This window comes from Rhinolophus ferrumequinum, chromosome 21 (assembly GCF_004115265.2).
Source record: "Rhinolophus ferrumequinum isolate MPI-CBG mRhiFer1 chromosome 21, mRhiFer1_v1.p, whole genome shotgun sequence".
Taxonomy (NCBI): domain Eukaryota; kingdom Metazoa; phylum Chordata; class Mammalia; order Chiroptera; family Rhinolophidae; genus Rhinolophus; species Rhinolophus ferrumequinum.
In genome coordinates this window covers 15,528,938-15,648,183 of record NC_046304.1, presented here as the reverse complement: position 1 = coordinate 15,648,183, position 119,246 = coordinate 15,528,938, and the positions used below count along the sequence as shown (strand labels likewise).

Sequence of the window (119,246 nt, the reverse complement as noted above, 5' to 3'; positions counted from 1 at the left end):
ATACTGACAGTGGAGGAAAGAGTGGATGGAGATAAATAGTGTTTTGCTGAGAAATGAAAACTGGGGGGGCTGATAGGGAAGAAAACTAAGCATCTTCAGTTACCTTAGGGGACCAGGCTGCAGTGTGCTGTGGATTAGAGCAGAACTAACACATCTGCCTTCATTCTGTAAAAGGATCCAATGATTCTGATAGTCACATAGAAAGACCCCCAAGTCTGTCCCTAAACTGTCATTTCCTTCCCTCCTTTGTGCTCAGTGTTATTCAGTTATGAAAATGGGTTATATAGAAACACTTAAGTATGTTCATGGGGCATTAGAAAAGTCATGGGCTCTGGCTGGGAAAGGTGGGAGCTGACCCCAGGGTCACCAACAGAGATCCGCAACCAAGGTTAGAGATACTGGTGGAAAGCGGAAGAATGATACCAAGTCTTGGAGAATGTGGTGCAACAGGAACTCTGATGGGTGGAACATAAATTGGTCCAACCATTCTGAAAAATTTGACCCAATAATTCCACTCTAGGGTATATACCCCAGAGAAATTGGGCTCCAGGAAACACAGATATCAATAAACAGCAAAAAATTAGACAATCCAAACACCCTTGGACAAAAGAATGGATACATTAATTGTGGTATACGAGTATTCACACAATGAAATAATATACATAGTATAAATGAGTGAACCATACACACATCAGCATGGATGAATTTTAGAAATATAATGAGTTAAAAAAAGTAATTCATACAATGAATACATTCCTGTTAAACTTAAAAATAACCATAACTAACCAATTTATTGATATGTTTGGGGATTTATGTGTGGGAAAATATAAAGAAAAGCAAAAGGTTATGGGACAAGTTCAGAATAGCAGTCACCTCTGGATAAGGCAGGGTATGAGATCTTTGAGCATTGGTGATGTTCTAGTTCTTCAGTGGGGTGATGGGTTCACAGGTGTTTCTTGAATTATTATGCATGTGACTACACATATATAACATATGTCCTTTGGGCTATATCAAATATTTCAAAATTTAAAAAATAGAAAGATGAAATCTCTTAGCCACTACTGTGATCTCTCAAGGTTATTTATCCTCTGAACCCCATCTCTCCTCCAACAGCCATGATGGACCAGAATGTAAGATGTCAGGCCCAAAGAGGCCAATGGGAGTTTGTAAAATTCCAGCCCCTCTGACCAGCCAGAGGTTGGGGCAAACCCCTGTTCTGCCCCTTCCCAGTCTGTTTCTCATAGACTGTACCTGTCACTAAATGATGACCTCTTTGCCCAGCTGAGCTGATGGCGTGTTTAGGAATAAGGCATTTTTCTCTGACAACAACAGTTTGATGCTTGGGACATTGTTTTCTGAACAAGCAAGCCATCCTAATACCTAATTTTTCTTACCCCAATGCATCCCTAGCACCCACTCTTTTCCATTTGTCAGTCTCACATCAGATGGCTGGGCCTCTATACTTCCTTTTGCATCTCTGATGATGAACTTCTTTGGCTTCCTTCCTCACTGCCTGTGAGCTCAGCAGCAGGCCTAGGGCTTTCCTGGGCCATCAGTATTCTCCCTCTGCATGTTTCCTAATTCAGAGACCGCTCAACTTTTAGTTTAGAAGAGGGGCAGAGCCCCTGAGGTGAGGGTTTTGTTTTCGTTTGTTTTTTTTACACTTTATTTATTTAGACATTCAATATTATTTTATATTAATTTCAGTGTACAGCATAGTGGTTAGACATTTACATAATTTAAGTCCACCAGACTAGTCTAGTACCCACCTGGCACTATGCACAGTTATTACCATATAATTGACTATATTTCTATGCTTTATTTTACATCCCCATGACTGTTTTGTAACTACGAATTTGTACTTCTTCACCTTTTTCACTTTGCTTCCCAACCCCCTTCCCATCTATCACCCTGATTAATCTAGTATCCATCTGACAACATGCATAGTTATTACAATATTATTGACTATAGTCTTTATGCTACACCCTACATCCCCATGACTACTACTGTGTTTCCCCGAAAATAAGACCTAGCCTGAAGATCAGCTCTAATGCGTCTTTAGGAGCAAAAATTAATATAAGACCCAGTACTATAAGACCGGGTCTTATCTAACATAACATAAGACCGGGTCTTATATTAATTTTTGCTCCAAAAGATGCGTTCGAGCTGATTGTCTGACTATTTTGGGGGGGAACACGGTATGTAACAACCAATTTGCCCTTTTTTTTTTCCCCCTTCTTGCGCCTCCCCCCGCCACTTCAGTTCAAGCCGTTGTTTCGGCTCATGGCAGTACATGGTAGCCCCCCGCGGCAACTTACGCCAACCTCAGGCTGCTCACCACTGCCCAGCTCCAGGGAGAGCTGTTGTTCACCGTCTTAGCTGTAGAGGGCACAGCTCACTGGCCCATGTGGGACTCGAACCTGCTACCTCGGCATTAGGAGCACGGCACTCCAACCACCTGAGCCACTGGGCTGGCCCCAATTTGCACTTCTTAATCCCTTCCCCTTTTCAGTCACCCCAACCTCCTTCCCATCTGTCAACCATCAAAATGTTCTCTGTATCTATGAGTTTGTTTCTGTTGTGTTTGTTTATTTTGTTCTTTAGATTCCACACATAAGTGAAATCACATTGCATCTGTATTTCTTGGTCTGTCATACTCTGCTCAGCACAATACCTTCCAGGACCATACATGCTGCCGCAGATGGCAAGAACCCATTCGCATATATCTGATTGTATGTATGTACCACTTACTCTTTATCCATTCATCCATAAACGGAAACCCAGGCTGCCTTCACATCTTGGCCATTATAAACAATGCTGCAATGAATATATGGATGCATTCATCTCTTCGAAGTAGGGTTTTGGGTTTCTTTGGATAAATACCCAGAAGTGTAATTAGTGGGCCCTTTGTCTCTTGTAGCCTTTGTTTTAAAGTCTATTTTGTCTGGTATAAGTATTGCTACTTTAGATTTTCTGTTTTGTTTGTTTCCATTTTCATGAAATATCTTTTTCTCATCTCTTTACTTTCAGTCTGTGTGTGTGTCTTTCGATCTGAAGTGAGTCTCTTGAAGGAGCATAAGGGTTTTGTTTGCTTATCCATTTAGACCCCCTGTCTTTTAATTGCAGCATTTAATTCATTTACATTGAAAATAATTGTTGATATATAGGAACTTATTGCCATTTTATACATATTTTTTATCTTTTTTTTTCTTTTCATCTTAAAGAAGTCCCTCTAAGATTCCTTGTAATACTGGTTTGGTGGTGATGATCTCCTGTAGCTTTTTCTTGTCTGGGAAGCCTGTATCTGTCCTTCAATTCTAAATGACAGCTTTGCTGGGTAGAGTAATCTTGGTTGTAGTTCCTTGATTTTCCTCACATTGAATATTTTGTGCCAGTCCCTTCCAGCCTGCAAAGTTTCTGTTGAGAAATCAGTCTTATAGGAGCTCCCTTGTAGGTAACTAAGTGCTTTTCTCTTGCTGCTTTTAAGATTCTCTCTTTGTCGTTAACCTTTGGCATTTCAATTGATGTGTCTTGGTGTGGGCCTGTTTGGGTTCATCTTGTTTGGGACTCTCTGTGCTTTCTGGGCTTGTATTTCTATTTCTTTTGCCAGGTTAAGGAAGTTTTCTGTCATTATTTCTTTAAATATGTTTTCAATTCCTTGCTCTCTCTCTTCTCCTTCTGGTACCCCTTTCATGCAAATGTTGGTATGATTCCCTCTAATGTATTCTTTATTTCCATTATTGTATTCTTTATTTGTGACTGGTTCTTTTTTATGTTTTCTATCTCCATTTTTTGTGTTTTCTGTCTCTTTGTTGAAGTTCTTTCTGGGGCCATAGCATCCTTATAACCAGTACTCAGAACTCTATTTCTGGTAGATTTTTTTTTGTCTCCATTTTGTTTAGTTCTTTTTCTGGACCTTTGTTCTGTTCTTTTATTTGAGACATGTTTCTTTGTCTCCCCATTTTAGCTGCCTCCCTGTGTTTGTTTCTATGTATTAGGTAGAGGTGCTATGTCTCCTGGCCTTGGTAGATTGGCCTTATATAGTAGGTGTCCTGTGGGACCCAGGGGTGTAGTCTTTCTGGTCACCAGACCAATGCTCTAGGTGTGTCCCTTGTGTGGGTTGTGTGTGCCCTCCTATTATAGTTGAGCCTTGTTGCTGTTTGCATATCAGTGGGAGGGATTGACCCTCAGGCTAACTGGTTGTGAGGACTGGCTGTGATTACAATGGAGGAGCTGCGGTGCAAGGGCTGATGCTATATAGCAAGATTCGGTTTCATGGGACTCTGGTGCCTGCCCAGTCTGCCCTTTGGGTATGTTGTCCTTGGAGGCAGCTGGGTGATGCTCCATCTTGATCTGAAGTTGGCCACCAGGCATGCCAGCCGTGGGGCCTCCTGGGAGGGGACCTGCTGCATGCCAAGTTTAGCCTCAGCCTGTGCCCTGCCTGCAGCCACCTGGCCTGAACCACAAAGCAGTCCACAGATGGCTGCTGCCCACACGGGGCTTGGAGTTGCCTCAAGAGGCCAATCTACCAAAGCCTGCTGCCTCTACTGTGGGCTTAGGGATGTTCAGCCAGAGGTATAGGTCATGCCAAAGCCAGATGCTGCTTGTTTGGGTTTTGTGAACATTTGAGAGATTTTAGGAAAGTCCACAGCATGAGTTAAGACAGGTTGTTTATATCGAAAAGCCACTAGAAGTGGCTTGGGTGTGCCCGAAACTTAGGTAGGGCGGGTCTCAGGGAATCACTAGGGCAGGGCAGACGAAAGGTGATAGCCAGTTTGATGGAGACTCAGATACAGCGACTGCCTGTGTCTGCACGCAGGGAATGGAGAGAGCTCAACAAAGAAACAGTGGCTTCCACCAGCTCCTCCTTCCCGGAGAAAGCTGCCCCTCCAGCCCTCACCCTGAAGCTAGACAATTTAGTTCCTCCCGTATGTCTCTGGTAGCTTTCCAGCTGCTGCCCAAGCACTGGAACTCAGAGGGAGTGAATCTGTCAGCGAGTAAGTCCATGGGTGGTCTCTTTAAGAGGAGCATCTAGGATTGCAGCTGCCCTCGTGCTCACTCAGCCACAATCTCTGCTGGTTTTCACAGCCAGAAGTTATGGGGACTTCTCTCCCCAGGACTGGAACCCTGGGCTGGGGAGCCTGGTGTGGGGCTGGGACCCCTCACTTCTCCAGGGGTACCTCTGCAGCTGAGGTATCCCTCTCAATTTTTAATGGTCATACATGGGTGTGGAACCAGCCCATTCTGTGTCTTTGCCCCTTCACCACTTTTGAGGTGGCTGTATTTCTGTAGTTGTAAACATTCAGTTCAGCTAGACTTCAGGCGATTCTCAATGACAGTTGTTCTGTAGTTTAGTTGTAATTGGTGTGGTCCTGAGAGGAGGTGAGTACAGCACTTACCTACAATGCCGTCTTTACTGGAAATCCTGAGGTGAGGTTTAACCTTGACCAATGCAGTTGAATGGATTAAGATTCTAAATAGGTGCATTCTTATCCTCTCTTGATTGTGTGGCTTGGAGCCTATTGTCTTGCCTGTGAGTAGAGATTGTTGTCTTTTGGGATGTTGATAATGTGCAAGGACCATTAAAAGATGGAAAGGATGTTAAAGTTCATCTAGTTTCACCTACTTGTCTTAGAGATGGAAAAACTAAGACTAGAGTACGGAGGAGACTTAAATCAACCAGGCATGCTTTACTGGCAGATATTGGACTAGAACCCAGGTTTCCTGTCTCTCTAACACCTTGCCTCCCTGTTGTTTGCTAAGGCATAGAGGTGAGGGAAGAGGCCCTACAGGCATTAGCTTAGCCCTACCCCAGCTCCATCGAAGGCCAAGAAGATAATGCCTTTGAACTGCTGACACTATCTGGAGGCAGGAAGAGCCTGCCTCACCTGTCAGCTGGTCCATTGCACAATCTGGCAAGCTGAGGCCTGAGACTCTTCTTCCCACACTAGGCCCAGCTGTAGAAAGGATAGGTCAGGGTTCAGGGAATAACAAAAACGTTGGTCACTATCCCTACCTGTCCCTCAGACCCTACCCATCCCGCAGGGTTTGGGGTTCGTTGAGGGTAGGAGAGGCCTGAGGGGAGGAGAAGCAGAAGTGGGTAAGCAAGCTCTCCCTAAGAGTTGAAGGGGAACAAGGCTAGTCTTCCGCCTCACCCCAGAGTGGTCTTTTGTTTTGGGAAGGGAATTTGTGGACAAGGTAGAAAGGAGGAGGAAGAAGCCTTTGGCCTGGTTCTTCTTGCAGCACATGAGTTGAGAGTTTATCTTTGAAACAGGGAAAGGGAAAAAGTGAGACAGAGAGCTGAGTTGGTCCATGAGGCTGTCAGTGTAGACTCTGATGGAGGCAGTGGAGACTGGACTCAGTGCAAAGATGTCTGGGGTCCCAGTTTGGTCCCCTGACCAGTGAGGCAGCAAAAAGACAAGCCAGGACTACATATGGCCTCTCCCAGCTTTGGCACACATGCACGCTGCCATACATCAGCCCCCATCTGAAACACAGCCATTATTCAGAAATTCCATCAAAGGCCCCTGAGTAATCCAATTAAAGGTTTATTTTTGGGGTTTTTTTTTTGTTTTTTAATTATTCAGTTGTCATGTATGAGACCACATGACTATAATACAAAGGGGAGTTCTTTTTTCACTTAACATTACAATATACCTATCAAGTCTATGCTAGATCTTACAATCTGAACACAGGTATTTAATTTCTTCCATGCTGTTTATGTTTATAGTGCACAGAAATCCTGTAATTTCAGCTGTGCCTTTTGGTTACTAGAGGAACCTTTGTAGCTGCCACAAACTTCAGCCCCCAAACTCAGTTGTATGAAAAATAGAACTTAGCTTTTTTTTGGGGGGGTTCTCCCATTCCCATGAGTTTTGCACAGTTTGGGGAGGGCTTTTGTTGTGGGGAGCACCAAGGTCTCAGGCATTAGTCCCCGTAGGACACAGAGGCTCTGACGACTGTTTCCATTCCCAACTCAATGACATGGGATTATGTCCCTAGATGCAGAGGGCAGCCGCACTGTCCCTGAGGGCCCAGGGCTCCTGCTTTCAGTCTCACAGTCTTCTCTGCTCTTTCCTTTGTTTCTTTCCACCAGCTTGGGGGGAAATATTGATGTACAATTATCAAAATATTTTAAAAACAGACTTAAGATATAATAACATATAGATTTTTTTAAATAGAATATCAGAATCTAGTGATGGAGCTAATAGCTTCATACTTTTGAAACGCTGATTAATGTAAACAATATTTCAACGTATTGCAACAACCGTAATAGGATATGAAAATAGCTGATTTCTGCTGGTGACAAAGGCACAGGTACTGTTAATACAACGGTAGTTTATTTCCTATATTTACAGTTGAAGGAAATGCTACATTTCAGATACAGTTTAATGGAAATAAAGATGTAATTTTTTTTCCCCATTCAAGATCAAGGGCCCAGGTCATAAGTAACCCTGGTCAGAGGATATTCATCTCTCCTATCCTCTATTTCTTCAACAGGAGCCACAAATTCTTCCTGAGCAGAAGACCTAGTATCTGCTTGAATAAAACAGGAGAGAGTACATGCATAGCTTAATATATCAATTTAAAGAAATGGGGGGTTTACTCCTAGTTTACACACACAGTATTATTAACACGGCTGATAATCTCTTTCTTAACTCACAGAAAAATAGAAGAAGCACATTAGAAAGAGGGATATGCAGCATCTAAGAAAACACATTTATCATACAGAAGGTGACTGCAAACAGCCTGAAATGTAGGAAGAATATTTTTTTAAAGGCAGACAAGAATTCAAAAATCATAGAAAATTGGAAAGATTTTGTTGGTCTAGGAGCAAATAACTATATGTACTTTAACTTTCCTGATTGCTTATCTGAGATTACAATAACGGATATTCATCACTATGACCCTATATTCTGAAGAAAAAAACTAAACGAATGTATGATTGTTAACTTATACTTAAGAAGAAATACTGGATGTAATATACATATTTAGCATGATTTCCAAGCAAGATGGTGAAAGTAAAGTTTTGATGCTTAAAGGAGTAAATCTGCAAGTTCAGGGTAGTTGAGGTTTTGAAATCAATGTTACACCCATGACCCGATGTACCCTTAATCCTGGGGTTCTTATAGGACACTTTTAAGCTTCCTAAGCTCCCTTGGGAGTAAAGGACAATGTTGGGGATTATGGGACCACGGGAATAGAACCCATCTCAGTTCAGATGGCAACATCCATGGCAAATTATAAAGCATAGAGAACAAGACCAGGTGACTCCCATTCATCCAAAGATAGTCAGTAGGTACTAAACCACAGAAAACCAAGATTCTGAAATCTTTTTCTATCAAAGCCAAAGCTCTTCAGCTTCACAAGGGCCTGCCAGCAGACGTGCCAAAAGAGATAACAGGGGCAGACACAGCTTGGCTGATTCAACACCTGCGTTTTATAGATGAGGAAACTGAGGCCCAAAGATGAAGTTATGAAAAATTAGCATTGTTTCTTTCTTAAATATTTGGGTAGAATTCAGTGACAAAGCCATCTGTCCAGGAATTATTTATAAGAATGTTTTTAAGTATCAATTTAATTTTATTCATAAGTATAGAACCATTCAAATTTTCCATGTCTTCTTGTGTCTATTTGGAAGTTTCGTTTTTCTCATATTTGTCCATTTTCAACAAAAGGTAGAAATGATAAGGTTAAAGTTATTTGTAATATCATTCTATAGCAATATCCCTTTGTTTATTCCTGGTAATGGTTATTTAAACCTTTCCTCTCTTTTTCTCGATCAGTTGTGCCAGAGGTTTAGCATTTAGTCTTTTCAAAATACCAATATTCATCTTTATTAATGATCTCTGTTGCATGTTTGCTTTCTACTTCATTAAGTTCTGCTCTTATTTCTTTTTCTGTTTTCTTTGAATTTAAACTCTCATTTAAAAAAATGTCTTGACTGCTTTGAATATTGGGCTGCTTTGAATATTGATTCTTAGCCTTTCTTCCTGTCTGATATATGCGTTTAAAACTATAAACTTTCCTTTAATACAGTTACATCTGACAAGCTTTGGCATGTCATATTTATATTATCATTTAATTCAAAACGTTTTCTCATTTCCATTGGTAGTTCTCGTGTGACCTATAGTTAATATAGAAATGCATTTTAAAATTTCCAGAGATTTCCTAGTTAATCTTTCTGTTGTTGATCTTGAGTTTAATTCCATCATAGTCAGTGACAAACTCTATATGATTTTAAATACTTTAAAATTTATTTAAAATAATAGTCATTTAAAGTAATATTCGTTTAAAATAAATATTGTCAATTTTGGTAAATGTTTGTTTCATCTGCCTAATATATACTAATGTGTATTCTGCAATTGTTGAGTGTTCTGCATATGATAATTAATCGAGTTTGTTAATTAGTTATTGAAATCTTTTATATCTATACTGCCTTTTCTGTTTGCTTGTTCTTTAGTTGCTAAAAGAGGTGTATTAACACCTCCCACTATGAATGTAGAGTTGTCCAGTTTCACTTTTAGTTGCATTAATTTTTGCTTGCCATATTTGGAGACTATGTTAAGAGCATAGACATTTAGAATTGTTTTATTATCCAGATAGTTGAAAGTTTTATTAATATAAAATGTCCTTATTTATCTTTGGTGTACTTTGTCTGGTATTGAGATAGCTACCCCAAGTTTTTTGTTGTTATTGTTAGCATTTGCAAAATGTATTCCCCGCCCTTTTTTTAAAGATCAGTGCATAACTTCAATTTCTTTTTTAAACATTCAAATTAACCATGTGATCTAATTAGCAAATTAAATGGATAACTAAGGTATTTTTCCATTTTTATTTTCAATGATCTATTTACCACTTTCATTTGATTTAAAAAAATTTTTTTCTTTTTTTTAATGAGTGTCAAGTTTTGTTGTTGTTTTTTTTTTTTCAATTTTATTGGAGAATATTGGGGAACAATGTGTTTCTCCATGGTCCATAAGCTCCAAGTAATTGTCCTTCAATCTAGTTGTGGAGGGCGCAGCTCAGCTCCAAGTCCATTGTCGTTTTCAATCTTTAGTTGCAGGGGGCACAGCCCACCATCCCATGCAGGAATTGAATTGGCAACCTTGTTGAGAGCTCGCACTTTAACCAACTGAGCCATCTGGCCGCCCCTCTATTTTTAATTTTTAATTGTGATAAAATACACGTAACATAAAATTTACCAAATTAATCTTTTTTAAGTGTACAGTTCAGTGGCATTAAATACATTCACAATGTTGTGCAACCAATCTCCAAAACTCTTTTAATCTTGTAATCTCAAATCTGCACTCAGATTCCAAGGATTAAAGTGAAAAGGACAAAAATGTTCCAGAGAAAATGACACTGGTAAAAAACAAACAAACAAAATACCTTCACATTAAAGGAACTCGCAGAGATATTTCATGACATTGAAAGCTCAAAGGATAAAATGTTGGAAGCTGATCCAAACTTAGAAAGCACTACGATAATTCACCAAGCCATAGAAAAGATGTTTACTCTATATAAAAATTATATGATGAGAAGGTAAGCACAGTAGAAAAGTTTTTTACAAAGAAATAAAACATTTTAATTTTCAATGTTTTTAATGTTCTAAATAACAGTGTACTAAATAAATATTAACTTTCCTTTACTTTTTTTAGTTTCCTATGTACTTACCACTGACAGTAGAGGGATTTTAACGTTTTGACCAAAATATTTAAAAGTCACAGAGCACTCATACTTATTCTCAGTGATTTTTTTTCTCATTGATTATTAAGATTGCTTAATAAGTTATTTTTATGATCCTGCCACCATGCAAAGTAAAGACTGCCTGTATGTAGTATTTATTACAGGGATTTGATCTTACATAATTGTGGGAGCTGGTTCAGCAGTTTCTGCAAGGCTATTGTCTTTACATCTGACACTGGAGCTTGAAGTCCACAGAGCAGGCAGTTGTGAATGGAAAATGGGTATAAAGTGGAGGAGAGCAAGAATAAGCCGAAACTCACAGGCATGAGCTGGAGCCCATGAGGACTGCCTGAAGCCCACGTCAGCTCTTGTGGCCTCTAATGTTGATGGTGCGAGTGTGTGGCAGAAACCAGGGCTCTTTGCTCAGAGCTAAGCACCCACACCTGGCCCAGGAGTCAGAGCAGCTGAAGGAAGATTCAGGGGGAGATAAAGCAGTTGCAGGCATGGCTGCGAGCTCACATCAATAAGGAGAGGCAGCAGATAATGAGCAACATGTGTCACTACAAAATAGCTACGGCTTCACTTCCGCCCTCCCGATCTCCCACAAAAAACTCTCATGTGGCACCTGCTAGCCCGAAACATACTGAAAAGGGAATTTGGGAAAATGTAATTTAGTCTAGACAAGCTGATACATTTCAAAGGCATCATACTTGCTCAATAGCTAAATGGTTATGTACGTCTGCCCTAGAGTCAGACTTCCTAGGTTTGAATCGCAGTTCCTTTATTTAAAGCTGTTTGTCCAAGAGTAGGATACTTAGTCTTTCTGTTCTTCAGTTGCCTTGTCTATAAAATGAAGATGTAATAGTGATACTTATCGTATAAGATTTGTGTGAGGTTTAAATGAGATAATATATATTTGCTGTTGATATATTATTATCAATAAGACTTGGCCCATTGGAATAATTCAGTAAACATTAGTTACTATTGTTTGACCTTGGGCAAATCATTAATTTTTCTGATCTTCAATTTGTTTTTTTTTATCTGTAAAGAGGAGATAAATTCCTTGGCCTATTGAAAAGTCTTCTACTAGGGATAAAAAGAAATAACCTGTCTTAAAATCTGATTCAAGTGTGAACAGAGGTGATGGCGAGAAGCACCTCTCAGCTCCTTTCAGCCTCAGAACTGATACCTACCCCAGTGATTAATGTAAAGCCAGCTCTTCAGTGATTATTCGTTAGAAGAGTGATTCTCTAAATGTACCATATTAAAGTAAGATGTGAATAAGAGGGGAACCTGGGTGAGGGGGTGTTATATGGAACTCTGTACTATCTTGCAACTTTTCTGTACATCTAAAACTATTCAAAATAACAAATTTATTTTAGAAAAAACTTTAAAAAACAAAATAAAATTAGAAAGAGAAAATGGTTCTCAAACTTTAGCAGGCATTAGAATCTCCTAGAAGGCTTGTTAGAATATACCATGCTGGGCCACACTCCAAGAGTTGTGATTCAGTAGGTCTGGGGTGGGGCCAGATAAGTTGCATTGCTAATAATAAGCATTGCTGAGACTGCTGATCTGAGAATCACACTTTGAGAACCTCTGACATAGAATTTAAACTACTATATTAGTTTCCCTGTATTTCTCACGAACAGAGGTTCCCATTCATCAGGGCCCATCATTTCTTGGCTCATTCTGTCTATGACATCACCCAACATTTACTTACCAGACAGGAAGAAGGAGACAAAAGATGACCAACTCTGTCAATTCAGCAGAACAGAGTTCAACAGGGCCTGCAAAAATCCTTTTACCGTCCTCCTCCTGTTCTCCAACCTCTTCAAAGCTCTAGGCCACGGATCAAGCCATGCTTAAAACAATACACACACACACACATATTTAAATATATAAATTTCATGATAAAGAAAAATATGCTCATGGAGGAGAATTTCAAAAGGTAGAAAGAAGGAAAAATTACCCACAGCTTTCTCACCCAAAGACAACCACTTAATATTTTTTATATGTTTATTTCTCCAATTTTATTTCAACTGTATTTTAAGGTTTTTCTTTTAAACATTGTTATAGTCAAAAAGGACATACATTTTTATACTCTTCTTTTTCACTTAACATTATACCATAAACATTTTTATATTTGTAAACATTGAATCAGGGGTGTCCAAACTTTTTTTCAACGTTTTTCACCAAGGGCCATATGCGGTAAAATATACAAATAGCCGGGCCACTCACTCGAGGTGAAGTACATATTGCCTCACCTGGTTTATTTAAGTAAACTATATATATTTTTGGAATTTGCTGCGGGCCAATTAACAATGGATTGTGGGCCGCAGTTGGCCCGCGGGCCGCAGTTTGGACACCCCTGCATTAAATGAATGCACAATACTGCAAGTGTTCCCCTCTTGTTGGATGCTCCAGTTTTTCCAATTTTTTCACTGTTGTAAAAGAAGGTTCAAATTTCACAGGTAAATGAATTCAGGTTTGGAAAAATATAACTTCATTTATTTTTCTATAACTGAATTAAATTTCTTTGTTAAGCCCCAGCTTTCTAGAAGCAAAAAACATTATCAAGTCACCTCCAGATAAACTCAATTATAATCAGAATCTTTCTGCTCTTCCCAGCTCTTCACCTCTCTGTTGCTGAGGGAGATTTGCAAATGTCACCGAGGAGTAAATGGAGAGGGGACAACCACTTCTTGGTCTTTCTCTGCTTTATCTCATGGTGGCTTCCTGTTCAAGTATAACAGGTGAGTCATACCTGTCTGGCTCCTAGAAAGGCGGTGGTGTGTGAGTGGGAGTTGGGAAGGGTCCCTTCTCTATGCTGACAGTCGGCTGATGTGTAGCCACATCCTCATCTGCCCATGTGGTATCCTCCTAACTCAGCCAGGAGACACCCCCCACACACCTTTTTCCCACCCCGCCCCCAGAAGCTGGGAGAATCTGTTTCTGATCTCAACCCTAGACATGCCAAGCTGTCATTTCTACCACATAGAATCTACACCATAAGGTGGGAAATTTGCCTATGAGGCTTGCTGCCTGCGTAGGTTTGTCTAGGAATCAAGGTCTTTTCAATCTCCAATTAAAAGGGGTTTATTGAAGTTCAGAAGGGGCCAGGTGCACAGTTCCTGCTGTTTTGCTTCCTCTTTAAAGGTTCCACCTGTCTAATAAGACTTATCTTTTCTAGAGTGGAGGTGGGGAAAATTTTTTTGACTATTGTTTTGACATGTTTTGACATGTCTCTTCTTACATCGTTTAGTCTTACACTTGGATATATAGTTTGTAAGTTTAAAAGCTGGGGGTCTTGTTGACTTTCTTCCCTGGTTCTATACTAGCAATGTCTCTAGGTGCCCTCCAGTCTCACAACCCAAAAGAAGGGATGGTGGTCTTGGATTTAAAGGGATTTTGAGAAGGGGAAAAAACACACTGGTTATCACCTCATTACCCTGCCTTATAACTAATGCTGTAAAAATACCTAGACACATGTCACCAGTGACCTTTGACAGACAGAGTAGGGCTGACAACTATGTATCAGCCGAGGCCTGTTGTCATTAAGGAAGGGAAGGGGAGGTTCTAGAGGCTAAGGGTAGAGAGTGATAAAAGCAAACTGGCATTTTAAGAAAACTGACCTGGTAGCTGGGAGGTCTATGGATAAAAATGGGCTTTCTGTTACTCTCTAGCCCTGACTTCCTGTTAAAACTTTATGGTTCTTATTTCCTGGGGGAGGGATATATAGAGAGAGGTTGTATTGCGAGAGGGATAGAATGTTGCATGTGGGCAGCTGGCTGGAGTGGAGGTGTGCATTCTCACACTGCTGTGGTGGTTTTGCTTTTCCTTTTTCCTCTTTCTGGCAGACTACCTGGAAAATTATTTTGTCTAGTAAACAAGAGATGGTCTTGTTGACCACCATATGTACAACGTACAAACGTTGTATGCAGATGGTCAACTGGATGTACAGCAGTGACACTCTCCAAGGAACTAGGAGTAATTGCCTGCTCCTCCTCCTTCAGTGAACAAAGATGGGGAGAAGGCCCTGACATATTTAAGGGTGCCCTTTCCAAACCACAGGGACAATCTACCTATCTGTTTATCCCCTTCATATATGTAATTTAGGTATTTTCTTTAAACATTTTCTCAGAAGCGGAATTACTGAATCAAAGGATTAAATGTGTATAATTTTGATGTTAACAAAGAGATGTACTGCTATGGTCTTAATACAAAAAATGCTAAAGCTGTTAACTCAAGGGTGATCAAGCATCAGACCCTGGTTCTAGAGAATAAATCGGTACAATCTTTCTGCAGGGAAATTTGTCAGTATGTCAGTATGTATTAATACACTTTGACCTATCACCTCCACTTTTGGGAATTTATCTGAAGGAAATAATTGGATAGATCTGCAAGGATATATATTGCCAAGAGGTTCAAACACACATGATATGTTTAAAAATAGATGTGATTTAAGTATCTAATGATAAAAGATTATTAAATAGGGGCCGGCCCGGTGGCTCACGCGGTTAGAGTTCCTTGCTCCTAACTCTGAAGGCTGCCGGTTCGATTCCCACATGGGCCAGTGGGCTCTCAACCACAAGGTTGCCAGTTCAATTCCTTGAGTCCCGCAAGGGATGGTGGGCAGCGCCCCCTGCAACTAAGATTGAACACGGCACCTTGAGCTGAGCTGACGCTGAGCTCCCGATGGCTCCCTTGGTTGGAGCGTGTCCTCTCAACCACAAGGTTGCTGGTTCTACTCCCGCAGGGATGGTGGGCTGCGCCCCCTGCAACTAGCAATGGCAAATGGACCTGGAGCTGAGCTGCGCCCTCCACAACTAAGACTGAAAGGACAACAACTTGAAGCTGAACGGCACCCTCCACAACTAAGATTGAAAGGACAACAACTTGATTTGGAAAAATGGCCTGGAAGTAAACACTGTTCCCCAATAAAGTCCTGTTAAAAAAAAGAAAAAAAGATTATTAAATTTAAAAAAAACAGTACATTCACATGATGAAATCACACGCAGTCCTTGAAAATGATAAGAATCAATATTGACTGAAAAGAAAAATATGATATAGCACTGAGTGAAAAGAGCAGATTAGAAAAAAAAACACATATGGTATTATCCCTTTAAAAATTATATTGTGTATATATGCATAAAAGACCAGAAGGAAAAATACCAACATATTAGTAGTGGTTATTACTAGGTGGTGGAATTATGGATGCTTTCTCTTTTCTTAGTTATTCTTTTCTATATTTTTTTACTTTATATTACATTACTTTTAAAAAATCAGGGGGAAAAACACTGAAAGGTAGGTAGCATATGTAATTAGGCTACTCGGAATGTTATTTTATACGTTTTAATCTGTAATATTCACATGAAGATCTAGCTGCACTAAAATAGATTTCTTGGATTCCATGTCCCTTTCCAATTCACTCAGCTCAAGCCCTGCTCTTCCTTTGTGGGTGACTGCAGAATTCCCCACTCTCATTCGCCCGCCTCTCATTATCTCGGCTTCCTCCCACAAGCCCCTATTCTATTCCCACTAGGCTTCCTCAGTCCACATTCTTTTCAAAAGTGAGCCTTGCCCCTTGTGACATCTCTCTGAAGTGGCTCAGCCTGGAAAATCTCCAAAGACAGTTGCCCTTTGCTGACTTTCACTGCAGTCAGAGTTGGAGGTCACAAGTCCTCTGCAGCATGGGGCCTGGCATGGATGAAGGTGTCAGCCAAAGTGGCACTTCTGGGGCGCTTACTAGATCAAACAAAGTCCACTGCCAAATAGTCACCTGGGCTGGGTGAGTAATGTACTCCTGATAAGCTGCTGGGAAAGTCTGGTCTTCAACCCTTGGACTCCAGCCATGGAAGGACTCAGCAGAACTCAAGGTCCTGCTCATCTAGCCAGTTTGGGCCTCAGATGTGCCACCTCCTGCCCTTAAACCTGGACATTGGATGTAAGGGGGACACAAAGGGCAGGGAAGACTCCTGGGAATGCAGGAGGTGCCCGAACCTCTCAGGTGCAGCCTTTTCACTCAATGAGGGCATTCACTTTCCCTTCTGATTAACTTCCCCCTGCAAAACAGTGTGGCTTGTGGGCTCATATAGGACCTCAGAGCTGAAAAGGCCATTAGACATCAGCTACTCCAAGCCTCTCCCTTTATAGCACAGAGAAGCCAGGCGACTTGCCCAATGATGCTCAAGTTTATGATGCAGCAAGTACCAGAGCCCAGCTTTCCTGACTCCTGGCTCAGAGCTCTTTAATATAATACTGTTTATCTGTTTCACAAAGGGGGAATTTCTAAAGCAAACTGTCTTATGTCTTATGTCATCTTACCCTCAGCTCAATGCTGACCCAAGGTACGACTGTAAACCATCAAAACTAGAAAATAGATGGGTCCAACCCGCTTATTTTTTTTGCAGTTTAGTCTTTTAATTTTTATTTATTTATTTTTATTTTACAATTACTGTTGACATTTAATATTAGTTTCAGGTGTACAGCATAGTGGTTAGACATTTATATAACTTACGAAGTGATCTCCCCGATAAGTCTAGTACCCTCCTGGCACCATGCATAGTTATTAAAATATTATTGACTATATTCCCTATGCTCTACTTTACATCCCCTTGAGTGTTTCGTAACTACCAATTTGTACTTCTTAATCCCTTCACCTTTTCAACCAGGCCCCCAACATCCATCCTATCTGGCAACCATCAGTTCCCTTTATGAGTTTGTCCAACCCATTTATTTTACAAATGAGAAACTGAGGTCCAGAGAGATTACCCAGTGTCCTTGGCTGTCCAAGTTTGGAGCCAGACCTGTGGTCTCATTCACAGCTGTTTCCATTACAGGTGGCCCAGGACCTCAGCCAAATGGGACTGAACACCATAGAAAGCAGGTTTGTGTCTCTAGGCACAGTCACCAGGAACCTCTTAAGCAGATAACTATTCTCTTCCTCTCTTTTTTCCTTATTTTAGTTCAGCATTCTTGTTTAATTCCTGGAAAGATGAGTGACCCAGCATCTGTGGATGTTGGTTCTGGGGAATAGATCTCTCAACTTAGGAAGAATCGATTAAAAGAAAATGAGAGGTAGAGTTAGAATATGTGTGTGGGGAGGAGTGGAGGAGGGTGGGTAAGGCTGAGTGTGACGGTGTTATGGGGACCATGTTTTCCAAATAAAATATTGAGACTGTGATCTAGTGCTTCATTTAATGAAAGGGAAGAATATTTCAAACTAGGATTGTTTGGGGTTTTTTTATAGATAGTTTAAAATTCTGAAAGATACCTGTGAATGATTTGCTTAGCTGCATCACCCAGACCAGACAATTGCCAAATCTTAAAGCAGAACGTGACAATGAATTTTTCACCCAGCTTCTAGGTTGGTAAATGTTTCAACAGTCCAAGACAAACGGCTGGTGCCCACCCTTCTCTTCCTGATGTCTTCAGAGGGATGATAGCACATCCCATCACATATTCTCATGTGAGGGATGACACACCGAGCAAGAACAGGAGATGGGACGTATAACCCAGGACTGGGACATATAACCTCCCCAGGGACTTGGGGTTTGGGGTCAGCCTCACCCAACCACGTGGATTGCAAGTGGTAAGTGTGGTTCTTCAAAGAAAAATCAGGGGACTATTATTAGAAAAAGGGGACATGGACAGTAGGGAGGGAAAAAATAGCTCTGCCCATAAGAGAGACGATGATTTCCTAGAGGTGACATGCTGGGTGTAGTGCAGGGGATCCTGCGGACTACGCCAAGTGTCGTGCGGGGCGTCCGGTGGGGTCTCTGGTCCCGCTCCCCAAACAAAAACGCAGGACATGGTGAGGCCAAAAAGGAACACCCACGGAGCCATAGGTAGGGGAGTCACACCACTATACTCTCACTGGCGGCTGGGTTGGAAACACAGGAATCAGGAGCAACACAATTCTCAACCCTTACTGTGCTGCTTGCAGACTCAGCCACCATCTTCTTGCTAGCCCCCCTTTTTCTGCTAGCGTAGCCACGGCAGTTATATTCGTGGCTAATGGCTCACTGGTTACAGCTGACGGCCAACTAGCCACAGCTGCTGGCCATTTGATCACAGTCGATGGCCATTTACTACCTGAGCCAGCACCTTTCTATGTGAGGCCGAGAGCCTGGAAATTGCTTTTTGGGGCTCTGTCCCCACACTCCACCCCTACAGGGTCTCGCCTCACAATCTACGCGACAAGCGTCTTCCGCGAGGGGCCCTGTGCGAGGAGCCTGGAGGTGAATGCTATTTCCTGGACACAGCCAAGCTCTCTGGTCACAGCCAGGGTTTCTCAGGGCACCACCAGTACTTCTGGACACAGCCAGACTTCCTGGACTTCTTAGGGTACCACTAGTCTCCCCGGGCACAGCCAGGGTTTCTCAGGGCACCACCAGTACTTCTGGGCACAGCCAGACTTCCTGGACTTCTTAGGGTACCACTAGTCTCCCTGGGCACAGCCAGGGTTTCTCAGGGCACCACCAGTACTCCTGGGCACAGCCAGACTTCCTGGACTTCTTAGGGTACCACTAGTCTACCCGGGCACACGAGGGCCTCTCAGGGCACTGCCACTCTCTCTGGACACAGCCAGACCTCCTGGACTCAGCCAGGGCTCTCAGGGCACTGCCACTCTCTCTGGACACAGCCAGACTTCCTGGACACAGCCAGGGCTCTCAGGGCACTGCCACTCTCTCTGGGCCCAGCCAGACTTCCTGGACACAGCCAGGGCTCTCAGGGCACTGCCACTCTCTCTGGGCACAGCCAGACTTCCTGGACACAGCCAGGGCTCTCAGGGCACTGCCACTCTCTCTGGACACAGCCAGACCTCCTGGACACAGCCAGGGCTCTCAGGGCATTGCCACTCTCTCTGGACACAGCCAGACTTCCTGGACTCAGCCAGGGCTCTCAGGGCACTGCCACTCTCTCTGGGCCTCTCAGGGTACCGTGCTGGAACAATAGCGACTCACAGGCAAGGTGCTTACATATTCTCAATGGTGGCCAGTCAAGACACAATAGCAAACATCTGCCAGTTCCACTACATGGTGGTATGTTCCCAAACAGTCAAGTGGTCCATTAAATTAGGGATGGAAGGCAATTCCCCATAGTCCATAGTCATTCGCCAGGGCTGTCCTGGGGGTGAGGGACGACCTTGACCTCACCCTCAGCTCCCACGGAGGACTCAGCAAGCGTTTACTCCTGGGACTACAAGTCCTGCATCCGGGCTGCCTCAGCAAGCACTTCCCAGCCCACAGGGCCGCAAGGACCTTCGCTTTCTCCAGCCTCTGCTGGTTGGGGAACCGTCCACGTCTTCCCACCCCTCCACGGGGTCCAGCTCTCAGGCAGCTGCTCCTCCTAGTCTTCCTGCAACTGAGTGTTCATAGGCACAAACTGCTCCACCGCCCTTCAGAGGGCTTTGGCCAGTACCGTACCCTGCTCGCTGCGCCATGTGTAGTGCAGGGGATCCTGCAGACTACGCCAAGTGTCGTGCGGGGCGTCCGGCGGGGTCTCTGGTCCCGCTCCCCAAACAAAAACGCAGGACATGGTGAGGCCAAAAAGGAACACCCACGGAGCCATAGGTAGGGGAGTCACACCACTATACTCTCACTGGCGGCTGGGTTGGAAACACAGGAACCAGGAGCAACACAATTCTCAACCCTCACTGTGCTGCTTGCAGACTCAGCCACCATCTTCTTGCTAGCCCCCCTTTTTCTGCTAGCGTAGCCACGGCAGTTATATTCGTGGCTAATGGCTCACTGGTTACAGCTGACGGCCAACTAGCCACAGCTGCTGGCCATTTGATCACAGTCGATGGCCATTTACTACCTGAGCCAGCACCTTTCTATGTGAGGCTGAGAGCCTGGAAATTGCTTTTTGGGGCTCTGTCCCCACACAGGGTCTCTGGGCAGGACCCTCAGCATTGATGCCAGTGGTCTTCCTGTGCGACAGAGGCTGAAAAGATAAAGCTACACTTCCCAGGTTGCATGCAGCTAGGATTCTGAGTGCAAATTAAGTTCTATCCCTTACATGCAGTTCTGCAAGCTTTGAAAAGTGGAAGGGAGGTGGAGATCACGCCATATTCTTGAGATGAGATTGCCAATGTCCGGTCTTCGGGTTCAAGGATGTTGAGAGGAAATTGTGGAGACAGAAGTGGGAGAATTCCACATGTCAGTGTCCAGGTTGGGCTGATGGCAGCAGCCTTCTGGTCCCAGCTTTCTGGTATATGGATTGTGGCTAGAGCAGCATGTCCTGGAACTCCACTTTCTTGAGGGTCCCAAAGGGAATGGCTCCCTGGAAGTGTTCTGGGAATGTTTGAGAAAGCAAGCCTTGAACCTGCTCCTCCCACCCTTCCGGGGGGCTGTCATCGCCTAACCTTTGTGTTGGATCCATTCTATTGTTAAACACTGGAGGTGATTTCATTTCCTCACCTGATTCCTGAGAGTCACTGATGTAAAAGAATGCCAGGGAAAGATGTTGATGATACACGAAGAGGTGAAAGGAAATTACAAAGTTGCAAATATGATTTTCTGCTCCTTCTCCTCAAGGCCTATGAGTCTATAACCAGATGTCCGCCTCGGGAGATTGCCAATATTTCCAGCCTTTGAGAGCCATGCTTTTCTGATTATTCAAACAGGAGGACTCCCACCTCTATTCCACAGACTCTGGAGCCCACTCTCAAATAAGCTCCTAAGGGTTTTCGGGAGGCTTACTGTTCTCCTGGTCACTGCAAAATTCTCAATCTTCACTCTGTTTCCATCACCTTTTTTGTTCCTTGCTGGACCATCTCATTCCTTCATTTCACCAAAAATACGGTATTGCAAACCTCAAATTCAATGTGTAGCAGACTTTACTGACGATTGAAAGAATCAGAACACTCTGCAGTTTGGGTTATAGCTTAAAACTGAACATTAGACATCAGTGCCCTCCATAATGGCCTGCCATTCTCCCTCCTGAAGACACTGCTTGATGTCCCTGTGTTTGCCACCTCCCCCAGCGCTGCCCACTACCCTACACTGTGCCTTTGTGCAAATTAGGAGAAGATGCCTGCCCTGAGTGGGGCTGATGCAACACTCGCCCAAAAAGAACATGTGGGCAACTGGAGAGTTTATGCTCCAGTTTAACTGGGCAGGTGCTACTCTGCTCTGGCCAATTGTCGCTTATCGGGAATGATGTGAGCCGGGGTTGCCAGGTGTTGTAAAAGGGAAAAGGAAAAGCCAAGGGAAAAACAAAAAACAGCCCGAAACCTAGATTTTTATTTTGATCTCAAGTTTTGTTAGTAACTAACAGGCAAATCGAAGAACATATTTAATAAGTACTTACTGTATGTCAGGTACTTTCCTAAGCACTTGATAGGTATTTATTATTTGGTCTCTATAACAACCTGTAAGGTAGGTACTATCATCATGTCCGCTTTACAGATGAAGAAACTGAAGCATGGAGATTTAAGTTGTCCAGAGTCATATGGATAATAAGTGGCAGAGCGGGATTTGAACTTAGACATCTGGCTCTAGAGACTACCCTAGTAATCCTCTTGCTTTACTGCTATGAAGTAGATATAGCCCATGCACAGCAAGTTTTTGTTCTTTGTTCAAGACCAGTGCAGTCCAGTATAGCGCTCTGCGATAAGGGGATGTTCTATTTTTCGCTGTCCAATAGGGTAGCTGTTAGCCCCAAGTGTCTGTTGAATACTTGGAATGTGGCTAGTGCATCTTAGAAACTGAATTTTTAATTTTATTAAATCTAAATAGCCTCATGTAGCTAGCTCTAGTGTCTACCACATTGGACCGACCATGTGACTCTAGACCCTTCTTCTCTCTCTGTCAGTTTTTTCACTGCCTTAATTTTTTAAATTTCATTTTTAATGCCTTAGTTCCTACCCCTTCCAACTGGCAGAGTGTTTTATTGCTTTTTGTTTTTCAAAAACATTTTCTGTCTTTGTCTCTTTAAAACTACAGTTCTGGTGTGGAGGAGGCGGGCAGGCTTTTGATATTCGTTGACTCATGGGGCCCAAGGAGCTATTTTCCCCACCGAAGAATTATCGCTGAGATAGGAATCATGCTATTCTCCCAGGGGCAGAAATACAGTAGTCATGGGTTTTGTTTTCCAGATAGCATTTTCTTCTCTTTGATGTATATTTATATGTATAAAAAAAGATTGGAAAGATACATACCAAAATGTTAATGGTTGTGTTTGGGTAGAATAATAGATCACTTTTATTTTCTTTCTTGTACCTTTAAACTTTTTTTACAGTGAACAAGTAGAAATCACAGGAAATTTTGAAACCATATGAAAATAGTTATAAAACAATTTTCTTTGGAATTCCCAGGAGTCAGCAAAGGAACACCTCAGGAACAAGCCTTGCAGAGACCCAGAGAGCAACCTGGGCAGGTGGGGGAAGGGGCTGTAAGATGCACAAGGGAAAAATGGAATTGTGGGATTATCTGACAAGTTTCACTGCGGAAAATTGGCTTGAGGGGGTTTACAGAGTCCTGGGAGAGTGCGGGAAGACTCAGAGTTTCAATAAAGCTGAGCATATGAAAAAAAGAGGAAATTAACTCAGGGAAAACAGAAGGGAAATGTACTTGAGTCTGTCGTCATTGATATTTACTATTTACCTAGTCATTATAAGAAAGGCATGAAATATGGCTTTAAACCAAACTTGTGTTAAAAAACATTGAGAGGGATGGGGAAAGGTGAAGTAAGACTTAAATCCTCCATGTTCATAATAGGAAGCCCGTGTATAATATCTGCAAATGTCAATTTGGGAAACAACAGGATACGCTAGTTATTAGACATAGGGGGTAAATACAGAGAAGAAACAGCTGAAAAGGAATGAAAGTGTTGGATCTGAGGAACTGGACTTGGGTTGGGAGTGAGGGGACAGAGAGTTGCTATTTTTCCTTGAAACCTTTTTCTTTTTGACTTCCTAGCTTTTAAGAAACTCTGTACCTATATTATTTTATTAAAGATAAACAGGTGTGGCATTACCTTGGCTTTCTCTTCTCCTGGTGATGTCAAATGGATCCCTGCTTTCTGGTCTAGTCCTCGTTGGGTCACATTTTTGTCAGGAATGGTGACTAGGATGGGATACCTCGGATACCTCGTCCGCACAGGCTGAATGACTAAGAGGTCAGGAAAGGATTCCCCCACACACCCCTTTGGCTTTGATGGGTAGTCTCAGCTTTCTCGGGCAGCCACATCGCAGGGGGCTCTTCCACAAGAAAATCGCATTGCTGAGGCTGATGAGCAGCGTGACAGCTCCCTGCAGGAGCAACTCTAAGGACACAGGATCGCGCTGGGAGTGCAGATGAGGGAAAGAGACTGGGGTGTGGTTCTGTCCATTAATTATCCTGGCCCTGCTCATCCCACGGAGCCCAGCAGTGTGCCATCCACAGCTGGAGGTGGGAGAGGTACAGGAGACAGTCAGGACCTGGGGTTCCCACAGCTTCTCTGCTAAAGAATCCAGGGACCAGGACAAATTCAGTGTCCATCCCAGATGATACCCGCCCTTCTCCCCACCCAACCCCATGGAGGCAGACTGTCTAAGGAAGACGGAAGGGATGCCTGGGATACCCTCTTCCTGCTTCTCCGCTTTCTTGCCTGCTAGAAGCCCAGCCCAGAAATCTCACTGGGAAACACTGGGTGTGTGTGTGTGTATGTAAATATATATAACATAAAATTTACTATTTTAACCATTTTTAAGTGGACAGTTCAATGACATTAAGGACATTCTCATTGTTGTGTAATAATCACCACCATCCATCTCCAGAACTTCTTCATCTTCCCAAACTGAACTCTCTCCCCATTAAACAGTACTCTCCCAGCCCCTGACAACCGTCATTCTACTTTGTGTCTCTACGAACTTGACTACTCTGGGTGCCCCATATAAGTGGAATCATATAGTATTTATCCTTTTGTGTCTGGCTTATTTTACTTAGCATAATGTTTTCAAGGTTCATTCATGCTGTAGCATGTGTCAGAATTTCTTTTTGAGACCAAATAATATCACTTTGTACATATACACCACATTTCATTTATCCATTAATATTTTGATAGACACTTGGATTATTTCTACATTTTGGGTATTGTGAGTAATGCTGCTATAAACATGGGTGTATGAATATCTGTTCCAGTCCTGCTTTCACATCTTTTGAGTATTTAACCAGAAGTGGAATTGCTGATAATTCTATGTTTAATTTTTTGAGGAATTGCCATATTGTTTTCTACAGTGGGTGCATCATTCTACATCCCTACCAGCAATGCATGAGGGTCCCAGTTTCTCCACACCCATGTCAACACTTTTTCTTTTCCTTTTTTAAATAATAGCCATCCTAATGGGTGTGAGCACAGATTTTTTTTTTTTTTTTACTTCTCTCCTAGCCTTTCTCCTTCTCCTAGGCAGTCATTTAGTTACATTGAAAGGCTATAGGTTGAATTAGGCTGAACTTGTCTGAGGTGCCAAGGCTTTATTGGGGGATGCTGAGCTAGCCTGGGACTAATAGGTAGGACTAGAGAAGATGGAATTTACCATCTTGCAGCCTAGTCCTGAATCAGCCTTGAGTGATGGTTGTTGTCACTGACTTCAGAGCCAGAGCCTGGTTCAGTCCCTCTCCCTGCCTCTGCCTCTGCCTCTTCCTCACTCTGCTTTGCAGTGTGACCCAGAGCAAGGCATTGGTCTCTCTAAACCACAGCTTCACCCTCTAAACAAATGGGATAATAATGAAATCTCCTTTCTAGGCTGTTCTGAGGATTAAAGGACAATGCCCAGAATGTAGTAGGCACTCAATACATGTTATCTATTTTTATTAACTCTTTCCAGGAAATGCTATAATAGCTTTTAGGTCCGGCCAAATGGCACCAAGGCCCCTGCTATAGTCTAAATGTTTGTGTCCCCCCCCCAAATTCATATGTTGTGTCCTAACCCCCAAGGTGATGGTATTAGGACATAGGTCTTTAGGAAGTGAATAGGTCATGAGGGTGGAGCCCTCATGGATAAGATTAGTGCCCTCAGAAGAAGAGATTCCATCATGTGAGGACACAGTGAGAAGATGGCATTCTAGGAACCAAGAAGCGGGCTCTTACCACACCCTAATCGACTGGCACATTGATATTGAATTTTCCAGCCTCCATTATTGTGAGAAATAAATTTCTGTGGTTTATAGGCCGCCCAGACTATTTTTTTTATAGCAACCCAAGCTGATTAAGACAGCCTCCTTTCCGCATTTGATCCACAAATCTTTATGGAATGCCCATTGTGCACCAAGCACTATGCTAGGCACATGGGATCCAATGATAAACAAAAGTAGACAAGGTCCAGCCCTCATGGAGCTTATAATCTAGTGAGGGAGAAAGACTTCAATTGAATAATCACCTTAACTGAATGTATGATTACAAAATAAGATAAATGCTATTGTTGCAGATACTCTAGTAGTCCCTCAGTGTCCATTCTCCTCTTCTTTATGAGTAATATAAGTAAATGTCCACTTCCAGGTATACATATGGTTACCTAGAATAACGATTACATTCACCAGCCTTCTTGTAACTAGATGTGGTCAGGTGGCTAAACCCTGGCCAATGGTCTGTAAGCAGAAATATTATGTACAACTTCCAGGAAATGTCTTTAAAGGGAGGAGTCTCACCCTTTTCTCCTCTTTCTTCTTCTTGCTTGTGGCAATGTGGACATAATGGCTGGAGCTCCAGCTGCTGTCTTGGATCATGAGGTGACTTTGGGAATGAAAGCCATGTGTAGCAGAACAACAAGATAGAAGACACCTGGGTTCCAGGTACCATGGATGTGAAATGTGAAAGAGAAATGAGCTTTAGTTTTTTGTAAGCCACTGTTCTTTGGAGTTTTTCGGTGATTTTCAGTTACAACAGGAAGATACGTGGTTTGATCAGAATATATAACATAGAACCTGATCCACACTGGGGGGCTTCTTCAAGGAAGTGATGCCTGAATTGAGTGAGCCAAGAACAGAGTGGGATGTAAAAGGTTTTCCGTCAAAGGGAAACTTCTGTGCAAAGGCGCTGGAGTGGAAAGGAGCTTGGCATGTTGAAAGGAAGAGGAGAAAGGTCAGTATGTCTGGAACAGGAAAAGCAAGGAAGGAAGTGGCAGAAACTGAGATCAGAAAGATGACCACATAGGGTCCGAAAAGCCTGTTAAGGATGTTGGTCTTTATCCCAGGAGTAACGGGGATCCATTGAAGGGGTTTCAGTGACGGGTTACAGGCTTAGATGTGCTCTCCGTTTTGGCTAGTAGTTCCGTCTATCTGAAGCACATTTGCCATCTCTCAACCCCAGAATATTCATGAGGCCCAGACCAAGTATTGTTTATCTATGAATAAATTCGTTTTAGGATTTTTTTTTTTTTTTACTATTTTATTGCTGTGGTAAAATATGTAACATAAAATTTGCCATTTAAATTAAGTGCCATTCAATGGCTTTAATTACATTCACAATGTTGTGCAACCATTACCACTATCTATAACATTTCCAATGTTTTCTTTCTTTTTTTGTGTGTGTGTGTGTATGAACTTTTGCACTTAATAATCACTTAACAGCTGTGTGTTGGATTGAGCTGTGTCATCACAGCAGCCATTGTGTATGAATTCCTAGAAAGTGGGTCGTGGGCTGTGAGGAACAGGTGACCAAGTCAGAGACACAGCTGGGGTCAGCCTGAGGAATGTCATACCCTGCCAGCAGGTCCACCCGTCTGTCAGCTGTCACCACACAGGTCATTTGGTGTGCTTTACTTAAGGGACAAATTACCCCCTAAACTGGAACAGGAGTAGAGACCAGAGTTAACTGATGTTTGATCTCTTCCAGGATCTTAGGAAAACATTTTGACCTAGTTGATCTACCAGAGAATGCCAGGAGCAACAGAGAACGGATTTTCTGTGTTTCTCAACCTGGGGCAATACACAGTGGTGTGTCCCGGACACATGGGACCTCTTCCTGGAGCATGCGTTTGACTTGATGGAAATATCCTGCATGCTTTTCCTTTTAAACAAATGTACATGTATTATGAGACAGAAAGTAATGCATATTGAAGTCTAAGGGTAAGATAGGAGCTTTAAAGCAATCATACTTGTTGCTTTGGACCTTACTCTCAGATTTCCAGGAATATTTGTCCCTTTCCCCAGTAGTATTTTGGTATAATATAGTAATTATAAATAAGACTCTCAAGCCACATGACCCAGAGTCAAACTCTCGCTCTGACGTTTCTTAGCTGTGTCACCTTGGGCAAATTATGCAACTTAGCAGAGTCTCAGTTTCCTGATCTGTAAAACAAGAAAAATGATTGTGTCTAACTCACAGAGTTAGTTGTATGTCAAATACCTATAAAATGCTTGGCGCATGCCAAGTATGCACTAAGAGTTTTTATTATTGGTAGTAGTAGTAGTAGTAGTATCAGATGGAAATGTTTCAGCCCTTTGGCTCTTTTTTCAGCCTTTAAACTTCAATACTAGCTGTACTCTCTACTGATGTAAAATATTCAAACAATATAGAGTACGTATAGGAAACCATGGATGTTCCTACTCCCTCTTAATTCTGGTGAACAAACCAGAGTAAACACAGATAACATTTATGGAGCACCAGGTACTTCGTGCCACCATTGCATTTTCCCCCTCATTCTTCTGCTGTGTTTTAGTGCATTTTGGCTGTGATGCTGATCATAGCCTTCTCCCAGAAACTTGTGATGTGTGGCATCACGGAGAAGGAATGGGAACGACTGTGCTCCAGACCCAAACCTGTAAGCAGTAGCCCCTCTGTCCACAACCTCCCTCTAGGAAATCACTTCGACAAAGGATCTTTTATGATAATAGAATCTGAGGACACTGAGAGACTGGGGAGTTTCAGACAAAATGGTCTTGGCATTTTGTGTTGGTTCTGCTTGACGTAAGGCTTCCATCTTGATTTTGTGCTTCCATACTAAATGTGTGAGAAGAGGATAGTTGAAAGTTGAAGGCTGATTGAAGCTGCTAGTTCTTTGACTTCATTTCTAAGTGTTCCCCTCATCCTTCTCCTTTCCCTCTTCTCACTGAAAAGGCAAAATATAGAGGGGTCTGAGGTTCTCCTCGGCGGTCACTTCTTCCAGGAATCCTTTCTATGTCCCTCTCCCGGTGTGAATCATGTGCCCTCCTACCTACTAGCACAGTATCCTTGAAACTTTGTTGTAGTTCCAGTTGCACTGCATTGTGGTGTTAGCTTAGTTGGCTGTGTTCTTCACTCCATCAGATCTTCTTGAGGACAGACGATGCACCTGTTTTCTCTTTATATCTGAGACCTAGCATATGACACACGATATTTACTAAATCAGAACATATTGAATAGGAGGTAGGAGTGGTCATATGTTTGCAAAGATGGCTACAATGATTTTTCACACACTTATATGCAAGTCCCTTTGCATATACCCCCTTTGTACCTCCCATCAAAGGGTGGGGATTATTCCTTCACTCCTTGAATCTGGGCCTGACCAATGGGACATTAGCAAAAGTGATGCAAGCAGAGACTTGAAAAGTACTTGCACAAAAGAGCTGACCCTGTTTTGTATGTGGCTCTAACCTTGAGATTGAGAAGTGAACCAGCCTGAGCTCGCCCAAAAGAGAGGCCAAAATGCAGGGTAATTGAGGACACCCAGCCAGCAGCCTGCTCTATGTCCAACTGGCCAATTGCCTGACATGTGAATGAGGCCATCTTAGACCATTCAGCCCCAGTTAAGATCCTCGATGACTATAGACAGATGAATGACTTCAGGTAAGACCAGCAGAAGAACAACCCAGGTGACACCAACCAAAATTGTTGACCCACAGAATCATGAACAAACCAATAAGTTTAGAGGTGGTTTATAATGCAGCAATAGGTAACTGATATGGAAGCTACTTTATAAGTGATAGTTCCTTCATGCAGTTTCTCTTCCTACCTTACTTTTAGTGGCTATGTCTTGTTTTTGCCTGTCCAGGCTTTATTTACTTTCTTATTGTAGCAGCAAATAGATATTTTCAGTGAATACAGAAATATTCTTAGAAACAAAATTCTGAATCTAAGAGTAGTAGACATTATGATTTACTTTCCAGTTTAAAATTTTGATAGACTTACTGATAGTGGTAATATTTTCACAGATGTATATATATCAAAACATAAAATTTTATACTTTAAACATATCATATGCCAATTATCCCTCAATAAAACAGTTAAAAATTTGACAGGGAAATTAAATATAAGCTTGTATTTTACCAATATACGGGCAGTGGTGTGCCAGAATTGCCTTGTCCAGCTTGTGAGAGCTGGTGATTAAATTTCGAGTGAGCCAGTTATTAAATGCAGCCGTCATTAAAAAGTAATTTATACATACTTACAACTAAACTAATTATATTTTTGAAAGTAATAAATACTCAAAATTCATTTGAACTACATTTTACTATTATCTATGTTTGTGAGGTGATTTACATGTATTATAGCTGTATGGTAGAAATATTATATAATGTTGTGCAGCTGTACTTCTCTTCCCAACTCCTTATTCAGTGATGTCTCATTGGAAGTTGAAATTGGCTATGATGGAAGTATTTATACCATGGAAATTGGCAAGCACGGTAAATCAGGGCTTTTTTCCCCCCTCCAGAGAACCAACTAATAAACATTCTCAGCACTGTGCTATTTAGGAATAACCACAAGAAGAATTAAAAATGGGTGCATCTTTTAAATCAACAATAGAGAATTTAGTCTATCCAGTATAGGGTACTAAAGGAGGGGGGGAAAGATATATGATAAATAGAAAACATATCGACTGTCTGATTAATCATGCCAATTAAATCTAAATGTTTGTTTGGTCCCTCCTGTTACCCCGTTAAAGTCACAGTAAAGAACGAAAAATAATAAGCCCATAAGTCAAAGAGAACAGTGGCAGAGAAAACATGTCACCTACATCTTGGGAAATGGAAAAAGAATGGATTAGTGATAACTGATTTAGGTTTACACTGTCTCTTTTCTGCTAAGTCCTCCAGAGAAATAAGGCCACAAGAAGGAAGAAGCAGCAGATTTCCCTTGAGGAATTACTGTCGAAAGCCTCAGAAATTGGAAGCATCAAAGACCTCTCGGGGTGGGAGCGGAGGTTAGTGCTAAACACAGAAGCACAGCTGACAGTTTGTGTAAGTAGTTCCCTTTCCAAGCCCGCAAGCGCAGGAAACTTCTCCCAGCAGGAGATGGGAGGTCCACTCCCTAGAAAGATTGAAGAGGCTATGAACTAGGGACTCCAAGCACAGCTGAGAGCAGGTACTCTACTGAAAAGAAGAAGATAGAGTGGAAGTGTGCTTACTTAACACCCAGCCTCCTTCCTCTCTTGACCTCAGGAACATTCACTGCCAGGATTATTACTACTTTCCACCAACCCCCACTCTGTAATTGGAGGGTTTCTTTCTGGAGAAATTGACCACACGAGAGGAAAGTTCTACATATACTGATCTGTGTGGATCATTCAACCAAATGACTGGGTCCCTCACCCACAATGAAGCCAGCAGATGTCAAGCCTTACCCATGCGAGTTTCTAATCACCTTTCCTGTGCCTCAATCTTAAAAAGAAATGGATAGATAAGGATCAGACATTTGATGGCCCTCAGGTGATGAAATAGAGACAATGCAGAGAATAGAACAAAACTTAAGAAAAAACCAAAACTATGATTAATAGTCTCAGAGTGCTCAGAGAGGCATCTAATGTATGAAATAAGAACAGGATGCATTGTAAAAGGAACAGTCAGCAAATAAGAAGTACATCTTTGAAAATAAAAACATGTAAACAAAAATAGTTGGGAGATAAGGTTAAGGAAATCTAAGATGTAGAATGAGAGTGGGGCAGGGAGAGAGAAGAGAGTAAAGAAAGAATTCTTTGTTTAGAAGTTCCAACAACTAAATAATAAGATTTTCAAGAAATAAGAGAACAGAGAAGAATAATTGGGAAGAAAGTTTTAAAGCACAGAATAATTCCCCAGGATTAAATAATGAGTTTTCAAATGGAAAGGACCTACCAATTGTCCATCATGATTATTGAGGAAATATCCACACCAACCCAATCTTCATGAAATTTCAGAATACTGGAGACAGTAGAAATTTTAAGAAAAATAAAACAGGTTACATATAAAGAATCAGAAATCAGAATGATACTGGATTTCTCATCGTAAAAATTGGCAGCTAATATACAAATACCAAATCATTAGTTGTACACTTGAAACTAATATAACATTACATGTCAATTATATCTGAATAAATAATTTAAAAAATGTATATAAGCACAAGTTGAAAATTTAAAAAAATATATATAAATATATATACATATATGTGTGTGTGTATATGTGTGTGTACACACACATATATACATGCAGCTAGAAGATAATGGAGAAATGCCTTAAAAACTCTAAGGAAAAATTGATTTGCAATCTAAAAGTCTAGTCAAACCATAATTCAAATGTGAAGGGATAATAATTTGAATACGCATGGTCTCCAAAAATTTATCTCCTATGCAAGTACATTTCTCAGTAAGCTCCAGAAGTATGATCTCCACCATAATGAGGATAACACAGGTCCATGAAATAGGCGCTCCAATATAAATTAGAGACCAAGGATGAACATGGAGGAAGTCCAGGATAATAGTTCTTAGCAGGTTTTAGGGGTAACTTACCCATATTGGAGCAGGAGGATAGAAAGCTTCAGAGGCAACATTACCAAGATAGCTGTGTTTGCTCATATTGAGAGCAGCTTTAGAGTTATTCTGCAGACTTTGAGCATGTGATATGTACACGAAAACCAACCGACCAACAAAGCAAGGTCATTTTTAATGCAGGAAAACAGAATGTTGTCAAAGAAAGGACACATAATCATGGCATCATACCATATGGCTTAGCTGTGAACAATATTACATGGTTGTATCAAGTGGAGCACTGAGTATCAATTCTTAAAAAGTGTCCTAAAAACTATATTGGGAGGATGATGGAGGATGCCTGTGAGTGTGTATGTCTATGTCTGCTGCAAAAATAGAGCAAACTCCTATTGTATCGTAAGGAGTCTATAGAGAATATCAAAAATAGGAGTACAAAAAATGACAGTGTAAATATCTTGCTTAGAGATATGGAGAGAAATGCCAGGAGAAAGTGCGAAGAGGGTGCAAGTGGTGGCTTCTAGGGCTTGGGGTTGGCAAGGGATAGAGCAAGGGATTGCTGAATGTTATTATACCCTTATTGTTCTATTTTATTTTAAAATGTATGCACTCATACTACTTTAAAAAGTCAATTCCCCCCTAATTTATCTATAAATTCAAAGCAATGCCATCATGATATTTTTAAAGAAATTGAACAAACATATTCTTGTTAGAATAACTGAATTCATTTTGCGAACAAAGAGCACAGGAGAGGACTAGCTCAATCATATTTTATGACATAACATTGAAGCCATGGTCATAAAACAAGAATGGTGATGCTACTGGAATAGATACATAAACCAGAGGAACAGAATAGAGAGCTCAAAAATAGACTCATACATCTATGGGAATTTGATATAAGATGAAGATGACGTTACAAGTCACATGGAGAGGACGAATTATTCAGTAGATGATGTCAGGAAAACTGTCTCAGTAATGTAGACAAATAAAATATGATTCCTATCTCCTACTATACACTAATCTGCACTCCAGAGGACTTAAATACCTACCTATATGTGAAATATAACACACACACAAAAAAAAAAAAAAAAAAAAACAGGAAACCCACTAGAAAAATGGACAAGACTATCAGTGGGTAATCACAGAAGAGGAAATGCAAATGACTCACAAGCATAAGAAGAGATGTTCAAATATCACAGATAATCAATGAATGAAAATTAAAACAGTGAGATGCCCATTTTATACCTATCAGAGGGGCAAAAATTAGAGAATTAGAATATAGCAAGTGATGGTGGGAATTAAAGAAATGAAATGCCTTTGCATTATTATGGGAGTACAAACTGTACAGACTTCTGGAAAGAAATGTGGCAGAATTCAGCTCATCAAAGATACAAAGACCTAACACCAGCGATTCCAACCAGGGATATGTACTCCAGAGGGTTCTCAGGTCCATAAGGGATCATGTACAAGGATGTCTGTTGTGGAAATGAGGAGCTGGGCGCATCCGAGGTATCCATCACTAGTGGAATATTTGGGTGCATCTTATATGACGCTCCTTAGCAGTAGGACCTATGAGCTAGATGTACATGCAGCAGCATAAGTAGGTCCTAAAAACAGTGTTGAATAAAAACAAAACAAACAAAAAACAGAAAAAGATCCTTAGACCAATACTATTTATGTAAATTTAAAAACACACAGGAAACAGCAGTATATATTTCATGGGAATATGTACATATCCAAGGGCACGTTCAAACACCTAACAGTGGGTGTTTCTGTGGGAGGGGGAACGAGAATGTAGACTGAGATAAGGGAAGGGTTAAAATAAGTGAAGAGCCTTCCACAGAACATGTGTGCTATGAACTGGGGAATCTGATGAACTCAGTTCTCAGCATGCAAGGCATCCCCAGGCCCCAATATTTTCTTCAGCAAAAATCTCAGTGGAATTTCCTGGGGACTTTGCAACGTAGTTCTGAAGTTTTTCTGGAAGAATAAATAATGAAGAAAAATTCAGAAACTTCAAAAACGAAGCGCATCTAGGGATGACTTGGCCTACCAGATAATAGAATGTATAAATAATGTAGCGTCAGTAGAACAGTATGTTACTGGCACAAGAATAGACAGAAGAATCAATAGAACAGACAAGAAAGGGCAGAAATAGACCCAAGAACTTAACAAAAGCTACTAGATAGTAAGAGTGGCGTTTCGATCAGTGAGGGAAAGGCTGGATTTTTACAACAAATGATATTTGAAAAGTTGATGAATAATTTTTGGAGGAAGTTAGAAAATATATACAACAATAATTAAGAGCTCTGAGAGTAAATAGACTTTGCATTTGAATGCCAGTTTTGCCACTGATTAGCTGTGTAAATGCAGGCAAGATACTTAACCTCCTAAGCCTTATTTCTCCCATATTTATAAACAAGGTAATAAAAGTGACTACCTCTTATGATGGTGAGGACTAAAAGAGATAATGGGTGTTAAAAAACTAAGAACATGGTACCTATCACACAAAATGTGCCCCATAAATGTTAGCTATTATTATTTCTACCCCTTACCACATGCCAAGTAATGTACAAAATGAAACCATAAATGTTCCAGAAGAAAATAAATGAGTATTATTATAATCTGGGGAGCAGAAAGACTTCTAAATATGACCCTAAGGGTAGAAAACAGGAAGGAAAGAAAATAGTTCTGACTGAAAAAGCAACAAACAACAACAACCAAAAACCTTCTTAATGCCAATCCCACCACAAACTTAAAATACAAATGGCAATCTGGGGAAAATATATGCAATAGACAAACAGTTAATATCTCTCTCTGATTGAGAAGGAAAAGATGGATACAGCAAAAGAAAAATGTACCGAGAACATTAGTAAATAAACAAGCAAAAAAGTGATTACAAATACACACCTAAAGAGGAAATTTTCAACCTCCCTAATAAAGAATCCGAAATCAAAACGGAATCTCATTTTTCATCTATCAAATGAGCACAGTAGATTTTTCATGATATTTAATATAATACAATAGTCCTTTGTGTGTGGCTTATTTCACCTAGCATAATATTTTCAAGGTTCGTCCATGCTGTAGCGTGCATCAGAAGTTCATTCTTTTTAAGGTTGAATAATGTTCCATTGCATGTATACACCACATTTTGTTTATGTATTTATCCTTTGATGGACATTTGGATTGTTTCCACCTTTTGGCTATTGTGAATAGTGCTGCTATATGTGTTTGAGTCCCTGGTTTTCACTTTTATTGAGTGTATATCTAGGGGTGGATTTGCTGAATCATATGCAAATTCTATGTTTAACTTTTGAGCACCTGAGACACTGTCCTTTTTCGAAAAGTCAGGTTTATTAAGGAATAATGTACATACAGTAAAATTCACTTAAAAAAAATTCATTTATTTATTCATTCATTCATTCATTCATTCAACAAATATTCATCAGGCCCTTACTAAGTACCCAGCACTGTTTCAGGCACCAGGTGAACATGGTAGACAAGTCCATGACCTGGAATAAAATTCACTTTTTAGGGGCACAGTTCTGACTTGTCCAACACATGTAGCCACGTAACTTACCACCACAATTAAGATATGAAACAGTTCCATCACCCCAAAAAGTCCTTGTGTGCTCCTTTGTAGTCCATTCCAAACCCGAACCCTTAGCTCCTGGTAACTCTAATCTGGTTTCTGTCCCTATAGTTTTGACTTTTCCAGAATGTCCTACAAATGGAATCATTGGAGCTTGGCTTCTCTCATTCAGCACAATTTATTTGAGATTCATCCATGTCAGTGTATCAATAATTTGCTCCTTTTTATTGCTGAATATTATTCCATTGTATGGCTGTACCACATGTATTTATCCATGTACCAGTTGATGAACATTTGGTTTGTTTCTTCTATAGGCATTTGCATACAGGTCTTTGTGCAGATATATATTATTTTTATTTCTCTGGGTGGGATTACCTAGGTGAGGGATTTCTAGGTCATATGATAAATGTATGTTTAACTATTTAAACTGTCCGTTTTCCAAAGCAGCTGTACCATTTTTGCATTCCCACCATCATGTATGCAAGTTTCAATTGTTTTGTATCCTCTGTAACGTTTGGCATTGTCAATTTGTTTATTTTTATTTTAGCCATTCTAATAGGTATGGTGTGGTATCTCATTACAGTTTTAATTTTTCACATCCTTAATGGATACTGATGTTGAACTTTTTTCCATATGCTTACCATCTTTTCCTCTTACCTGGTGAAGTGTCTGTTCAAATCTTTTGCCCATTTTTGCATTGGGTTGTTTTCATACTATTGAATGTGAGAGATTTTTATATATTCTGAATACCAAATCTTTGATCAGATGTGTGTTTTGCAAATATTTTCTTTCAGTTATGTCCTCTCATTTCATTTTCTTATCAGTGTCTCTTCAAGAGCAGAAGCTTTCATTTTAATGAGCCTAATTTGTCAATTTTTTCTTTTAAGATTCATACTTTTTGTGTCTTATCCATGAAATTTCGACTAACCTTAAGTCACAAATCTTCTTTATTTTATTCTAGGTTTATAATTTTGTGTTTACATTTAGATCTGTAATTCATTTCAAGTTCATTTTCATATACAGTACAAGGTACAGATCATGGTTCCTTTTTTTTTTTGCATATTGATGTCCAATCATTCCAGCACCATTTGTTGAAACAAACCTGTTCTTAACTGCCATTATATTGTATAAAATAACTCTTTTCCTCATTTATACCAAAGTCTGGTGAGTTGTGGGATATACAGGTGACACACTTGTACTGTTCTTTATAGTTTACAAAGTATTTTTGATTATATAATCTCATTTGACCCACAATCAACCCTGTGAGGTAGGAGTAAAAATGTTATTCCTCCTGGTTTACAAATGAAGAAACCCAGAAAAGCTAGCGATTTTGTCACAGAGCAAATGGCCAAGCTGACAAAGCTTTCGGTGCTATTTTCAATAGATTATTGACCTTCAGTGAACACTGAACTGCCTTTTCCAAGATCCAAGCTACTCCCATAAATCTGTCCAGTTCTAAGGAGCACTGGAAACAAAAGTCAATACTCACTACTTAATTTTGAGATTATTGGTCCTTGAAAACTGGAAAGGCTGAGAGATTTGGTGCAACTAGGATCAAAGAGCATGGTCATTTGGACTAAACCGTGAGAAGTGGTCATATGTCTCCACTCTGCCATGTGAATTGACCACGGTCATGCAAACTTCATTCTATAAAAATGTATTCGAAATCTTTCTTTAGAATATTCCTGAGCTTTAAGAAGTAAAAACTGATTTGGTTTATGTTTTGGTCATTTCTTCAGTCCACTAAGCACCCCACTTTTTCTGGGAAGCACACCCACATACCACGTGATTAGAATGGGCTCTTGGGAGCCATTTTGCTATCCCCCCGATTGCCTTCTTGGCTGTGGCTGTTTGTAGTGGAGATGGACAAGCTGCCCAGGCTGATGATTAGATTATTTCTTTGGGGAAATTTAGGATTGGGCTGAAACAGATAATCAGTCTGCAGTTGACTGAAATTTTAACATGTGAATTGGAAGTTATACAGCGGTCATATTTTGCCTGTCAAGTGAATTGGTGGAGGAAAAAAATAAAGCAGAGAAGCAGGGAGGGAGAAGTTGGGATTCAAGAAGCCTGCTTCACTGTTCTTGCTTCCAGATGTTTTCAGTGGCCTTGCTGTGTACCTGGCCTTTGGTGCTGTGAAAAGTACCTATCCTTTAAAAATTGTCCCCCCCTTTTTTTCTTAGCTAGCTCAAATAGATTTCTGTTACTTACAACCCAAGAGTCCTAACAAATACAATACAGGTAAATTAAGTTATCATGGAGTAGAAAGACATGACCTTGAGCTGCCTTACGGGGATTAAAAGCGAGATGACTTTTTGGGCAATGGGTGCTATAACTGGGAGACAAAAATTTCTCCCCTTTTAGTCTTTATAAAATAAATTGCATGAAGGTTTAGGACAGCTGAGTGAACATATGCTGGTACAATGAGAACAAGGGAGAGTATTATCCAGGTTAAACTATCATTTGTTTCCAATTGGGAAGGAGCAGAGAGGAGAATCGATAAAAGAAAGTGGGGTGAAAAGGGAAGCAGTGGAGGAAGAAAGGATAAGTCTGACATGGCACGGTGCCCAGAAAAATTTTATACATTCACATCTGGAGACTCCTTTATCTTTGAATAAAAAAAACGTGCTGATCAACTGCCAAGTATTATTTTGTTAATTAGATACTCTCGGTGAAATTAGCCTTCTGACACATTTCCAACCCTTTCTGAAGCAGCCCGATGAAACCCTGACTCTGTCTTTACAAGCAGGATTAAGTACTATAATGGCCTCGTGTTTCTCTTCCTCACCCAGAGGCTCCGTCTCTCTGCCATGTCCTGCCTTTGCCGTTTGCTGTGATGAGCAGAATCAATGATGCGTACAGGCGGGTGGGGGACAATAGGGCTGATTCATGGTTGGAGAAACGGAATTGTCACAGAGAAAGCACTGGCCCTTCCTTTTGCTAGGGGCACTACAATGTTTAGCTGAAAGCATCCTGTTTGCCTTCTTCCAACAGTGGATAAGCATCTAAATGGCAGGAGCAACGTGTTCCCAAGGTCCTTCAGGGCCCTTAAAACAATCCTGAGATATGCTGGCAGAGCTTATGCTCTTTGTAAACAGAGAGAGGTTATTCAAACAGATGTTAATTTCATTAAGAAGCTTCATTTTAAGGTCCCAGACAGGCATTTCTTCTTATGTAAGGATTATCTCTGAGTTTATATTTGCATCTGCTCCTGGTAGCTTAGCTGGATGTCAGGTGCTAAACTTACATTTGCATTGGTGTTTTGGCTTGGGTTTCAAAAGAATTTACCTTTAGAGCAGACTAAATTTGAACCAAATAAATTTGATGGACAATTTAGCACTATTTATATACATTTTTATTGCTATCATATTGTACATAATATTTGTGATCTTTTAAATTGAGCACTATAATATGAAAATAATAATTTACCAACAAATTTTAATCTACAATATCACTTCTATATGAATGAAACATCATTTAACTAGTCCCTCTTCCTTGGACATTTAGATTGTTCTCAATTTTTCATAGCTATAAACCATGTTTCAGTAACAATTACTGTAGCCAAATCTTGGTACATTTCCTTACTTTCATAGGAAAAACAATCCTGGGTTTTGGTTTCTGGGTTAGAAGAGATGATATAGATATATTTTGACTGTCCTAAATTGTTTATTTTACAAATTTACTCCTATAGCGGTAACGTGGGAGCTGGAGAGTAGTGCGAATTCTCCAAGCCGCACGGGGAGAACCACCAATAGTATGGTGGAACTTGTGGCCCTTTCCAAGGCCACGGCTCTTGTGGCCTGCGAATGTCAGTCCTCGCATCTCCCTGTGCCTGAGGACTGGTTTGGTGATCCTTTGGGTGTCAGGATTCCGTGTAATAGCTTTATGGAATGGATCAATGAGAATAACCTCAAAGAATTTGTCAGTGGAATCTTCACCAACCCAGTAAGAATCCAGGACTCTCAGAGCCCCACAGTGGTGTCCAGCAACAGACTGAAGGCTTTGAGCAAACTTTAGTTGGTTAACACCGTAATGGACAGGCTTGCTGTAGGTTGCACCTTAGGCACTGGGTGTTTGCGGCCACTGCGGTTCACACAAATCCGATATATGACATCATACATCGTGCTTTATCGAGCCAGGTGTGGCTGGGGGCCCTGTGGAACGTAGAGCTGGCTGTACTGCCAGCAGCGCACCCTGAGAAGAACGCATCAGACTGCTTCTTCCTCCATAGCTCCTGGATATACTTGTAAGAGCCCATCTTGAATTACCTGATGGCTGCAGCCAGACCAAAAAAAACAAAAAGCAAGAGATGTATATTTTTAGTGTTTTTGACTCGTGCTGAGAAATTGCCCTCCATAGTACAATTTATACTTCCTCCAAATATGAGAGTGCTTTCCTTTACACATCCCCGGCTCTTCAGTCAAAACTTTAGTTAATTAGTTAATTTTCTTGGTTTTTCCAGGTAAGTGATCATATAATCTACAAATGATGACTTCTGGTTTTTGTTTCATTTACCAAATGGACAAAAGTTGAAAGAATTTATAATATTTCATTGTTGGTGAGAATATATTAATAGATAAATGGATGTTCTCAAGCCCTATGACATTAGCTTAGAATTTTAAGACTAGTTCTAAGAGTGGTAATAGCTGACATCCTTGTCTTGTTCCTAACTTGAACAGTAATGTCTTTAATATTTTGCAGTTAATATTGGCTTTTGGTTCTTTATTCTCTTTATTTCCTGTCTCCAACATTTTTCCTGCATGAGGCTCATTTTTAATATTGGCATTCGTCATAGACTGGAGTCACAGGCAGCTCTGGCCTCGGTCAACATGGAGAGCACAAGAATATACCCTCCTTGTAACAAAATTCAGATGACATAGAGGTTCAAAAGTAAATAGCAGCCAAATTGTGCAATCTAGGGGGTAGGTACCATTTCATCATAATCTATCTGAAAAGCTGTGCATTCTCCAAAGAAAATTGTGTATTTTGTACCAAGGAGATAAACTCTTGTTTTTCCCTGCACAAATAGTCCCCAAATTTTACCTTCCATATTAGAGACAATCTCTCTCTAGGGTTGTCATCAAAGGGTGGGCACATGCATGGCCCAAGCTAAGACAATCAAAATCTCTCTCCCTGTAATTTGAATATTGAGTTGGAAAATGAAAAAACCTACTGGAGTGTGTATATTCTAACAGCAGTACCATAAAGAACCTACCATCAGTTTCTTCTCCCCAGCTCCCTAGGGCTCTGTGATTCCTGTTCTTTCTGACACCTGATTCCTCGCATTTTGCTTAAGTCCCTGAGAGGACCCTAATCATTTGATAAACTTTTTCTGTTGTTGTTTTTGTTTTTCTAAATTAGGCAGTCAGATTGTGTTGCTTGCCAACAAACAACCCCGAACACAAAACTCTAAGTATGTATACAATATTTTTGTTTTTATTTTACCATAAATGGATTATACTATATTGTTTTCTGCAACTTGATTTTTTTTTCACTTAATTATATGTGTTGGAGATTTCTCTATGTCAATACATCTATTGATCTACTTCATCCTTTCAGATATCTTTCTCAATGTGTGTGTGTTGTGTGTGTTGTGTGTGTTTAAAAATGTATCACTCTACACATATGTTTTGTTAGTTGCTTTTTAAATATGATAAGCTATCTTAATCATTTTTTTATTCTCATACATGGATCTAAGTATAAGTAATGCTAATTCCGATTCAAAGTCTAAATATAATTTTCCTTAATGGTGGGATATTTGGGTTGTTTACACACGTTTTATTATTGTTTTTAAAAATGCAACAATGAACATTCTTGTACAGACACATATTTGTGCATTTGTTCAGTTTTTTCTTAGGATAAATACCCAGGTATACACATTTCAATTTTTTAAGTAATTAATTTTTAATAAGTATATCTGCACACGGTACAAAGTTCAAACAAAACAAAACGATTTAGAGTACCATGTGGAAGTTATACCAGGAATGTAAGTTTAGTTTAACATTCAAAAACTAATCAATGTAATTCACTGTATTAACAGCATAAAGGAGAAAGATCATATAATCATCTCAGTAGATGCAAAAAAAAAAAAAAGCATTAACAAATTCAAAATCATTTACACTTAAAATAAACCTCATCAAGTTAGAAATGGAAACGAACTTCTTCAATCTGATATAGAGCATCTAAAACAACTCAGCTGACATTGTACTTAATGGTGAACCATTTTCCCCTAAGAATGGAAACAAAGCAAGAATGTCTGTTCTTACCTCTTCTACTCAACATTGTACTTGAATTCCTAGCCATTATGATAAGGCAAGGGGAATAAAAGCATAATGATTGGAACAGAAGAAGTAAAACTATTGTTATTTGCAGATGACATGATTGTGCATGTAGCAAACTCTGTGGAATCTACCCCAAACAGCCCTACTCGAACTAATAAGTGAATTTAGCTAGGTCATAGCACACAAGGCCAATATAAACGAATCAGTTGTTTTTTATATATCACCAATAAGCAATTGCAAACCAAATAAAAATAGCATTTATAATAGCATAAAAAATCATCTAGAGGAATAAATCTAATGAAAGATTTATTTAAATATGGTATCTTCTAACTGAAAACTATTGAGAGAAATTAAAGAAGACATAAATAGAAAGATATGCCATTTTTATATATTGGAAGACTAAAATTAAGATTTCAATTATATCTATATATAAAACATACATATATTATATACATATAATATACATATATAAATATATATATGATGCATCCCCAGTCAAAATCCAGCCAAGAGTTATTTTAAATGAATCTACTTTATATGAGGTCTGACGATTAAGTTAGCAAACTTGTTGCAACGACGTTGCTAACCTTTTTTGATATCAGAAGGATTATTCATTATGAATTTGTACCAACTGGACAAACAGTTAACCAAGTTTACTGTTTGGAAGTGCTGAAAAGGCTGTGTGAAAAAGTTAGATGACCTGAACTTTTTGCCAACAATTCATGGCTCTCGCATCATGACATGCACCAGCTCACACAGCACTGTCTATGAGGGAGTTTTTAGCCAGTAAACAAAAAACTGTATTGGAACACCCTCCCTACTCACCTGATCTGGCCCCCAATGACTTCTTTACCCAAAGATAAAGCAAATATTGAAAGGAAGACATTTTGATGACATTCAAGACATCAAGGGTAATACGACAACAGCTCTGATGGCCATTCCAGAAAAAGAGTTCCAACATTGCTTTGAAGGGTGAACTAAGCACTGGCACCGGTGCATAGCTTCTCAAGGAGAGTACTTCGAAGGTGACTGTAGTGATATTCAGCAATGAGGTATGTAGCACTTTTTCTTGGATGAGTTCGCAAACATAATTGTCCAACCTCGTATGATTCTATGCCAAAAAAGTTTGAAAATCTTGATGAAGGAAGAAAAGTCATTCTTCAAAATGACTCAAGGACAAGATGAAAACCTAAAACACCAACGATCACAGCAGAAACTGAAAACATTATCAAAGAATTATTCAAAAAAGTGCTAATGTACAGATAGCTTCATGAAAAAATTCTCACCTTCAACGAATTGACCATTTCTATGTTATTCTTTTTTTAATTTTCAAGTATAAAGAAATACACAAATTGTATTGTCTTTTTATTACTGATTTGTAGACGTTCTTAATATATTATGAATATCCATATATTAAGGTACAACCATGTAGTAGAATGTTTTCAACTGCAATGGGTGTGATTTCTCCAAACATTTGAAAGAAGTCAATCCAAGAGAATGGATTGGGCGCATAGCAAGAAGCACTGACAAGAGGCTGAAAGAGTGTATCCTGGAAAAATTCACATCTGTTTCCAGTCCTTCACTCCTACACTTTCTATGGTTGGTATGTGAGCCAATACATTCCTCTTTTTGCCTCAGCTACTTTCATTTGTATTTGTCCCTTGCAACCAGAAGAGTACTAATATAATAGTTACTAAAAATGTACAGTCCTAGGTAATATCTTGTCTGATATCTTGTCTGCAGCCTTATGAGAGAACCCCCAGCCAGAACTGCCCAGCCAAACTGCTTTTAAATTCCTGATTCACAGAAACTATAAGATATATAATAATGTTTATTGTTTTAAAAATGATGTAGAAGTTTATCTATTGACAAAGAAAAGTAGTTATGATATATTGTGAATTGAAAAAGCAGATTATAAAGCAGTATATGCAGTATGATTGAGTTTTTATAAAAGTAAACAATATATGCAAATGTAACTATATAACTACAATTTAAAAATTATGGGAGGATAGATACCAAAATGGAAAAAGTAACTACCTCTGTGTGGGAAGATTTATTTTCATGTTGCTTGTCTTTGTTTGTTTGTTTCCTGATTATTCTGTAATGAATAAAAGAGAATTTTTTTTTCAGAAAAAAATAATACTCAGTGTTTGTAAGAACGAGTGAAGCCACCAACACTACCTTTCTAAAAAGTGACTTGTACATTAAAAGCCTTAAGAAAAACCTGCTTACCTTTTGGCCTAATAATCCTAATGCTGATTTTTGGATTAGAATAAGATATTTCCTATCTTAAGGAAATAACTAGGTCAATGACGCAAAGATTTATGTTCAAAAAATTTCATCACGTTCTATATAATAGTGAAATATTAGAAATAACCTGAATGCTCAATAAAAGAAAAATTGTAATTCCAACCCAGAGCATTTTTGGCTATGACTGAGGAGTGCTGCTGGCATTAGTGCCCAGGGACCAGGGCTGTGACACATCCTTCATAAAACAGTAGTGTCCCAACTTCCATTTCTGGAAAGATGGAGTAGATGTACTTTTCCCTATTATTTCTAAGTACAACTACAGACCTTGAATGTTGTGAACAAACATAAGAAATACTTCCAAACTCATTGTTTGTGGCTAGCATTACCCTGATGACAAAGCCAGACAGACACTACAATAAATAAAAAACTGCAGACCAGTATCCCTTATGAATATTGGTGCAAAAATCCTCAACAAGATACTAGCAAATCAAATTCAGAGTCATATTAAAAAGATTACACACCATGACCTAGTGGAATTTATTCCTGGAAGGCAAAGATGGTTCAATGAATAAAAATCAGTAATGTAATACAGGATTTTTTAGAATGAAAGGAAAAAACCTACATGATCATCTCAATTGATGTAGAAAAAGCATTTGACAAAATTCAATATCCTTTCATGATAAAAACACTCAATAAATTATAAATGGAAGGAAACTTCCTCAACATGATAAAGGCCATGTATGAAAAACCCACAACTTATATACACAATGGTAAAACACTGAACGCTTTTCCCTTAAGACCAGGAACAAAACAAGGATGCCTGCTTTCACCACATGTATTTCAACACAGAATCCAAAGTCCTAGACAGAGCAATTAGACTAGAAATGGGAGAAGAAGGAGGAGGAATCCAAAGTAGAAAGGAAGAAGTAAAAGTATCTCTGTTTGTAGATGACATGATCTTATACCGTGTTTCCCCGAAAATAAGACCTAGCTGGACAATCAGCTCTATTGTGTCTTTTGGAGCAAAAATTAATATAAGAACTGGTCTTATTTTACTATAATATAAGACCGGGTCTTATATCATATATAATATAATATAATGTAATATAATATAATATAATATATATATAATACCAGGTCTTATATTAAATTTTGTTCCAAAAGACGCATTAGAGCTAATTGTCTGGTTAGGTCTTATTTTGGGGGAAACACAGTATATATATCTCCAAACATGCAACTGCCATGTGATCCAGCAGTTGCAATCCTGGGCATTTATACCGGAGAAATGAAAACTTAGGTTCACACAAAAACATGTACACAAATATTCATAGCAGATTAATTCATAATTGCACCAAACTGGAAACAACCAGATGCCCTTTAAAGGTGAATCATTAAACTGTGGTATATCCATACCATAGAGTAGTACTCAGCAATAAAAAGGAATAAACTATGGAATACACATAATCGAGATCAATCTCCATATCATTATGCTGAGTGGAGGGAAAAAAGCCAAACTCAAAGGGACTGACTTACATACTATTTGATTCCATTTATATAACATTCTTAAACTGACAAAGTTCTAAAAATGAAGAAGGGGGTGGGTAGGAGGGAAGTAGATGTGACTGTCTATAGAAGGGCAAGGTGGGGAGCCTCCTATTGATGGAAATGTTCTGTATGTTAATTGTATCAATCTCAATAGCTGTGATCTTGTACTATAGTTTTTCAAGATGTTACCATTGGGGTAGGGTATCAGGGTATAAAGGATCTATTATTACAACCAACTGTATGTCAGTCTACGATTATCTCAAAATAAAAAGTTCAATAAAAAAAAGGATTGTCCCATTCAAAATGCCAATAGTCTCCCTGTGAGAAACACAAATACAATGGACTATTTAGTAACCATTAAAAGATCATGCTTTTGAAGACTATTTAATGACATGGGAAAATGTTGATTTTTTTCACCTTCAGGTAAAAAGTGTTAAGATTCAAAATTGCATTTAAACTAAGATCCTGATTTTATCAAAAATATTTACTTACGTATGTGCAAAAAATTGAAAGTATATGTATAATTTTTTCACTGTGTTATATCTGAATTATGGGATTACTTGTGATTTTCCTTTTTTTCATAACTTCTGCATTTTCCCAATTTTTTGTCATAGCATAAATCATCAATACATGAAACAAATATCTAGTGAGAAGGAAAAGGCAATCTCACAAATAAGCAGGCTGTGGTTTGTGGGGCATATGGGCCTTCTGCCCTAAGTTATGTTCCATCTCATCTGTCAGTGCTCACAGTAACCTGTTTGCAGTCCTAGAAGATGCATATGTGTTTAAAATAAACTCCAATTTTACAAAGAAGACATTTGGAACTAAATTTTACATAATTTTAAATATGCATGTATCAAAAGTGATTTTAGGGAAAAGAATATTATTTTGTTTATCTAAGTACTGTATACTGGAATCCAGGAGGAAATCATAAGTTCTAGATATGCAGCCATAATCTACTTAGTATGGAGTTATTGCACTAATTTTTTTTTTAACGAATCTGATGTGAATTGTGAATGCTCTCAAAGATGCACAGTGAGACGATAGAAATTTCTTCCTGTTGGTGTACTGGTGGAGGGGGTGTCAGTTTGTGCCCCCAAACCCTTACTTAAAACAGGGAAACTCTGTTTTTGTTTGCTGGCTTGTTTTTATATACATGGGAATTCAGTACAATATTTTGTTTGGGAAAATAAGCTTTGGGGGAAAAAAGTATGAAAACCACGATTTAGGGCATGTCTTGATATAACTTAGCATTAGTGGTTTTTTCGCACCATCATTTTGAGACCTGGAATTCAGTCTTCTTTTCTCTGTACAGTCAATATGGGAGGGGAAAAGAGTGTGCTGTTGAAGAGAGTAGGGAAAGTTCTGTATGGAAGATGAAGGTTACTGGTTTATGGTCTTACACAAAGACAATATAAGCAAGCAGCCCCATAACAAACAGGACAGACGCTTTAAGATATTCAGAAACTTTCAGACCAGATTCTCTTCCCAATCTTACAGCCCATATACTGGGGCTGCCAAAAAAAAAATGTATACACGACTTGTATTCATCTTATATTATTGGTATATATTGAGTATTACAATTTTAATACAGTTTTTTCCATTCTTAAAATACGTATACATTTTTTTGGCACACTCTGTATTTTTCCCTTCCCCACTCTGCAACCCTCCATCAACCGTCCCCGTCCCCTCAGACACAAACATTCCTTTTCAGCTATTCTTGTTCCATTTCTTATTCCCAGAACTTGCCTTCCACATTTATAACTCCATACCTGTGCTCAAACCATTCTTTCTACCTACATTGTCTTTCCCCCTGATTTGTACTGCCCAGTCTGGTAGCACTAGCCACATGGGCTATTAAGTACTTGAAATGTGGCTAGTGTGGATTTGGATATTCTGTAAGTGTAAACTGGACACTGGATTTCAAAGAGTAGGAAAAAAAGATAAAATCGATTTCAACTTTTCCTTTTTAAAATGTGCCTACTACAAAATTTAAAATTACAGTACATTCATGTTTCATATTGTATGTCTATTGGACAGGGCTGCCCTAGATCCAGGAAGTTTTTCCCCTTATATAATTGACCTTAAGGATGTGTTGACTCAGCATTTGTGAATCCAAGTGTTTTAACCAGAATTATACTAACTTCAGTGAATTTTTAGGGAAAATGTATTTATTAGCAGAGTTAAACCACTTCCATTATTTCTATTTTCATTTTCATTTTAATTGAATTATTTTCCTTGGAATTGGTTCTTTCCTCTAATAATTTTACAAAGCAAATCTGACATATTTATCAGGTTTGTTGTTGTTGTTGTTGTTGCCTCTCTTTTATGGTTTCTATTACTGTGAGTATCCTTTTGTGGACATGATTTTGACTACAAGTAATTTTCCTGGGTCAAATTTGGCAGATAAAACATTTACTGTGTGAAGTTTCAGCCATTGCCATTTACATGCTGTGCAAATCATTTCTACTAGCAATATTCATTTTAATTGGATAAAAGACTTGCTTATATTAATTTTTAAATTTATCCATAAGAAAATTGCAGGCTGATCTCAAATAATTCAGGATAATTCTATTATCCAAGTTTGCTTAACTATACGCTTGTCCAGTTTCCCCATAACTTATGATCACTCATTGTCTGTGGTGAGGCAAAGATCCAAGGGTAGTGTCAAAATATTCTTAAGGAATTATTGTTATTCTTTTAGGTTTAATAATGGTATTGGGATTACGTTTTTTAAAAGAGATACATCCTAAACTATTAATAGTGAAGTAATGTGATATCTAGCATGTGCTTCAAAATAATGAGGGGGAATGAGTGGGAGTATAGATGAAACAAGATTAGCGTGAGTTTATGAGGTTTCATTATATCATCCTGTCTACTTTTGTATGTATTTGAAAATGTCCATATTAAAAAGATATAATAATAGCATTATGATTTGTTAAAAGTCTTCAAGATCAAAAGGCAAGGGTCAAAATGTGTTTTCTTTTTTTTCTTCTTGGTCCTTACCTTTGTACACAGCTACAAAAATGTATTCCAAACTCCCTACTATGTTCTCAAGGTCCTGCATTATCTGATTCCTACCTGTCTCTCTGATCTTGTTGCCTACTTTTTCCTCTGCTGGGTTATTCAGGGAGTAAAATATAAGTGGTGTCCCCTGGACCAGTGCAGTCAAGAAGACTCCTTCCTCACCATCATTTCACTCCATCCACCTGGACATTCTTTCATTTCCTGGAACACAGCAAGCATTTTCCTGCCTTGGGGACTTTGCACTTGTTATTCCTTAATCTGGAATCCCTTGGCTACTCAAACCTCAGTTTAAATGTCACTTGCTCCTCAGAAATGTCTTCTCTTACCACACTCACTAAGGTAGTCCCTCCTGTTTTCTCCACCTCAGTGCTGTTTATTGCCTTTATAGCTTTGTCACTTTTTTTCCCCTGTGTCTTCTGCCAGAATATAAACTACATGAGCTCCAGAATTCTGTTTGTTTTGCTCATTGTGTATACTCAGCACACAGCACACGGTCTGGTACATAGAAGACACTCAATAAATATTTGTTGAATCAACTAATTAAAATTCTAGCCATTTTTAAAGGTCTGCTTTAAATTGCTTCCTTCATAAAGCCTTCTTCAAGTCCTCTAAGTGAGAATTAATCTTTTACTCTACTAGGTGTACAAACAGACATAAAAGGGAAGAAAGTTTGTTTTACCCTGTGCCTGGTCTACTGTGGTGACACCTAGAATGAATGTGATAAATCTTTTTATATTTGTTTCTTTGTTAGCACTTTAAAATTATTTTTCTATTTTTTTTTTAAGGCTTCAGATTACAGGCACTAATCATCAGAAAAATGCAAATTAAAACCACAGTGAGATATCACCTCACACCTCTCAGAATGGTTACCATCAATATATCAACAAAGAACAAGTGTTGGCGAAGATGCGGAGAAAAAGGTACCCCATGTACTGTTGGTGGGATTGCAAATTGGTGCAGCCACTATGGAAAACAGTTCGGGAGTTCCTCAAAAAATTAAAAATAGAACTACCTTATGACCCAGCAATTCCACTTCTGGGTAATTATCTGAATAAATCCAAAACACTAATCTGAAAAGATATGTGCACCCCTATGATAGATGCAGCACTATTTACAATAGCCAAGATATGGAAGCAACCTAAGTGTCGATCAATAGATGACTGGATAAAGAAGATGTGGTACAATGAAAGATATATACAATGGAATATCACTTGGCCATAAAAAGAATAAAATCTTACCATTTGCAACAACATGGATGGACCTAGAGGGTATTATGCTAAGTGAAATAAATCAGACTGAGAAAGACAAATACCATATAATCTCACTTATATGTGGAATCTAAAGAACAAAATAAACAAACAAAACAGAAACAGACTCACAGATAAAGAGAACAAACTGAGGGTTGCCAGAGGGGAGGTGGGTTGGCGGTCTGGGTGAAAAAGGTGAAGGGTTTAAGAAATACAAATTGGGGCCTGCCCGCTGGCTCAGGCAGTTGGAGCTCCATGCTCCTAATGCTGAAGGCTGATGGTTCGATTCCCACATGGGCCAGAGGGCTCTCAACCACAAGGTTACCTGTTCAATTCCTCAACACCTGTAAGGAAAAGTGGGCTCCGCCCCCTGCAACTAAGATTGAACACAGTACCTTGAGCTGAGCTGCCACTGAGCTCCTGGATGGCTCAGTTGGTTGGAGTGCGTCCTCTCAACCACAAGGTTGCTGGTTCGACTCCGGCAAGGGATGGTGGGCTGCACCCCCTACAACTAACAACGGGAACTGGAATTGGAGCTTAGCTGCGCCCTCCACAACTACGATTGAAAGGACAACAACTTGACTTGGAAAAAATCCTGGAAGTACACACTGTTCCCCAATAAAGTCCTGTTCCCCTTCCCCAGTAAAATCTTACAAAAAAAAAAAAAAAGGAAATACAAATTGGTTTTTACAAAATTGTCACGGGCATGTAAAATATAGCATAAAGAATATAGTCAATAATATTGCAACAACTATGTATAGTGCCAGGGGGATACTAGACTAATCAGGGGGAATCACTGAATACATTATATAAATGTCGAACCACTACGCTGTACACCTGAAACTAATATAAAATAATATTGAATGTCAACTGTAATGGAAAAAAGTAAATAAATAATTTTTAAAAAAGGTTTCAGATTACAAAGTGCGGCTTCTAAATATTTCTCCTATGTCCAGTCTGAGAGTTTCACCTCTTTTCGTTTTTCATTTGTTTCTCTAGCCTCCCAATGTTCGTGACATATGAGGAAGTCATGATGCTGAGATGAAGAATGACTGGTTTAGTTGAACTTGCCCTCATTGACAGGTCCATGCTTTGGGGAAATGCAGGTAAACAAATTAATTAGCTAAAATCTCCTGGAGTTAAGTCTCTTACCAGTTGAGTGATGGTTCTCTTTCATATGGGACTTTGACACACATAACTTGTATGCCTGAAAGCTACCTTCTCACCATTTACTAATTGCTTTGTATCAAATATGCACACACAACAATGTATGTCTGTCTATAAACAGAGGACGGTTTAATTCTCAAAATAATGTTTTAACATGTGTGCTCAATTGTAAACAGATTTTTGCTCTGGAGCTACTTTTAGAAAACATTTTGTCCTCTCCCCAACAGCAATATTTTTGGAGCGTTTCTTCCAGTCAGCTCATTTGTAGAATTGTTTAAACTAACACTAATTTTACTGCAGCAATTGAAACAAATGTTTCCATTTTGAAAATGTCTGCTGGAAAAATAAAGATTTGCAATTCAAATGAATGGAGAGATTGTTAGATTGTGGTAGTAAATGGATTTTTATTGTTGTTGTTTGTGTTTTTTTCCGAGTTTTGGTTTTTATTTGTTTTTGTGAACCTTTGCTGACATTATATGTAGCAAACAATTCGTAACAAAAAACTGGATGAGAAGTCAAACTTAATTTCATTTTCTGCCTAAAATAGATGTTTATACTTAGTTTTTTTCAAGAATCATCCAAAATATTCATTTTTTAAATGTTTCCTGGATGGATCTGTATAAGTCCTTACGAGTAGGTTCTGCATAAGTACTTACGAATTATGATTGATAGCATAGACGTCTTAATTCTCCACTCTATAGACAAGTGTTTATTAAGATGGATCTATCATTTTAGCAACTGAAAAGAAAGTATACAGAAAGAACACATGGTTCCATATAAAGTCAAGCACCCAACAGTTTTATTTCTGTTCAGAAAAAATTGTAATCAAGGAAGAAAGTTTTTACATATTCCTCCAGAGATTGCTATAGAAATAAATCCATTTTTAAGGATTGCTATAGAAATAAAACCCGATCTCAATTTAGTATATAATTACATAATACAAATTTTAAAGCACTCCAAATATATGAATCTATGAGCTCAAAGTTTATAGGGGTTAGTGCTACCTATTAGTATCTTATCAGTGTTTATCGATGTGATTCTGATCTCTTTCTGGGCAATTTTGTTGGCTTTTAGAACATTCATTTTAAAAAATAAAGAACAGATTTACTCAGCTGATTAAATATCAAGTAGTGTGGTGTCAGGCAATAATAAATATTTTAAAAGGGAAAAAGGAACCAAAGGTAGATTCTCAGGACAAGGTATGTTATTTCATGTTCATTGACTTACTGGACGTTACACAGACTAAATCTCTGTGCCTCGTGTTCTCCTCATCAAACTAGAGAAGCCCAGAACTGCAAATCTGGAAAATACCTTCCAGAGATCATTTGATTTCCTTCTCTGCCTTCACAAAGGGGAAAACCCAAACTCTCCATGCAATTCGCTCCTGTTCCTCTTGATCACCTCAGCGGATAGAGACAACTTTTTTTGATGAAAGAAACCTTGTTTTGCTATCAAGCTACAGTAATGGATACATGAGTTACCCAGTAAGGCAATCTACTTCACACATGTAACATCTCCTCTCTAATTCTCACAAAAGCCTTACAAGTTAGTTAGTTATTAAGTCTATTTCATAGAGAGGCCCAGGCCAGAGAGACTAATTTAGCCAATGTCACATTTCTGGTAAGTGGCTGATCCAGGATTCATACCCAAGTTATCTTTCATTAACTCAGCTGCTTCTCAAAGGCAGTGTATGTAGGTTGGTGCAAAAGTAATTGCAGCTTTTGCAGTTTTTAACCTTTTAAACCGCAATTACTTTTGCACCAACCTAATATTTACTTGCATAAAGGGAATAAAATCCATGAACATAACCCTAAACCTATGTTTCAGGAAAAGAGTTTCCTTGGGCAATACAAATTAATGATGAGACAATCACACTACGGTAGATACCTCTTATTGAAAGAATATCCCATATTGAATGATTCAAAACCTCCAATCTGGCCTCTTTTTAATTAAATGTCTGTGTGGAATAAATTGACTACAAATTCCCAAGACTTCTTTGTCATCAGTATTTCAACCTATAATTTAGCACACACGTGCACACACACTCACAAGCCATGTAGGGATAAAGTTCCAGACCTTTCTTTGGGAGTCAGTTTGAGACTTCCAGAGTCTCAGGTGTTGTGTGTGTGTGTGTGTGTGTGTGTGTGTGTGTCTAAAAAAAAATAGCTGAATCACATCTAAAAGCGAATGCTCCCAATTAAAAGTCTGTAATAAAAATGAAGACAATTAGGCATTCCATCAGACTTAATCTCAACAGCTCTTCATCCCAAACCAACACAACGAACTCCCATCCCCGGCGCCAAGCTGGGAAATAAACCCGAAGGCCGGAGATAGAAGGGGCACAGCTTGGCTCAGGCTCCGCTTTATTCTGAAGCCTTTAGGGGGGGGGGGGGGGAATGGGGAGCCAGAATCCACGGATGCCAACGGGTACCGCAATAAGCCGGGGGAAGGCGGGAGAGCGCGTTTGTCGGCAAAAGCAGGACTGGGAGGTGAACAGAGACGGAGTTCGCGAGGAGCCAGAACAGTCATATGAGGGTCTAGGAAAAGGAGCGCCTTTTTTCCAAGGTTACACAGACGTACAAGGCGCGAGGAGGAGCGCCTCGTGCGCAAACTCGCTCGCCGATCTCTGGGTACCGCCAAGCCGCACCAGCCGCCCGCCCGCTAAGCCGAAGGCCGGTGCGGCTCAGGGCCCGGCCCAGGTCAGCGCATGCGTCGCAGCCCCTCCTCCGCTCTCGGCCCCCTCCCCTCCCTCTTCCCGGCCGGTCTGGGGCGCGGCGGCGGCGGCGGCGGCGGCGGCGGCGGCGCGGTGACGTCAGGGCGTTGGGGCAGCTCCTGTGACAGACGGAGCTGGAGCGGCGGGGCGGCGGCGGAGTCCGGCGGCCGAGATAGCGAGTGAGCGAGCGAACGAGCAGCGACACCGGGGTCTAAGGAGCGAGAAAGGAGGAGGGGAGCTCTCGGGCGCGAGCGAGAGAAACTGCGAGCGCCAGGCTTGGGCTCGAGCCCCGGAACGGCTGAGGAGCCCGCCCGCTCCCCTCCCCCTCCCCGGGCCCGGGCCCTGCGCGCCATCCTCCCCCTCCCTCCTTCCCTCCCTCCCTCCTTCTTCCCTTCCCTCTCCCTCTCCCCCTCCCCCGCCGGTGGATGGGAGTGAAGGACGGAAGAGGCCCTGCGGAGGCGGCGGTGCAGCGCTCCGGTAAGGCGGGCGGGGTCTGCGCCCTTCCTTCTGTCTTCTTCACCGCGCTCGGGCGGCTGCGGGCCGGGCCCGGCGGCCTGACGATGTGGCTGCGCCGGTCCCCTCCCTCCCATTCTCCCCTCCCCCTGCCGCCGCCTCCTCCTTCTTCTTCTCTCCTCGCTCTCAAAATGGCGGCCGCGACGGCCGTTGAGTGAGACACACGGAGGAGGGGGACAGGCTGAGGAGGGCGCTGCCCTCGCTCCGCTCCTTCCCCGCCCGGGTTCGGGGGTTGCCAGGCCTCCGCGGCTCCACCCGCGGCCCTCCCCGGGAAGGGATCACCCTCCTCTCTCGGTGACTTAGCAAGAAAAGTATTCTTGGGTAGGAAGGGCGTGGAGAGCAGGTCGCTCTCTGATCTTGGGGAAAGGGTTCAGCCCTCTCCCCGGCCACGGAAAGCGAGCTTCGCTGTCCCCACCCCTCCCGTGGTTGGCGGCTCGGGAACCGGGCTCAGCCCCGCGCCGCCTCGGCACCTACAGGCCTTCCAGGCGTTCCGTCCCCAACCTGTCCTTAGGATGGGGTGACCTGAGAAGGATGGCCCACCCCTACCCTGGCTCCCCTGTGCGGTGGTCCACCCTCGACACCCACTAAGGAGAAGGAGGAGCGGCCCGACCCACAGAAACATCCGCAGCATCCACCCACCAAATCAGGCAGGCTTTTTTTTTTTTGTTTTCTTTTTTCCTGCCACCGGCTCCTCAAACGGGAGTTGCCTTTTGACGTTGTAACACGGGGCTTCGAGGCCCTCAGCCATTCCTCTTCATCTAATCTCCCCACTCCTTTAGGAAATGCAGTGCCTTCTTCCTTAGCTCCCAGGTGAGAAATGCCATTGAGGTGTTGGGCAAATTTTAATTCTACCTCTCAAAACAGGAGAGGACGAGGAGGTTTTCAATATCTGAGATAAGAGAGCAAGGCTTTATTTGTTTTTCTGCCTTTTTTCAGTGACTTAGCAAGAAACTCCTTGGGAGGAGGGCAGGAGATTTTCTTCGGGGATTAGGGTTTGTATCAGTCCGTTGGTTAAGAAATTGTGCTTTTGAAGAACCAGATTTGGGGTCTCATTCTCAATGGGCGATGTCATGCCAAGCTTCCCCCTCCCCCTTTCCTTAAGAGGCTAATCGGGGGAGAATAAAGATATTAACTGTTATTCCGACCTCTAGTTTAACTCACAGTCCTTGAGATTCATAACGTCATAAAGTCTAAACCAAAAATTGTGCCATTTTTGGTAATTCTATTTTGTTGGGAGGTGGATTGTTTTGTGTGAATTTCATTTTGAGGCTAGGGCGGAGGAGACAGTACTTGGGCCTTTCAGACCGGTAGTCTCATTCCTCCCCTTTTGCCACAGTAGTATTTGCTTAAATTTTTTATTTTTATTCATTTATTTTTGCAGCAGGGTTTGAGGGCTGCGAGGTTCAATCCCTTAATCAGAAAAATTAACTGCCTGTGTATGTCTGTAATGATATAATGTTGAATATATAAAAGCTTTTACTTAAAAAAATTCTGATGGGGGTCTAAGGCATTAGCTGCTTTTTAATCTCTCATGGGGAATCTTTCAAGACACAGTTTTGCAAAAATAAGTGGCAGTTGCAAATTGCAGTTTTTATTAGAGCAGGAGAGTAATCTGTATTTGGGTGATTTATTCTTTCATGTTCTATTATAGATGATCATTGTTTGGAGTGTTTAGAAGGGGAGGATCTCCTATAACAAATTTGAAGCTTTTTTTTTTTTATGTATCAGGGAAAGGAACCCAATTTTTCACAAAATATTTCTGTATATATTGATTTTGATGGAGCTAGCCCGATTTTGTCACCATCCCCCCTTAAAAAAAAGGGCTAATATTTGTGGATGCTGTGAACAGCCATTGAGCCATGGAGACTGGGTGGAGTAAGAGAGCAAAAGCTGTGAAGTGCTAGATTTAGATTGCCCTTTCATAGCATTTTTCTCTTGCTTATGTTTTGTAATGTTATTTGATCCTACTGATGCTGCTACCACAAAGGCATTTCTCTGTAGTAAATCTTAAAATCTCATGTTTAGTTTCCACCTTTTTTGCAAGGTGGGTAGTGAATGGGGTAAAAAACCAATGTCCCTGCTCTAAAACAGACACTTATTGTCTATATGTGTCTATACATATACATACATACACATTCATATATATACACACACACACACACACACACACACACACACTTCTTAATGTTTTTTGTTTTAGTCAAGTAAATGTAAATGAATGCCAGAAATATTTGGCAAGAAATAGAAATGTTGCAAAAATCTAATACTACAGATATTTTCTTTCAGTTTGCATTAAAACAATAAATCTGCAATTTTTTAATAACAAACATCAAAGATGAGTAAAAAAGGATAATTTGTGTTAAAGGCTCTTTATATGGACATTTTCTGTGTGTTGTCCCTTGAAAGGGTCCTTTTTGTAAGGTACTGCCATAAGAGAGAGTAGGTCACTTTAACGTTTTGTATAAGCATTCATGTGAATAGACATCTTCAAAAGAATGTCAAATTCATGTGGTGAATGTGATTTTGATGAGCCTTATAACTATGAGTGTATGTATTTTTGCACTTGTTATTTTAATGAGATTAGAAAGTAGAAGGGTTCATATGGTGAGGAGTGAGTAAGGTTAGGAATGATAAGTCAGTTACATGTCTAACATACTCCATCCTTAGTATTTGTAGCTATAAAAGTGTACTAAGAGCAGTGATTTTTCAGTAGGTTATTAATTGATCAGGAGCTTAAAACAATTTGACTTAAGAGCTTTAGTTCCAGATGTGTATCTGTGTGTGTTTCTGATACATGTGGCAGAATCTTTGCTTAATTGGAGGTCAATTTTTAAATTCTTCATGATCCTATATTTATAAAACTTTTAATAAGATTGGGATGGATTTCATTTTATGGAATTACTTGGTATCTGTTTTCTAGATAAAAGTAACTCTAGTATGTAAGAGATTCTGATATATTTCTGGAAGGGAAAAGTCAAACCATATAATTTTTGGTTTTCTAGGTAGAACATTCATGTTTGTGTGTATAGTTTTTCAATGTAAATGTTTTCCTTCTATGTACTAAATTATATATAAATATATACATGACTACTTTTTGTTTACATGGGGTTCATGTTATTCACAACTTAATAAACAAGCCATAGAAACTATGAAGTTGTCAACATTAGGATGGATAGCTTAAAAAACAAACCCAAAACAAAATCTTAACGGTAATCAGAGTGAATTTTCCAGTTCTTCCCATTGAGTTCTAAAGCAGTGAATCATGCACTCTTTTGCCAAAAGGACTTGAGGCTTAGTTGGTTTTAAACCTGCTGTGGTTCTAAAGAGATTTTTTTCTTTACTTGCCTCTAGTCTGTTGTGAAAATATTTCATGACAAGTAACCTGTTTCGTGTACATTAAAGAGAGAAATAGTTAAATTTGAAGTGGAAATTCTTGCCACTGTTCTGTCTTCTACAAAACTGTCATTGTTTTATTACTTAAAAACTTGCTCTATTTAAATAAAACTAATAGTATGCAATATAAGTTCTGAAAAGAAAAAGAAAATCTGTTTTCCTGTAGATGCTTAGCTGTAGAGTGAATCCTAGTTGCTGAAAGCCAAATGTTTTGGAAAATCTGTTCTTCATGAAGAAAGATGCTGTGTAATATGCCTAATAGTTAACTGCAGTGAAGGCTTTTTGCATTGTTTTAGCTTTGTTGCTCACTTGATTTGACACTTTGGCTAGTCATTTAAATGGAACCTTAGTGTAGCTTCTGCTATGTGCATAATTTTTAAACTTGCCATGGCAGTTATAGACTTAATTGATATTTGTGTAATGTTTTATACTCGTTGGATGCAGGCATCATAAGTGCTTATTATTTTGATTTGTTGTTTTTCTCTTCAAAAGATGGTGGCTTTTGCTTGAAACTTACCTAGTTAGGATTGATCTGAGCATTTGTCAAGAATACTTCTGAAGTTACTGTCATTTTAACATTGTCATAAACATTTCCTTAGAGCTTTGTAAATAATATGGTACTCATTTTCACTTGTTCTGTCAGCTGGTTTTTGAGGTAGGTTGGTTATTTTTATGGGTGAGAGAACTGAAACTCAGAATTTGTTTTCCTAATGTCACATGTTAGGCTAGAGTTAGAATGAGGTATGTATGTATTACAGGCACCGAACCACTTGGGTATTACCTTGTGTGATCAAGGAAATATTCCTCTTTCTTTTGACAAAATGGACTTATTTTATGATTATTCTTATGTTTGTCAATTTCTTTTTTTAAAATGGTGAAAATCATGGCATTTATTGCCTGCATCATTTAAATTGGCATTTATTAACATAGGGTCTTGTATTGTTAACTATTTTGCTTGCATAAGGCCTTAGACATTTGAGTAGTGACTCCCAGAAAGTGCCTACTACTGCTTACCATAATATTAATAAGTTAATAAAGACTTGTTGCATGCATACACGTGATATACAGGTAGTATTAGTGTTAATAAGTAAATATTGCATTTGATTGAATGCAGGGTTATGTGAAAGGAAATGTGTTGTAATAACTTCCAGCAATCTCTCAGGAATTAAGGTGAAGGAAGGAAAAGAGTTTATACTTTCTTCAAAGAGATTTTATGGTGTCTTAGGGAACAGTGTCATGCTTCTGACATAGGGCCACAAGATTCTCAACTATAAGAAGTGAATTAACCCAACTGGACAAAGTGCATTTGCATTTTATAATGAGCTGCTCTTTGCATTTTCATTATTGTTCTTGAGCTCTTAGGTGTTGACAAGTTAAGTACGGCTGTTAAGAAATTTTCTAAGAGAGTGTCTCTTGATTACAGTAAAGTTAAGAATCTGGGAGATTTTTAAGGAATTTAATTTTTGAAGGCATGATGCAAAGTTTTATGTTTATTAAGATTTTTAACATTGTTGATTAATTGACTTTTAATCTATGGCAAAGATAGAGGGATGCATTTATGATATTAGTCTTTGTATGCATAAGGCATATATGCTATTTATTCATCTCATCATATTTGTTTTTATCGAAAATATGCTGATTGCAAAAGCAAGGAAGGTGTAGCTAATGAGTCCGTTTTATTGATTAGTTTTTTTTGGTTAACTTATTTTTAAAGGTGGGAAAAGGCTATAAATATGGCATTATCAGAGAAATTTAAATAAAGCTGCTGACTAAAATCATATATGAATATTTTAGATCCTAATACTAACTCCACAACTTCCCAGCTTTATACCTTGAAGAGAGGAGCCTCAGTTTCCTTATCTATAAATGGATAATGTTGACAGTATCTAACTCATTGGGTGGTTACTACTATTGAATGATAAAAGGCCTATAAATCCTTCAGTAAATGTTTTTTTATCGTTAGACTTTTTTTTTTTTAAGGAAGAGAATTTAACATACAGTTTAAGCATATAAAGAAAGCCATTACTGTATTAATATAGTTCTTACAGTTTAAATGTATTTCTTAAGAATTAGTATTGGAGCTTCTTTCCCCTTTGGTATCCATTCTGTTATCTGAAACCAGTGGTGGCTTCAAAACTTCTTAGTAGGCAAGAAGTGCTATGTAAATCAGTGCCAAACAAACAACAACAAAAATCAGTTTTTTAATATAAAATTACACTGCAAATAAGCATTTTATTTAAACTGCAAAGTACAATTTACATTTTTATTTTAACAATCAAAAGCTTTGTACCTGTAAATATTATTTTAATCACATTTTTCCTGTTTTTTTTTTTTAAATAAACTTTATTTTGGACTAATTCTAGATTTACAGACAACTTGTAAAGATAGTGCACAGTTCTTGTATATGCTTTCCACCCAATTTTCCCTATTGCTAACATCTTACATTTCTGTGGTACATTTGTCAGTGTTGGTATTTACTATTAGCTAAACTCCAGACTTTACTTGGATTTCACTAGTTTTTCCATTCATTTTCTGTTCCAGATCCAATCCAGGATACCACCTTGCGTTTGGTTATGTCTCCCCAGCCTTTTCTGGTCTGTGACAGTTTCTGTCTTCCTTTGTTTTTCTTTACCTTAACAGTCTTGAGTAGGTATCCTGTAAAATGTCCCCTAAACTGGGTTTGTCTGATTTTTTATTTTATTTTTATTTTTTTTAATGATTAGATGGGGGCTATGGGTTTTTGGAAAAAATACAGAGGTGAAGTGCACTTCTCTTCACATCATGTCAGGGGCTTCATGATACCCACAAAACATTACTGGTGATGTTAACCTTCATCACTTGGTTGATGTAGTGTGTGCCAGTTTTCTCTATCATCTTTTCTTTCCTTTCTCAAACTTTATCTTTGGAAGTGAGTCAAGTCTGTGTCCCAGAGTGGGGAATGTTACATATATTATTTGGAATTCTTCTGAAAGGCAGATTTATCTCTTCTCAGCCATTTATTGAAACAGTTTACATCTTTATTATCAGAAAAATTTCACTTAGAATTTTAAATATTATTAATTTAAATAACCCCAACATTTTCCTAGTTTTTTAAAAAGTAAATTTTTTTTTTTTTTTTGGAAGGGAAACAGGACTTTATTGGGGAACAGTTTGTACTTCCAGGCCTTTTTTCCAAGTCAAGTTGTTGTCCTTTCAATCTTAGGTGTGGAGGGTGCCGTTCAGCTTCAAGTTTTTGTTTTTTCAGTCTTAGTTGTGGAGGGCGCAGCTCAGCTCCAGGTCCAGTTGCCATTGCTAGTTGCAGGGGGCGCAGCCCACCATCCCTTGCGGGAGTCGAACCGGCAACCTTGTGGTTGAGAGCCTGTGCTCTAACCAACTGAGCCATCCCGGGGGCAGCTCAGCTCAAGGTGCTATGTTCAATCTTAGTTGCAGGGGGCGCTGCCCACCATCTCTTGTGGGACTCGAGGAATCGAACTGGCAACCCTGTGGTTGAGAGCCCACTGGCCCATGTGGGAATCGAACCGGCAGCCTTTGGAGTTAGGAACATGGAGCTCTAACCGCCTGAGCCACTAAAAAGTAAAATATTTTAACAGTAGTTTGGAGACTAAACATCAGAGCAAGTCTTTGAAGAAGCTTATTAAATAAATTATGTATCCCTCTAGAAATTATTCTGAGTGAAGTTTAGTGTTGGGATTGTAGAGAAAAGCTCCCCATTTGGGGGCTGTGATCTGCAAAGAAAAACACATAGGGTATCTTACTCATTGGTTCTATGTTAGTATTTGACACACCTTGTTCTTCCCCTTCAAAAATGTTTTAAATACTACAGCAGAAAACAAAACATTTTGATTAGGTTCTTTATTTTAAAAACAACTGGTAGATCCACGTCCTGAAAGACATTTATATTAAGGAGAATTTATTATTTGAGAGCAAGATAATTGAGAATTGTAGTTATTACAGTTCTTGGCCGTTGTTTTTATATCTTAACCTTTCCATTGTTACACTTGTATAGAGAATCTCATTGGGTTTCTACTTTTAAAAAATTATTCAACACCATTACATGTTTTTATTTATCTTCTAAATTTTCATCAATTTTTCTGTCCAGCAAACATTTGTTATATTTAAGCTATATTATATCCCAAGTATTAAGGATACATGATTATCAACTCCTGCCCTCAAAGATCTTAAAGTTTATAAACATATTTAATATGCAAAAGTAGCATAACAGTTCTACAATCAAAATATGTACTTGGTGAGATGAGAGCCCAAAATTTTCAAGGAAGTCTTCACAGAGATATTGGCTGAACATCTTTGAAGAAATCTTGTCACATTGGGGTTTCAAGCAGAGGAAGTACAACTTGGTTGGTGAGGGAAGTTCCCTGTTCAGTGTGGCTGGAGTGGTGGGTGAGTAGAGAGTACATTACCCTGATCGGCCCTGTAAAATAGGTGGTGCATAGACCATCCTCAGATGGAGATTTTTACCTGTTAAAAATGTAAATTTCCAGGCTCCATCTTAGATTTATGCAGTACAAATTCCATGGAGGGGCACCTGGGATTTCTGCATTTTTAATAAGCTCCCTGGTTGATTGTTTTTGAGAAGCACTGATTTTGCCCTTTTGAAGTGCCAGTGGAGGATTTTAAGTTATGATAAGTAGACCTATGAGGAGACTGTGTAAGTAGCAGTGCATGTTGAAGAATGAATTTGAGAGAGATTCAGTCTGTGTAAAATTAGTAACCAGTTGGATATGCAAAGTGAGGGGGATGAGGAGTGAGGAATTGAGGTTTTTGGGGGTTTTTGTTTGTTTTTTGTTTGAGCTGTTGAGTGAATGTGGATGTTATGAAGGAAAAAGAGAGTTGAGGAAGGAACCAAGTTGGGGAGAGTTATTTTGGTTAGGAAAAGTTTTTTTGGTTATATTTGTGTAGGTTTAACAGGATAACCATTAAGTGTAGGGTGTGTGTGTGTGTGTGTGTGTGTGTGTGTATGTATGTAAAGGCTAGCTATTTAAATTAAATTCTCCTAGGTAGTTGTGAGGAGTAAATGAACACTTGTAAAACACTTAAAGCCGTGACTAACATCCAGTAAGTGCTATGTAAATATTTGTTAAATAAATAAAAAATAGGGAGCCAGTGAAGGGTTTTAAGTAGAGAAGTGATATGGTCAGATTGTATTTTAAATAGATGCCTCTGGGGGCTGTATAGAAGATGGATGTTAACAGGCCAAGACTGGATTGAGGGAGACCTGTTGAAATGAATCTAGGTGAGAGATGATGATATAAACTATGGTCGCAGTGGTAATAGACAGAAGGAGAATAATTCAGCAAATATTAAGGCGATAAACTGGCAGATCAGGTAATTGATTGGATATAGAGGGAAAAAAGAGTCAAGGTTGACTCCCACATAAAGTATTATTTCTAACATTTTAAAGTGATAGTCTTTTAAAGTACTTTTGGATCTTAGATGTCTTCTATGCTGTGATATTTGAGACATTTGGGGTATATTATGATGCCTCCATAAAAATGAGAACAGTGTGAGATAGTGTTTAAGTTCTCTAAATTCATAGGCCTTTGCTATTTTTCTCAGATAAATTTCTCTTTAAGGATATACTATTCAGAAAACTCTTCATTTAGCCCAAGTTCAAAAGGCCAGAAAGCTTGGATAATGATTCTATTATGTTGTTTTTATATCTTTATGTTGAGATATGCAATTATAACAGCACCATGGTAATACTGTAAAGAGTTAAAGTGACTGCTGAATCATTAAAAATTAAAATTTGTTAATTCTGTTATATCGAGTTTTTTTTCATTATTTATTCATTTATGATACAATAAACTTTGACCAGAATATTTCATCACCAATTCATTCCTTGGATATATCTTACTTCCCCTCCCTATTTCTAGATTTGTCATTTTAAAACTGCTTTTTTGTCATTTGGTTTTATAAAACGGGAAAAAACTTGAAGGTAGAACTTTCTTGAATTTGAATTTTCTAGATTTTTAATGAAATATGTAATTAAATGGGTAGGAAATTCATTGTCCTTATGTAGTATTTTAAATCTGGGTCCTGGATATAATGGTGTACATTGTATGTGATATCTGTCACTTAGGCTATTGCAGGACCCATCAAATCTCCCCACCAAAGACGGTTGAGAATGGTGATATTAAACTGAACCTGGAATAAATAATTGGAGTGGATATGGAGGCCATTTTAGGTAGAGGGAATGGCAACATACACAAGTACAAAAGCATGAAAAACTATTATTTATATGTATGCTGAAAAGTAGTTTGGCAGAGGGGATTGTAGAGTACATATGGATATGCGCCTGGAAAGGTACATATGAGTCAGATCAATAAATTTGTAAATTTTATTGTTTAAGTGTGCAGGCGATTTGGAAGTCAGCAAACAATTTTCAAGCAAAGGCGAGCATTATGATCAGATGTGTATTTTAGATAATTTATGTGAATGCCAGTGAGTAATACTGATAGGAGATTTTTTTCAAGAAAGAATGATTAGTGCTTGAAATAAGACAGTGACAATAAAGGTTGTTGATTGGAGAAAGATTTAGGAGGTAGGATTGTGAATGAGTAGTGTGATGGGGAGAGGGAAATATTAGAAGACATCTCAGATTTGTAGCTCGTGTGACTGGGTGTTAGTAGAGAATAAGAGGCGGAATTATGTGGGATATTGCATAAAGCAATATCAGATTAATTTTCCTGAACCACAGTTCTCAAGTCACTTTCTTGTCAAAAACCCATTTTTACTATCAAAAAGATTTTTACTATCTTTAGTGAGCTATGTATATGAAGTGCAAAGGGCATGTTGCTAGAAACATGGTATTTAATAGATGTTAGTTTAATCCGAAATGGGCACTGAAGGACTTTTCTAATGTATCTTAACTCACCTTTTCTTCTTTTTTCTTACTGCCTGCTGTGTATCCTATGATTCGGTCTTATGATGTTCCTTAGATCTATCACTTTTTTAACCATTCACCCTCTTCTCTTTTCCTCTGTGTATCCTCTGGCCTGTCTTTTGAATCTGCACACCAGATCTCCTTTTCTAGGCAGCCTGCCCTAATATTTTTCACCTGAAAGAAATTTTCTTTTCCTCTGAATTCATAATCTTACGGTATCTATTGCTTTTTCTCTGGTATAGCTTATATAAAATTTTATCTGATTAATCAAATGAGTTATTGCATTTAAAGAGCCTAGAACAGTACCTAGCACATAGTAAATATTCAGTAAATATTTGTTCTTCGTTATTATAGTGATGACGGTTCAGGTGAGTTGATAATAAGGCAGTCTACCTTTACTTTCTGCGTTCTTGTGATGGCAAAGCTGACTTGTGTCCTTACTACTAGGAATGCAATCTTTTACTTTGCTTATGTAGGTACAGGAAGTACCAGGCCGTGTCATTGTCTTCAAAGTGCAATTATCATCTTCATACATCTTAACTATTCCTGAGCTCTATCGAAGAAAGGAAAATGGCAGACAAGCCCTTAACACTGATTACCTCACTAAGCTTCACCACTGTTTGAGGTAGATGGCAGTATTAGCCCCTTTTATAAATGGGCAAATAGGCTTAGAATGTTTGAAAATTTGCCCAAGGTCATGCATAGTTTGTAGTAAGTGGCCAAGTTAATATTTGAACCTCTGCTGTTTGACTCCAGAATTCTACACCGTAGGTCTTCAGAAGTGGGGGATTTATTCCTTTAGTGCTTACATATATATCATTTACATATTCAACTTGATGTCAGAGGGTCTGTCATGTACTCAGAAAAGTGTTTTTTTCCTTTTAAATTTTATTTTACGTATTTACAGTTTATTACAGAATATGTCAAACATGCAGGCAAATATCCTGCAGTAATTTAACAAAATAATCCACATACGAGTAGCTGCTACCAGAATTGACAGATGTCAGTTTTGTCATATTTGCTTTAGAGTTTTTTAAGACAGCATTATTACAGTTACCGTTGATTTTTTTTTTGTACCTCTTTCCAGTCCCATTCCCGTCCCTCCTTTTTCCTAGTTGTAAAGTTCCTCTTCAAGTTTGTATATATCCTTTTTTTCCTGTTTTTATTCTTTTTTACTATACATATGTATCCATAAACAATGTATAATAATGCTTAGAAGTGACATTATTCTATATATTTTATATAGATGTATTTTCTATAGATATATAGATTATTCTCTATTTTATATAGTTATTCTATATATTCTTCTACAGCTTGCTTTTCTTGTCTAACAAAATATAGTACTGAAATGTATACAGTTTATGTTGTTTAATTTCTTATATATGATTATACTATAATTTCTTTAGATGTACATTACAGAAATGGGCATTTGTTTTCACATTTACACTACGGTAACAGTAAACTATAAATCGGTTCAGTTGAGACACTGCTGGTTTTCCAGTTGAGTTCTCCTAACACCTGGGCAGTTGTCTTTGAATGTAAACAAGGGATCTGCCTTTAGGACCAAGATCATATCCTAGAGAAGGCCATCATCTTCAAGAGCAAGTAGTAAACTGTGTCAAAAAAAAATTCCACTTTTGCATAATTACAGTTTGACCATAAAGCTCCCCCCCCAAAATCATTCCCATTGTTTCCATCCTAGTCAGGCCTCTGTCACCTTCTACTTCCTGCCTTCCTCTTTAATATCTCCTATGCATTATCTCCAAAACTATCACTGTGAAATAACCAATTTTAGAATCTTACTCCATGTCTTAAGAATTGCAGTGATTTCTGTATTGTCATACATAATTCCTTACTGCATTAGTATTCACCATACTTTGTGCTTAAAAAAATGCACATAGAATAGTATGTCTTCTGTTACTGTTTGTATACTTGGAAATATTAGCAAGCTTTTTTGTTCTTAAGGCAATTAACTTTTTTGTGACTTTGTGTTGACTTTAAAAAAATCGTATCTTCAGGGCTGTTGTAGCTGTTTTTCTAATTGTCACTTGAAAATGTAAACAGAAACCAAAAGAGGAACATACATGTTGGCAGTCAAAAGGTCTTTAATTTTTAAAGTTTCAGCATAAAGATAGCCAATTGATTTTCTGCAGGATTTTTAAATTGGTGTACTTTCTCTGACATGTATTAATTAGTGTTCAATCTTTATAAAGAAAAATTACATCAAAACCAGCCCCAAACAGCTGGACTTTGATGTTTGCCCATATTTCAGAATTTGATTTTTTTGAATTTTAAAAAGGGATGAGAATAAAGTGATACAATACGTCTGTAGTTCTGAGACCATAATGAATTTTTACCTTAGTTTTACTGTGAGTCTTATAGTAGTCATTTAGAAACACTAGATGCCGACTGTGTGTTGATTATCGAGCTATTTAGTAGAGCTACAATGAGGAGTAAATATGTCAAGGTTGCAGCTTTGGAAGAGTGTTGTTGAGGAGACACCAACAAGGCAGATAATTACAGTGCAGTGTGAGAAGTGTTAAATATGTGTATGTACAAAGAACTCGGATATCATAGAGGAGGGAGTTAACTCTGCTTAATTTTTTTGTCAAAACTATGTAAATAAATAAATCCAAGTTCTATTTATGCTAGCTGCTGAGAGCTCTGCTAATGTTGTTTAAATGCCATTGATAAGTATTAGGTTAAACCTGTGTAATTGCCATTATTGGCAGTTTGATAAGATTTAATCCTAATAGTATTTTGGTATGGCAATTAAAACAAGAAACAAGAAAATGAAACATGGTTAATGTCTTTTGCCAACACTGTATGACAGTTGTTGGATAATTGATATTTTATTAAAATAAATCTTTGGATATTGAATGAATGTGCCATTTTTGGAAAACTTTTAAAGTTCAGCTTGGTTTCTCTTTTTAAGAAGAATAATATTTATGAAAGAAGTTTATTAACTATAAATTTCTATTCAGTTATAAATTATTTATAATTGCCTGTAACTGTGGAAATACAGTTATTTGGAAAGTCTTACTTTCAGAGTTTAATTCCCTACAAACATTTGTTGAATGCCAGACACTGTGCCTGGTACTAGAGGCAAAGAAATTCAGTTCAGTGTTTGCTCCCGAGGAGGTCCGTCTGGCACTTGCGATGGCTGGTATGTAGTTACAGAGAATGCAGGAGGCAGCACAGGGTAGAGTCAGTGATTTGTTTCCAATTTATCTTAGCAGTGGAAACTTTCACCCAAAAACTCTTATGGAGAAACCCAATATATAAACAGATAAAAAGGGAATCCTGCCTACTTGGCCTCCTCTCTGTCATCATTCCTGCTGTTTGAAACCATTGGTGTGGGTGTCAAAAACAAACGTGGTTTGAATCAGTGGCCTTGCCACCTGCCTAGCTATTTGACCTTGGATTCATGACCTAACCTTAGTGAACTTGTTTCCTCATCTGTTAAATAAGGATATTGGTTTCTTCACTGGGTGTTGTAAGAATTGAACATTGTAGGAAAGGGGCCTACCATGTAATGGCATTCAGTAAATGTAGCTATTAGGATTATATGGACATGACACAGTGAGACTACAGGAGAGAGAGAGAGTACCTACCTCTGCCAAGGGGAGTGGGCTGGCCAGGGAGAACTTCACATAGGTGGTGATGCGCTGCTGCGTTTAGGCTGAATCTTGAAGGCGAATGGAAAATTGCAAGACATGGGTGAGGGACATGCATCCAAAATGAAACATTTTAATAGTGAAGATTTGGGCATGTGGAATGCTACCTCGTACCTTTCTGGAGATAAATGGCCTTACCTGCAACCTAGGTAGCTTTTTCTTAACATTCTTTGACTCACAATTTAGTATTAGGTTGGGCCCAGCCAGAGTGAGAGGCATTAACTTTCTTTGGCTAATTAAATTGACTACATACTTAACTAAAGGGAAAAGTACTCTACACCTGAATTTGTAAGCCATGTCTTGGTTATAATGTAATGATGCATTTATAGGCAAATCCTTCCTAAATGCAGGTGCATACGTGTGTTGAAAATTAGGCATCTTTATGTCCTCTGAGGTCTCAGTAGGAGAGATTTTTTAATGCCTGAGTTTCAATTAATAGGACTACTGCTATGAAGTTGTAATACCGAGGGTGCCAAAAACGTGCACAAGTGGACACTCACTGGTCAGCGTGGCTCAAGCAGTAGTTCGCGGTAACCAGAAGTGTCTGGACGCTGATGGTACCACTTTGAGCACCTCTTGTAATTGCAGAAGTCAAATGTGACTAGTATTCATCTTTTGTTATCAGTACATATTGAGTATTACAATTCTAATAGTTTTTTCCTTTCTTAAAATGTGTATACATTTTTGTGGTACCCTCTATATTTACTTTGGATTTTTGAGAAAGAGAGCTAGACAGTTAGTTTCCAGGAAAAGCTAATGTATCGTAATTGGATACTTTTTCTACCTCAACAATGAAGGCTCTTTTTATAACAATCACTCACATTTTAGGCAAAATATTTCAATGTGACACAGTGAAGGGGTATTAAATAAAATGGAGGAGATAGAGAAACCAAGAGCAATTATGTGTGTATAGAATCATATAGCAGCTACTATGTACCAGGCACTGTTCTAAGCACTAGTATCAACTCACTTAATCTGCCTGACAAACCCTGTGAAATACATATTACTATTAAAAGTAGCCTGTATAAAATAACTTCATTTGTCTAGTTAAGGGGGTTTGCAACCTATGATTGGCAAGCTAGATCTTGCCTGCTACTTGTTTTTGTACAGCAAGCGAAGAATGATTCTCACAATTTTAGTGGGTGAAAAAGCAAAAGACTAGTATTTTGTAAAATTTTATTTTGTAAAAATGTTTGTAAAATTCATTTTGTAAAGTTAAAATTATAAATTAATAATTTTTAAAAATTACATAAAATTCAAATTTCACTGTCCATAAAGTTTTATTGGGACAGAGACACACCTGTTTCTTTACATATTGTGTATTGTTGCTTTCTTGCTACAGAAACTGTAAAGTCAGTAAAACCTGAAATATTTACTATATTTATGAAACAATGTTTTACAGAAAGGTTTTTGGCACCTGGTCTGGGTACAAAGGGGAGAAAGTGTGCTCAAGATAAACAGCAACAAAGTTAACGTGTGTACAAAAGAGTGTGCTCTTTTAAGAACATACCCGAAGACTTAGATGGTTATATAACCACAAATCAATTGTATTTTCTTCTTGAAAGATTTTTTTTAAATCTTTAATAAAAGCTTAACTGTAATGAAAAATGCTTACTTATTTCAAAATTTGGGGTTGACCTCTTTTTTCCTGTTAACATAATGTCTCTTTCTCTGAGGGGTTTTGTAACTATTTCTTTGAATTTGAGTGACAGTTGTAGCAAATACCATTGAAATCAGAGTACCTTGGCCTCACAATTTGTTTTTTGCCCCTTGGATGGAGATAAAGTTTTCTGACACTGGTGATTTCTCGATTTCCCCTTTAGGACTAGCTGTAATTTGTACTGTTGAGTGTATGGCGCCTGAGGTTGTGCATTAAAATAACCAGGAGAGATTTTTTTTTTTAATTTATTAATAGATGCCTCCTCAGAATCTCTTGAGGATAAGGCCTCTCACCATGATTATTTTCAGGAAGTTCCTCAGATGGTTCTAATGTATACTCCTAGTTAAGATCCATAGTTACTTCCATCTTCAACTATTATAGTACATCCAGTTTGAAAAAAATACACGTGTGGCATTTATTATTCTGTTTCTCAGAGTTGTTTTTCAACCCTACAGAATCATTGCCTAAATTTCTGTAAACTCACACAGATCAACAGCATCTGTTCGGTAAATTCGTTTTCTCTTTTGATGTCATTCAATTAATAGAATAATGGAATCCAACTTGGAAGTTACATTAGAGAGCAAGTAGTATAATTTAGTATTCTTCATTTTTATGAGATGTTTATTTGGCATCATAGAATCCCAGTGAATCTGAAAATAATGGATTTGATAAGGTAGAACACAATTTATGGGAAACCCAACATTTTTAGGAGGAGTAGTTTACAATCCAGAATGATTTTGTTTTGTCAGTGTTCCTATCAGGCTGTATGTCTGTAAGATAACCATATAAATAGTAGATCTTTTCCTTTTGCTTTCATTTAAGTGTATTTGACACTGAAGTAAATTTAAAAGAAAAAAGTGACCCATAATCTGTAAAATCATATTAAAACAAATGTTTGTCTTTTTTGACATTCCTTTCCACTGTTTACAGGCATACACAGTTGTATCATATAAAACAACTGGCTTGAGATAAAAAGCGATATACAGAGAAATCTAAGCGAGTCAGAATTTAGTTTCTTTGGAACCTTCAGGTGTTCAAAATGGCTTCATGCCGTAAGTTAAAGAAGAGAGGGAAACTTTATTTTTTTAAATAATGAAGAAGCAGTCATTTCAATGAAGAAGAAGTTTGAGCACCCATCAACAAGCAAACACTGCTGAGCCGGTAAACACATATCTAGTATGTGTTTGATCTGTGTGCCACCGGAATGCCGATGCATCCTGCTTAATGTCCATAAAGGGAGAGCCAAGAAGTAATGAGGCAAACAGGCCTACCAAGCAGCAGCAAGGACAGAAAAGGGAAGAGAGGAAAGATCAGCAGTAATGAGATGGTGCTTATAAGTTGCAGTGGCATTGAATATCAGAAACTCAGTGGAGAGAGTGATGAGGAAACAGGAAAGGATCAGTTCTCAGTTACCTGTTTTGCCTCTCAGTAGCCTTTGTTCAGGACATCTCTCCTGTGTGCTGTAGATGGGAAGCGGTTTTTTACATCTGATAACCCTTGAAAGCATTAATTTGCTTGGAAGGTATCAGAGGAGGTAGAATGAGAAGTGAATAGTTTTCATTCCAGTAGAGTTTAGTGAAAGGCTAAGCCTATTAATAATAAATGTTGCTGTAGTATTAGAACAGAACTATGAGTTTGTGGGTGTGTTAGGATTCTCCAGAAAAACTCAACTAGTAGAATGTATTATATTTAAAAGCAAAACGTGACCCACAATCAATCAATCTCTAGAGGAGTGGGGAGGGAGATATTTGAAGGAATTAGGCTCACTTGATTATGAAGCTTGGTAAATCCCAAATTTGCAGGGCAGGCTGGCTGTTTGGAGACTCAGGGAAGATTGATATTACAGGTCAAGTCCAAAGGCAGTCGGCTGGCAAAATTCCCTCTTCCTTGGGGGATATGAGTCTTTTAAGGCCTTCAACTGATTGGATGAGACCCACCCACATTATGGAAGGTAATGTGCTTTACTCAAAGTCTACTGATTTAAATGATAGTCTCATCTAAAAACAAAAACCTTAATAGCAACATCAAAATTTGATATAGCAACATCAAAATTAATATTTGTTTGACCAAATATCTGGGTGCTGTGGCCTAGTCAAGTAGACACAAAATTAATCATCACAGGAGGTATAATAGAAGCCATCTCATAATATGCCAGTGTTCTAGTGAATGGCAAAGACAAAAATGGCTGATCTTAAAAGAAAAATTGGACATCTAGAAATGACTTACTGTATTTTTAAAATCTAAATCTAATTTCAAAGCTCAAAAAATGGTTTCTTTTTTTTTTTTAATTGGGGAATATTGGGGAACAGTGTGTTTCTCCAGGGCCCATCAGCTCCAAGTCCAGTCTCCGTTTTCAATCTTAATTGCAGGGGGCGCCGCCCACCATCCCATATGGGAATTGAACTGGCAACCCTGTTGAGAGCTCAGGCTCTAACCAACTGAGCCATCCAGCTGCCCCTCCACTGCAGCTGGTTGTCTTCGATCTAGTTGTGGAGGATGCAGCTAGCTCACTGGCCCATGTGAGAATCGAACCGGCAACCCTTTTGTTCAGAGCTCACGCTCTAACCTACTGAGCCATCTGGCAGCTGCCCCTCAAGAAAGGTTTCTGCTTTGTTTCTTCAGATTCATAATCTGAAGCTACGAAGCATCTATTTGCAACACTTGCCTTAATATTTACTAGATGAAATTGGTAGGAATAATTCTCAGTGAAAAAAGTGGTATCTTAATCTTTGGCCCAAGATTAATTGAAACATGCAAAATGTGTTTTCTGTGTACAATTTGGATGAGTGACTTAAATCTTGCAAAATATGAGATGTGGTAGTTAGCTATAACTAATAGGAAAATGAGGGAATGGTCCGGCTGTTGGAAGAATTTTGCTTTTTCATTGAACTATGCCTGAGCTCAGTCTGTACCTCAATGATGAACCAACCTGGTCTTTTTTTGTTGTTATTGCATGCCAACAGCAGGTCCCAGTGAATCATGGGCCTCCAAGCTGAAGCAGAATAAGAACAAGTAGACATTAAAGCCTAGCTATTTGATGAAAAACATTCAGTGATCTAAAATTTTCATATTGTGGGAGTGGGAAAAATCTTTACTCATAATTGTTCACACAGAGCACAAAATAGTGGAAGAACAGTTAATGTTTTGGTCAATTTTGCTATGTTTTTATTAGGAAATGATTTTGGAACTCTAGAAGCTTATCTCTGTAGATGGGAAAGTGAGGAAATCATAAAAGTTGATTTAAGGAAATGATGTTACTCTTAGGAGTACTTTGTTGTCCTATGTAATCTCACAGATTTAAACTATAGATTGGAGTAATTTTCAGAATATGCAATGCATTGACTTCATAGTTCAGTTTATTTTTCATTCTTTGACTGCATTGCAGTGCAGCATTAATGATACAGTTTTAAACATTGTTTTTACCTAGAATAATAGGCAAAGTGAAATACTGAGAACTTAGAGAAACCCGTAACCTGGAATCATGTCTCATGCCATGTTATGGAGCGTCATCTGATGCAGTGATAAAGAATTTGCAGGCACACTTGAAATACCCACCACCTATTATTTGTTTTTTTTCATTGTCAATCATTTAGATTTATTTGTAGGAGAAAATCCAAGGGGAAAAGTATCTTTGTTTAAATCCAGGAGGGCCCTTTCTAGTAATAGTAGATACATTATTATTATACCATTGACAAGCAGAGGAATAACTTTAGTATTTTCCTCTGACTCCTTTAAGTACTGCTCTTGGGAATTTTTCTTTTGGCTTTAAAATGAAGTCACTTGGATCTAGCCATTCTTTTAAGCAAACCCATGCCACTTAAAAAACCAGTATTTTGTCCTAAGGGAAGCAAAGAGCTTCAGTGTGTACTTTTTAAAATTTGAAATCATGGTTTACACCAATTCAGATTTTATATTATGTGAACATAATTCATAAAGCCACCTTGTTACAACCACAGCTAATCAGGTCTAGTGATTGGTTAAATTTTACACTTCTTTAAAAAACGTAGCGCTGTCATATTTCTTATGTGGATGCATACAGAGCAAATTCCATCTTCAGATGCAAGGACAATCCAAATGTTCATCAATGTTCTGATATAATGGGTACACTCTACAAACTCAGTTCTAGAATATGAAATCACTCACCACCAATTATTTAAATAATTATAGATGTTCCTCCTTTTACTACAGGACTGTGCAAATCAAAACACGTGTGTCTGCTGGGTTAATCATACAGAAATCAGAAGGATTTGGATCGTGCAGATAATTTGGGGATGATGCAAATAATTAGGGGTGGTGCGGGGAAGAGAAGACGGCACAAGTGACAAAACCATTTCCAGAGGACAAGACCGTGTTTCGGAAGACAAGAACTTGTTTTTATTTCTCATAATTTGCAGAACATCAGTCGTGAGACTACTCAGGAGATCATAAACATTATTCATTGCACCTTATGAAAAATGTGTCAAAAATTAAGCCAATATCAGGGGCTTTTTATAAGAAAGCATGTCCCAGATTCATTGCTGGTGTTCATTGTGCTTACGGTATGATTTTGAAAATGCGTTTAAAGTTCAGAACTCATGTCAGTAGGTAACATGTATGGTATTCTTTAGTTTACAGAGTTTATATTATTATCCTGTTTAATTCTCACTAAACCCTGTGAGGTAAATTTCACATTTAAGTCCATTTCATAGTTGAGAAAACTCAGGCTTAATAAGGAAACGGAGGCTTAGACTATATGAATACAGCTTTTTAATTATAGAACTGGAAGTCTTACAGAGAATTCAGGAATTTATTATAATACGCTCCTATCCCATATTTTCATAAATATTACTTGGTAAACTCCACCTGGTTTTTAGTATATTAAAAAGAAAGTGAGTAACCTCCAGTTTTGATTAAATTTTGTTCCTTGTAGCTTAAAACTTAAGGTGAGGTTCACTAAGCATTTGCTGCATTGATTGTGTAACCCTAAAGTTAAGATAGTGTTGTACCTTGCTTCCATACAGAACATTCTTGGAACTGTAATGTTCACCCTAGAATGGAAATGTATAGATTGTTCATAAATACAAAATTTCTAATTCTCCAACTTTCTGCAACTTTACTATATTTTACATCAGTATTCTCTTATATGATATTTCAGTTTGATTCTTTTTTGATTACCTAAAAGACAGAATATTAGGTAGGAACGTTATGACATGCGACACGAATAACCAAATATCAGTGTATCTTTTTTGTTGGATTCTGGTTATCTGTGCCCTTTAAACCTTGATCTGATTCTTTTAAAACATCATGTCTAACCAGCATAACTAAGAAAGTAGCTTTTATTTGTCTAACTTAAATTGAGACCTTAATTCATTATAGACAAATATTTTTTTACCACCTTTTAAGAAAAGATCAGCTTTTGTTTTCTTTATTGGATTATTGTGTACAAAATCTATGTAAAAATAATTGGATAAAATTGTAAAAATAGTTGGAAACATCAAGAGGGGTATATTTGTAATATGAATAATCGTACAGATTAAGAAAATATTTTATGTCCTATTAGTGGCATTGAGAAAAATTCTGTTTTTTTTTGGAACTGTTGTAAAGGATTTGCACAGTTTATTGGAAAATAACAGTTTATTTAACTCTTGAAAATGAGTCTGAAAAGGTAATAGTTCTTGATTGACAGTAGCCTCTGCTTTGCCTCACTGTTGTATCTGGACAACATTTGAATTAGGATTATGAGCTGTAATAATATGTGCTGTTCAAGCAAGGTAGATAATCTGTTGACCCTTTTTAAATAAAGCGTAGTCAAGGGAGAATTTCATGAGAGCAGGAGTCACTGGTAATCACCCAGTTATTGTATGTCTTTAAGTGGCTCTCAAACTCCTACTTGTGCATCTAATAAATGAATCTGATGATTTCCATTTTTTATGTTAATACTCATCTACTATTAACATATAATTAGTTATGTTTTTCCTCACACACATCCTTTATTTTCTGCATTATTTTTCCCTAGTTTATAAATTCCTAGTTAGCAAGGACCAACTATGAAGTAGATTATTAATGAAATAATATTTTATAAAGGTTGTTTTGATAAATGTGAGACCTGTTCTAACACATCGAAATTTAAAATGAGAAGAATTTAAATTAACAATTCACTCACTGTTCTGTTTTATAAGATCATGTTTTAATGCTATGTTACTTCCCTTGTCTTTTCTTTTTTACTTTCCCCCTTTCTCTTTCTGTGATGAGGTACTTACCCAAGCAGTAAAACATTGTTGTCTAGGAGAGTTACATTGGTGTAGCAGACAAGTGGATATAATATTAGAATATAGAATGCTAAAGAATTCAGCATTCCAGAAAATACACTGAAGCCTCTGTTACTAGTGCTTAGGCAGCACAGATCTGATCTTTAAAAATGTCTGGAGATTGGCATGCAAAGGAAAAAAACGAGACTCTTCTTTGAAATATGTTTGTAATCTATACAAGTAGCTTACAAGGGGTTATTGAAATACTGCCAAAAGACATTTCAAAAATGTTGTCTTTTCATTCATTATGTTGACTTTGGAAGAATTCATGAATCCCCTTAAAATGCATGTAATATTTTGTTTATATGTGCTTCTTTGAGGGAAAAGATCTAGGCTTTCATCACATTCTTAAAGGAATCCAGTGGACCCCACCACACCGCCCAAAAAAGATTAAGAATTCCTTCACCAGGTGGTATGAAAATATTGCCTGGTTCATTTGTACTGTTCGTTATAGATTGTTAATTGCAAAATACTCTAAACTATCTTCTTTGCTCCACTTGAGATCCATTTATTTTTGTTGTCATGTGATATTTTGCAATTACATGTTAAAATATTAAGCTAACAGGTAACTGGAAAGATAAATCTGAGAAAGGCTATGCATTGTATTATTTTAAGTATGATAGCTCAATCACATACTTGTGCTTTCCGATAGCAAAAATATATAATAGTAATATAAATAATCGTTAACAAATTGGGAAGTCTTTAATCATCCACTCTGACTCTTCTCCCAGTTTATAGGAAGGCAGCTATACTCACCACTATACAAACCTCCCAGGTTATTAGGAACCTCTGTTTTCTTGATCCCTCTACTTTCTATTTGCCTTTCCTGTTTTCATTTTCTGCACAATACAGTTTAGGCCAGGGGTGTCCAAACTTTTTTCATCGTTTTTTTACCAAGGGCCACATGCGGTAAAATACACAAACAGCTGGGCCACTCACTCGAGGTGAAGTACGTATTGCCTCACCTGGTTTATTTAAGTAAACTAAATATATTTTTGGAATTTGCTGTGGGCCAATTAACGATGGATTGTGGACCGCAGTTGGCCTGCGGGCCACAGTTTTGACATCCCTGGTTTAGGCTCTATGATCCATTATTTCAACTGTCCTCATCATGCTTTGGTCACATACCTTGCAAACCCTCAATGCAACCCTAGGTCTCTAAATATGCAACTTTTCCTTGTCTGCAGCCAGACTGTACATACTTGTTAAAGAAGAATCGCATGTTTTTGTAGATTCGCACCACTAAAAATTCATTGTCTCCAATCTAAAAAACGTCCTTCTGTTCCATTTCTTTGCTGTCCGTAATGGCTGTTTCAAGCCTCTGAATGCCTTCTTCCTTATCCTTTCTATTCAGCAAATGACCTCACCATCTTCTTCTTTCTAACACAGAAGAGGTGACCCATCTTTATGTTTAAGACTTTTCTACATATGGATCACATTCCTTTCTCTTCCTCCTCCCTTCCTCCTCCCATTTCCTTCCTTCCTCCTTCCTTCCTCCTCCTGTTCCATCGAATATTTCGTTCTCCTGGTTTTTTTAAAATAAACTTTTTATTAAAGAAAATGTCAGATCCTTAAAATTAGAGAATAGTGTGTTGAACCCTCTTTGTACCCATTAGCCAGCTTCAACAGTTAAAAACTCAAGGCCAGTCTTGTTTTATATTATCTTCCCCTGTCCTCTCTTTCCAAATTTTTTGAAGCAAATCCCAGACATTTTTAACTGATAAGTTTTTCATTGTGTAAAATAACCACAATACTATCATCACTCTTGAAAAAATTCAGTTATTCTTTAATATCATGAGACATCCAGTCAGTGTTCAAATTTCCCCAGGTGTTTATTCATTGATTTATTTTGCAAACAATTGTTTATTTATAATCAAAATTTTAAAATCCAGCTCTAAATAAGGTCTATACATTGCAATTCGTTGATATGTCATTTGTCTTTCTTAATCTATAGGTTTCCCTTTCCAACTTTTTCTTTCCTTGGAACTAATTTGAAGAAATTGGGTCATTTATTTGATAGGGCTTTTCACAATTTGGATATTGCTGATTATATCCTGATGGTGTCTTTAACATATTCTTCTGCCCTCTATACTTGTTGCAAATTGATAGTTGGAGCCAGAGACTTGAACAGATTCAGATTGATTTTATGACAAGAATGCTTTGTAGGTGGTGTAGTGTAATTCTGTCAAGAGATAGATCATGTCTGGTTGTCTATTTGCCTTTGGTTGATTAGGGGGTGAAAATAGTGATACTAAAATTCTTCATTCCTTCCTTTAGTTCTCCTGTGTCTTTGCTTTTTCTCCACCGTTATCATTTAAGCATCTCACTTGGTTGAAGGAAAAAAAACCCAAAAAACAGCTTCTCAACATTTTCATCTATTCCTAAGGTATTTCTTTATTCACCTTCATCTTTACTTCACCTCCTTGTACTCATCAGCCCATTTAAATATGGTTTTTGCCATGTTAAACCATGTGGCTACCGTGTTACTGAAACCACTATCATCAGTGAGTGCTTTATGGAGCAGACTCATTTCAGCCATTATTTTGCCAAATAAATAGTGGATAACTTTGGATATTTTGATTCCTCTCCTACTTCCTTGGCTTCTGTGACATACTCTCTCCTGTTTTTACCTTTACCTCTTTAACTGCTTTCTCTCAGCCTCAATTGTAGACTTTTTTTTTTAAGTGTTGGTGTTGCTCTTCCGACTCTAGTTTAGGTCCTCTGTTCATCTTGCTCTACACATTCCCCATGCATCATCTCACCCATTGTCATGGCTACAATTATACCATCTCAAACCTTTGTTTTCTTTTTGGTAGGGTGGTTCTCTTTAGAGCTGACTTATTTGTACAACTTCCTACTAGAAATCTCACAGGCACCTTGAAATCAACGTATCTAAAATGGAATGATTCATACACTTTCCTCATCTCGCTCACACATAAGAGTTTCCTGTTCAATTTAGTTCTAAGCCAGAAATCTCTGCAAGTTATCCTTGACTGATCTTGATCTCTCTCCTCCTTGCTGCCCACATCTAAACACTAACCCTGTAAGATTTGCCTTGGCAAATAACTTAAATTCATCTAATTGTCTTCATTCACTGCTGCTATGCTAGTGTGAATCCTCATCATTGCCACAAGCCTCCTATCTGGTCTCTCTCCCTTTGCAGTCTTTCTGGTGCTTTCTTCACTATAAAAGTAAGAGTGACTTTTCTAAAAAAAAACGTTATCTAATGACTCCCCATTACCTCTAGGATAAATTGTAAAGCCCTGAGCTTGTTTTGTGATCAAGTCCCTGCTAACCTCCTCAGCTTCATCTGGTGTCGTCACCGCCCCATGTGGTAATTCTTGTCACACTTGCACACTGTTTCAATTGCCTGTTTCAATGACTCTTCCAGTAGACTCTTAACTTCTTGAGTATAAAGACCAAGTCTTTTTCTTCATTAAACCTGGTCCTGGCACATACACAGTAAATGTTTTGGAAATGATTGGTGAATGAATAAATTCACTTATGCAGTATACCAGTATACTGTGCATTCACTAATTTGTTTATATCTTGGTTTTATCATTACTAGATCATCCCTAGTATTCCAGTACTATTGTTGTTGTTATACATTGATTTTCTTTTTGGCTAGAGGCAGTCTCTCCATGATTAAATTAGACCTTGTAACGCACATAAAATACTGGATTTTTTCCTGATTAAAACGGGTTTTTGCCATGTTCCTTTTTCACTTTGCTTATATGATTAATTCTCTTGTCAGTATATTCTCTTCATCCCAGATAATAGAAACCTGTAGACAGTTCAGATAGTCCCACCTCAGATAATCCTTCCCCTTCTGTGACCTTTGTCAAGAGTGTATGAGACCCTATATGCTTTGGATTGGTGACAACTAAGACTTAGAAAAGTGAGGCTTAAATAATTAAGAGTTGTTAAATACCAAGGAAGGGTGGTTTTCTGGGTTGTCCATTGTGTTTGATTCTCGTTCTTCTATTTATTACTGACAGTCATAGTTCTCTAGATTTAGACATAGTGGTATGACAGTTTCCAGCTGTCATTTTGAGCTAACTGGCCTCCAGGTCAGAAGAATCATTGAAAATCATAAAATAAATTCCTGATTAACATTTACTAGAATTGCTCAATGGAGAGGGATCTCCATTAAAATCAGCACCTGCCATTGGGCACTTTTTGACTCAGTTCATTTTTAAAACCAGAGTCTTTCATTTTACCTGGATTGGCTTATTCACCACTGTATCCGCAGTGTTTGGAATAGTGCCTGGTGTGACATGAAAAAGGTACTAAATGCTCTTTGTCACCTCTGTCCATGTTGTGTCTCTTGATAGGTGGTCCCATAGGCCCTTCATTAAGTGTTTATTTCATTTGGAGGATGATTTCGTATTTCTTTGAAGTGTCCCTTCCAATTGAGTTTTATATAAACCAGTAGTCTGCATTTTAAGTAAGATTATCTCATATATTTCCTAACTACAGTGGAAATTCTGTCTAGCTATCTTTGTGCAATGTGATGACAAACCAATTTTTTTTGTAAAATAGGAGCTTTGAAGAATAATTCTTTAAGAAAGCTTGATTTTGCTTATTTTTACCTACCTTTACTCTCATTGAGCTGATCGCGATACTTTTTAGATACTGTTTAGAAATTAATCTTATAGTGTTATAGGTATAAATAAAGGGCTCTGAGGTATTAAGTAATGCTCCCTAAAAACTAGGTTAAAGAATTAGATTACTATCATAGAATCTGTTCATTCACTTTTTATTTTTAGAACACATGCTTCTAAAGGACACAATAAATTGAAATAATACTCAATTAATTCTTGATAAATGCTTTGGTTAAGAGAACATTAGGTTGCCAAATAGTTTACTTGCATTATAAGTAATACCAGCTATTCTAAGATTATTGGTGACTAATATTTCATCTTGAAGATGACTTCAGTTATGGTTGGTACCTTTTGGCTTGTGGATAGTTTATGAAACCCCTGTCTGTCATGCTTTTAAGATTATATCTTTTTTGTAAATTAAAAAGTGATTTTTTTTGTCTTTAAGGGAGAATTATAGTTTTCTAGAGAAGTCATGTTAATGTTTGAAATTTTATGGAATTAGTATCAATATATAGCAGGTGACATGGTAGGGAGTGAGTACATTTTAAAATAGTGCTGTAAACTATTAAAGATAATTTTAAATAGGTTGAAAATAGCTGATATTCACATTAGTACCCTAATAACCTCATCTTTGAAAGTGTGTACTGCAAGTAATAATTTAGTAGTAACTTAAATTCTAAGTGAAAGAAATAATCTTTTCTCTCTCTCTTTCTCCTTAGGTGGAATGAAACTTACTTATTGAATATCTCCTGGTTACTCGTTGAATTCATTTGTAAAAGAATCATCTTCCCTTGCGTGGAAGCCACTTAGTGGCATATTTAACTATAAATCCAGGGATCACACAGCCTTTTGATTTCCCAAAGGAGGGGACATACCACTATATCAAATAAGCTTGACATTACAGCCAAAATGGTGCTGTCCCAGAGACAACGAGATGAACTGTAAGTTTCTCTGTTTTGTGTGTTTTTTAAATCCTCTCATAAAGGACAAAGTAGTAAATTAAAGTACAGCTTTGGGCGGGGGGTGGGGGTCTGTTCTCATTAATCAACTATTGTTATGAGTATTCAAGTATTGGTTTGGGCCGTTGTCTGATTTTAAAACTGGGTCTTAACTTTGGCATAGAATTGTTTACCCTTGTGATCTTATTGTGTATAAGTTTAAAACAAAACAAACAAGTTAGTTGAAATGAGTTTAATCCTAAACTTGTCTTAAATATATTATGTTCAGTTGGAAGATAGGTGCTTCAAAGCTCTTCTAAATTTTTTTGTCTGGATTCCATGTATTAGAAAAATGAAAGCTTTTTTGTCGTTACTACTAAGGCTTTGTTTGCCTTTGCCTTACTGTACTTTCTGTCATCCAATGGCTGTTACAGTATTTGAACTTTATGAGGTGGCTAACATAATAATTAATGCAAATGCATTAAAGAGAGGCATGAAAATGATTTGACCACTGCTATTATGTGGTATCATGCAGCATCCCATATTTTACAGCATTCTATGTTTGTAGGTGAAGAATACAGTGGGGAAAAAATTAGTTTTGTGTTCTGTGGTTTTTTTAAAAACTTTATTTGGAAATAATTTCAAATTTGTAGATTTGTTTGATTAGTACAAAGAATACTTAATATACATTTTATCCAGATTCACCTTTTATTAACATTTTTTACCATTTGCTTTCTCATTTGCACGCTGTAGCTGTATGTGTACATGTACACACATATAATATTGTTTTCCTAAACCGTTTGAGAATAAGTTGCATACATCAAGGAGCTTTCTCCCAGACACTTCAGTGTGGAGTCCTATAAGGATATTCTTTTATAAAACTACAGTACAGGTAGCAATTTCAGTAAATTTAACATTAAAATAATACATTTATTTAATTCACCTTCATATTCCAACTTTGTCAATTGACCCAGTAATGTCCTTTACAGCATTTTTTAAATCCTCTCTGGTGTACCATAAGGTATTATGTTCAGTTGTCTTGTCTCTTTAGTCTCACTTAATCTGGAACATGTCCTCAACCTTTCTTTGTCTTTTATGATATTGATTTTTTTTTTTTAAAGGATTCGCTTTATTTAGCGAAGATTTTTTTTTTTTTAAACTTGTATTTATTTAAGTATGTTTTTCCAGGACCCATCAGCTCCAAATCAAGTAGTTGTTTCAATCTAGTTGTGGAAGGCGCAGCTCACAGTGGCCCATGTGGGGATCGAACAGGCAACCTTGTTGTTAAGAGCATCATGCTCTAACCAGCCGAACTAACTGGCTGCCCCGACATTGATATTTTTGAAGAATAGTTCCCTCCCCCCACCTTTTTTTTTAATAGTGTGTACTTCATTTTGCATTTTGCATTTATCTAACTTGAATTTGTTTCCTCATGATTAAATTCAGGTTATGCATTCTTAGCCAGAATACTGCATAAGTAATTTTTTTATTATTCTCAGCATATCATATCAAAAGACATAATGTTCATCTGCTCTTCAATGATGATGTTAATTTTGATCCCTCAGTCAAGATGCCTGATTTCTCCACTGTGTAGTTACTATTATTTCCTTTTCAACAAATAAGTGGGGAGACACTTTAAGACTATGTAAACATTATTTCCATCAATAGTTCCTCCCCTAGGTGGTTGCAAAGTAATGACTTTTCAACGCTCTTATTATTTCCACATTTGCTAGTCAGCACTCAGCATTTTACTGTAATCAAGGGACCTTGTCCTCCTTTTTATTTACTTGTCTTTTCATTATTGGTATGACCTCATGGGTTCTTATATTTTCAATAGTTTTATCATTTATTACTATTTTCACTGTTTTGATGCTTGAATTGTCCTAGATTATCCCATAGGAGAGGCTCTTCAGTTGACTCTTAAATGTGCCCCTAATTTTTGTATGTGCACTTCTTTCTGGCATAACAAGATGTTCCAGGCTTATTGTGTACCAATCCTGCCTTAGCCCTAGAATCAGCCATTGCCCCAAAAAGCCCTGGTTCCTTTTAGTGGGGAATGGTATTAAAGATCAAGATATGGGCAGTGTACTTAGTACTACCAGGTTATTTTTGCTTCTGGGCCCTTTACATAGACAGAACCAGGAAACAGAAGTGTGTATAACCACCTATACAGACACCCTGGTGTACATCTGTACTCAGGTTTCTCAGTCTTGGCACTGTTGACATTTTGGGCTAAATAATTCTTTGCTATGGGAGCTGACCTGTACACTATTGGTTGTTTAGCAACATCCCTGGCCTCTACCCATAGATGCCACAATCAGAAATGTCTCCAGAGGGGGCCAGCCCGGTGACTCAGGCTGTTAGAGCTCCATGCTCCTAACTCTGAAGGCTGCCAGTTCTATTCCCACATGGGCCAGTGGGCTCTCAACCACAAGGTTGCTAGTTCAGTTCCTTGAGTCCCACAAGGGATGGTGGGAAGAGCCACCTGCAACTAAGATTGAACATGGCACCTTGAGCTAAGCTGCCGCTGAGCTCCCAAATGGCTCAGTTGGTTGGAGCGCGTCCTCTCAACCACAAGGTTCCTGGTTCGACTCCCGTAAGGGATGGTGGGCTGCGCCCCCTGCAACTGGCAACGGCAACTGGACCTGGAGCTGAGCTGCGCCCTCCACAACTAAGACTGAAAGGACAACTTGAAGCTGAACGGCACCCTCCACAACTAAGATTGAAAGGACAACAACTTGACTTGGGGGGGGAAGAAAAAAATGTCTCCAGATGTTACCACTGTCTTCTGGGGTGCAAAATCTCCTCCATTTGAGAACCACTGATACATACATATACACGTACACATACTTATTTTAGAAATCATTAGGCTATACTTTAATTCCAGTCTATTCCCATGCGGTTCTTTCTTGTCTTCCCCTCTGCCTTCTTTGTATCTCTTCTTCTATAGTGAGATCCTGTCTTGCAACAATATCAGTATGTTGACTCATTTGCTCAGTTCTATAATACTTCTAAAATAGTTTTAAAATTGTTAATGCTCATACCACTTCATAAAACAAACCTCCTGGAAAGGGTTCAGAATTTGTATGCAGTTCTCCGCCTATCCACTCTGCCCAAAGCAGAATATATAATCAAATACAGCAGGTCCTCAAATGTTTTGTTCAGCGTCATCATTTCATTACAATTTTGATGAAATACCATAGGAACTTAACTCTTGTTTTGTATCAGTTAGCCTATGGTAAAATTGGTTTCGTTATCTGTCATTTCACCTCAGTTCCAAGAACCTATTGATGACATTAAGTGAGGGTTTACAGTACTATTTGTAACTTGCTTGGATTAGTTTTGTATTTTTCCCTCTTCATGTGTTTATATTATTTATTTGAGATACATTTGGGTTCATCTGTTCTAGCTTTTCAGTTTTCTGCATCCCCTTTCCCATCTGTGTTAATATAATATTTTGAATATGTAGAAGATTATATAAAAATGTATACTCAGAAGTGTTACTCTCTCCTGAATCCCTTCTAAGTTATCACCCTTATCCCTGGTAAGAACCAGCCTCATTGTTTTATAAAGATAGGAGAGATATATGTATGTTTTCTTGTGCCTCCTTTCTTAAATAAAAGGTAGCATACTCTATGTGCTCTTAGGCACTTTGCTCTTTTTCATTTAGCAGTATCTCCTGGAACTCACTGCATATAACTTCATAAAGATCCTCCTCCCTTCTTTTCTTTCACCAGCTGGATAGTACTCCACTGTGTGTATACCATTATTTCCTCAACCATTCTCCTATATTTGAACATTTAGGTAGTTCCCACTATTTTGTGATTATAAGTGACATTGTAATTATTAGGTGCGTGCAAAAGTAATTGCAGTTTAAAAGGTTAAAAATAATTGCAAAAAAACGCAGTTACTTTTGCACCAACCTAATAATAACTGCATATTATTGAAGATATATCTCATTTTTAATCATTCTTGTTTCTAAGTCAATTCAGATCTTTTTCTTCTAGATGACTTAAGTGACCTGACTACAAATCATGCTTTTTACCATCATACTCAGGATGAGTATTTAAATATTATGGCCAAAAATAGAGCTTTTAATTTGGATAAAAATCAGTTGAGAAAGGGAGAAAGAACCTAATTTCAGGTGGCTGAATTTGTAGAGAATTTTAGATAAGAATGGACTTAAAAGGGCTCAAGTATTGAACATTTGTCTTATACATCTAAATGTAAAGGGGAATAGATTTAATATCTTCTAGTTTTTAGTAAGGAAATAAAATGAAGGTTTTTGCTCTTTCTCGTATTTTGGAAAATAATATAAATATATATATTCACTATGCTAAAAAGAAATAAATGTTTATGTACCTCTTACAAGTAAGATAAAGTCTGACACCTTAATTTGCCTTTATAACATTTTAGCATTTTTAATAGGTTGGATACCAGTAGCAGTTAGCCTATAAAATTCTTTTAGATATTTTTGGGGTAGAAATGAAAATAATTTTTACATACTTGAAACAGGTAATTTGAGTAGTACTACTAAATGTGGTTCAAATCATTAAATGAATGTTTCCTGCCTTCTATGTTCTTACTATGAGGTATACAAACATGAATAATATAAAAAACATTTATGTGGATATCACAGATATCTTTATTTTATAGATAAATTGAAGATTGGGGAAATAAAAATTATCCAGTTTCATGACTAGTACTAGAGGCAGAACCAGTTTTCTAATTTAAGTTGGTTCATTAAACAAAATTCAATTACCAAAATTAATACAAATCAGAATGTAAACATTATCCCTTCCTCGGTTTCTCAGTCCCGCTTTGCAAAGCTGGCTAACATTATCTCTTTGTTATTATCTTTCCAGATATTCTTCATATATTTACAAAAATTTAGTGAATATTCTTAAGATTATAAAATAGAATTGTACTTTGCAACCTGTTTTTAATATTTTTTTGTCACCCTTTCTGTGAATTTGGAAGTGGTAGTATCTGTTGTTAGTTCATCTAATAGTTACTTTTAACAAAATAAATTTGGACCTCTGTTTGTTTATCAAATTTTACCCATTTATCTCCCCCTATGAAAGATAAAGAAAGTCTTATTTTTATGCTATCCTGGTTGATGATATTTGCACTCCCCTTGAGTGCAAATGAGGGGTTGCTCACACCTAATTCTTTTGTGCCACAACTTTCCCATTCTTGTATGTTTTTAACAGTTTTATTGAAGTATAATTGACATACTGCACATATTTAATGATGAATTTGGACCATTGTTGTATTCTTACTTTGATTACTCAATTAGTTGGGTGGACTTTGTCATTATGTACCTTTTTCAAGATGGGCTCATAAATGTATCTCCCTGAATCTTTGCATGCTAGGAAATAATTTTTTACTTGCTCCCATAAATGAGTGACAAGTAAAAAGTTAGGTGAACGATTCTTAGGTTACACATTTTCCTCACTCAGTTATATAAGTATTAATGGGAAAAAATGCCACTCAGTGGGCTGCAAAGAAAAATCTCAAATTCCAAAAAAGCAGAAGGCCTCATTGCTGACCATAATGCAATAGAAATAAAAATTAATAGCAAAAAGAGAGCTACGAGAAACCTATCCACATGAACATTTAAAAATGTACTTCTAAATAACTGGAGTTAAAAGATCGAAATGAAACTTAGGAAGTAAAGGAAGCAGTAATACTGAGGGTACTCCTAACAAAGTCCTGTGGGATGTAGCCAACACCACATACAGAAAATTAGATACTCTTTAATGAATCTTTTTTAAAAACCAAAGATCAGAAATGCACATTAAATTGAAGAATAAGAAAACCAGAATAAGCCCAAAGGAAGCAGAGGGAAGGAATTAATAATAAATAAAATAGAAAATATAACATGGTAAACTTGATTGGTAAAATTAAGTGCTAGCTTTTTTAAAAGACCATAAAATAGACAAAACTGATTAATAGAGAAAAGACACAAATGAACAATACAGTAATGAGAAAGGCAACTTAAAATGAACTAGACTCTTAATTCTGTTGAGTCTTTAAGGACCAGTAACTCCCCAGATTGTATGGTCTCTTAAAGAACATAGAAAGAGGTGGAAAACTTAGGATCTCATTTTATGAGGCTAGAATAACCCTGATAGCAAGAGTACATAACTAGGCAAGAGTAAAATAATGAAGAACATTACAAGCTAATATTTAATATGAACACAGATACAAAGATACTAAATAATATAACAGTGAATAAAGTTAATCATGGCCAAGTATAATTCCAAGAATTCAAAGGTTTCTCAACATTAAGAAACCTATTGATGTAATTAATATGTTAATAAATAGAAAAACCATGACCCATCCAAAACATGCAGAAATCCTATTTTTAATACCCATTCCTGATTGTTAAGATTTTCCTAGAAAATAAATAGGATGTTTTTTTAACTCGATTAAGGGTCTACCAGAAGTTTACAGCACACATTTTAGAAATATTAGGTGCATTCCCATTAAAGACAAGAACAGGTTCAGAGTTCATATGTTTCTGCTACCATTAAAACTTGTATTTGAGATTCTAGCCAATGCAGTAAGAACAAAAAGGACTAGATAGGCCTTGTTATATGAGGTGTGATGAAAAAAATGTGAATGTTTAAATTTAAAAAACTTATTACAGTAAAAGACACATTGCCATTAATCCCCCTCAAAATACACCCCCTCACTTCGAACACACTTATTCCATCGTTCTTGCCACTTTCTGAAGCAGTTCTAGAAGTCGTCTTTTGTGAATGTCTTTAGTTGCGCTGTCGTGGCTGCCTCAATGTCTTGAATCGATTCAAAATGTTTATCTTTCATGGTCATTTTGACTTTGGGGAAGAGCCAGAGAAGTCGCACGGTGCCAGATCTAGTGAATAAGGTGGATGAGGGCACACCGTAATGTTTTTATTTGACAGAAATTTCCGTACCAGAAGTGATGTGTGACACGGAGCCTTTCCATTGTGATCACAAAATACGGTGAATGCTGCTGCCGAGTGCCAGCAAAGGGAAAGGCAGGGATCTTCAATATGGGAAGCAGCGGATCAAGCCTTAGTAACAGTGTGTGACAAGTTTCAACTTGTTTGGTGCAGTCAGTCGGGTGTGAGCTACGGTTGAGAGAAAGTGTGTTTTAAAGCGTGCCATAAACCACCCTCCATCATGACAATGCTTCCTGCCACACATAGCTTCTGGTATATGGCAATTTCTGTCAAATAAAAACATGACAGTGTGTCCTCATCCACCTTACTCACTGGATCTGGCACCATGCGACTTCTGGCTCTTCCTCAAAGTCTCAATGACCATGAAAGGTAAATAAATATTTTGAATCCATTCAGGACATGGAGGCAGCCACGATAGCGTAACTAGAGACGCCCCCAAAAGAAGACTTCTAGAACTGCTTCAGAAAGTGGCAAGAACGATGGGGGGATAAGTGTGTTCAAAATGCGGGGGATTAATGGCAGTGTGTCTTTTACTGTAATAAGTTTCTTTTTAATTTAAATATTCACTATATTGTTTGATCACACCTCATATTTCCCAGCTTCACGCTAAAGAATATAAAAGAGGGTCAGGTTATGGTCCCTTTTCTCCCAGGAAATTGTAAATCTATCTGAGGAGCAAAACCAAAGTTACTGAAGTGTGTAAAGCCTAAAGAAAAAAAGAAAATGAGATTCAACAGAAGAATCTTTTTATGAAGGCAAGATGTGAATTGTGCCTTAAAGAAAAAAAGAAAAAGTAGGCATTCTAGACGGGACTGAAGGGGAGAAAGGGAAAGAATAATACATGACGGAGATCGCAATGTATACTTGATCAAATTCTTCAACATTTTTGATTTCAAAACATTCCTTAACCAGGAAAGGTCTTCATTAAGATTAAAAAAGTATCTTGTCATTAACATTTAAAAAATAAATCTCTCAAACCTTCAACCAAATGTAACAGTTAATGGTAAAACACTAGAAACAGGAACATTGATGTCGAGAGTAAGACAAGGATGCCTATAATCAGTACTGTCATTTTAAATGGTCCCCAAAGCAATCCATCCAAATAATAGATATAAATATTGGAAACAAGATTAAATGAGCGAAATGGCTGAAAAGACAGAACAGGAACAGATTATGGACAAGAGAGGCAAAAAAAAGCAATTTTAGTATGGACAAGAGAGGCAAAAAAAAGCAATTTTAGTGAAAGTGGTATTTTAAAAAGACCTGTTTCTCAGAAGCATACAAGTGATTAGATTGGATAGCAACCCAGTAAAGGAAGATCATCACATTTTAAGTCAAGCCCTAAAGAATAAAAGTGAAGATCCCTTAAAATAAGGCATACCATAATAACTATCTCCAGAATTACCTGGCTAAATATAGGATCCATTTGTTGATGGAGCAGTTTTTACCCTGCATTGAACAGTAGGATAGTCAATAATCTACAATACTACTAATAATGAATTTATATTTTTAGAATTAGTATGCGTCAAGTCCTAATATGTGGCTGTCATTCCACTGTTGCCTGATGAATCATTTACTTGTCCCTCATCCCCTTTCATCACTCTCAAATACCTAATTGAATCCCAGCCCTCAGGTGACTTCCAACCTCGTATTTGAAATAGGAGCTACTTAACATGTGTGTGTGTGTGTGTGTGTGTGTGTGTGTGTGTGTATGTGTGTGTGTGTGTGTGTATATATATATATATATATATATATATATATATATATATATATATATATATATAAAGCTAACTTTCTCAACTTCCTGATTGGCATTTGTGGCATTGTCTTCCTCCTCTGTAACAATCCTCTTCTAATACAATCCTCCAGAATAACGGTCAAGTCCTGTAGTGAAATGAAATGTGATATGGGACAATAAAAGGGCTTTGTATGAGTTCCACAGAAAGTCAACAATCTTGACCTCGATGACAACATTTTAGTTATGTTTAAGGATGCCTACAATAATGTCAAATGTTAAATATATTTTTTGAAACCATCTGCAATTTCATAATTTTGGTTCAAATTCACAAATGAAGTATTTGTTTACGGGCTTATTGTTTTAACAAGTCAAACATTAACAACAACAACACCTCATATAACAGGCACTCATCCTTTTCTCCTTCCTTGTTTTGCTTTACATTTAAAAAATGTAAATGTTTCAGAGTTGTCAATACATGACAGTTATACTGGCTGTTCTTCCTGTTGTACAGCCTGACTTTTCCTTTAGGGTTTCTTAAGTATACAAAATATTTTTTTACTATATTCTAAATGGATCTCACAGTTAAATAAAATGTCTTATAATTGTTATAGACATTAAAATTAGAGGGGAAATATGTTTTAAAAGTTGCAAGTTGTACTGAGGAACAAGGCAAAATGTCCCCCTCTGGAGACATTGCTGACCTCTGACTTACATTAGGCCATGCCAACTCTCTTAACAGGTTAAGAGGATAGAGAAGAAAACATAAATAAAGGGCGGGGATCAAAACGGAACTGTTCAGTGGTGCCAACTGCTTTGTGGTTTTATGATTCAAAAAATTTTGTCTCACTATTAGAATGAATAATAATGCATTTTTTGTGTTCACTTTTTTGGTTTGCTGTTTTAGAAAACTCCAACAGTGTTTTTACTTATTGGGTAGATAGGTTTTGTTTCTGCTCTGGTGTGGAGAGTGAGGGATAGATTCTACCTCAGACCCAGATATCTGCTGACGAGAAACAGTAACTGATAGGCTCGTATACCAGGTATCTGTTTTTCTGCTTAATGGTGAGGATGAGGGTCCATTCACTCTGACTTGCTCGCCTAAATTTCATTCTAGTTTTCCTTGTCACTGACAGGATAATCTCGTTGTGACGTCTTACTGTGCTTGTACTTGTCCCAAGACTCATAGCAATTGAATCCTGGACTCCCCTTTGGAAGTTGGTATCTTCAGTTGTGATGGTGAAGGATGATCATTGTAACAACCCTTTGTCAGGGCATGTTAGGTTGGAAAGGTGTAAGACCTATGGCCAGGAGCTCACCTGTGCTTCTCTTTCCCCAAAGACTCAGTGTGTGATTGTTGCATATTTAAGAAGTCATGTTACCTGTTTGGCAGCAGCTTATAGATTGAATGACACTCAGTAGTGTCTCTGCTTGAAATGAACTTTATTCACACCTTCTCCAGGACTGTGGAGTTCATCTCGGTGTTAGTCTAAAATAGTGTAGCCGTGGGGCGGCCGGATGGCTCAGTTGGTAAGAGCAAGAGCTCTGAACAACAGGGTTGCAGGTTCAATTCCCACATGGGCCAGTGAGCTGTGCCCTCCATAACTAGGTTGAAGGCAACACGCTGAGCTTCCGGAGGGGCGGCCGGATAGCTCAGTTGGTTAGAGCGCGAGCTCTCAACAGCAAGGTTGCCGGTTCAATTCCCACATGGGATGGTGGACTGCGCCCCTTGCAACTGAAGATTGAAAACGGCGACTGGCTTGGAGCTGAGCTGCGTCCTCCACAACTACATTGAAGGACAACAACTTGGAGCTGATGGGCGCTGGAGAAACACACTATTCCCCAATATTCCCCAATAAAATTCAAAAGAAAAGGAAAAAATAGTTTAAAAAAAAATGGTGTAGCCTTTGGTGTGAGAGTTTTCTTCTGGAGCTAACAGTATGCTCCTTGTGGCATGGACTTCCATGCTAGATCCTGCCAGTTTCCTCAGTTATTTTAATGATGTGCCCTCATAACCCTGCATCCCAGATTCACTGGGCAGCTGTAGCCTTGTAGAGAGATGCACCTTATCTCCATTGCTATTCTAATCCCTGAATATGTGAGATCAACCTTTTTCAGTGTATCTTGTTTAATGGGCCTGAGAAGAAAACATCTCAGTTTGTCAGCTTTTGATTTACCCTTGTTTCTCTTCATATAAGCAATGAAGTTAAAATATTTATAGAATTCCAGAACACTTTTATTCAACCTCACAGAGTGCTAGAGTACACAGCTTGAAAAACACTAACATCATTTTGACTACAAGAGAACCAGGTTTGATTCCCAGCTGCACCACTTGCTAACCAAAAAGTCAGTTAAGCTCTGTGAGCCTGTTTCTTTACCTGTGAAAAAGAGCTTCTACCTCAGTCTTCTCTAATGCGTGCTCTGTAATTCCCTCTGCTCCGGTTAAAATTTGTGAGAGATGTTGGGGACTTTGAAGTATTGTGCTTTTATTGATACAAGCGTATGTTGGTTGTATACAGTCCTTTTAGAGTTGTCATCGTTTGGCAGTTCGTAACATTTAGAGTAACTTTTAAAATTTTTATTTTCATTTATATAAGAGTGAATGTGTATATGGGTTGGTAGTGGCATGGTGTTGTATTATGGCTACAGAATTATTCTGGGGAATAAAAAAACAATAAAGACAGTGTAGGAAGTTGGCCAAAATGCTTAAAATCTAATCCTGGCATTTTAATAAACTTGGAATAGTTTAGAAAACGAACACAATTTCATTTGTTACTGTAATAGTATCAAAGGACAGCAGTAGACTATTTTCAGTGTGGTGCTTTTCCACATGAGCCTGAGCTCTGTCTAGTCAGTTCTGTTTGTTCATGGATAAAAATCCTTCATCTCAGTTCTTTTGATTTAAACCATTTTCTCTGATTCTATAAGGGTTACTGGTTTTGGTTTACTCAGAATGACCTATTATACTTCTGCATGAATTTTTCTTTTATTTTCCTGATTGGTTGCTTTGCTTTATCTCCTGGGGCTTAATTGGTTAATTTAAATCAAGTATATGAAGTTTCTTTGAGAGATTATTATAAACTTGTACCTTGAGGTCCACTTGTTTCAAAAGAGTTATAAGTCTTCCATCCTTAATAAAACTGATGAAAATCAACTCTAGGTCAACAACTGAAATTAGTAGCAAACCCCAGAAGCACACTTGAGGCTGTTAGAACCAAGAGATTATTCAGTCTTATTCTTACATTAAGGGATGGTAGTACTCCTTGCTTCAGTTATAGGTTGCACATTCACTGGAACAGTAGTTGGCTTAGATATTGAAGGATGAGACAGTGGGGGCGGGGCCAAAATTACCTGTCCCAGGGAATCTGACTTCTGTTGCTTGACTTTGTCATCACTTACCTGACCTGTGGCTAGAAGTGTGACTAAGAAGTCTGACTAAATTGTATTTGATTGGGAAATAGAATTGACTAGACTCTTCTGGGACTGGGTTGTAGACTTTGTAAATTATCTGTATGTTGTACAACTATCCCTAATGGTATTAGACTCATTTAAACTTCAGTTCTAATTTATTCTCTGTTTTTGCACATATATCTTGCTCTTTTGGTAGTTCTGTATTATATTATTAATGACATGTGATATCTCTTTTCCTCAACTCTCAAATGTCATGGTGTTATTAAATATTTTACCTTTATTAGATAGAAGGAGATCCCATCAATGATATTTTAAAAACTCACTGCTCCTTCCCAACTCCAATATTTCATAGTGCTCAGTTGACACCTTATTGTGGAATGTACTACTGACACTTCTTTAAATTCTAAAAATGCACTTGCTAAAGTCAACATGGACCTCTTAGTAGCCAGATTGCTTGGACTTTTTTTAGACTTACTTTGACCTCTTAGATCTTTATCACTGTTACCCATTTTCATTTCTTTGAAACTCCCTTCTCCATTGGCTTGCTGACATTTCTCAATTTTCTTTACTTGGGTCCTTCACTGTGATAGCTTCTTTTAAAAAATTTTTTTTTATTGAAGTATAATTGTCATACAACCTAATAGCTTAAGTATTGGTATCTGTCAAGGTTTCGTTATTTACCTACTAGTCTCCTTTTTTCTTCCCATTGTATACCTTCTTCTGAAGTGTCTTTCACCACTTAACATAGTTTGAAGCACTACTACCTGTTTGCTAATTTTTCCAAATCCTTTTCTTGTCAGATTTCTCTCAAGCCTCTATTTTGTATATCCAGTTACCTGTTCTATCATATATCTTCATTTGAATATCTTAAGCTACTTCAAGTCAAAAGATTTAAAACTTAGCTTATTATAGTCTCACCTTTTTTCTTCTTCCTCTTCTGTGTTTCCTGTCCTAGTAAATGTTACTATGATCCACCAGAAACTTGTGAATCATCTATTTTCTCCCATCTTCCACATTTAGTCAAGTTACAAAAAAACAACAAACCTAGTGGTTAAAAGTTTGAGACATTCTTGGTTTCAAGGATTTGTGTGTAGGGCTTTTTTAAGAGCAGTTTAAGTCAATTTTAAACACATTTATGAAAAAACACGATTGGAATTGTTTTCCTAAATCATTTCACTACTTGCTAGTCAGGACGGTTTTAGAATCAAAAGAGACAGTGAATATTTGAGGTGCTGCTTTATGCACATTTGGAATTACCTACATCTTTCTAATTAATCATATTTGCCATACAACAACTTTTTAAAATACAGATGTTGGGTTAAGCCACATAGAATTTGGAAATACAGGAAGTTCTCACTTAACATCATCGATAGGTTCTGGAACTGAAGAACCAATTTTACTTTAGGCTAATTGATGTATAAACAAGAGTTAAGTTCCTTCGGCATCTCATCCATGTTATAGCGAAACGATGTTATTCAAGGACCTGCTGGATTGCGGAAGTTTTAAAAATTTAGCATCTAGTCCATGTTTATAAAAGTTACATAAGCAAAATCAAAAGGTATCAATTATTTGTTTATTTCAGTCAGTAAATACTAACCCAAATGTTTTAAAAAATAAAGATGTTGTAAAGGAATGACAATCATAACTACCGGTAGGAGTATAAATTGGTACAACTCTGGGAAACAATTTGACAATAGCTATAAAAATGTCTAAAAAAATGTGTGTAACTTTTGTCTTAGTCTGTTCAGGCTCTATAACAAAATGCCATAAATTGGGTGGCTTATAAACAAGAAAGATTTATTTCTGACACTTAGAGACTAGGAGGTTCAAGATCAAGGCACTGGCAAATTCGGTGTCTGGTGAAGCATGATTCCTGGTTCATAGTCTCTTTTATTAATGAGTAATAACCTCCCAAAAGCCCCACCTCCAAATACCGTTACATTAGGGATTAGGATTCAACATAACATTTTGGGGTCGGGTGGGATACAAACATTCAGTCTTTATTATCTTTTGATTCAAATGTAAAGATATGAGAAAGGCTTATCTATATGAATATTTATTTGCAACATTGTTTAAAATGGAAAAAAATTAGAAACAGCCTAAGTAAGCATCTAGCAATAGATGATTGCATAAATAAAATTGGGTGCATTTATATAGTGGAGTATTGTTTGAGTATTAGTAACTGTAAAGTTCATAAGTGAATATTTACTGAGAAGGAAAGATTTTTCACAACATGTTGAATGAAATTAGCAGATTAAGTTACTTAATTAAAAGCCACGCATACGCATACATGGTGATGTGAACATGTGGAAAAAGAACATGGTATGAAACTAGGTTGAAAGGTTAGCAGTAATCTCAAAGTGTTGGAAATTTTTTTTAATAAGGAAAAAGGAATAGTCATTTTGCATTTTTTCCTTTTAATATTCTTACCTGGAAAAGTGTGTCACCATTTATCTGTTTTTTTAAAATCCATTAAGATTTATAATCATTACAATTTGTGCATATGTAACATACATGTTATCTGTTATATGAGCTTCAGAGTTGTAAGCTGTGTGCAGTGTGTTCATGCAGTTTCAGGCCTTCGGGCTTGACCCTGAAGTTGGAGTGGAACTAGGTGGAAACATTAAATATTTACAAGTACTATATATATGATTCGTTTATCCTTGACATTTCCCCCCATTATTTGCTTGCCTTTGTTTTTTAGATTAAAAGAAAATAAAGCTAAGAAATAGATGTCTTTTAGCTTGTTTCCCTTATTATTTGGGATATTCTAACCAAAGGGGAATTTATTTGTATTGAAGCTTTATATTACAGGCTTTGACAACACAGTATTTCATGGAATATTTTGAGTCATTGCCTTCCTATTGTGTATTGTTTTAGAAGGCCCAGGTAGAACTATTTGGTGGAAATTAAGAAGTAGATTTCGGCTCTGTGTAAAGAAGATTCTTGTTAATGAATCAAGTTATCATTAGTGGAACAGGCCAGAAGGTACAGGCTGTGATATGAGCAGCATGCAGACTCACAATCATAGTAAGAATTTACCTTTCCTCAGCCCCCCGTCCAGGAAAGCCATGTGCTGAGCTTCTCTTACACTAGTTATTGTATTTTAATCTTTGCTATGCTAATAATTGCCTGGAACATGAAGTGTTTGCTCTAATGCCCTGTTGTCTTTCTCCACTGTTCGTTTAATTTTTAACGTGCCATTGAATTAAAACTTAATCCCACCAATTCTACAATATTACTAGAGTGTTTTTATTTCCAAAAGCAGTAGCATTGACATTTATACAAGGATAATCATAGCAGCATTGTTTGTAATAGTATAAAAAAGCATGTTTCCATAATGGAAATACAATATAAAAGAAAAGGCAGATTTACATCTGGTAAAGAATGATTGGTAAGATTAAGTAAGTGGATGTGACATTGAGTGTAAGACATACGTAGTGTACTGTACTCGTAGTTTGTTTTAAAAACAAGTATTATCTCTGGACTATGCAGGGATATGTGTTTATAGGTAGATTATCTCTGAAAGAAAACACAAAACACTGGTTAAAGTGATTGCTAAAATCACTTTTTAAAGAAAATCCCAAGCAAATAACTATCTGTATCACAATGGACTTAAGACTCAAAAAAAAAAATTGAGAGAGAGATACTGGAATAGGTTGCCTTACGAAGGAGGTAGTTGATTTTCTGTTTGAAAGACTATAAGATCATGAAAAGGTCATCTGCTAATTCAGCTTCTTTAACCTTCACGTTCTTTGTAATTCGAAATGAATGTCTTATTCTGTGATCGTATGCTAAGTTTATAGCTTGTACCCTTTTTTTCCACCTACTCTAATGATTTAAAATTATCTCTTAACATTAAAATTCTTCTTAATTATAATTTTATCAGAACAGTTCTTTCTGCAAAACTAAATTTCAGTTGCATAACAAGTAGTAAGGGAAGGCTAAAGGTACACAGGAACAAAATAGATGATTACTGTCACAAATTGATACCTAATTATATAAGCCATAACTTGACCTATAGAGTACCCACTCTATAAGGTAAGGAACACATTAGAATCTTAAAACTAAAAGCTCAAGAATAATATATATGGGTGTACTATGTCATGGCTACAGGCTTGGGGAGGAGGGGTCCCTTTTTTGTGAAATACTTGTGTGATTTGGAAGGTAATACTCTTAAAATAATGTCATGAGGTTTTTAAATAAATCATTTCTTCAAAATAAAAACGAGATTTTGTTAGGAGTCATTTGAATTTGTTTTCTTTCAGAAATCGAGCTATAGCAGATTATCTTCGTTCAAATGGCTATGAAGAAGCATATTCAGTTTTTAAAAAGGAAGCTGAATTAGATGTGGTATGTTTGACTTTTACAATTATTCCTAGTATAGTTAATGAGTGGATTTTACTCAAGTGTCAGCAGTTAACAGTCACCTGAGTTATTCACAGATCTTATCATTTGTCATTTACTTGGCACTAAACTTGATTTTCACCCCTTTTTTGTATAATTAGATTTTTTGTAACATATAATTAGATTTTTTATATAATTAGATTTCTTGGACTTAGAGATAAATGGTCTGTATGGCTTGACCTATTGTAGTTGAGCCATTTTTTAAAAGGTTCTCATTTTTGCCTCTAGAATGAAGAATTAGATAAGAAATATGCTGGCCTTTTGGAAAAAAAATGGACATCCGTTATTAGATTACAAAAGAAGGTAACTATGTTTTTTCTTTAAAGTTAGTTGTATTTGGAATGTTCTTACATAAACTTTCTGAAATTATTAGCATAACAAATTATTCTCCTGCGTTAATTATAATTATATTTAACCTTGAAAAGGCAAATAAAAATACATTTTTGTGCATTGAAAAACACCTTGACCCAGACAGATCATTGCTGATACATGCTAACTCGTGTAAACTGGGTACTGGTGGGTTGAATTGACACAACCCTGACTTGAAGGAATTGATAGTAAAGAATTTATTTGTGCACTTAAATGGGAAGAACGCTTGGAGCCAATATGATGCTGGGAAAAGAGCACTAAAGTATGTGCTTAGACAAGTTATTTTTATCTCTGAGCTTTTATTTTTATGTGTAAAGTGAAGGCAGTAAGTAATATTCTGGTCCTCAAATTTAATTTTTAATATGCAAAGTTAGAATAAATAAATAACTTTGTTATATCATGAGTTAATCCATTCAAAGTTCCCAACACTTAGATGCTAAATGTTAGCTTTTATTGGGAATGTTAATATTATTAGCATGTACATTGTAAATTGGTTTGGGAAGAATTAAGAGTAGCAGACTTCAGAGGACTCAACATGGGTTTACTGCTCTTCCTTTAATTAGTATACATAAATTGAAATTTTTCTTTGAGTTAAGTAAGACAAAATTGTACTGAATTTTTCTCAGTTTTCAGTTTGTCATACCACTAAAAATTTTGCTGGTATATGATATAGATCATTTTAAATAAATCTGATGAATGCTTTGTAAATTACTGATTTTTTTTCAAGTATCCTGCATGCATACGCATATATATCTATATTATGCAAAATAAAGGCGGTATTTAAAAACATCAAATATGCTGTCTTTATTGGAATCTGTATGTGACTATGTGTTCATTCTCAAGGTTATGGAATTAGAATCAAAACTAAATGAAGCAAAAGAAGAATTTACGTCGGGTGGACCTCTTGGTCAGAAACGAGACCCAAAAGAATGGATTCCCCGTCCACCTGAAAAATATGCATTGAGTGGTCATAGGAGTCCAGTCACTCGAGTCATTTTCCACCCTGTGTTCAGTGTTATGGTCTCTGCTTCAGAGGATGCTACAATTAAGGTAATTTTTTCAGACTGAATGATGTATAATAGGATAATTATTAAAAGAATATTTAAATTTAATTGGGTGAAAGAAAAAGATCCTGAAAATGAGGACCTAAAAAAGAAGGTTAGAAGGGACTCTTTGAAACTGTGTGATTGGTTCTAAACCTTAAAAGACAGAATTAGAATAAAATTTCAATGTAGCTGCTGGGAGGCAAGCTGCCAAACAAGTTCACTGAATCTGAGAAAATGGGTGTTGCTAATTTAGTGTTGCCCAGTAGGTCACCTAGTGCTTGAATAATTTTTGTTCTTGGAGAATGAGGATAGAAGTGTGTGCCTTTTAAGCAGAAGTGATGGATGAAAATACAGGATTACAACACTAGTAATTCAGGGGATGAATATATTCTGCAAAAGAATCCAATAGAGGATTTATTTAAATTAGGCACTCTTTGATGTAGTTAATATTGGCTATGATTCCAAATTAAACAGTTCTCTCCAGGGGTGTGGGAATATAGGGGCTTTTCACTTTATGTTATTTATTTCTTTCATTTTTGTATTTTTCACAATAATCATACACATTTTAGTGTTTTATCTTTTGATCAAAAAAAGGTAGTTTTTATAATTCCCTTTGATCCAGACACAATACAATGGCGGTTGTATAAACCACCTGCAGAAAGACAAACAAAATATAGTTAAAAGATTTAGGTATGTTTCTGTGTTCTAAAATTTATTTCAGATTAAGTTCTAGATTATAAGTTTTGTTTGTAGAGGTTTAACTAAGAAAATGTGAGTAGATTACAATTGTATACAGAGGGTGCCCAAAAAATGTATATACATTTTAAGAAAGGAAAACTGTATTAAAATTGTAATACTCGATATATACCGATAACAAAAGATGAATACAAGTCATGTTTGCAATTACAAGAGGTGCTTAAAGTGGTTACCATCAGCGTCCAGACACTTCTGATTATGGTGAACTACTGCTTGAGCAACGTTGACCAAAGTGTCCACTTGGATACATTTTTTGGGCACTCCTGGTACATCATATAGCAGCAGTCGAGAATAAAATGCAGGAATGACAAATGTGACTATACATAACCTGTTTTTGTTCTTCGTTGTTAAACATTGTTTTGTGTTTTCCTTATGTGGTTTCTTTAGTTTCTAAATCAGTGGCTTCCTTCCATCTTGTGTTCTGGTGATCCAGTGGGCGGCTGCAAAATCATTGGAAGAGAGCCTTAAATTCATATGTGCGTCATGTATTTCTGTAGGCTGGGATGATTACATACTAGTACAATATATTGCTGTTTTTCAAATGTATATAGACATGTATTTAAATTATTGATTTCATGACAGTCTTTTTAAGTACCAAAACTGCACTGCTATCATGAGGCATAGGGGTGAAGGAGAAATTCTTGAATAAGTTAAAAATCTAGTCTTAACTATTGATTTTGCAGTGTTGGTGTAAAAGCAAAAAACAGAACTGTAAATGTACCATCTTAAAATATATCTGTTGAGTCAACTCTAAAATATTATAAATGAAGTTTTAAAATTTTTCTCTATAATCATACCACATATCTCAGCAACTAGTCAGTTTTTCCTTCCATTTAGTCTTTATTTAATATGCACACATGGTTTCCTTAATAAAAGGCATTTGTTTAGTTTGTTTCCTTTTATTATTAAACTTATTTTAGAAAGACCTTTCTTTGTTTCTAATGAATCATCATTTTTAATGATATCAAATGATAAGTTTGATTTATATATGGAGGCTTTTTAGGATAGTTAATGGTCAAGAGCACAGGCTCTGGGTTCAAGTACTGACCCCGCCATTTAATAATTAATGTGATAATGGGCAAGTTAACTTTCCGTGCTTCTCTTTCCTCATCTGTAAAGTGAAGATAATTAATACCTGTTTTATATGGCTTTGGGGAGGATTAAATAACTTAATACAGGGAAACTGCTGAAAATAGTGCTGGCCAGATAATAAAGGAATACTTATCAGTGTCAGCAGTGTTTTAGTACTACCATTAACAAATCTTCCTTTGGACTTCTAAGTTATTTTTGGTTATCTGCTATCATAAACAATGTTTTCTATTCACTTTTTTTTCTCATAAATTACTTCCTTGGATATTCTGTGGATTTTTTTTTTTTTTTTTTAAAAAACTGTGTCTACTCCCCTTCCATACTTTTCTTTCTTCAATTGTGGAAAGCTAGGTGATTTCTAAATGATGATTATGCTAGAACTACTTTCCAAACTTAAAGGAGAACACAAAGACAGAATTTTTTGTAATTTTGTGACTATCTTGGGCAAAGTGATTAATATATTTAAGGCTCAATTCATTTGTTGGGAAAGGGAATTAAAAATATGTCATAAGATTCTTTTGCTTAAAATGAAGTAACATAGACACAATATATATAATAGTATAGTGCCTGGCTAATAGTAGAAAAATGGACTGCAGGAAATGAACAGATAATTAATGCATTAGAAGAATTAAAAATGGCTAACCAACAATAACAAAATTTTTGGCCTCACTACCAATAGTAGAAGAAAGGCAAATTAAAATTACAATATGTATCAAATCTGCCAAGATGTTTTACTTTTTAAATGAGAATTCCCAGTGGTGATTAGAATTTGATGAAGCAGGCATTCTCGTTACATGTAATACAGTCTTATGGTAGAACAATTTAGCAGACTATATGAAGAGCTTTAAAAGTTTATACTTTTTAACCCAAAATTTCTTTCACCATCACTGTATAACCTAAGTATTGAAAAATGAGGACAGATATTTTTCAGTATTCCAAGATTTTCGCTTGACTCCTTTAAAAAGAATGTTTACTATTACTAAGTTTTTCATGATGTGGAAAAATTGTTACTGTCAGAAGCAAAGGGAAAACCGGATAATGAAGTATATACATTCACTATACTTGAAAAGCATAGAAAAAAATTCGGGAAAACATGCCATTGAAAAGATATTTTTTATTTCCTTTATATCAGTGCATTACAATTTTTTATCATGATTTATTTTATAATCAATCATACAAAAGGTAAATATAAAGAAAAATAAAATTCTTACTAATTCTTGACATTAAACTAACACTGAAATGCTCTGTTTGCTATTTGTGAAGAAACAGTTAATTTTCTGGTTCTATTTATTTTAGAGAAAATGCTTTAATGTTCTTGAATGAATGCATGGAAAGAAAGTTAACTGAAACTGAAGTGAACTTCAAGGTCACACCTTATTTATTTTTCAGTATGTGAAATATTCATCAATTCTTGGTGTCAAAATTAAACAGATACCAAAATAAGAGAAAGATATTTAAATACATATAATTATAGACCAATACATTACCTTTCATAAAAACAGATGCAAAATCCCTAACATAAGCAAATTCAATCCAGCGATTCATTAAAAGGATAATTAATACATCATAACCAAGTAGTGTTTATTCCAGAATGCAAGATTGGTTCCACATTCGAAAATCCAATCATTGTGATTGATGAACAAAAAAATGTAATAGGTTCATAAAAAGCCTTTTGACAAAATTCCAGTATGCGTTCATGAGTAAAAACTCTGAACAAGCTAGGAAGGGAGCTTCCCTAACCTGATAAAAGGTAAAGGTATCCGAAAAACCTACATGAACATAATGGTGGGAAACTGAATGCTTTCCCCCTGAGCTCAGGAACCAAGGCCAGGATGTCCATTCTCAGCCACGTGTATTCACCTTTGTACTGGAGTGCTCAGCCAGTGCAATAAGGAAGAAGTAAAAATGAAAGGCACGCAGATTGGAAAGGAAGAAATGAAACTGTCTTTACTTGTAGATGCAATGTTCTATGTAGAAAGTCCCAAAGAATCTACAAAAGCTACTAGAACTATGACTGAATTTAACAGGATCGTGGGATTCAAGGTCAATGTACAAAGCATAACTGTATTTCTATAAACTAGGAATGAAGAATTTAAATTTTAAAATGCCATTTACAGTAGCATCAAAAACCCACAAAATACTTAAGGATAAATCTAACAAAATTGCACAAAATGAAACAGTAACACTTTTATGTAGAAGTACTTGAACATTTAAATGATAAAATTTTTGTTTATGTTGGGAAGGTTATATAAGTTTTCTATTAAATGTTAGATTTTTTTTAGGTTCATTTTTTTATGTAGTTACAATCATGTGTATAATCTTATGTTCTTTACATAATATTTTATACATGTCATAAATTCCTTGTAGCTGCAAATTTTATCTTATTTAGTCATTCCCTATGTTGAATATTTAGATTATTTCCAAGTTTTCAAAATGCATTTTCTAAGTTTCTCTAAATTGGTTAATATACATCCTACCACAGATAAATTTGAACTCATGGGAAGAATGGAATCAATCATTTGATTTTAGAGTAATGTAATCGGTTAAAGATTAAACTTCCAACTTGCATTTGGCCGACAGAATGAAGTTTAATGTGTTCTTTGAGATCTCTTTCTAAATTTATTCCTTTTTCAAAAAATTTTATAAAATTTTATTTGAGCCAGATTGACAACATATACCAGGGAGCAAGATCTCAAATGCTCCCTAACAATTTTTCTTGATAGCTCGTTATTTCATTTAGAAAAGTTATCTTTAATATATGTGGCTGTGACTTTGTTTTTACATCAGAACGACATATGCTTTTGTTAATCTGCTATTCATGGACAGTTACATCTTACCAAGTCTTTTCTGGGCCTCTTAGATCTCTGAGCTCTGCTTGTCTAGTAGAATTGAGTACTCCTTTATCATTCCCCTCATATTCTACATGTAAATGCCTGTCATGGCCTTCTAAAACGTTTTTGTTTGTACTTAAATTTACTTATTTACATGTCTGTTGTCTACTCAGACTCGAAGGGACTTTGTCTTATGGCTTTATACAGCTAATAACTAGCATAATTAGGATATGGTAGATAATGTAGTACTAGAGGTCATTTTAATAATTGCACCATCAATTTTCACTATAGAGAAAAGACCAATTTATACTTCAAGATGTGCTATTTCTAAGACAGTTACCCTTTGTCACTTGCTCAGTTAATTAGTAAGGTGCCAGACTGGACTGTTGAGTGCAAATGTGAAATGAAAAAAGAATTATAGGTTGATAATAACCAATTTTCTGTTCACGTGACAGGTGTGGGATTATGAGACTGGAGATTTTGAACGAACTCTTAAGGGGCACACAGACTCTGTACAGGATATTTCATTTGACCACAGTGGCAAGCTTCTGGCTTCCTGTTCTGCAGATATGACCATTAAACTATGGGATTTTCAGGGCTTTGAATGCATCAGAACCATGCACGGTAAGAGTAGAGGATTTTGATACTGATTTCTAACCTGGCATTCCAGAGGCAATATTGTTTTCTAACAGTGTGCAAGTTCCCTTCGTTCAGTTGTCTGTGTTGGTGGAGGATCCTATGATTTAGATAGTGCATGGATAAGCCACAGTAGTTGACGGTTGTTTCTTTTACGAGGCTTTAAGTATCTCTTAGTTATATAAAATATTTAATTTGTTTCCATGAATATTTTTAGATAAGAAAAACTGCTTGGACATCTATCTATCTTTGGGAAACTGAAGTTCAGTGAGAGTAGGTGTTATAAAAGCTGGAACCCAGATTTCCTTGCTCACTTTTTTAATGTTCCACATATACTGTAATGTCTCATTGTTAGGTTGTTTTCCTGGGTTTTGTCATGGAGACTGTTCTCTGAGGCAATTTGGCTTTGGAAAGAGCTTTGGAATCAGATATCTGGGTTCAGATTCCTACCTGTTTACTTATGGCATTAGGAAATTTTAACCTCTTTCATCTTCAAGATAGAGGTAATAATACCTAAGTCATAGGCTTATGAGGATAAACTGAGATCCCATAAAGGCATACCTTGGAGATATTACGGATTCAATTCCAGACCACCACAATAAAATGAACATCACAATAAAGCGAGTCACAAATTTTTTGGTTTCCCAGCGCTAATAAAAGTTATGTTCATACTATATTGTACTCTATTAAGTGTGCAGTATTATGTCTATAAAAACAATGTACATACCTTAATTTGAAAATACTTTATTGCAAAAAAAAAGGTAAAGTCATCATCTGAGCATTCAGCGAGTCGTAATCTTTTTGCCGGTGGAGGGTGCTACCTCGATATTGATGAAAACGCTGTATCTATGAAGTGCAATGAAGCAGAGCGCAATGAAACGAAGGATGCCTGTGCTTATTCATCTTGGTTTAGTACCTGGCACGTAGAAGGTGTCCGCTAAATAAGAATTTTTGTTGTTTCTTTAAACATAATGAAATATGAATGTTTGGATTTTATATAAGGAACACATACTATGTTAGTAATAAACATTTTTCTGAATAGATTATCCAGTGATATTAGCACATTGGGAAGCTATGTGGTTACACAGAGGGTATAATTTGAAGGGTGTGTTTTCTTCCCAAATTAGATGCATTCATGAAGCTTACCAAGTAAAAGAATTCTATTGAATACGTTTGTAAAAAAATCTGTATTTATGTTTCTTTACCCTATATCTTGTTGCTCTAATTTAAGAAGAGTTCTTTCCAACCATTGTGTATTCCTTAAAATAATGTCTTTATTAGGACTAGGGGGCGTTTTTCTCAAAGGATAGCTAATTAGGATTGTGACATAATGTATACAGGATAATGCGTTTTTTACCGTCATAAACATCAACAACAAAAACAATCGTTTTCAACCACTATTTTAAATATGGAACCAAATCCCCATTTTAAAAATCTGTTTAGCTGAATAAATCTTATTTCTATTTAATGTCTTAGAATATCAACAGTAGAAACTTGTTTTTTCTAGTGTTCATACATAAACATTCAGTGTTACTAATATAGTGCTGATGATACTGATGCCTTGTGATTTTAAAACAGTTGTACAGGTTGAAATTTAATCATAAATTGAGCTGGCTACTTATTTCATTGTGGGTTATTTTATTGTTACTAGTTCCTTAACATTTTTTGTGTAAATCCACATTTCTTAACATTTTTTATAAAGTCCAGTGTATTTAAAGTTGCTATGACATTTGAAATCCCATGAAGAGTATCATGGTAAACTCATGGTAAACTTACTGGTATATCACTTAATATGTTACTGTGTTATGTGTTTTAGGCCATGACCACAATGTTTCTTCGGTAGCCATCATGCCCAATGGAGATCATATAGTGTCTGCCTCGAGGGATAAAACTATAAAAATGTGGGAAGTGCAAACTGGGTAAGTAGATTTAGTTGAAAAGGTGTATCAGCTAAAGAGACAGTAACAAAATTGTGTTCTGAATGTTCCAGTAGTTTTGGCTTTAACCCATAATGATTACCATGACAGTGTATTATATACTTTAAAATTAAGTTTTGATCTCTAAATGTATCTCAAAAAAGAACAGAGAAATTATAAAAGAAACTGTGTCCTTCCTTGGGAGCCATTTTCTGTGTAATGGCTTATTTTCTCTGTGGTCTTCTTTTAGGTGATCTCTCTGTGGGTTGAAATAAAATGTAAATAACATTGTGCAGGTATGCCCCTATTAGGTTTAATTTGGCTGTGCTTAGAATTACACGATTGTTATAATAGAACCTTAACCTACCAGTGTTACTCAGATCAGTAGAGCATGCCTTCTTCCAAACATGGCTAGAAATATTTTTGTCAGGTTTATTGTGTGTGTTTAGTTTTGAAAGATTTTCTCTGTATATTTTACCTCCTAGATTTTTTTGTTGATTTGGTTAGCTCCTTAATGATAACTTCCATCAGCTTATTTTAACTGATGTTTGACTTTCCAGCCTGTCCCTATCTTTTATTAACCAGGAGTGTACATTTATTCTGTTGACTTGCATACGATTTCTCTAACTTGATGCCATTCTCTTCATTCCAGTGCGTAGCGAGTTTTGTATTGCTTTTGGGAAGTGTTCCAATGATTGCTATGTATAATGTAAATTATTACTTATTTTTACAGCTACTGTGTGAAGACATTCACAGGACACAGAGAGTGGGTACGTATGGTGCGGCCAAATCAGGATGGCACTCTGATAGCCAGCTGTTCCAATGACCAGACTGTGCGCGTATGGGTCGTAGCAACAAAGGAATGCAAGGCTGAGCTTCGGGAACATGAGCATGTGGTAGAGTGCATTTCCTGGGCTCCAGAAAGCTCATATTCTTCCATCTCTGAAGCAACAGGATCTGAGGTACTGTGATTTATGTGTCATGTCATGATTTTATTGCTCATATCTCAGAACCTTCGATAGTTCTGATTCTCAGTTTCAGGGCCGTTAAGGCATTTAAAAATCTGCATTCCAGAATTCTGGATCTTGAAATTCTTTACTCTTTCCAGTTTGCAGATGTGTTTATATTTTTTAACCAGTGATGATTATTGCTGTCAGCTGACCCTTAATGTGTGCTAGGGGTGGGGGTTCTCCTGAAGAGTACAAATGGTCATTCACATTTATCAGAAATGCCATTGTTTTAAGAGTATACCAGAGCAAAATAAAACTTATGGGAGAGATTAAAGTTATCTTTTAGAAGACTATCCTTTTTTAGTGAACATAATTATTTATAAAATAATTTTTGGTGAAATGCAATTCAGTATTGTAAATACTTGTTTTTAATGAATAATTCCTATGGAAGCCTTTGATACTCTTGATCATCAGACTCACTAGGTGAGTCTCAGTTTTATTATATTTCTTTACGATTCTTAACTTGTGTTCTTCATTTTGTTCTTTATGATTAATACCTTAAAAGTAAATTATAGAATATTATTTCTGTGAGTGAATAAGTTGTTATGAGCCAAAATTAAGCACATTTCTTTTTTTATAGAGACATTCCTATTGTGGGTTTTTTTAAAATTGCATTTCAAGAAAGAAAGGAGGAGATTCTCCACCTGCCCCCATCCCCGCCCCGCCAAAGTTTATTTTTCTAAATGAAGCTTCTATTGTAATCTCTATCTTGGCTGGCTGCTTGCATTTTCAAATTCTTTTTACTGCCCTCTGGTGGTGGTTACTTACCATATGTCATAAATTTGATTCTGGCTGGACTTTAAAGGCTAGATTATTAAATTTTTAAATCTTTCTTGATTACAGAAGTCTTTAGCAGTAAATTTATCATCTTGGTATTTTAGAAATTGCATCTTAACCTAAGTGGAGATTTTCTATTTTTATATTATCTGTGTAGCCTAGGTGTGTTAAAAGACTTGTTGCATTTTGATAGAGAAAAACAAGATGAGTAAGTCCTGGAGATCTAATGTATAGTGTGATCTAATGTATAGTGTAATGTATAGTGTGTAATATAGTACTATTAATGTGTAGTTAATAGTACTATATTATACACTCGAAATTTGCTGAGAAGGTGGATCACCACCAAAGGGGGTAGACATGTTAATTAGTTTGATTGTGGTGATCATTTTAAAGTCCTTACATAACTTCTTGCATGGCAAAATCACTTTTATATGGTTTCTTATAGACTAAAAAAAGTGGCAAGCCTGGGCCATTCTTGCTGTCTGGATCCAGAGACAAGACTATTAAGATGTGGGATGTCAGTACTGGCATGTGCCTTATGACTCTGGTAAGTTTGAATAATTGCACTGCTGCTTTTGCATCGTTACTGTGTTTATACCTGTAGGGGTCAGATGTTTCGTGATATCATTTAATCTATATTATTCTAGGCTTTAAAATAATTTCTTTGTAAAGGTACTTTTCCTTAAACTTCTGTTATTCCATTGTTACAGTGCTACAAAAATTATTCCTAATCAATGTCATGTTATGTAAAGGAACTACAAAGCCAGTCAGTGCTTGGAAGGAGGTCCTAGCTCACTGTATCTTTAAAAATGATACATCTCTTATGGATGGCAAATGAGTATAGACTCATTTATTTTTGAAGCTGTTTGCGTCTGTTTCACTGTTTCATTTTAATATGAATGCTTTATTACCTGTTATTTTCACGTTCCAGTTTATTTTATTTATTTTACTATTATAGAAATTAATGGTGCTGGCTTTATGACTCAGAAATGCTTGTTTCATTTTAAAAGCATCTAGATTTCAGTATGAGGATATATAAACTATAGTATGGGATTGTGGGCATTCTTGTTTGCCTAAGAAATTTCCAAGGGGATCTGTGGGCATTAATCCAGTAGCATTTTTTTAATTTGGCATCCATATTTGTTTTAGAGATTCTTTTGATGGTACCTTGAATTGCTTATCTCTGTAGGATAGGATAGATGCATGAAAGTATCATCAAGAATTGATTAGAAAATCAAACTCTCCTCTAATAATATTCTGAGCTGAGTTCAGGTATAATATATTGTTAGAAAAGATGATCTACACTTAAAGTCAGGTAGCATGTGCTCTCCTCTTCTGTAATAACATGGTTCACCATTCATTTCCCTGGAGGTTTTTGGCTCCTGTTTTTCATCTGAAGGGGGTTACCTTTTTGCTTTTTAAGTAACAGTTATTTACAGTTCAGAAAAATTTAGAAATATACAGAAAAGCCAAAAGAAGAAGATAAAAATCACACTTAGATCACTGTACCATATCTAATAATATCTACCAAGTGTATTTGTTAGACTAGAATTGTTTAATAGAACTTTCTGTGATGATGATCTGTATCTGCTCTATCCAGTGTGGTCGCTACTAGCCATATGCAGCTGTGGAGTTCTTGGAATGTGGCTAGTAAAACCGAAGAAGAACTGACTTGTCGATTGTATTTAATTTTAGTTTATATTTAAATAGCCAAATGTGATTAATGGTTACCCTGTTGGACTGTGCAGTTCTAAATCTTTTTCTTAAATTACTATGTAGGTGAATGTGGTGATGTGGTTTGTTTGTTTTTTTTTTAAGTAAAAATTTGTACTGTACATACTGCTTTGTAGTGAAGTTTTAATTTAGAAGGTGTATGACACTTGCTCATGTCAATACGTACTCTACACTGATTACATATAGTGCTTTGATAAACATTTTTTTAAACTCTGGGCACATTCTTAATTCTTAGGCTAAATTGTAAGAAATGGAACTACTGGACAGGGGATATAGATGGATGGATGGATGAATTAGATACACAGCGAATACTTATATATTCTTCACTTAGAGTCACCAGTTGTTAACATTTTCCTATGTGTGTACATTTTGCTGAACAATTTGAGTTACTTGTAGACATCGTGACATGTTATCTCCTAAGAACAAGGGTATTCTAATATTAATACACAGTTTCTTCAGTTATCCCAGTAGTGTCCTTTATAACCTTATTTTAGCCTGTATCCGGGAACCTGCCAGGCATCACACATTGCATTTACTTGTCACGTCTTGTTAGTTTCCAGTCTTCTTTAATCTAGAAGAATTCCCAAGACTTTTTTTTGGGGGGGGGGTCTTGTCTTTTTTGGCATTGCCTTTGTTACTATAGTTTTAGTGCACTTTGAGTAATGACTTACTGTTTTCATAGATGCTATTTAAATAATGTATCCCTTTACTAAGTCAGATACCTTTTTGTTTTTAAGGTGGGTCATGATAACTGGGTACGTGGAGTTCTGTTCCATTCTGGGGGGAAGTTTATTTTGAGTTGTGCTGATGACAAGACCCTACGTGTATGGGATTATAAGAACAAACGATGCATGAAGACCCTCAATGCGCATGAACACTTTGTTACCTCCTTGGGTATGTATGAGTTATGAGGTTTCTGAGCAACTAGATTTTGGATGTAACAAAGTTTTATGTAACCCTATGGACTTTTCCAGGTAAGAAATGACCATGTGCTTTCAGGGCAGAATAGAGAAGGCAGGTTAAAAAACTTCATGGATTCCTACCATTTGTTTTAAATTCTCTTTTCCTTAACTCTCTCTCCATCATCAGCCTTATAATAAATAAATAAAAATACTTTCTCCATTGCACAACATTGGGTTTAGAAATTAGAATTGTGAAGAGGATGCTTTCTGACCACTCTGATAGGCAGTTTTTCTCCCCTGCTAGTTTGTAAGTTTCTCAAAGGAAATCTTGCTCGACCTTTTTCCTCTGGCAGGTATATACTATCATGTGCTAGGAACTCAGGGAATTATATTTCAGTTTAATAAAACATCCTTACCATCATCTGGCCCTGAATCTAGAATCGAAGATAGTGAATAGAGTAAAATACAATATGCTCGGGTATGGTGAATCTAATGATGAAGATAAAACCTTAGCGGAATAGGGCTAATGCCCACCTTACAGGATGGTTACAAGATTTGAACATGAATATAAAGCATTAGCATTTAGTTTAGAACATAGTGTTCAGTAAATGGGCACATTGCGGCTACCCTTGTTAGATTGAATGTTTATCCAGCCTCAGTTGGGATAGGGTTTTTGTTTGTTTGAGGTGTTAATACAGGATTTAACTTTTAAGTCTCAGTTTCCCTAACATAGTTGGTTAGCTTGATACCTTCTAGGGGTGTATATGGGTGTAGAAAAAAGTGGGTATTCCTGGCCCTTGGACTTGCTTATTTTGTGGCTTATTAAAAATTGTATCTGACTCAGTCTGACTTTAAGCCTTTTCTTTTTCTTTCAGATTTCCATAAGACGGCACCATATGTCGTTACTGGCAGTGTAGATCAAACAGTAAAGGTGTGGGAGTGCCGTTGATTGAGTCTCATTTGGCCCCTGCTCCCTTTTTTCCTCTGGATGCACTCTTGATGATACCATGGTTACCCCATTGAGCTCTGTTTAAATAAATATTGTCCTTTCATGTAAATTATTCTGGATGTAGATTGAGCTTATTAAATGTTACACACAAAGTATTCATGCATGGTGAATCCAAATTGTATACTGTAAATTTACATACGTTGTCTAGAAGTACCATAGGGTTTAAAAACCTGGGCTGGCATTGGTCACACCAGGCCTAAGAAGGCAGAAGTTGAATAAATTGAACTAGGGCACTAAACTGAATAGTTGACAGTGTCATTTTATGTTGGATTATTAATTCTTGTTTTTCTTTCTGCTATCTGTTGGTGCCTGACTTGGCCTCATTTGGGGGAAAGTGGTGGTTATTAGGGCTTTTTCTGAAATGTGTATCTATGTAACATCACTTAAGTGTGCTTAATAAATCTTCTTTAAGGATGTTAGATAATAAGGCTACAATTCAAAATCTTCTGAACCATCTATGTAATTTTTGAGGATTACACATCGGAATTTTTGTCATGACACATTTGCCAAACCAATGGGGTACATTTGTTTTGGCAGCCTATCAAGCAAAGGCTAGTGGTATATTTATGTAAGAAAATGACTGTAAATCTCAAATAAGAAAAATCTCAGCAGCTAATAGCAAATCATTTATTTCATTTGGGTCTTAATGCTTTGTAAACAGGTTGAAAAACACTGTAATACTCTAAGCTTCTATTTTCCACACTAGACACACTTCTAGTTGTATTCTCCATACTATGAGACTGTATAGTGATGTGACTTCCAAGTAGAATTTAATCTTCCCATTTGAGTGTGTCATGGTACAATAAATCACTATTTGTTTTTGTTTTTTAGGGATGTGCAATGTGCATTACATAATGACAGAAATATTGAAAATGTTATGTTTGCCCATTTTAAGGGAGTGGGAAAAATACAGCAGTTTGTTTTTCAACATGACTCTGATATCAATTTGAACTGTGTTTAAGTTAAAAGTTAAAAAAAAAGACAGTTTAATGGAGCGTGCATAAAAATGTACTGTGTTTTCACCGTTTGTTTATATGTAAATGTTTATAAGTATATGGGCCTGTCTATTAAGTGGGTAAGTCCATATATGTATCTCACACACATACAACCTCCATGTCTTTGGGTCCTGAGCTTGAAGAAGTGCTAAAACATAAAAGTAGAATAAATCTTGCTATGGAATACCACGCTTTAGAATGAACCCTTTTTGATCCTCATGCTTCTGAAAACTAGGTCTGACTCGGGGGGAATTTTTCCCAGCTAAAGGAAAATCACTTCCGTTATCCCTCTCCCCCAATTGGGCTGTTCAGCATTTTACACATCCCCTACATATTGTATATTGTGATCCAAAGTTACTACAAGTAGGTTTAAGAATTATCTATGACTTTGGAAACAATATTCCATTACAGATTATTAATAAATAATTCCATTGCTTAGCTAACCAACAGTTATTTTTAAGAAGGTCATTTGAAAAGTTAACAGTGAAATAACAAAAGACAATTTAACAATGAAATTTATTTGGAATTACATTTTATTCATTTGTGTAATAGGTGACTTTTTAAATGTCCCTTTTAGTATATTTAATGGAAATTTGGTTTCTGAAAAAGACAAAGGGTTAGAGTTAACGTCCTGTAGATACACAGAGAATAGGCCATATACGTACTAGAAGCAGCTTTATGTCTAGCTTGTGTCTTTTTGTTTGTTTGCTTGTTTTTAATTCCTGAGAGATATCTCTGGAAGGAAAAGTGTTTTGAGAACTAATGGCTATTTTTGAGGACATAAATTACAACTTAAGCTAATTTCTTAAATACAGTAGAATAACTTTCAGGACAATATTGCCTCACAACCCTGCTCACATTGAAAAGTCTTTTTTTGTTTCCCTTTAGCTGTTCTGACTGGATTTTTCTACAAAAGCTATGGAAAAATATCTTTGTTCTCATTTGCTGCTATTTCCTGTCCTGTTTTAAGAAATATAAATACATAGAAATGGTGCATCTTAACATTTGTTTGTACATGTATAAATGTCTTGTATTTTAATTCATTTTTAGCATGTAGCAACACAAATTGTTTAAGGGTAAGCCACAACATCTAGAAATCACTCATAGATATGAACAATAAAGGAAAAAATGGTACCGATTAAGGAGGAAACAAAGCTGCTGTTCGCTGGGTTTTTCACCCTGCAGCATACAGTGACTTTCATTGACAAAGGAGAAACATCATTGCTCTGTAAACAGTTATCCTTACTTGGGAGATTGCCACAGCCTGCTGCTTAGTTGAGTTCCCAGACATCCTACATTTAAGAAGCAGCAAACATTGAATCTCAGGGATGGTCCTCAACTGGATCCAAATGTAACAAGCCCTGTTTGAATAATGAAGGGGGTGGGGGAGAGTGATCCATCCACAATACAGAATCAGATTTGCAGAGGTTTCCTGCACTGTTGTTTGACACTGCCCTGTTGATGCCCTTTCTTCCTGTTGCCTCCATTTTCTGTCTGCTGTCTAACCCTGTGCCTTGCCTGGGATAAGTACAATGATTAGGTTACTGGTTTGGATTGTAAGTAGAGGAATTTATTAATTGGTCTTAGAGGTTCACTGCTGCTTTGTCACTTTCTCAGTCAAATTGGCCATGTATTAAGAAATAAAAGGCTGGTAGAATTGCATCCTCAGATGATTACTGACTGTGTGTGTGTGTGAAAACAGACATTCCAGTGCCACCCTTATATAATGTGCCCAAGAAGTCCTAGCTGCACCCTTGAAAGTGCAAGCCACGGAAACTGGTTTAGACATCGCTTGGAGAATAGTTGCTTTTTGACATGGCATCTTGCACTTTAGGAGACTTAAGACCGTCCAGTTTAGTCCATATGTGGTGTGACCAGTGCTGTGCCCAGAGCCCTGCTGTAAGATCAATAGTGTTAGCAAGTCGTCCGGGCTGTGGGGTGCTCGCTGTCGTTTTTGGAAGCTTTGGCTGTAGGTCAGCAGGCCCAGTCTCCTCACTGTCAGTGTCCTGCTCTCCTGTTTGCCTCTTTCTGTTTCTGTGTGAACTTCCAGGTAATATCACTCATTAAATAGTTTTTTTTTTTAATTAAAGAAAAACTATTTAAAAGTAAAGGGTATTTTGTTGACAGTGGTGGCTTGATAATCCTTAAAGCAACTGAAAAAATTGTTGAATTAAAGGACAAGGCACTTAAAATGGTTACTCTTTCTGTCCAGCTGTATATAAGTCTAATGTGTTAATTAGATGATGCAAAGAAGAATCTCCTGGTAGAGAAGCAACATGTACAAAATCGGTGAAAAAAGTTGTGTTTTTTTTTTTCCAGTGGGGTGGGGGGAGGGCAAGCTGGATTTACAAGTCACAACTGGACTGAACTGGCCTTTTTATCTTTCCACTATATCATGTAAGTAGCTGCTTTCTTGTCCTGCCTATCCTTCAGGCATCCCTACAGCTCACTCTGAAGATGACAGAAACACAAAATCTTCGAGTTAGAAGTTGATTCTGACACTGACATGAAGGCAAGCATTGATTTCATATAAACATTGCAGAGGTGGTGATTGGAGAAAACAATTCCCCAGATTGTAAGAGTAAACTGAAGATATTGACACATTTTAAAAAATTCAGTAAAGGAATGTATATAATATTGCTCTTGTGTTTTACAGTAAGATTTGTTGCTCTCAGACTGTGTAAAACAAAATTTATTCATGTTTTCTGCATATTAAAAAATCTTATTGTACCAATTGGTAAACTATTAAATGCCTATAAAACTAGATGTGATTTTTTTGTTTGTTTCCTTGTGCACAGATTTAAAACCTTTTAAGTTGAATCCTAATAGGGACTGAGGCTGTGTTAAGCACCGGTCACAGAGTACGATGTAAATTGGTGGCAGGGTAGCAGGCCCTTGATGGAAGGCTTTTTTCCTTCAAAGCAATGTCAGCACTGCCTCTGCTATCTGCTTTTTTCTCCCTATTTGGAGAAAGGAGCTAGGAGCAGTGTGGGGGGGTGGGGGCTCCTGTGGTGGGATCTGCCAGCTGCAGCCTTGTTTTCAAAGGTGGCACCCTCCCCTCCAGCAGCTCTTCCTGACAGTGTCTACAGCTGAAACCAGGAATGACCTATTACAGCCACCCGTAAAAAGATTTGGCCCTCTTGTGGTCAGAGTCCTGAGATTGAGGTCCCTCCCCACTTTTCTCAATGAATGAGCCTCTTATTCTGCCCAATGATCTTGGATTCTTGAAGATTCTTAGTATTGTTTGAAATTTTGGTTGAAATTACCAAGAGTGTTCAGTCTTGCCCCAGACGTCCAAAAGCTTTCTCTGCTTAACGTGTTGGATGTCCTGACTTTCATCCCCAGAATACTGCTCACCTAGCATCCAAGTGCCTTTAGGGAATTTGAGATCCAAGATGGAGTAGGTAAATGCTGGGCTTGTCTCCCATGAACACATTAAAATTACAGCTAAATTATAAAACCATCAACCTGGAGAACCATCTGAAGTCTAGCTGAACAGTTTTGTAACAGGATATAAAGAAGGTACATCGAGACTAATAGGAGGGGTGGAGATGGGAGACCTCCAGGTGGTTGTTGAGAATCTGGAGGAACATCTTGGCCATGGAGGACCCCTCTTGAGGAACTAGGGCCCAGCCGCACACCAGGTTCCCCAGCCTAGAGTACTGGTGCCAGGGAGACTAGCCCGCACTACATTTAGCTGTGAAAAGCTGGGGATTCCAACTCTCAGGGTGGGTCAGAAGACTGGGAAGCCCAGCTGTCTAGCTCATGCACAGACTCACTTGCTGGTACTCACCCTGGGCTCCAGTGGAAGGACAGTGACTTGACAGTGTCAGAGACATGGAGAGAGTTGAGTGGCTTCAGGGTGAGTATTTCAGGGACAGTTGCCATTTTCCCTGTGAGGGGTTCTGCCATGCAGCCAGTAGGCAGGTCCTAACTTTCCTGTGTGTACCCCCCACACACAGGCCAAATCTGAATCTGAATTGGTCTGGTGAGCTCCACTCCACCCTGGTGACTCCTTGCGACCCTGCCCCACCCAACATTGGACTCACTTTCTTGGTGAGCAGGCAGCCTTGCCTGCGTTGCACTCTTTTTGGAAAACTCAGGGTCTGCGGGCCTTAGGTGGTCAGTGACTGGCCTTGGTGTGCTCTGAGATTTGTTGAGTAGCTCCAAGCTCAGCACTGGCACCAAACCAGAATCTACATTAAGCTTGTGAACACAACTCATCCCACTCTGGTGACTCTAAAATCCTGCCTCACCCAACTCACGGGCTGCCCAAGGCGCTGTCAGCTGCTGAGCCTTATAGGCAGCTGGCAAGTGGCGTCAGGCCTCTGGGTGTCCTGGAGCTACCCCAGGCCCAATACTGGTGGCAGCTTTCCTCAGTTCGCAGCATGGCCTCGCCCACGCACCTCCAGGTTTAGCACAGACAGCGACCAACCACAGATCGCTTTGTAGCTCCTACCAGGTAGTCGTAGCCAGTCACAAGCAGTGAGTGACCTGGGCCTGCTCCAGAGCCCCTCCAAAGAGGCCCCAGAACCAACATGCTTGGAGGTTGGCTTCAGATCATGACAGAGCACTGCCCAATTAGCCCCACAAGCAGCATAAACAAAGCATGGTCTCAACAGGCACCGGAGCCCGCTAAGGCAAACCCCACTCAGTGGGGTAAGTCCCCCATATAGCAGCCTTTAAGCTGTGGATCAGTCAACCTGAGGGTCAGTCCCACCCACTGATGTGCCAAAGCAATCAAGCCTCAACTGTAACAGGAGAGTGCACACAACCCACACAAGGGACACTCCTCGAACACATGGCACAGGTGACCAGGGAGACTGTGCCAGAATCCCACAGGGCATCTACCATATAAGACTACCCAGCCAAGACCGGGAGATCTAATCTCAGCAGACCTAATACATAGAAAAAAACAGAGGTGGCCAAAATGAGGAAACAAAGACATGCATCCCAAATGAAAGAACAGGAGAAAACTCCAGAAGAGTACCAAACAAGATGAACCCAAACAAGCCCACACCAAGACACATTATAATTAAAGTATCAAAGGTTAAAGACAAAGAGAATCCTAAAAGCAGCAAGAGAAAAGCAACTAGTTACTTGTAAGGGAGCTCTCAAGATTGTTAGCTGATTTCTCAACAGAAACTTTGTAGGCCAGAAGGTATTGGCATGAAATATTCAAAGTTATGAAAAAAAGACCTACAACCAAGATTACTCAGCAAAACTATCATTTAAAAGTGAAGGAGAGATAAGAGCTTCCCAGACAAGAAAGATCTAAAGGAGTTCATCACCACCAAACCTGTATTACGAGGAATGTTAGAGGAACTTCTTTTTGTTTGTTTGCTTTTTATTTATTTATTGGGATGACAATTGTTAGTAAAATTACATAGATTTCAGGTGTACAATTCTGTATTACATCCTCTATAAATCCCATTGTGTGTTCACCACCCAGAGTCAGTTCTCCTTCCAACACCATATATTTGATCCCCCTTACCCTCATCTCCCACCCCCCACGCCCCGACTTTATTAAGATGGGGGCA

At 37.6% G+C, this 119,246-nt stretch overlaps 1 protein-coding gene and 1 pseudogene across 1 annotated transcript; one reads left to right on the top strand and one right to left on the bottom strand.

The window, feature by feature from the left end:
* Positions 1–39,593: 39,593 nt before the first annotated feature.
* On the bottom strand, positions 39,594–40,185 carry LOC117012889 (60S ribosomal protein L15-like; annotated as a pseudogene).
* A 14,103-nt stretch (positions 40,186–54,288) lies between these two features.
* Positions 54,289–116,470, top strand: PAFAH1B1 (platelet activating factor acetylhydrolase 1b regulatory subunit 1). Its single transcript, XM_033089501.1, has 11 exons — positions 54,289–54,634; positions 81,912–82,133; positions 98,498–98,582; positions 98,865–98,939; positions 99,849–100,055; positions 105,183–105,351; positions 107,180–107,282; positions 108,013–108,241; positions 109,512–109,613; positions 111,538–111,694; positions 112,578–116,470. The coding sequence occupies exons 2-11, from the start codon at positions 82,102–82,104 to the stop codon at positions 112,649–112,651; spliced, it is 1,233 nt and encodes a 410-aa protein (XP_032945392.1). The 5' UTR covers positions 54,289–54,634; positions 81,912–82,101; the 3' UTR covers positions 112,652–116,470.
* The last annotated feature ends 2,776 nt before the right edge of the window (positions 116,471–119,246 follow it).

Coding starts and splice junctions, on each gene's coding strand:
- PAFAH1B1 (XM_033089501.1), top strand. CDS start 82,102: ATGGTGCTGTCCCAGAGACAACGAGATGAACT. Junction 82,134..98,497: donor CAGAGACAACGAGATGAACT/GTAAGTTTCTCT, acceptor GTTTTCTTTCAG/AAATCGAGCTATAGCAGATT. Junction 100,056..105,182: donor CAGAGGATGCTACAATTAAG/GTAATTTTTTCA, acceptor TTCACGTGACAG/GTGTGGGATTATGAGACTGG.